The sequence below is a fragment of the Oncorhynchus kisutch genome, linkage group LG15, assembly GCF_002021735.2.
Source record: "Oncorhynchus kisutch isolate 150728-3 linkage group LG15, Okis_V2, whole genome shotgun sequence".
NCBI lineage: Eukaryota > Metazoa > Chordata > Actinopteri > Salmoniformes > Salmonidae > Oncorhynchus > Oncorhynchus kisutch.
This window is the reverse complement of record NC_034188.2, coordinates 42,266,227-42,410,405: the sequence shown is the minus strand read 5'-3', so window position 1 is coordinate 42,410,405 and position 144,179 is coordinate 42,266,227. Positions and strand designations below refer to the sequence as shown.

Sequence of the window (144,179 nt, the reverse complement as noted above, 5' to 3'; positions counted from 1 at the left end):
CTGTCTGAGCTCTGTTGTTGATGTAAATTGAGAAGAGCGTCTGGCCTAGGATTGAGCCTTGGGGTACTCCCTTGGTGACATACTGAGACAGCAGATTTTCTGACTTTATACACTGCACTCTTTGAGAGAGGTAGTTAGCAAACCAGGTCAAAGACCCCTCAGGCACCAATACTCCTTAGTCGGCCCACAAGAAGGGAATGGTATACCATATCAAAAGCTTTGGTCAAGTCAATTAAAGTAGCAGCACAATATTGCTTAGAATCAAGGGCAATGGTGACATCATTGAGGACCATTAAGGTTGCAGTGACACATTGACACACAAGAAGGGACTTGGGGAAGCTACAAATACCACTCTGTTCATCCTCAGGACGCGCAGCTCCTCTTCATTTTCTCCCCTTAGTGGGCCTGTGAGCCACAGGAATCTCATGGCGTCTTTGTCTTTCTCTGCTAGGGATATCTGCAGGAAAGCCTTCTTGATGTCTGTCATGAATGCAATCTCGTGTAGTCTGAACTTCATCAGAAAGCTGAGCAGATCCGGATTCAGGTTCGGTCCTGTGAGTAGACAGTGGTAAGTAGTATTTCCATTGTCTGTGCTTGATGCATTGTCCTTGGGCACGCCCTCTGCCATATCGTGTTGTAAGTAGTCTTCTACTACTTCATTGCATCTGCTGTACAATGTCACATCCTTCTTCAGTCTCTTCATCAGACTGTTTCTTGGCAATTCTATAGTTGTCTTGGAGTTCTGGCATTTCTCATTTCCAAGGCAACTCCACATGGTATCGTCCATCTTTGAAGGTGGTTGTTCTCTTGAACCTCTGCAGAGCCTCGTTTTCCTCTGAGTTCTGTTTTTTTCTCGCTTGTGATACACAGAGACTAAAGCTTCCAGAATGTATTCAGTTGTTTGGAGACTGGTGTGTCTTCATCAAATGGGATGAACATGGATGTTGCCTCGGCGACACTTGACATGGACACTGGTCCCTGCACCGACCATCCAAAGGTGCTCTCTAAAGAAACCAGCGTCTCTGTCAGTCGCTCCCTTCGGCCTGATACTATCTGCCAGTAGTAGTTTGCTCCTATCAGGATAGAGTTCAGGATCATTTTCATATGCTGGAAAGTCTGCGAGCTGCAGTCCCTTTCTATTGAGCTCATGTTGAATCTGCTCACGAGGAACCTTCATCACACCTCTATTTCAATTCTCTGCTGTTTGTCCCAGACATTCTCCAAGATGAATTTCACTGTGTTGCGTTGGGAATATCTAACAATTTCACAACAAATACCTAATACACATAACTCTATGTAAAGGAATGGAATTAAGAATATATAAATTTATGGACGAGCAATGTCAGAGAGGCATAGACTAAAATACAGTAGATAGTATAGAATACAGTATATACATATGAGAAGAGTCATGCAAGATATATAAACATTATTAAAATGGCATTATTAAAAGTGTTCCATTTATTAAAGTGGCCAATGATTTAAAGTATGTGTATGTAGGCAGCAGCCTCTCTGTGCTAGTGATGGCTATTTAGGAGTCTGAGGGCCTTGAGATAGAAGTTGTTTTTCAGTCTCTCGGTCCCAGCTTTGATGCACCTGTACTGACCTTGCCTTCTTGGTGACAGCGGGGTGAACAGGCAATGGCTCGGGTGGTTGTTGTCCTTGATGATATTTTTGGTCTTTTTGACATCGGGTGCTGTAGGTGTACTGGAGGGTAGGTAGGTTTGCCCCCTGTGATGCGTTGTGCAGACCGCACCACCATCTGGAGAGCCCTGCGGTTGTGGGCGGAGCAGTTGCCATACCCGGCGGTGACGCAGACAAGCCAAATTTCTTCAGGCTCCTGATGTTTAAGAGGTGCTGTTGCGCCTTCTTCACCACACTGTATGTGTAGGTGGACCATTTCAGTTTGTCAGTGATGTGTATGCCGAGGAACTTTCCACCTTCTCCACTGCTGTCTCATCGATGTGGATAGGGGGCTGCTCCCTCTACTGTTTCCTGAAGTCCATGATAATCTCCTTTATTTTGTTGATGTTGTGAGTGAGGTTATTTTCCTGACACCACACTCCCAGGGCCCTCACTTTCTCCATGTAGGCTGTCTTGTCGTTGTTGGTAATCAAGCCTACTACTGTTGTGAACAGTGAGTACAGGAGGTGGCTGAGCATGTGCATTTGTGGGGCCCCAGAGTAGAGGATCAGCGAAGTGGAGGTGTTGTTTCCTACCTTCACCACATGCAGAGGGGCTTAATGATGAGCTTTGAGGGTACTATGGTGTTGAATGCTGAGCTATAGTCAATGAACAGCATTCTTACGTAGGTGTGCAGTGTGGTGGCAATTGCATTGTCTGTGGACCTATTGGGGTGGTAAGCAAATTTAAGTGGGTCTAGGGTGACATGTAAGGTGGGTACTTCTTCTTTGAGTTTCTGCCTATCGGAAGGGAGGAGTTGTGGTCAGATTTGCCGAAAGGAGGGCGGGGGAGGGCCTTGTATGCATCCCGGAAATTGGATTAACAATGGTTGAGTGTTTTTCCAGCGCGAATACTACAGTCAATATGTGAATAGAATTTAGGAATACTTTTCCTCAAATCAGCATATATGGTTTCCAGTTTGCGTGAAGTTCCTTGAGGGGGGATATACACAACTGTGACAATAACCAAAGATAATTCTCTTGGGAGATAATACGGTCAGCATTTGATTGTGAGGTATTCTAAGCCTTTTGTTCAAAAGGACTTGAGTTCCTGTATATTATTACAATTACACCATGAGTCGTTAATCATGAAACATACACCCCGCCCGTCTTCTTCCTTGAGAGCTTTTTTCTTGTCGGCGTGATGAACTGAGAATCCAGATGGCTGGATCGACTCTTGCAGTATATCCCGAGTGAGCCATGTTTCTGTGAAACAGAGTATGTTACAATCTCTGATGTCTCTCTGGAAAGAAACCATTGCCCTGATCTCATCAACTTTGTTTTCCAGGGACTGAACATTAGCAAGTAATATACTCTGAAGCGGTGGATGGTGTGCGAGCCTCCTAAGTCTGACCAGAAGACTGCTCCGAATCCCTCTTCTCCGCTGGAGTTGTTTTGGGTCGGCCTCTGGAATCAGTTCAATCGCCCTGGGTGATTGAGAACAAAGCATCCGCTTCGGGTAAGTTGTATTCCTAGTCGTAATGCTGGTAAGTTACCGCGCTCTGACATCCATTAGTTCTTCCCGGCTGTATGTAATAACAGAACATCTTCTGGGCTAACAATGTAAGTAATAATACATACAAAAACTAAATACTGCAAAGTTTCCTAAGGCCTAGAAGCGAGACAGCCCTCTCAGTCGGAGCCATTATATCTGCAACAAGCTATCTTCCTGCCCAATGGGCCTTCTACCCATGCCTTTGCAGTTTGTAGCAACACATTGTTCTGTCCATCTGATTTCATCGTCACTGAATCGGGAATAACTGAGGAAACAACAGCATCTGCAGAAACAGTAAGGGGTTGCACCTCACGGTACACTCAGCAATGTGTTGTCTGCTTCCTTCCACATGTTGGACATTACACATCTTTGACTTAAAACATTTTTGCTCTGTGTTTCCTAAACATACAAAGCATCTAGTTTCTCTTTGCTTGCAGCAATATTGTGGTCTGGGCATTTTTCAGATTTTTGGTCTGCACTGTCACAGAAGAGACAGTTTTGTTCCTTCTGGCTGGCTGTTTGCAGTGCCACAGCAGATGGCATGTTTGGTCTTTTTGTTTTCATTTCATTGGAGGAGCATGACTTGTTCCATGGTTTGCACTCTTTCTGTTGGTTGTATGATCTTGTCATGTGTAGTGCTCTCTCCCTGCTCTGAACCTCATTCTGAAAGAAACTGACTATCTCAGACACTTTCCATTCATCATCTACTCCCCTCTGACAACAATAGTTAAGCGCTATGTCCTCTGGAATCAGCTGCAGTAAGATTGGGCATAGTAGGCTTCCAGAGGATTCTGACACTACACCCGATGATTCCAAGCTCCTAATCTGAATTTCACATTCATCATATAGCCGTCTAAATGCATTTATGTCAGAGGATTTCTTTACAGGAGTGAGATTCAGCAGCTTTGACATGTGAGCACTAAACACAAGATCCTTCCAAATATGCTTTTGAGCAGAGTGATTGCATCAACATAGTTATTGTCTATTAACAGCAGTCCTTCTACTACCATTGCAGCTGGTCCAGTGAGATATGTTTTCAGGTATGTAAACTTCTCTTTATTGCACAGTGAATCAGTGTTGTGAATAGCAGTCTCATACTGGCTCCAAAATTCCTGCCACATTACTGATTGTCTCTGTGATCTGTTTGAGTTAGCATCACTCAACCTTGCTGGTAGTGGATTGAGGTCCGGTTTCTTTATCACTCATTGTGCACGGCTATTCAGCATGAGAACACACTCTTTTTAATCCCCCGTGCATGCAATCTCCGCCTCCAATCCGGCCAACGGAGTTAACTGTTCAATTCCACAATCAAGACCAAACAAGCTTTCCTCCTTAGCCTACAGTCGTGGCCAAAAGTTTTGAGAATTAAACAAATATTAGTTTTCACAAAGTTTGCTGCTTCAGTGACTTTAGATATTTCTTTCAGATGTTACTATGGAATACTGAAGTATAATTACAAGCATGTCATACGTGTCAAAGGCTTTTATTGAGGATTACATGAAGTTGATGCAAGAAGTCAATATTTTTTTTCAAGACCTCTGCAATCCGCCCTGGCATGCTGTCAATTAACTTCTGGGCCACTGATGGCAGCCCATTCTTGCATAATCAATGCTCGGAGTTTGTCAGAATTTGTGGGTTTTTGTTTGTCCACCCACCTCTTGAGGATTGACCACACGTTCTCAATGGTATTAAGGTCTGGGGAGTTTCCTGGCCATGGACCCAAATATTGATGTTTTGTTCCCCTAGCCACTTAGTTATCAATTTTGTCTCATGGCAAGGTGCTCCATCATGCTGGAAAAGGCATTGTCACCAAACTGTTCCTGGATGGTTGGGAGAAGTAGCTTTTTTGGTTGATGTGTTGGTACCATTCTTTATTGATGGCTGTGTTCTAAGGCTAAATTGTGAGTGAGCCCACTCCCTTGGCTGAGAAGCAACCCCACACATGAATGGTCTCAGGATGCTTTACTGTTGGCATGACAAGGACGCCAAGCTCGGTCAAGCTTTTTTTCCGGGTGCCCCAAACAATCGGAAAGGGGACTCATCAGAGAGAATGACTTTACCCCAGTCCTCAGCAGTCCAATCCCTGTACCTTTTGCAGAATATCAGTCTGTCCCTGATGTTTTTCCTGGAGATAATTGGCTTCTTTTCTGCCCTTCTTGACACCAGACCATCCTCCAAAGGTCACTGTGCGTGCAGATGCACCCACACCTGCCTGTGCCATTCCTGAAAAAGCTCTGTACTGGTGGTGCCCCAATCCCGCAGCTGAATCAAATTTAGGAGATGGTCCTGGCGCTTGCTGGACTTTCTTGGGTGCCCTGAAGTCTTCTTCACAACAATTGAACCGCTCTCCTTGAAGTTCTTGATGATCCGACAATGATTCCAAGCACCACCCTCCTTTTGAAGCTTACAGTCTGTTATTTGAACTCAATCAACATGACAGAGTGATCTCCAGCCCTGTCCTCGTCAACATACATACCTGTGTTAACGAGAGAATCACTGACATGATGTCAGCTGGTCCATTTGTGGCAGGGCGGAAATGCAGTGGAAATGTCTTTTTGGGATTCAGTTAATTTGCAATTCATCTGATCACTCTTTATAACATTCTGGAGTATATGCAAATTGCCATCATACAAGCTGAGGCAACAGACTTTGTAAAAATTAATATTTGTGTCATTCTCAAAACTTTTGGCCACGACTGTATATGGGGCTTTGGTGACAAAATGGATGGCACAGTGATAGACTGCATCCAATTTGTTAACTTCTTATGGGCAGGTGGGATGGTAGAGTCCCACCTGGCCAACATCCGGTGAAATTGCAGAGCGCGAAATTCAGACTACAGAATTAAAAATAAAGCATGCGCTTTTCATCTGGACGTGAAAATACTGCCCCCTACCCAAAGAGAGGTTAAGTAGAGTGTTGGAGGGTATTTTGTAAATTACATCGCCGAGGTCGAGGATGGATAGGATGGTCAGTTTTACAGCATGAGTGAAGGATGCTTTGTTGCGAAATAGGAAGCCGATTCTAGATTTAATTTTGGATTGGAGATGCTTAATGTAAGTCTGGAAGGAGAGTTGATCATTGATGTATACAGAGAAGAGAGTCGGTCCGGGAATTGAACCCTGTGGCACCCCCATAGACTGCCAGAGGTTCAGACAACAGGCCCTCCGATTTGACACACTGAACTCTATCAGAGAAGTAGTTGGTGAACCAGTTAGTGCCTTGATGAACCAGTAGTTGGTGCCTTGATGACAGCTTTGCACACTCTTGGTATTCTCTCAACCAGTATCACCTGGATTGCTTTTCCAACAGTCTTGAAGGAGTTTCCACATATGCTGACCACTTGTTGGTTGCTTTTCCTTCACTCTGCAGTCCAACTCATCCCAAACCATCTCAATTGGATTGAGATCGGGTGATTGTGGAGGCCAGGTCATCTGATGCAGCACTTCAAATTTGCGATTTTTGGTTCCTACCGCCCTGTCTTTGTGAGACGCAGAGTAGGTGAATGGATACTTGTGTGGTTCCCACAGTGGAACTATCATTTGTTTTCAACAGGACAATGACCCAAAACACACCTCCAGTCTGGGTAAGGGTTATTTGACCAATAAGAAGAGTGATGAGTGCTGCATCAGATGACCTGGCCTCCACAATCACCCCACCATTAACCCAATTTTGATCGTTTGGGAGGACTTGGACCACAGAGTGAAGGAAAAGCAGGGCTCAGCATGTGGGAACTACTTCAAGACTGTTGGAAAAGCATTCCAGGAGAAGCTGGTTGAGAGAATGCCATGTCATCAAGGCAAAGGGTGGCTATTTTGAAGGATCTCAAATATAAATTATATTTTCATTTTAATTATACTTTTTTGGTTACTACATGATGTGTTATTTCACAGTTTTGATGTCTTCACTATTATTCTACAATGTAGAGAATAGTAAAATAAAGAAACATCTTTGAATTAGTAGGTGTGTCCAAGCTTTTGACTGGTACTGTACATGTTTTTTTTTTTGGGGGGGGGGGTTGTAAATGTGACCCCATTTTCATATCAGCCGGCCCCACATGGGGTCGTGTTCTCTACTTTGGGAACCTCTGACATGGGAGGTATGACATGAACTGTGAGGGGTAGCGTTAAAGGGATTTCTACTCTGACTTCAGTTAACCATCTTCCTGTTGATCCTTTATCTTTGGACTGTCTTTCAAATGACTACAGTATGACTATGGTATGCTCTCAAAGCAATAAGTGGCATTTTCACTCTAATTTACTTTTGTAAACTATATGTAATGGTTTGAAGTGTAACATTTAAGTAAAAACATTTCTATTTAGTGCCTTTTCACATCCAACTGTTTCTTTCAGGTGTTTAACAACAAAAATCACCCGAAATTCAAAGGAATAACTATGCATTACTCTCCATGAGCATTACTCTCCATTTTGAATACATTACACTTCATGAGTCAAACTGAGGCATTTTGAATACATTTACTCTCCATGAGTCTGACTGAGGCATTTTGAATACATTACACTTCATTAGTCTAACTGTGGAATTTTCAAGACATGCCATATCATAGAACAGGGTTCCCCAACTGGTCTTATTTGGCTTCCATGTTTTCTGAGAAAAAAGTATACAAATAATAACAACTTTAAAAACACCAGGAAATCAGCTCCAAGTGATTTTAATTTTTTTCCCAAGTTTTCCCTTTTTCCCACGCTTTATAGAGTGACGTGATCATGTACAAATGTAAGGAAGGTTTAAAAGTATTATCTTTTAGTCAAACGTTTTATCTGTTTGGTCTTCTTGTGGTCAATTTGCAATCTACAAATTATTTGTAATTCTGTTCCTGCTCCCAACCATCCACTCAAGAGAGAAAATCTGCCCGCGGCTGAATCTAATTGATAATCTCTGTCATAGAAGATCAAAATGTTGTGTTTTTCCAGCTACTGTAGGCCTTCCGATATTATTTTGACCAGAATCTATGAAACAAGTTTATTTTGACCTTGACGTCCTGGTAATAGACATTCCTCTGCCGATGCTTCAATTCCAAGGACCGTCGGATACTCTGTCAGGCTATGACATCATGTGTCATCTGTACTGAACATTCACTTTGATCCGATTGCAGCAATGTGAGGTGTCAAGCCAACATGTGGCCATGATGAAATCATCCCGGCCTTAGCCTGATTCCTTTCCCCCAAGAAACCATTATTACATGGCTGTCACCTTAGATTGTTAATATAGAACTGACGGAGAAAGTGGGGAAAAAAGAGAAAGTAGTGAGAAGCTGCCCTGGCCTTAGTTGCTGTAATTTATGTGGACGAGTGACCTCACTAAGTCAACAATGGTTAATTTGGAGCCAACCAAGAGGAAAATAATTGATATGGTTGTAAATAAATATTACTTCACCAATTTTATAACACCCTCCACACCTTGCCTTATAATAAAGTGTGAGAAGAAATCACCGGTATGCAGACAATCAATGACCCCAATAAGTATCACTTGGCGCTACATTTGTACGGATGAAGTTATTCATAATCCATGAAGAAAAGGAGAATCATGGATTACCTCAGAATTGAGTGGTGGACACTGAGAATGAGATTTTAGCTGCACTTTAATGATGTTTCAATTTCAAGACCTTAGACATGCATTCGACTCTCCAGACAGCCAATTGTAGATTAATTGGACAAAGGTATCAATATTATGTCTCAATCATCACTTTGTTTACACCCCCCCCCCCCCCCCCCCGCCGAGGAGCAGTAGACACTACAACCATTAAGTCTTCTCAGCAGTAATTGAGGGCCATCAGGGCGAGTGCAAGGCTCTCTTCGAGGCACACGGGCGACAGCTAGGTGATCGCTGTCTCGGCGGTTTGATACGTGCTCCGTTTGAAACTGAGGTCGACCTGGACAAGGCAGGAGCCTCCCCTCGCCTTGTGGGAAGCAGCTCTGTCTACCCAGACTCTCTACTTAATGGCAAATTGTCACTGTGGAGCACACCTCGTCCGTAGGGAGATGGCTTGAGGACCGCGGGGAGAATGACCTCGGTGAGGTTGGAGACCCACTGCCAAGGGGGTATAAAGACACTATAGAGTTTCTTGCTAATCTCCTAGAACAACCAGGCCATGGATTTAAGATGGTTAGACTCCTATGATTAGTGTTTTTTTGGGATCGTGAGCTGTTGCTGAAGCAGCAGCTACTCTTCATGGAGTCCACAAATTAACTGGATTAGACTCTTTATCATTTAAATTGACAAATAAAGCAAAGCCAGCTCAGAAAGGGAACCCGAAAACCACATCCGCTGAAATTGCACCAATTAGATGCTAGTAATAATCATGCCTACCTAGTTTGGCGATTTTTTTTTTTAGGCCAGGGTTTCCCAAACTTGGTCCTCAGGACCCCAAAGGGTGCACTTTTAGTTTTTTCCCCTAGCACTACAGAGTTGATTAAAATAACCATCCAATCATCAAGCTTTGAATCAGCTGTGTAGTGTACCCTTTAAGGTCCCGATGACCGAGTTTGGGAAACACTGATTCAAGCTGACCGGTTCTGCTCACACATCCTGCTAATCATCTAATCAAATCTGATGTGATTGGTCAAAAGACCAACAGTGGAAAAAAGATCAGAATGGGGCTGCCTGTCTGGTATATGAGCATCACTGATCCAGGATAACCCATTCTACTATGTAAAGCGAGGTAATCACAATGCTGCACCTTCCATGTTATTTCTCTCTGATCACATGGACTGTGCCCTGAATGCGAAGTACTATCCCGGCAAGGCTCGTCACCCAGCCGTTCCCAGGTGGCAGTACATACTCTGCAATTAGGGCCTATTGCACGTGGCGGCTCTCATTTTTTGGAAAGCACACCAGTTTAATTGCAGCATAACCCCGACTGATGGAAATGTCTGGTCTGTCTGGTGCTACAGTCTCCTGAAAAACATTGCTTGCTAATTTGTGCTGGCAATTTTAGCATATCATAGCTGACTGATGAAAACCTCATCTCCAAAACAGAAAGCTATTTTGAATCCATTTTCCTGGTCCTGAAGTCATGAAATGTTTAGAGTACAATCAACACATTTTAAATTGGGAAAAATGTAGGTTTTCATCAGACCGCAATGATATATCACTTCCACCTGAGTGCGTTCCCAAAGTACCCACCTACTCCATGATGAAACGGTTTGTCTTTAACTTAATGTTGACATTAGTGTTAGACTTATGATCGCTATATAAGGTTAGCCTGTGTGCTAGGGAAGGTACTATTAAACGAAACAGTAATAAAAATAAGATTTTTGAAGAATTGATTATCCCTTCAGGTATTTTTCCAAGCACTCTGCATCAAAACATGCCAAGGCCCTATCGTAGTTCAATGTGTAGCTACGTTGTTGCAATTACCGCCGTTCAACTACCTAACCTTTCTCCAAAATGAATAAAGCACTTCATATGATAACGAGCGTAGATATAAACACGCATCAATGAAAGCGAAGTTTCAGGTGCACGTGGCATTCTTTTCTCGTTATACACACACTCCTCTTTTGATGTAAGCTAGCTCAACTCATTTTTTGGTCGGGTGCTCACTAAAGAGCTCAAGGTAATCTATCAATAAGCTTATACATTTGTTTATTAACAGAGGGCCATAGGATTTTGAATTGATCCCAACTCAATGAATAACATTGCTACGGTGTGTAGCCGTGCTCTATAAAGTCTAGTGACCCGGTGAGCTCTGAATAGGGTTGCAAAGGGAGCGTATATTACTGGAAACTTTCAAAGGTAATCAGTAAACTACTAGATGTTGGGTATCTTTCAATGATTTTATGTAATCTAACACAAGATGTCTAGTGGCCCTTTAGGGAACTTCAGATTGTCACATTATTGTCACATTATCTCTGGCCCTCTGTGGCCTTATCACATTACAAATATATGAAATAATTAAATAATATGATTTTAAAATATAATTTTGTGAAATGTTACCCTAGTGAATACCATTCATTGATGTTTAATATGAGGGTTTCAGCATAACATACTTTCCATACATTTTTTGTATGTATTTGTTGTCAATGTTTTGGTGTCAAACTGGTGGCAGTTGTGAAAAAAGTCAACAGTTGGAAGTATTGCATATAATGCCATGGTATTGTTGATTAGATGCTTTTTTCATTAATTAGACTACTTTCTCTTCAACCATATGTTCTATCTACTAGAAACTCATGGACAATATGGACACAGATATATTTAAAACATGTATAATATGTATTAAAGTTATTCAAGTATAAATGACTAAAGTTACAATAGACTGCCATAGATTTTCTGTTAATTGCCAAAATTACTGAAGTCTGAACTTTGGTAAATTATCGGTAGGTTTGCAACCCTATCTCTGAATGCAGTAAGGCACAATGACTTGATTGAGTCAGGGAGGAAGGGTGAGGCAGAGCAAGGGAGGCCACTCTCACACACTGAGGGTAGGGAGCATTGATTAACATCCTTGTTGAGTAGGACGCACTCGGTTAGCCAGCACCTGAGCGGTCTCTCACTAGAGAACATTTCATTACTCGGAGGTTTGGTAAACACTTTCATCCGAGAGCTGCCCGGTGATCACAAACACTCTGGAGAATCATCTGTCTCTTTAAATTGTGTAAAGCGTTTAGTTCGCTGACTGCACATACCGGTACTACACAATGTCACTCACATACACACACGTGCACCTCATTCACAACCTCTCTCACTGATACCCCAGCAGCAACCCTTCCTCTTCACTCTGTTTTTCAGCATGTGTTCATCTCATTTCGCTCTTAATTTCATTTTCAAAACCACTCATTTGAGACATATTCATAATTACTTGGATCCAACCTCATATTCATATTGATAAACCTCTCATGTGACTTAAAATGGAAGGAGTTTATTAGTTAGTTCATTACGCATCTATTTAATCTATTTAATGATCAGAAATGTTTTTCCCACTGTGACCTGTGTAAGCAATATGCTGTAGTTCCATAATGTATCAGTAGTTATTATATTTTATTTTGTTGTTGACAGGACTGATTGGTAATCTGTTGGAATGTAGTAGGAAAGATATTTTATAATTCAAGCAATTCACACACTACCAGTTCTGTCAAGTCATTCCTTCTTTAGCTCCTTGATACCTGGATCAGCGGAAGTTCTGTTCTGTGTGGTGCTTCTCAAAGTTCTGCAAGGTAACACCGTCATTAGCATTTCCTTGGTATAACAAGTGACCTAGGATACTGTGCTTTGAATGGAACACTTCCTGTGACATTCCTCTATTTGACTCTAGGCAGTAACCTTGGCAATAGGCTCAATAACAGCCAATTAATTCCAGTCACGGCCCCCGTTGTATCGGCCAATGCATTGTACTACCCACCCCTGATGCACCCTGAATACCAGCCAAGCCACAACGATTCCCAGGTCCCCAGACCCCCATCGGCACCTGTTTGCTCTCTCTCTCTCAAACTGGGCCACTTCTTTGTCTGCCCACCAGTTTTAGCTGCCAGATCATGAAAACTGGGTCCCGTGTGGCTCAGTTGTAGAGAATGGCGCTTGCAATGCCAGGGTTGTGGGTTTGATTCCCATGGGGGACCAGTACGAAAAATGAATGCACTCACTACTTCAAGTTGCTCTGGATAACATTGTTCCCTAAATAACTATAATGTCAATGTAAAAACATTTTTATTTCCACCCAGCCACATCGGATTGGTGAGAGCATTCTGCCACTCAATCCCTATGCATGAGCATGTGATCATGCGTACACCTTAGTGATTGTGCGTGCATGTCTGCCTGTCTGTCTGTGTGTATATATACATGAGCTGGTGCGTCTGCAGTTTGCTGTCGGACTACCAATAAGGGCCGACACTCAGGGATCTCAGGTCACTACTCCAGAGGCTCATTGTACATTCAGGCCACAGCGGGCGAACAAAGACAGCCCACTCAGAGTGTGTTGAATACAGCCTCAGCACTAAGAGCAAGCTTCCCCTTTTAAAGGCCTTGTTTTCAGGACCTCCAATAAAGTAGCTGCTTTGATGCCCGGCAGGTACCCCTCTCTGCCTCTTTCTTTGTTATGGACAATTAATGAGCCATCGCATACAGCAGCAAGGCATTCTGAATATTGTGTCTGCTTTCAATAGTGCAGAGATGTAAGAGACAAAGGGATGGACCGGGTAGTGGTTGGATAGGACATTCGACTGTTCTAAAAGGAATGGGTTATCCTTGTTTCTTATCTGACTCCTATAATGTGTATGTTTGTATGCTCCATCATAATATATTTGTATTGCTCTGCCATCTACATCACATTTTTGGTGTATTGACATTTATTACCTGTAGTTTTTTACTTTGTTCTTTCAGTTATTCATTTGCCTGTGTATTACCAGAGATGGTAAGGTTGAAGATGAGAACATCAGTTGAGGAATAGTCTCCGAAGGCAACATGTGGTTTCACATGCATCTTAGAAAAATTCGGACTTTCATTCAGCCACGTTGCATGACACATGACTTACACTGTTGTGTTCCATAGGGCACAAGAGGAGCATGTGGAATGTGGTTGGTCTCTATAATTTCTCTCAATTTGATTCTTCTTCTGCAAGAATCCATGTGAAACATTTTGAAGCCTTTGTCTGATACATCTCAGTCAGTCATAAAAACTGTAATTGTTTGTCGGTTTGCACGTCCATTTCCTCAAGGTCTCCTGTCGCTGAGCTCCACAGTGTTCGAGCTAGAACAGCAGATGCCCCACAACTTCATTCACAATAACTGCAATACAACTGGATGGCATCAGACAATTTCATCTTGGAAAACTGCCATTACTTTCCACTGTTGTTAAAAACTGTATTTTCTATTTGTAGCAAAAAGCAATGCTGTCATTTATCAAAGTGAAGGGCACTGCAGTCGGAAGCAAATTCCAACATGCTATCATTTCAAATGCAAGTAAAGGGCACTACAATGGGTGACACATTTGGAAATTAGTGGCTATTTTGAAAGTCCCTCTACGGTCTTTGTCTACCCTTTCAATCGAGTGTTATTTAAAAAAAAATGCATTTGGACACTGCTGACTGGATTCATTTGCTACCTTTTGTGGCAATAAGCTGGCCCTTTGCTGATGCATCAGACACACTCTCTTTAGGGATCTATCACACCATGTTTAGTGGAAGCCCTGACCCCAACCCGCCGGGGTTCTGTTTGCCCATTGATAATGGGTCAACTGAAAATAAATGAGTTGTCGTTGTGTTGCATATGAAAAAGAAACCAGGCAATAAAACAGAGGCCTGATTGGGGTGGACAAACAGATTGAAATTGCAGCACTCGAGGGTGGCAACAATAGCAATTTGTTGAGTGTACGGCAGACATGCATTAGATTCACACTTCTGAGTGGGTCTATCTATGCCTATTCCGTAATGGTTGAACTTTGAGACATAAGCTAATGTTTATAGTATAGATTTCGTCAGCAGGAAATTATGAATGGATACTGGTTGAGGAGAGATGGGAATTGAGACTAATAGATGGAGGGATGGAGGGGGGTGGATGAATCTACGGTGGGAGGTTGTGGTGGACCGAAGGCATCTGTCTGAGAGTGGCTGTAATTGGCTGCCGTGTGGTGCCGTCTCATCAATCTGGAGCCCAGGGGATGGAGACCGCCAGCTTCCTCCCCTGTGTTGGATTGTTTGACGGCGTAGTCATTGCTGCTAAACGCTGCACACCCGGGGTGCGCCATGCCTGTTGCTGCTTTGCCTCCTTGCAGCCTTGCTTCTTTAGCAACCAAAAAAATAAATATTAATAGCCTGTTACTGAGCTTTCTTGTCATGCTTTCAGGGGTCCAATAGATGGATGCTCCAGTCCGGCAGTGTCTACTTGGCCTCTATCAACATGCAAAGCGATTTGAAGAGGGTTGCCTCCCTAATTCGCCTGTCTGGAGAGTCAATGGTTGTTAAGATGGAGCACAGAACCAGACCTTGGTTAAAGCACATGTATCCGTGAATGCTTGAAGAGGGATTAAAAGTAACTCAAAAGACGTTGGGCATGCATAATAGATTATAGTCCTATAGTCATACCAGACATGTTCCAAAAGGTGTTTGAGGTATACTTCACTGAGTTTTCCCTTTTGGGACTATTCCATTGGATCCATTGGTTCACTTGGTTACTCAAGCATTTTTATATAATTTGACCCAGGCCTATACATATTGTAAGAGAGTGTGTACTGTATGCTATCTAATGGACACTCCAACAAGTGCTAGAGAGCACATCCTGAACACTCATTGGCTATCAGATCCGCAATAGGACCATGCAACTTTCCCCTGCAGGAAGGCCCAGTCAGCAAGGTCTTCTCAGTAGCCATTACCGTTATTTTAACTTGACTTTACCGGTTGTGTTGTCCCAGTAATGAAAATGTGTTCCACAAAGGCTTGCAAATCAGGCAAATCCTTCCTCCATTATACTACATACTGTAATTTAAATTGGACTTCTTCCGAACTAAAGTTTACTTAACAGCTTTTTGCCATATCGCCAATCCTCAGTCGCTCGGAAAGAAGTAGTTTCGATTAATCTTGTACAGGATTATTTTAGTTCATGACAAAATGATTATCAAAAATGATAAACTTTTGAAATATATGAATGTTTTCATAGAGTAGCATTTTGTTTTCTTTATCTTTTCTAGCAATAAGAATGAAGTATACAACACTTTACATGAGCAGAAAACAAAGTCATTCCATCTTTGTCTGACTCGTGCTATATAAGAAATTATGTCAGTTTCGCAATCAATTATGAAAGCCTTTACATTTTAAAGTGGTATTTCTCTTTTTTGTAACAATAATCAATATCTGAGTACAATGTTATGATATAGATAATTCAGAAGAATTTGTGAGTAACTATCAAGCTGAATTAAAGATTGTGGCGATAAATGCAGATGGTGAGAATGTAGTCATGATGAGAACGCTGCATTTTAAGTAACAAAAACGATGGCATAAAAATATAGCTGGAGTGGTTGCCTCTATACATGCAATAGAAGAAGAATCTGGTTATGTTACATAATCCGACGTGAACAACTCATTAGGATTGAGATGGAGGAAGTGCTCCAACCAAAACTGTGTCACTTCCACTTTGTTTTACCCAACACTAGACATCAGTTAATCATTAATTATAAAATATGTCGGAATACACTGGAATTCCCACAGGAGCGCTTCGCTGTATCCACGGAGAAGAATCACGCAGGGGAGGCGCAGGTCAAATTAAATAGGTTTCAACAGGATCTATTTAATGATAAAGACAGGGAAAATGCCCATAATTGGTTTAAAACATTGAAGGACATGTGAAGGACCCATACTTGCCCCACGGTCAAATTAGCATTTCACGCAATCGTCTTTGAGCAAAGTTAATAAGTCTTCAATTAACCATCAGCGGTCCAATCTTTGATCATCTTCCTCTGATAAAGGTTGTGCTGAAATCAGTAGGAGGTACCTGGAAGCAGTGATGTAGTCAAGTCACTAAACCTCGAATCCAAGTCAAGTCCCTAGTGTTTTATATTTGAGTCCGAGTCAAGTCACGAGTCCTGGACTCGAATATTTGAGTACTACTAATTTACTACTTTTATTAATTATTCAGGTGTGATACAAAGTAAATAGCTATATTTTAAGTAGTTACCGTATTTGCTGGTACCTTGTAGATAAAAGCATGTCACTGTACTGAAAAAAATGCTCTTACAGTAAATTACCAGGGCATGCCCTTTAATATTATGTTTCCCATGGTAAACTATACTCTACACACTCTCCCCATCCCTGAAATGCCCCCTTGAACTCCCCAAGCGGCTGGCCGAAACTCTATAAAACGGCCACCATAATGGAGACCTGATGATGTCACCTTGGTTAATGGGATCTGACCCCCAGATGTTTAAATTATTCAGTCCCTTTTTAAAAACGGATAAGCTCTTTAATTAATACAAAACCCTGAGTGAAAGGGACCTGCGGCTGCCTGCGCTTTGTGAAGCTTTGTAGCGATGTTTGGGCCCAATGTCCATTGTTCTCTTCCTGCAAATTTGAGTTTTTTAATGAGCGACCACCCTGTCTCACACTATTGTCTTCGGCACAATCAGCCACAGCTGGACCGAAGGGCCTGAAAGATGTTTCTCTGACGTAAATGGGATGAGCTGTAACGTTGTTGTTTTTTTGCAGCCTTTTGGTCGACAGGCAACCTTTTGCAAAACTCTTTTTTTCATGTTGCTGTAACTCTCTCCTCTTTTTTCTGTCTTGCTGTGTTTCTGTTCTTGTTTTTCCTGTCAGTATTTTTTTCTTTGGTATACAAAGTCTGCATTGTTGTATTGTAACTTAAACTACATTTGAGACCAATAATTTGTTGTGCACATTTAGGATCTGTATTTCTTTTAATAACAAAGAAAGGAAATTACAATATAGTTCCTCTGCTTGGGAAATTGGTCCAATCACCAAGTCCGCACCCCAGCCGCAAACTTATAGCAATGAGGGAAATAATTTCTCTCCACAAGAAAACATCAATTTTGTTTTCCTCAAACCTGATGCTATTAATTATACTCTCCCTCTCCCTCAGGGGCTTTGGGCTTATCTGATCTTTTCACATTGCGGACTATTTTTTTGTTTCAGTATATAATAATGGCGCCGGAGCTGTCGTTTTACGGGCTCCTAACCAACTGTGCTATTTTGTTAGTTTTTTCGCATTGTTTATAACTCATTTTGGACATAATGTTGCTGCTACCATTATGACCAAAAAGAGCTTCTGGACATCAGAACAGAGACTACTCATCTCAAACTGGACAAAGATTTTTCCTTTAATGAGTCTGAATTGGAGGATATACTGCTTCATCGAGACGAGGCCCAAATCCACATCATCAGCATGAAGAAAAGATAGAGAAAAAGTAGAGGAGGGTGGTAACTTGTAAGAATTTGCCAACAAGGGACCTCCCGAGTGGCGCAGTGTTCTAAGACACTGCATCGCAGTGCCACTAGAGATTCTGGGTTCGAGTCCAGGCTCTGTCGCAGCCGCGACCAGGAGACCCATGGGACGTCGCACAATTGGCCCAGCATCATCTGGGGTTTGGCCTGCAGGGATGTCCTTGTCCCATCACGCACTAGTGACTCCTGTGGCGGGCCTGGCATGCTGACATGGTCGCCAGGTGTACTATGTTTCCCCCGATACATTGGTGCGGGTCGCTTCGGGTTAAGTGGGCATTGTGTCAAGAAACAGTGAGGGGTTGTTGGGTTGTGTTTCGGAGGACACACGGCTCTCGACCTTCACTTCTCTCGAGTCCGAACGGGAGTCTCGGCAATGAGACAAGACTGTAACTACCAATTGGATACCACGATATTGGGGAGAAAAATGGGTAAGAGAAAAAAGAAAAGAATTAGACGACGAGTAGGAAAACCATCACTACCGTCGGTATTATTGGTCAAAGTGCAATCATTTGAAAACAAACTGGAAGATTTACGATTAAGACTATCATACCAATGGGATTAAAAACTATAATACCTTATGTTTCACCGACACTTTGGTGAACGATGACACAGTTAATATAGATCTTGTTACGGCTTTCTTCCGTTGAAGGAGAGTCGGACCAAAATGCAGCGTGGTTAAATCGAGACATCTTTAATGACGATGAATACGAACAATACAAAAACAACAAACGGAAAATGTGAAAACCTATACAGCCTGTCTGGTGACAACTAACACAGAGACAGGAACAATCACCCACAAACACACAGTGAAACCCAGGCTACCTAAATATGGTTCCCAATCAGAGACAACGAGAATCACCTGACTCTGATTGAGAACCTCAGGCAGCCAGAGACTATGCTAGACACCCCTACTCAGCCACAATCCCAATACCTACTAAAACCCCAATACAAAAACACAACACAAAATAAACCCATGTCACACCCTGGCCTGACCAAATAAATATATAGACACAAAATACTAAGACCAGGCCGTGACAGATCTGGCTGGCTTCTCTGTGTTTTGGCATGACAGAGCAGCTACGTCTGGTAAGAGGAGGGGCGGGTGTGTGTGTCTGTTTGTCAATAACAGCTGGTCCACAATGTCTGATATTAAAGTCGCATGGTATTGTCATGATAAACTGTAGACCACACAATCTACCAAGAGAGATCATCGAAATTATAGCCGTCTATTTACCACCACAATCCGATCCTGGCACTAAGACCGCACTCAAAGAGCTGTATAAGGCCATAAGCAAACAAGCAAATGCTCAACCAGAAGCAGTGCACCCAGTGGCCGGGGACTTTAATGCAGGCAAATTTAAATCCATTTTACCTCATTTTTACCAGCATGTCACATGTGCAACCAGAGAGAAAAAACACTCTAGACCACCTTTACTCCACACACAGAGATGCATACAAAAGCTCTACCTCGCCCTCCATTTGGAAAATCTTATCATTATATTCTCCTGATTCCTGCTTACAAGCAAAAACTAAAGCACGATGTACCAGTGACTCGCTCAATACAGAAGTGATCGGATGACGCTACACTACAGGACTGTTTTTCTAGCACAAACTGGAATATGTAACCGGGATTCATCCAAGTGCATTGGGAGTATACCACCTCAGTCACAGGCTTCATCAATAAGTCTGTTGACGACGTCGTCCCCACAGTGACCGTGCGTACATTTCCCACAAGAAGACATGGATTACAGGCAACAGCTGCAGCGAGCTACAGGCTAGAACTGACGCTTTCATGGAGCAGGACCACTAATCTGGACACTTTCAAGAAATCCCGTTATGCCCTCAGATGAACCATCAATCAGGCAAAGTGTCAATACACTACTAATATGGAATCCTACTATACCGGCTCTAATGCTCATTGGATGTGGCAGGGGTGCGTGTTTAGTCCCCTCCTTTACTCCCTGTTCACCCATGACTGCGTGGCCAAACACAACTCCAACACAATCATTAAGTTTGCTGACGACACAACAGTGGTAGGCCTGATCGTTGACAATGATGACACAGCCTATAGGGAGGAGGTCAGAGACCTGGCAGTGTGGTTCCAGGACAACAAACTCTCTCTCAATGTGAACAAGACAAAGGAGCTGATTGTGGACTATAGGAAAAGGAAGGCCGAACAGGCGCCCATTAACATCAACGGGATTGAAGTGGAGAGTTTCAAGTTCTTTGGTGTCCACAGCACCAACAAACTATCATGGTCCAAACACACCAAGAGAGTTGTGAAGAGGGCACAATAACACCTTTTCCCCCTCAGGAGACTGAAAAGATTTTGCACGGGTCCCCAGTTCCTCAAAAAGTTATACAGCTGCACCATCGAGAGCATCTTGACCGGTTACATCTCCGTCTGGTATGGCAACTGCTTGTCATCTGACCGTAAGGCGCTACAGAGGGCAGTGCGTACGGCCCAGTACATCACTGGGGCCAAGCTCCCTGTCATCCAGGACCTATATACTAGGCAGTGTCAGAGGAAGGCCCAAAAAATTGTCAGACTTCAGTCACCAAAGTCATAGACTATTCTCTCTGCTACCGCAAGGAAAGCGGTACCAGAGTGCCGAGTCTAGGACTAAAAGGCTCCTTAACAGCTTCTGCCATAGGACCGCTGACCAATTAATCCACCCGGACTATTTACATTGACCCCCCACCACCTTTTTGTTTTTACACTGCTGCTACTCGCTGTTTAATATCTAAGCATTGTCACATTGACTCGGTACCGGTACCCCCTGTATATTGCTTCGTTATTGTTATGTAAATGTATTGTTACTTTTTGATTGATATATTTTTTTTTACTTTAGTTTATTTGGTAGATATTTTGTTAGCTCTATTTCTTGAACTGTATTGTTGGTTAAGGGCCTGTAAGTAATCCGTTTACGGTACAACACCTGTTGTATTCAGCGCATATGACAAATACTATTTTATTTGATGTTGCACTGTGAAGATGGGCAAGCCAAGCTGTGAGTACAATGTAATTGATCAACTCCATGGTGCATATGTAACAACATTATAGAAACATTTCGAAAATCTTTATGGCCCCAATTGCTCTGATACCATACCTCAAAATACAGCATGGACTAAAAGCTGTTTATCTGGTTTGATGGGCAGAGCCTTCAAGGAGAGGTGTAAAACCTACAGCCAATGTATATTTTAGCAGTAGCTGTAGGTAGATATTTGAAACAGTTCCTGGAGAAAACAACACTATTCTTTATCAACACTTATGAAGCCACATCCTCAATGTGGTTGCCAGTGAAATTAGAAGCATTTAATAGCACACTTTGCCTACTGATAAAACTTTGCCCAAAACCTGTTTTAGCATGGACAGCGCAATGTACAGATTTCACTATTTTTAAGTAGTCACATGGGTGGGACTTCGAACACTAATACATCCCCATGTACTACTATTAAGTTCTGATTTGTGTATAGCAGACATATTCAGTAATACAGTACTTTGTTACTGCAGTCTGATTGGCTATGTTAATTCTAAACGCTATGTAATCACTCCGACAGACATAATGCACTGATAAGTCAACAACCCAAGAGGTTATATCAAGTTACTCTCTTTCATGCTCTGTTCCACAAGTAGACAGTTTCTTATGTGACGTGTGTGATATTTTGTAATGGTGCAGTGATAGTAGGAAATGTATTTTGACCTGAAGTAAAGTCACAGCAAACTACTCAAGATCAAGTCAGATGGAGTTTTTTGCTGACGGCAGGGCCCGGCACGGACACAAATGCTCTGACATCCTCCACAGAGCTGAATACTTTCAACCAAAGAATGTGGTGGTGATAAACCCTGACTAAAGCTATCAGAAAACCGAGATCAGGTATGGCCGCTGACCTGTGTGCTACCGATGAAAGCGTCCTGCTCTGAATGGCATTACTAATCTCCTGAGTCCTGGAAGAGCTTCGCTGTGTGGGGCAAAAATGGATGTCGCAAACATTCATTCAGACTGGGTTATAAATTTACCGCTTTCGTACAGCAAAGCTGGGAATACAAAAATGTGTGTGCGCATGTGTGTGTGACCCGATCGGGTTTGATTGACAAGATGGGGATTGTGGATGTTTAAATGCAGGGTTCAGGCAAATTAAACTGAGGTCTCAGAATAGGAGTGAGGTGTGAGTCACACAAATATCAAACAAATGAAATGTCAAAGATGATACCTCGCACTAATAAAATGTCAGGGACAATTCCTCGGTCTGTGGCCCCTCTCACTTGGCCTTATCATTCCCAGCCAGTCATATTTTTAGTTAGGCAATGCGAGGGCACAGTAATGGGCACTCTCCCAGGCATGGAAATGGGCATCCATTTGACCGGTCAGGACCCCATTATTTGAACTGCTGAATGGAACATACCAGGGGCTCCTCCAATCTCCAATCCACCAGGTCACAAAGCATATTTTCTCCACCCCTCGCCACCCAGGCACTTCTCCTCTCTGTTTCTTCCTTCTCTCTGTCTGGCGCTTTGCCTCAGTTCCTCCCATCGCAGCATCCCATCCTCCCCTCCACCAACTCTGACTATCAAAACAACAGTCATTAGGCAAATTTGCTTTGGTGCAAGGTTATGTTAATTATCATGGAATTATCACTTCATTAAAGCGGGCAGAGATACATTATCTCAGATTAAATGGATGCGAAATGGGAAAATAATGATCAGGCGACGAGAGGGAAAAAAATTTAAGCGACTACTTGACAATGGAAATAGTTATATGACTCCCCATCTCGTTCCCAAAGAGCTGGCCAAACCCAAAGAGACAATGCGGGCACACAATGCGACATGACAGGGCACCCCCGTGCCCGAACACGACTCGTGAGGCAAAAGTTTCTTCACAAGATTTCTCTGCAGGTAACTTTTTTCCTAAAGTGAGTTGCCGGTATCCATTAATCACACCAAATACCAATTACAGTTTTAACGAAGGCTCACATCAGCCTGGCGGAGCTCCTCTTTGTTTCTCAAACAAAGTATGGAGCTCTACGGCAAGACTGGGGTGTGTAAATTCAGTGGATTGATGTCTCTATAATATTGATTCTAATAATGACCGTTATTATTATTGTTGGTATTATCATGGTGACAGCCTTAGTTTCAGTTTCATTTCAGTTAAACGCAATTACACTAAGTTGAATGTCAAAGATGGAATGCTATGACAATGTACAATCGTGGTGTGAGGGGAGGTTTGTTATGTCGGAAGCCAGGGCTGTCTTATCTAAATATATATTGCATTTGTCACCCGGGTGATGAGCAGCACGGTGACCAGAGGGACGCCGTTAAGGATACGCTCTATTGGTTGATCTGCCATCATTAAAGAGATCATATTGCTATGGCAACTTCAGCAGGACTCCTGTCTCCCCGTTGCTCGGTGATAGATAGTGACTTAGGCAGTTGGTCTGGCCTTCGACAGCAACCAAATCAGGCAGAGAATAGGAGGAATCACTCAAGCCGTGGCGGTCGGGTCTCTATCTGAAATTCCTAAGAGACACGGGTCAGAGCCATGATGTATAGACACGAATAGTCCTGCTTTCACCTCTGTAACACTTCAAGTTATAAATATGGACCAGGGTTGTGATATATTTTGTGTTTGGATTTTCTTTATAATCCAATCAGCTGAATGCACAGTCCATGGGGGAGTGCTGTACAAATACATGAATACATGAATACACAGGGCAGGTAAGCGTGTTTCGGGGGTTACAAAAGCTTGTGAATAACAGAAGCAGTCTTGGTCACGATCCATGTACTAGAAAGATTCAGTTAGTGTTCTGCAGTATGACGAATGAAGCGGATTGAAATTAGCATAATATTTGTCTTGCATGGGACAATGTCTTATGAAATGGAGCAGTGGATGTAGTCAGTGAGCAGGTTCCAGTAGACTTATCAAGACCTCTTGTCACTAAAATCTGTGTAATGGACCTACGATTTCTAAAATGTGTGGTATTATCCAAGAAAGAGCCCACAAAAGGTTTCATTTTAGTTGCTTACTCATTCCCAAAGTTCCCGGTCTCCTCGCTCTTTGGAATTGTACTTTTGTGTCACACCCTGACCATAGAATTTGGCAGTATGTCCAACCTGCCTCACAACCGCAGACCACGTGTAACCACGCCAGCCCATGACCCCCACATCTGGCTCACCTGTTGGTTCATCTGAGACCAGCCATGGACAGCTGATGAAACTGAGGAGTATTTCTGTCTTTAATAAAGCCCTTTTGTGCGAAAATACTCATTCTGAGTGGCTGGACCTGGCTCCTCAGTGTTTGGGCATTGATCGCAAGTGGGTGGGCCTATACCCTCCCAGGTCCACCCATGGCTGTGCCCTTGCCCAGTCATGTGAAATCTATAGATTGGGGCCAATGAATTTATTTCAATTGACTGATTTCCTTTTACGAACGGCAACTCAGTAAAACCGTTAATTGTTGCATGTTGCCTTTTATATTTTTGTTCAGTGGTGTTTACTATAGGTGTTATTTTGAATACTTCATCTAGTCCCTTCTTTGAAATTTGGTTTGTGAGCTGTTGTCTGCCTCACCCCAGAGAAAGCACAGACACTTAAGTTGGTTTTCATTGTAGATTTCAAACAGACATTCCTATTGTTATTTTAGATTCCATCGAGGAAGGCAAGACCATAACGTAACCACTGCTACAATAGCGGTTTGACTCTAGCTCCTCCCCTCCGGCATTCGACGTCGCCAGTATACTAACCACCGGTCCTGGGATTCATCATTATGCACACCTGGCATCATTCCTTACTTGCACCTACATGTCATCATGATACTCACCTGGACTCCATCACCTTCCTGATTACCTTCCCTGTATCTGTCACTCTCATTGGTTCTTTCCTCAGTCAGTATTGTTCCTGTGTTTAGTGTAGACACTACTGTTATGTTGTCTTGTTTCATGTTTGCAGTTTTATTCAACGTTTCACCTGCTTCTCGATTCTCAACGTCTCCGTTACATAAATACAACTTTGCTCTGCTTCGTAACATCATTTGTGTTGGTGTTCAATTACTGGAGAGTTGAGACCAAATCACGGACGCTGGACAGAGTGGATTTCAGTTGTAACAAAAGGCAGTTTTAATGAGTCAAAAGATATCTTGTCCTGCAGTTTAACATGCACGGACCTAGTTCATATAACTCAGTATGGAGTCAGGTGAAAAAGGGACCTATACAAAGGTTACAATCATTTTATACATAGAATAAAGTAGGTAGAGTCTTGTCGTGTCGCCTTCTGGATGGTCCCGAAGGGTTGGAGGCGGATCTGCTCTAGCCAGAGCAGGAGCCCCATTGGTGCACAGCAGAGTCTTCTGTTCTGAGCACCCGACCAGTAGAGGGGGGGTGAGGTGTGTGTGTTTATGCAAGAAGGTATTTGTGTGTCAGGGGATCGTGAGGCAGGACAACAGAGAGGGGGCAGTTTTATGGCTGGGCGTATGTGTTTGTGCGATGGAATGTCTGTGTTTCCTGGGGTCGTGAGACAAAAGAGCTGAGGGGGGCTGGGTGTGTGAGCTGGTTCCTGTTTTAGCAGGGGTACGTAAAATGACTTGAGTCAGGTGGTTTAGTTTGGCGCTGTATAATATATGAGCTATGTGTATGAATACATATACATATATATATATATATATATATATATATATATATATATATGACATTTGTCATTTTAGCTTGCTGTGTAATAGGAAGTGCATCCCTTTTGTAGAATGTATGGAATTTGGTCCTTTTCTGAACCGTCTCAGTGCAGCTCCTTCCAATAGGGCGCTTTCCCTTTAATTCCCAATTAAATAGCCAGCATCAGCTGCGCAAAATTGGGGTTGTGATGGAGACTATCTATTCCGTTTGTTTTGTTGCTGTTAAACGTGTGTTTTGTAGCCTAATAGAGTTTACCCAGGATCGGATCCACTCTTTGCGTCCGTGGACTACACCTCTCCGTTCTTCGTGGCCATTCTCCGCTGGAGATCTGTTGGCGGATTGGATTGTCTGACTGACTATTTCATTTGTTTTGATGTGATGATGATTTATGTAGTTAGTTGTAGTTGAGGACTTAGTAAGAGTTGATACGCTTTAAAGTTCTTTGGTTATATTGATTGTATGATTAATACTGGGTTTACGCTACACTTGAATGAACGGACAAACATTGCGTGACTAAGGTCACGGGAGTTCCCTGAACTCCTTTACCGGGCTGGACTCTTTAGGCCCGAGGTACAGGACATTTCTAGAAGAACCAGAACTCATTGTGATATTATATGTGTGTGTAATCATTGATGTTGCTAATACAACCCACGCAAAATAATATAGTTGTTTTTGAAGTTCTTTCCAATGTTTTAAGGGTTTATGAAAAGTTTATTTCCATCCTGACTTTTACATAAGTCCTTTGTATTGGTGTAGACATGATGGACCAGATGGGACTCATTCCCTCCCAAACCAAAAGGAGAAACCAATGTTTTCTCTGGTAGGCACAACCTACCTGGCACCCCTATAAATAATAACCTCAAGTCAAAACTGTTACAACTTGTCCTATTTTTGAGAAATCATGCAAGAGAATCAAAGACATTAGACATTAATTTAACATTACATAGAACCTCTTACCTCTGCATATACAGAGACATCGCCATCTTCCCTAATCTATTCACCCTCCATTGGCCATTCCCCATTGTCCTGCACTACCACTACTTTCTCCTCAATCTGAGTAACTCAGTAGCTAACTGCACCACAGCCACTGCAGTACGGCTCCATGAACTCCCTCAATAATCCCCCCTCCCTAATGGCTAGCCCGATGTTCTATAAAAACGCTAGTTTGTTTTCGGAATGGAGGTACAGGTTCAACAGCTGCCATTCTGTTGGAGAGTGGGCTCCCCAGTGGAGTGGTGGTAGAGGCCACAGGAAGCGCTGTTGGAAAGGGGGAGGGCTTCTAGAGATTGTGGTTCTTTCCATCTGTGTGGATCCAGGCTATGTCGGGTCTCTGTGTGGTTCTTCCTCACCCGTGTCGTTGGTATCATCCAGGCCACCAGTATTGTTTTCAAGGCCATATCAAACAACGGCGCTCATCCCCAGGGTTTTTCTATATCAGTTCCATCTAGTACTTCCAACAATAGCTGTATTGCTAGGCTCAGCCACATCTGCAGTAGGCCTATACATTAGGTGCTATAGTTTAAAAAGGAAACCAAGGAATCAGAAATCAAACCCTCAGATATACCGTTCTATGGTTCTGATATATTCACAATTCACCACACCTAGCTTTTTGCACTTTTAATGTTTGTTTTGTTTTAGGTGGCTTTTTAATGTTTTTTTTCTGTTGTGGGGAAATCTGTCTTCGGCAATCTCCAGAAAGTTAGGCTCAGGAGAAACCAAATCCAATTTCCTCCACCTGCTGCACTGGAAGCTCGACACACCTGTCCTCAAAGTTCCTGGCAAGCTCTCTCTTGCGTTTGTTGGGAGATTTAATTAACATCAGAGAAATAAAGGTGGTGACAAAACACACACGCGCACAGTCATACACGTAAACACACATACTCAAAATCTCAATAGTCAACCTGTTCAAATCTAAGAGCCTGTAGAAAAGCCTCTCTATACCACTCGTAACACTCAAACACATTAACTTTTCATTATATGGAAGAATGAAGCAAAAATGAACATGCATTTGCATGTTCCTTGACATATACAGTACATGTGTGGGCACGCATGTTTAATACAGTACATGTATGCATAGCCTGTGCCATTGTGATGTGCAGATCTGCACAACATAAAGTGTTCATGTATATGTATGTGCAGATTTATGTTTCATAGTTATAGCTCAGAGGAATTTGTGACACATTCCTTCATGCTGAACCAGTCTCGTACATTTGTGATGTCATTCTGAGGAACACTTCCTTAGAAAGCAAACTGTAAACAAATGTTTGCACAGTGCTTGTTGTACTGGAAAATGCATTATAGGTGTTTAAGGAATATAACACAATTGTGAAAGCTCATCAACCAATCAGATTGCGTGGTTGGAACTATCCAGTTGTATTTATTTATGGAATTAATTTGACAGGGACAGTGCACATTAATCAAATTGTTTGGGGCGACAGGTAGCCTCGAGGTTAGTGTTGGGCCAGTAAATGAAAGGTCGCTGGTTTGAATACCAGAGTTGACAAAGTGAAGAATTGGTAGCTGTGCCCTTGAGCAATGCACTTAACCCTGATTGCTCCAGGGGCGGTGGCTGTCACCCAGCTCCCTGCGGGTGTCTCAGAGGGAGATGGGATATGTAAGAAACACATGTGTATAACAGGACAACTATATTATACGCACCTCCAGAAATATTACTTCACATCCACAGAAATCTGCCAGAGTTAGCAATAGAGCAAATTTACGCCTGTCGTCCTAAATTAAGCTAAATATGCTTGGTCAGATATCCACTTTGTTGAACTCTTCAGAAATAGGGTAAAATCTATCCGCATGGTTCCAAATTGACCCCTCTACACAACAATGGCCCTCTGTGAGTAAGCTCACTAATGTCTGTCCGACAGATGCAGAAGCATGCACTCTACACTCCACATCTGCAGCCCCTTCGTCAGCCTTTCAATTGATTGGAAAGCTCTAATTATTTGCATTACAGGGAGAAAATGTAATGGTGTGTGATTTGACTAGTGTTTGGATCACTCTACTTGGCTCGAATAGGGTGACTGGATGGAAATTGCCAGGTTTGTTGTAATTTTTTATGGGGCTCTGTGTGTTTGATGGTACAACTGCACAGTGTATGCTCATGTAGCCAGTCAGAGTAAGTATGCTAGCGCTAGAGTGGTGTTGTCAATCATATTTGTTCAATAGATCTGCAAGTTTGCTCGTTATGAGACAAGACCTTGTATTCACTCGCCATCTCTTGTTGCCATACCACAGTAAAAGATGGCTGCACAGGAGTTGATGGACAACTGCAAGTTACGTTGTCACATTTCACCATGAATCATGGCACACCGTGTCAAGGAAATGTTATAGTAAAGCCTTATGTAATATTTGGAGATCTCCCTCCTTTATTGTTAAATCACACTCCACCGTTCATACCTTGTTCTTGTGAATCCGAGCCACCTGTTTATCTTCAGGGAGAGTTAGCATAGATAGCATAGATCACTGTCATCTTTCAAGTTCCTCGGCATTAGACGTTTTTTGGTTTGTTCCTGAGGCGAAAGGACAACTTCCCTACACTAAAGAGAACTGATTTTCACTAATAAAATAAACAAATATTGTTTTGGACAACACAGAAAAGCAGGATTAAACAGGTCTAAACAGAGGAGTGTTATTCCTGCATCTTCCCACTGGTTTAACACTTTCTCTGGCTGGTGTAAAAATATGTGTCCTTGTAGCTTCCTGCGCCTCTTGATGCTCTCTTTTGGAGCTAATTTTCCTTTTTGGAATTGGTATGGAAATAGGAAAACGGGGGGGGGGGGGGGGGGGTTGCATTATTTAGAGAACTTTCCCACTGCGCCTATCGATAAGTGGCTCTAGGGTTGGGGAAAGTAACTGAGCTCGCCATAGGGGTCAACAAGGTCATGGAAGGAGAAAGCTGTCAATGTGTGTGTATTGTTTATATGTACTTCTTTCTAATTCAATTTTGTCAAATTTAATTTAAAGGCAGCAAAATGTGAAGACTATGTAAGGGGTGTGGAGACTTGAACTAGTCACTGTACATACAGCAAAAACATTAAGTAGAGAAAAGCTGTGAGAATTTTGTATGTTCACATAGGCCCCTATCCAGCCATTTTCGAGAAGGTAGTAGCAGCTTTCTCGCTGACACCCTCGGGTTCAATTTATATGCCAACTGATCAGAGAGTATAACCACTTTTTCTACGCACCTCCACGCCTACGTCTCCACCTCCTCATCCCTCAGATTTACTGACAGCCGTTATTCAACATAAGAGCTACTCTGCTACTCTGCATTCGTTGTCATGTGTTCAGCTCTCAGTAAAGTGCTCAAGTACCTGGCCAAAACCACTGTCAACAATCCAAGTTTTTTTTGTTCAACGTGTGGGTGACATTCGGCTCTCCTACACACAATGAGAATAATACCCTCAGCTCGAGCTCACCATGGGTGTTTTGTCTCCAGGCCACCAATGGCTCAGCTGTGTGTTTGATTCCTAAAGGGACCAGTACGGATATGTATGCACTCACTGGATAAGAGCGACGCTAAATAACTCAAATGTAAAAAAAAATATCAGGGTCAATTATGTTGGCACTGTAGCATGCATTGTGTACTTTGATACAGCACACAACACTGCTTGATATAAAGATGGAGCACCTACATAACATGCATGGATGCAAGACAGTGCTATCCATAACACAAGTCTTCATTGCATAATTATTGAGTCATTAAAGTTTTGAGTAATAGGCTTAATATTGGCATTTACACAATAAAATGTTGCAATTAACTGGCTATGGGGCCAATGTCAAAACTCAAATCACTGCTGTTATAGAGAAAGAGTGGAATGAACTGATATTCCAGGGAGAATTATTGAATATACTGCATATTTCATAAAATTCTACCCCCATGTTACAGAGCATACCTTCAGTATCCATGGGAACTGACATTTAAAGTGACATGCTCCTCTGATTTTTAACTATCCACAGCGCATTTTGGGTCTCACTTTGGACTGTGATCCATCTTTCCGAATTACTGTAGTACCGGAACATTTGATCCGATCATTTTAAATCCCCTAGTATATTCCACTAAAAGGCTTTGCACAAGACAGGGAAACATTTGAGTTTGATCCAAAGACGGATTAAAAAAGTAGATCTCATTAAGTATTCCTTGTTGAAGGAACTACTTTTGATTGTTTGTATCATACATCAACTGGCCTTCTATTGTCGCTCTTCTTAAACTGTGACTCCCTTCTGGTGGCATTTTCTAAATGACACACAACATTGTATACTACCCGGCAAGTAGCCTAGTCGTTAGAGCATTGGGCCAGTAACCGAAAGGTTGCTGGATCGAATCCCTGAGCTGACACGGTACAAATCTGTCGTTCTGCCCCTGAGCAAGGCAGTTAACCAACTGTTCCCCAGGCGCTGAAGACGTGGATGTCGATTAAGGCAGCCTTCCCCGCACCTCTCTGATGTGGAAGACACATTTCAGTTGAAGGCATTCAGTTGTACAACTTTCCTTTCTACCCTCAAAGTGCATTTCGGTTTCAAAACTATACGTCCTACAAACACACGTGCTTCGTACTGTTATAAAGGTATCAGAAACAATGTGACTTACTGCAGAGCTCAAAACAAAGCTGAAATGTACTGCTTTTGTTTTTGTTTACCCAAAATTTGCAGGCCCTGTACAGGGACCCAAAACAACCGCTCAGAGTTTAACAGGTTAAAACTTCATCGGGATCTGAGAGGTCAGGGAGCCTATCTGTGCCAGCATAAAATAAATCATTGGCGGGCAAGGAGTTAAGGTCAACAAATCATCCCTCCGATAATGCACGTCCATGGAGAGGCCCGGGGAGATTCATTGCCATGCTAGCGTTGACAATAATGGAGGCTTTGAAACCCCACACTCTTTCATTTCTAGTCCCGGCATTTAGCGCTTTTATCCTCCAGAGAGAGGAGGGTCAATAGCATCTGTTCCCCAGCCCCATAACCTCGTTTTGGGGCTTTGAGGGCTGCGAGAGATGCCTGGGGGTCAGTGTCTGATTGCTGCTGGAGATAGCAGATTGAGGGCAAGGGGGCTCGTGTCCAGACAGAGGATCCTCAAAGAGCCCTGTTCCCAGGTCAGCGTTATCCGGTAATCTCCAATGGTTAGGATATCATCTGTCTAGCATCAATGCCAATTACAGGGGGTGGAGGGTATCTGGTACTTGAGGATGCAGCAACACACCATGAATGCAAGGCATTGTTTGTCCTCTTCATTTCAGAAGGGCGATCAAAGTTCGATTGTACTCACCACAAAAGGAAGCGGATGGGTCTATTAGATATGTAATGGTGGCCGGGAGATGGAAAGGGTAATGAGTTTCTCACAATCTCACTGATAGCAATGACCAGCCCACCTCTTTGCTGTATTACAAGCAAAATGCACATCCCTTTCTTTGAATTTTGTATCTCCACAATTACAGGCTCAAATCTTAGCAGTTTATTGTCGGAAAGTAATAGTAACCCTCCTCTAGAGCAAAACACTCTCTTAAAATGAATGTCTCTTGTCAGATAATCTGCCATTCTTTGGCCCCGTCACCTCCAAATAAATGTGACCATGTAACAGCGGTACTGGAGATTCCTTATCCATTACTCCTGTGTGGTGCTTCTGAGCTCCACAGGCCTCATCCAGGCCCCACGCTGAGCCAAGTCTGAGTCCAATGTAGATGGGCTGTGTGTGGGCCGCATGTAGGTGTGCAGAGCCCCGGCGCTGGGTCGATCTGATAACTCTCCTGCCGTGAGGATAATGGCTTCTTTTTAAAGGTGTGGATCTTCAGACCAAGACCATTATCTGCCTGACACCCCCCACCTCTTCGTCCTTGCACCTTTCTATCCCCAATCTGAGGTCCTTAGGTCCTGACACTAGGCTGAAGCTAAATAGTGCTAATGCAAAACATGGAGAGTCCAGGAAGAATAAATAAAACACCTCCCATTTGTCCTCGCAAATCAGTCCCTTCCCACGCCCCTTCGGCCCTCCATTTCAAATAAAATGAAATCAAAATGTATTTGTCACATGCGCCGAATACAACAGGTGTTGTAGACCTTACCATGAAATGCTTAGTTACAAGCCTTTAACCAGTTCAAGAAGTAGATTTAAGAAAATATTTACAAAATAAAAACTATCACAACAAAATAACAATAACGAGGGTATATACGGGGGGGGGGGGTACAGGTTAGTCAAGGTAATTTGTACACGTAGATAGGGTAAAGTGATGATGCATATATAATAAACAGCAAGTAGCAGCAGTATCAATGTAAATTGTCCGGCTGGCCATTTGATTAATTGTTCAGCAGTCTTATGACTTGGGGTAGAAGCAATTAAGGAGCCTATTGGTCCTAGGCTTGGTGCTCTGGTACCGCTTTCCGTGCTGCATAAGAGAGAACAGTCTGTGACTTCGGTGACTGTAGTCTTTGACAATTTCTTTGGCCTTCCTCTGACACTGCCTAGTATATAGGTCCTGCATGACAGGAAGCTTGGCCACAAAGATGTACTGAGCTGTACACACTACCCTCTATAGCGCCATACGGTCAGATGCCGAGCAGTTGCCATACCAAGCGGTGATGTAACTGGTCAGGATGCTCTTGATGCTGCAGCTGTAGATCTTTTTGAGTATTTGGGGACCCATGCCAAGTCTTTTCAGTCTCCTGAGGGGGAAAAGGTGTGTCTTGGTGTGTATGGACCATAACAGTTTGTTGGTGCCGTGGACATCAAAGAACTTGAAACTTTCGACCTGCTCCATTTCAATCCGGTTGATGTTAATGGGTGCCTGTTCGGGCTTCCTTTTCCTATATAGTCCAGAATCAGCTCCTTTGTCTTGCTCACATTGAGGGAGAGGTTCTTGTCCTGGCACCACATTGCCAGGTCTCTGAGCTTCTCCCTATAGGCTCTCTTGTCGTTGTTGGTGATCAGGCCTACCACTATTGTTTCATCAGCAAACTTAATGATGGTGTTGGAGTCGTGTTTAGCCACGCAGTTGTGGGTGAACAAGGTGTACAGGAGGGGACGAAGCACACACCCCGAGAGGTCCCAGTGTTGAGGATCAGCGTGGCAGATGTGTTGTTGCCTACCCTTACCACCTGGGGGCGGCCCATCAGGAAGTCCAGGATTCAGTTGCAGAGGAAGGTGTTTTAGTCAAAGGGTCCTAGGCTTAGTGATGAGCTTTGTGGGCACTATGGTGTTGAACGCTGAGCTGTAGTCAATGAACAGCATTTACACGTAGGTGTTCCTTTTTGTCCAATTGAGATTGCGTCATCTGTTGGGGCTGTATGTGAATTGGAGTGGGCCTAGGGTTTCCAGGATGATGTTGCTGATGTGAGCCATGACCAGCCTTTCAAAGCACTTCATGGCTACCGACGTGAGTGCTAAGGGGCGATAATCATTTAGGCAGGTTACCTTCGCTATCTTGGGTACAGGGTCTATGGTGGTCTCCCTGAAACATGTAGGTACTACAGACCGGTCAGGGAGAGGTTGAAAATGTCAGTGAAGACACTTGCCAGTTGGTCCGCGCATGCTTTGAGTACACTTCCTGATAATTGGTCTGGCTTGCGGCTTTGTGAATGTTGACCTGTTTAAAGGTCTTGCTCACATCGGCTACGGAGTGCATGATCACACAGTCGTTCGGAACAGCTGGTGCAAGCTTCAGTGTTGCGTGCCTCGAAGCGAACATAAAAGGCATTTAGCTCATCTGGTAGGCTCGCGTCAATGGGCAGCTCGCGGCTGGGTTTCCCTTTGTAGTCCGTAAAAGTTTACATGTCCTGCCGATGAGCTTCAGAGCCGGTATAGTAGGATTCAAACTTTGTCCTGTATTGACGCTATGCCTGTTTGATGGTGTACCGGGATTTCCTAAAAGCATCTGGATTAGTTTCCCGCTCCTTGAAAGCAGCGGCTATAGCCTGTAGCTTGCTGCGGATGTTGCCTGTAATCTATGGCTTCTGGTTAGGATATGTATGTACCGTCGCTGTGGGGACGATATCGTCAATGCACATATTGATGAAGCCGGTGACTGAGGTAGTATACTCCTCAATGCACTTGGATGAATCCCGGAACATATTCCAGTCTGTGCTAGCAAAACAGTCCTGTTGAGTAGCATCCGCCTCATCTGACCACTTCTGTATTGAGCGAGTCACTGGTACTTCCTGCTTTAGTTTTTGCTTGTAGCAGGAATCAGGAGAACAGAATTATGGTCAGTTTGCCAAATGGAGGGCAAGGGAGAGCTTTGTATGCATCTCTGTGTGTGGAGTAAAGGTGATCTAGAGTGTTTTTTTTCTCCCTCTGGTTGCACATGTGACATGCTGGTTGAAATGAGGTAAAACGGATTTAAGATTGCCTGCATTAAAGTCCCCAGCCACTAGGAGCGCCACTTCTGGAAGAGCATGTTCTTGTTTGCTTATGGCCTTATAAAGCTTGTTGAGTGCGGTCTTAGTGCCAGCTTTGGTTTGTGGTGGTAAATAGATGGCTATGACTAATATAGATGGGAAATCTCTTGGTAGATAGTGTTGTCTATAGCTTATCATGAGGTACTCCACCTCAGGCGACCGAGACTTCTTTAATATTAGACATCGCGCACCAGCTGTTTTTGACAGACACACACGCCTGCCCCTTTTCTTACCAGACGGAGCTGCTCTGTCCTGCCGATGAATGGAAAATCCAGCCAACACTACATTATCCGTGTCGTTGTTCAGCCACGACTAGGTGAAACATAAGATGTTAGTTTTTAATGTCCCATTGGTAAGATAGTCTTAATCGTAGATCTTCCAGTTGATTTTATAATGATTGCACGTTGGCCAAAAGATGTATGGTAGTGGAGGCTTACTCACTTGCCTTCGAAATATCACAAGGCACCCCAACCTCTTCCCCCTTTATCTCTTCACGTAAATGAGGGGATTTGGGCCTGGTCTTGAGAAAGCAGTATACAGTGCCTTGTGAAAGTATTCGCCCCCCTTGAACTTTGCGACCTTTGGCCACATTTCAGGCTTCAAACATAAAGATATAAAACTGTATTTTTTTGTGAAGAATCAACAACAAGTGGGACACAATCATGAACTGGAACGACATTTAAAATTATTCAGCCCCCTTAAGTTAATACTTTGTAGCGCCACCTTTTGCTGCGATTACAGCTGTAAGTTGCTTGGGGTATGTCTCTATCAGTTTTGCACATCGAGAGACTGACATTTTTCCCCATTCCTCCTTGCAAAACAGCTCGAGCTCAGTGAGGTTGGATGGAGAGCATTTGTGAACAGCAGTTTTCAGTTCTTTCCACAGATTCTCGATTGAATTCAGGTCTGGACTTTGACTTGGCCATTCTAACACCTGGATATGTTTATTTTTGAACCATTTCATTGTAGATTTTGCTTTGTTTTGGATCATTGTCTTGTTGGAAGACAAATTTCCGTCCCAGTCTCAGGTCTTTTGCAGACTCCATCAGGTTTTCTTCCAGAATGGTCCTGTATTTGGCTCCATCCATCTTCTCATCAATTTTAACCATCTTCCCTGTCCCTGCTGAAGAAAAGCAGGCCCAAACCATGATGCTGCCACCACCATGTTTGACAGTGGGGATGGTGTGTTCAGGGTGATGAGCTGTGTTGCTTTTACGCCAAACATAACGTTTTGCATTGTTGCCAAAAAGTTCAATTTTGGTTTCATCTGACCAGAGCACCTTCTTCCACATGTTTGGTGTGTCTCCCAGGTGGCTTGTGGCAAACTTTAAACAACACTTTTTATGGATATCTTTAAGGAATGGCTTTCTTCTTGCCACTCTTCCATAAAGGCCAGATTTGTGCAATATACGACTGATTGTTGTCCTATGGACAGAGTCTCCCACCTCAGCTGTAGATCTCTGCAGTTCATCCAGAGTGAGCATGGGCCTCTTGGCTGCATCTCTGATCAGTCTTCTCCTTGTATGAGCTGAAAGTTTAGAGGGACGTCCAGGTCTTGGTAGATTTGCAGTGGTCTGATACTCCTTCCATTTCAATATTATCGCTTGCACAGTGCTCCTTGGGATGTTTAATATCCAAATCCGGCTTTAAACTTCTTCACAACAGTATCTCGGACCTGCCTGGTGTGTTCCTTGTTCTTCATGATGCTCTCTGCGCTTTTAATGGACCTCTGATACTATCACAGTGCAGGTGCATTTATACGGAGACTTGATTACACACAGGTGGATTGTATTTATCATCATTAGTCATTTAGGTCAACATTGGATCATTCAGATATCCTCACTGAACTTCTGGAGAGAGTTTGCTGCACTGAAAGTAAAGGGCCTGAATAATTTTGCGCGCCTAATTTTTCAGTTTTTGATTTGTTAAAAAAGTTTGAAATATCCGATAAATGTCGTTCCACTTCATGATTGTGTCCCACTTGTTGTTGATTCTTCACAAAAAAATACAGTTTTATATCTTTATGTTTGAAGCCTGAAATGTGGCAAAAGGTCGCAAAGTTCAAGGGGGCCGAATACTTTCGCAAGGCACTTAGCGTAGGACTGGTTAAAGAAAAATATTTGTCCAGTTCAAGGTCAATAATCGCTGTTCTGATGACCAGAAGCTCGGCAGCAGCAATGTTATCTACAAAATAAGTTAAAAACAAACAAAATAGCACAGTTGGTTAGGAGCCCGTAATACAGCAGCTATCCCTTCCGGTGCCTTTACCATTACCATTTGTGCGTTCACTTGCTCCTCTACCATAATCACAAGCATTCCAAATCATTGAGGGTGTAGGTGTAATGGCCGTTGGTGGTGGAAGAAGGTGAGGACCAATGCGCAGCGTGGTAAGTGTTCATATTTTTAATAGAACTCAGAACACTAAAATACAAAGCCAACAAGAGAATGAAATGAAAACGAAACAGAAAATAATCACCCACAACTCAAGGGTGAAAACAGGCTGCCTAAGTACGGTTCTCAATCAGGGACAACGATTGACAGCTGCCTCTGATTGAGAACCATACCAGGCCATACACAGAAATACCAAATCATAGAAAAAAGAACATAGACTACCCACCCAACTCGCGCCCTGACCATACTAAAACAAAGACATCACAAAGGAACTAAGGTCAGAACGTGACAGTAGGGAATAATTAGACCCTCCGACATTCACTCCGAGCCAGCTAATCTTCCGGCTTCACAGCGAAGTGGTATCCACCAAGCACCGCTATTTCTTTGGTCACACAAATTACTGGAGAGGCGTTTTATGCCATGTGTACGTAACGGTCGTCTGATGAAGACGGATCGGACCAAAGCGCAGCATGGTATGTGTTCATGATTTTTATTAACACTGAACACTAGAACAAAATAACAAAGTGAGAAACGAAACAGTCCTGTCAGGTGCAGAACGCTAAAAAGAAAACAACTACCCACAAAACACAGGTGGGAAAAAGCTACCTAAGTATCGATCCCAATCAGAGACAACTATAGACAGCTGTCCCTGATTGAGAACCCTACCCGGCCAAAACAAAGAAATGCAAAACAGAATGCCCACCCTGACCAAACCAAAACCAAAAGAGACATAAAAAGCTATCTAAGGTCAGGGCGTGACAGTGCGCATTTGTTTGTATCTGATCTTGAGGCGTGACAAATGCAGTAAATGAAATACCTCCCAATTTAAATGTTTAATTGTTAATATCCTCTAAAACAACATGGGGAATATGTTACTTTGAATTTAATCCCTGTTTTATTGCTGGACTATGGAACATGAATTGCATCATTCAAATCAAGAGTGTATCCCGAAGTTGTTGGGTTTATTTGATCCCCTCGCCACTCTCAAAGTCACCCTCTTAGTTTTGTAAGTTACACGTGACAACAGAGGGCCCTCCAAACGAGTTGGTTGGGGCGAGGGGCTGGTTTGTGATTCATCGCATTAGCTTTAGCTCTGTGATCATTTTTGTGTAATAGAATGGTTGCCAAAAAAGAGCGGGAACGTGGTGTTGTTTTTCTTTGTCCTTGATATGGACCAACATCTACTGTCCTTCTTTTGGTCATGGCTGAGTACCTTTTCTCCTGGTTGTGGTTGGTGGAGCTCCAGCTGAGATATGACTGGAGAATTAAATAAGAGATGTGGGATGGGAAGCGCCTGACGTTAAGCCGGAGCAACACCTCATTTGCATCCATTAGACTGAATGAGTTTGGCAATTGATAAGTAAGTGGAGAAAAAAGCACAGACCTTTGATATTTATGGACCCGACACCTCCCCATAACAACTTATGGTGCCACTGGTAGTGCACTGTTGACTGGCAACAGCTTGGGCCTTCAAGTCAGCTTGAATAGTGTATGCATTTCAATGGACTAAATGCCTCCATTGTCCAGAGCTTAAGACAAGCGTGAGGTCTACACCCATTTTTGTCTCTACAAAAGCATATATACTGTATTCATGATCCCTAATTCAGTCCATAATTCATGTGTCTGAACTGAGATCTGACGTTGCTTTAGTGGCAACTCAAGCCTTTGCTATTTGATGATGCTGGACTCTCTGGGCAGACATTTTGTTAGCTTCCAAATTAATCCCCCTGTGAAAGTGTTGTGGGGTTCCCTGAACTGGTCACATGGTCCCATAGGATCCAGTTAATAGGAATAGGGGGCCACAATAAGGCCTGTCCCTCTGCAGGAGAAGCAGCTGCAGGTTCCTTTTGAAAGAATGAGGTCGGTGCAGAAATGGAGATCGGTGGCCGTGATTGGGGAAGGGAGGAGGGGGTGGGGGCTAGCGCACTCAAAAGGACAGGCGACAAACTGTTTTGTATTGGAGGAATTCTGGGCTGTCGAAGGTGGTGCCCCCCTCTACAGTGCATGGCTGTGTCAGAATTAAATCATTTTAATTGTTCAATGATTTCCCCTCTCGCAATTTCGCTAAATGATAATTGAAACATTAATAGTACATTAATAGGACGTGTGTCCCGGTAACCTTTGATATAAATCTCTGCGCCGTAATGGGGGACAATTCACCCTGACCAATGGGAATCAGAAGTAATTAAATATGAGACAAGTGCCATTTGGGGATGGCTTAAATTACAAATACGGCTAACGATTTGCAAATACAGCTAATAAACTCGGGACTCGCTTGATAGAGAAGGGCACGGTTTTCACACAAGGCTGTGAGTCTGTGTGTGTGCTATTGTATTGTGCTGCATACTGTAGCTTATTTGTAATGGTAATGATATACGCTGAGTGTGCAAAATATTAGGAAAACCTGCTCTTTCCATGTGAAAGATGAATACAGGTGAATACAGGTGAAAGCTATGATCCCCCCCCAATAGGTCCACAGACGATGCATTTCGCCATCACACTGCACACTATACAAGAGGAATACCTACTGTATGTAAGAATGCTGTTCATTGACTCTAGCTCAGCATTCAGCACCATAATACCCTCCAATCTCATAATTAAGCTTGAGGCCCTGGGTCTCAACCCCACCCTGTGCAATTGGGTCCTGGACTTCCTGACGGGATGCCCCCCAGATTGTGAAGGTAGGACACAACATCTCCACTTCACTGACCCTCAACACTGGGACCCCACAAGGGTGCGTGCTCAGCCCCCTCCTCTACTCCCTGTTCACCCATGGTGGCGTGGCCATGCACACTTCCAACTCTATCATCAAGTTTGCAGAAGATACAACAGCAGTAGGCTTGATTACCAACAATTACGACACAGCCTACAGGGAAGAGGTGAGGGCTCTGAGTGGGGTGTCAGGAAAATAACCTCTCACTCAATGTCAACAAAACAAAGGAGATGATCGTGGACTTCAGGAAACAGCAGAGGGAGCACCCCCCTAACCACATCGACGGGACAGCAGTTGAGAAGGTGTAAAGTAATTTTTTTTATGTTTCTCGGCGTACACATCACTGACCATCTGAAATGGTCCACCCACACAGGTGGTGAAGAAGACGCAACAGCGCCTCTACAACCTCAGGAGCCTAAAGAAATTTGGCTTGTCACCTAAAACCCTAACAAACTTATACTGATGCCAAATTCAGAGTATCATGCCGGGCTGTATCACCACCTGGTATGGAAACTGCATTGCCTACAACCGCAGGGCTCTCCAGAGGGTGGTGGGGGTAAACTACAGCACCCCAGGACACCTACAGCACCTGATGTCACAGGAAGGCCAAAAAGATTGTCAAAGACAACAACCACCCAAGCCTCTGCCTGTTCACCCTACTAACATCCAGAAGGCGAGGTCAGTACAGGTGCATCAAAGCTGGGACGAGAGACAGAATCTGTTTTTCAATCTCAAAGCCATCAGACTGTTAAACAGCCATCACTAACACAGAGATGCTGTTGCCTACATCCAGATTGAAATCATTGGCCACTTTTATAAATGCAGCACTAGTCACTTTAATAATGCCTCTTAATAATGCTTGAATATTTTGCATTACATACTGTTCTGTCATTGCTCATCCATATATTTTTATATTCTCATTCCAGTCCTTTACTTAGATGTGTGTATTAGGTATCTGTTGTGGAATTGTTAGATATTGCTGTGCTGTTGAAACTAGAAGCACAAGCATTTCGCTACGTGCAATAACTTCTGCTAAGCATGTGTACAGTATGAGACCTTATTGATGCCACCTGTAAAATCCACTTCATTCAGTGTAGATGAAGGGGGGGACGACATGCTTAAAAATGATTTTTAAACCTTGAAACAATTGAGACATGGATTGTGTGTGTGTGTGCCATTCAGAGGGTGAATGGGCAAGACAAAATATTTATCTGCAAGGGGTATGGTAGTTGATGCCAGACACACTGGTTTGAGTGTGTCAAGAACTGCAAAGCTGCTGGGTTTTTAACACTCAGCAGGTTCCTGTGTGTATCAAGAATTGTCCACCACCCAAAAGACATCCAGCCAACTTGACACAACTGTGGGACGCCTTGGAGTTAACATGGGCCAGCATCTCTGCGGAACACTTTCAACACCATGCCCAGATGAATTGTGGCTGTTCTGAGGGCAAAATGGGGTGCAACTCAATATTAGGAAGGTGCTGCTAATGTTTTGTGCACTCAGTGAAGTTCATACTTTGACCTTAAAGACAATAGCTGCTAGCTCCTAGTTAAAGGTACTGTTATGGGATCCCAGGGTAGACCCTATTAGGCATTGAGTGTATACAGTATGTGTGTGCTACTGTATTGTGGTTTTAACTGGTTTGTAATGGCAATTATGACGATATGCACTGCCTTTGACCGTAGTTACAACCCTTTCCTGCAGTCAAATGACCAAAGTGCCCTCTAGTGGCCTCATGGGTGGAATGTTATTAATATTCTTCATTATTAATCCCCTTTTTTTACCACCCAAAATCCTGTGTTTCTGTGTCAAATGGTTTCGTTATTATTCAGTTTTCCGTGATGTATATAAAGTGTAGTATTGGAATGCAAACTCAAAATGGAACACATTTCAACTCTATATCTGACACATACATACAGGTGTCTTCTTTTTTAAGCCCATAATCTTGTGTGAGAGGTGTAGATTTGTTTAAGACTACCAATAAACACTCCGTTCGATCCTGATTGAGCCCACTGCAGTAAAAGTAAAACCTGGCTAGCTCCAGGTTAAAGACACACTCCAGCTATTTTTGAACTTTTCCTTTTGAAAAACAATATCCCATGTATGAACACAGTAATGTACACACACTTAAGGGTACAAAAATATGTTTTGAGCAAAATTGAGTTTCCTTAGACACAAGTCCCGAATGGCGCAGCGCTCGAAGGCACTGCATCTCAGTGCAATAGGCGTCACTACAGTCCTTGGTTCGATTCCAGGCTGTATCACACCCAGCGTAGTCCGGATTTGGCAGAAGTAGGCTGTCATTATAAATAAGAATTTGTTCTTAACTGACTTGCCTAGTTAATAAAAAATATTAAAAAATAAACTTCATTGAGTTGGCCTGATGGTACCCTCTGGTGTCATCAGCCTCCATGCTTGAGGAACAAAGAAGAAAGGCCTCCCACCCTGCTGTCAGAGGACACAAAAAATGTAGATGTTTTTTGTTAAGGAAATCGGTTGATGAATGAGCTGAAAAGGATACTGGAGTAGGACTGTAAATGTGAAGAACCCAGGGGTCTAAACAGTATTAGAACGGCATGAATCATCTAAATTAATGGGGGCAGGGCTACTGCTAGTGACGTAGGGGAGGAAAAGTTAGCTGGAGGAAACAAGATTCTCCTAATAGATTAATGGGACTGTAAGCGAGTACGTTTTAAACTACTTTCATGTTGCCTGTCTACCCTCTGGTCAAGCCAATGGCAAATTAATTAGAGAATATAAAAACGACCCCGCTCTCCACACTTATCTGCGAGGGCAGCTGTGTGGCATCAATTTTATCTCCATGCATTGGGGGTTCTCTTCTTTATCTTTTTTCTCCTCCTCCTCCTCCTCCTCCTCCTCCTCCTCCTCCTCCTCCTCCTCCTCCTCCTCCTCTTCCATTAAGCTGTAGTTGTAGAATGTCTCCTTGTCAACCTGCATTTTCTCATTTGGAGCATCAATCCATTACAACTCGCTCAAGGGAGTCATCTGGTGAAGTCATCAGGTGAAGAGTGGAAGCACCATTGAGTGAATATGTCAAGGATAGAGAAAGAGTAGGAGTGGTAGATGAGTGAGGTCCTGACATAGCTTTTCACTTATTTCATCGCTTCAGGCTCTTCAGTGCATCAAAGGCAACTAATCAATTAATAAGGTTTGTAAGGAGAAAATCCTGTCAAAAGGATATTATGTTGCTGGGTACGAATGTGCATTACTCACTCACCTAATGCAAAAGGAATGGCCACGCAAGGCTTCACATGCCTCAATGTCTGTTTCGTGACATCTAAGGAGAAGTTGGTGAATGTTAACTGCCTCTAAAATGGCATGGGTGACCCACTCCTGCAAATGAAAAGGGCTCTGCCATTAGAAATGGGCACTTTGGCTGGAGCAGTCCCAAAAGACTGCTTTGCAAGCTTGAGGTGTATCTACCGCCCGTCGCCCTATACTGGTGGGCCTTCCTCATTTATTTCCTCAAATGAGTCAATCAAAATATCAACAAACAAAAAAATGATGTCACAGAGCACTTATAACGAGAGCAGCACCTGCCTGAAATGCTTAATTGCGACTAGGGTGAGCCTGAACAGAAACTATGAATTTCCATCGTGATAGACATACTAGTCATCACTCTATGCACTGGCATGCCATTTTCAAGAAAGGCTTCCAGGCGATATTCAGATCACTTTATACATTTTAATGAATTATGGTAAGACAAAAGATAATTTAAAAAAATTGATAATTGCAATATGCTGGGATGCTGTCATGCTCATTAATTTACAACAATGCGCACACACTCTCGTATCATTTACAACACACATATTTCATTTGATGGTAATTTTGAGGAGTGTTATCAAAGACTACTTTCTCTCTCATACTATACATCCAGGAAAAACAAGGAAACAAAGTGGAGAACATTTAATAGTTTAATAATAAGCTGCTGTATACATTCAGTGATTATTCAGATTTTCATGATGCCAGAAGCCATGGGTGAGACCAGCAAAAAACATTCAGCTACAAGATCTATTTCGTTGTATGCAAATGCATCCTTTTTTCATTTACAATTTTCCATGTTGTACATAGGTTAACTGCAAAGCAACTGAAAACAGCATCGCTGATTTATAATACGCTTCTTCAAAGACCTTAATTTCCTCCAAACATACAATTCCAACAAATCTGTTTGGTTGTGATTGAAAGATTTGACTTGTTGTTCTTAATTATATTTTCAAACTCAATTCAAATGAGATGGTACCTGATGACACAACAGTTGAGCATCCTTCCTTCATCCTTAGTCTCTTACTTGAAGTGTCAACAGGGCTCTCACCAGTGCTGAGGTGAGGAATTTACGGAGGGGTACCTTCGTCCAAAAACAGACACACAGAAATAGTTGGAATCATCTCAATAGCTGAAAAAAAAACGATATTAAACCTCTTCATCTCACTTAAATAAATTAAGCAATCTTAAAGGTTTTGTTTGTGTCCTTTTTGGTTTATTTTGCTATCTCATTCTAAGCTCAACTGGCACACTACTGTTGCTGCTTTTTTTGTTTTTACATTTTCTATTTGCCCACACAGAAACTTCATGGCACGAGAACTGACCAATAAGAAACTCTTTACAACAAGGTAGACTGCAAGTCAACAGTTGCCAGGGGTAACACAGTAAACAAAAGAATCCAAGTTTAATGAAAATAAAATTATAATAATCATGATCAATAAAAAAGCTAAAATAAATGAATCAACAAAAGCCAGTTAATTTCAAGTTTAACTTACTGATAAAATAACTAAAATAACTACACAGCATTAAATATTCTCATTATACATTTTTAAATTATTTATAAAATATATTTTGGCATATGTTTTTTTATTTTTGTGTTTGTGTAACAAACGCTACTGTAGCTTCAGTTGAACACCAATGTTTATTATTATTTTTTACTCTTGAAACAAAACATTAAAGGGATTGTCACATAACAACAGGTTATTAAAAATGATACTAGTATACCCTATACAGAGTTTCACATAGCAAGACGTGAGTGACGATCCCTCTATTCTAGCCCCATAGTCAAAACTCAGAAAAAGTACAAGACCAGAGCACAAAGTTTCTAATTGTGCTCCACTGGCTACAATCAAGATTGGGCACAGGAGATTTCTAAAGCAATGTTTTTTTCCCCCTCTTCCAAACATCTCGGTCGTCCCGAGTCCCAGTGTTTGGTGTGCCTTGGCAGATAGCGAGTTCATTTAGCTCCATCAGTGATAAGCCATAAATACTGTTCCCTCCCTTCCATTCCTTTCTCCGTCTTTACTACTGAGCACTGTTCAAGACGCGCATGGAGGCAATTGTTCAAAAAAGATGTATGTCTGTCTGTTGCCATCTGTTGCACTGTGGTGAGCTCACTCTACAAAGGAAACAAGTTGATTTGACAGCCGAGCCAAACTGCAAACCAAAGAAGGCAATCTCAGTTAGTGATACAAAAAAGTTCAAAAGGCATAACTGTACTTTTATATCTGTCAGTGTAGGTGTCCAATCCACAAAAATCCGAACGGTGCCAGCCTCGGGCGGGGAAAGAGGCCGAATCCGGCCAAAGGGGCATGATTGGGCGAGTCACACAGTCAACAGTAACCTGCCTGTCCACTGGCTACAGACGGGGTGAGCAGCAAACAAACGGAAAAGCAAACAAGAAAAGTACTGCGACTACAACAAAGCCACATCCAAGGCCTTCACTTTTCTTGAGGAACACAACACAAAGCTCAGCATATTCCAGTACGGTTCCATATCTGGGCTGTGTCAGACCTGGACGTTAGGTACCGTATACTATGCTCAAGGTGTCCTTTCTTTCTTTCCTCGGCTTGAGTTTCTCCTGTGTACACACAGCTATGGCGTTGTGTGTGTATATATATATATATATATATATATATATATATATACGTGTTTGTTTATTTGTGTGTGTGTTTGTGTTTGTGTGTGTGTGTGTGTGTGTGTGTGTGTGTGTGTGTGTAGACTCCCCTGAGGCCCGTTAGAGCACAATGTCCTTCAGGCGCTTGCTGCTGGGAGACTCCTTCTCAAGATGGACGCTGTCGTGGAGGAGCGTGTTGATCTCCCGGACGGCCGGCTCGCTGTCCTTTCCCTCGGGCTGTCGCAGCATGCTGTGGTTGGCGATGCGCTCAGCGTCGCGACACTTGAGCGTGTTGTAGCCGGATGGCGCCTTGGCCAGCGGGCTTTTCAGGTGCACAGGGGAGGTGATGGGGCTGGCTGCCTCGCGCCCGTTGCCTGCCTCGCGCACGGCGCCGCCGTTGGCCTTGGGGCTGTATGCCTCCATCATTGTCCGCTTGTTGCCCTTTAGCTCGCCCCGCTCTGGGTCCTCTGGGCCGTCCTTGCCGAAGGTGGCAAAAGTCCGTTTGATGGTGCCGGTGCCACAGTCCTCGTAGTGGGGCACATCCACGGTGGTGGCCTCGATGGACAGGGCAATGACGTTATTACGTGGGTGGCCATGCTCAGGAGACTTGCCACGGGCTGGGCCGGGCACACGGGGCATCCAGCAGCGGTCCGAATGGCCCAGGATGCGACACTCGTCCTGGCAGTGGAAGCCTTCGCTTGAGTCTGCAGAGAGGGGGAAGAAGGGGGGGGAGAGGGAAATCATTAGGTTTGTCTGTTGAACTGGCCTATTTTCCAGCACTTTAACTCATTCACGATTTGCTTTCATGGATTTCACCATGGTTTGTTTATGGTACTTTCATCTTATTGAAAGGTGTCAGAAACGGGAAAAAAATGAAGAAAAGTTTGTGGCAGCCCCAGTTTATATTTTTCGTGGGTAATTTGCTTTCTCTTTCATGTATGGCGTTTCTGCCATCTACACAAGACTCTTCTCCTGCTGCCTTATCGTTGCTTCCAGACGACTCAAGATCTGCAAGTTTGAGGCACTTTAATGCGCCAATTAAAGGACGTATTATTAAATCAAAAGTCCATTTCCAGATCATCAGGTTTTCTATAGCAACACTTGATGAATGCCAGGGTTTAAAAAGTGCAATCAGATATTCCCACTAAGAGAGACAGCAGCCACGTTGCCATATTGTTGCCTAGTTCATCTAGCCCAGTCTCTGTCATCTGGCACCGAGTTATAAATATATGATGATGTTTAAATGCTGAAAATAATATTTGGCTGAGTCTGCATAACTACATATCCTTTGTGTCGAAGGGAAGGGCTTTCAAGACGATTTTTGTATCATTATAAAAACAATAAAAGAGCCAAGCGCTCTAGTTTTGAGCTGTCGTCCTCTTTTTCTGTCTTTTTGTTATCTAAGTGAAAATTGTCTGTCATTTTGACATTACCTTTCTTTTTTAAGATGTTTTTTTTTATCCATGTGCCAGTCGAGTGAGTTCTTGATGCTGAGGCCTTTTGAATCCATACATTCATTATTGGCCATCTGGACAGATAACCTAACAAGGGCACATGCAGGATGCCCTCGTGTTTACGAATACTATCAGAGTGTGAGCCTCTCACCAAATCACACACCCATCACAAAGCAGGCAAAGGATGGCTTTATACTGACATATTGAACGCAAGTGAAGAGCAAGTTCTGTTATGAGAATGAAAAGGATGTTTGTGGATATGTAGCATCTCACTACAATCGCACTCGTGAAAAAAGACTGAATAACATCTACAGTAGAGCTACCATGTTAATGCCCAAATATACACAGTCATTAATCTTAACCATTCAGTATGCCACTGCTGTGCCTCCGAGCTCTCTCTGTTGGCCTCGGCCTTGTAAAAGAAACTGACACGCAGATGTTCAGTGACCACGTTTCTAAGCCTCCCGATTGGTCCTCGCCTCCTAAGGGCAAGGGGCCCTCCTCCCACACGAGAGGCCCAAGGTGACAAGAAGGGATTGTGGGTAGAAATTGCAGCGCGCCACACATTTACATATCACCTATTTAAAATCACTAATTACTGTTTCCTTCCCCTCTTTTCTGCACTCTGAGGAACACCTCTGCTTTGGGCGATCAGATCGATATTTAAAGATTGCGTTCCAGGGGCAAGGCTGCCGGAACTGTCTCCCTCTTAAACTGTGATCCTATGAGATTGAAAGATGACTGAATGGCTGGCTAACTGGCTGGCTAGGTTCATGGGCCATTTAAACCATGCTATGGCTGATCTCAGTGGAGGATTAAGTGGGTTTGCTCAAGGCCAGGGACACGAGCTCAAGAGGCCAAGCGGGCAGCCATGACCATGGGTGACCGACGTCAATTCCATCATGAATGTTTCATGGAAGGGCTGTGCTGAAGGATTACCTTGAGCTTTGCAGTGTGCGTGTGTGGAGGGGTTTGTGTACCCTGACGCATATTGCCTGTGTCTGCAATATGCACACAGACACCACACACAGACACACCCTCTCTCCTTCCCTCTATTCACACGCTTGTCCATACACACTCCCGCCCACACACTCTGATGTGCACAGGGGAACATGGCGAAATTAAAATGGAATAGAAAATAAAGCTCTGGATCAACTCTGGTGACTCAAATTTTGTCTGTAATTACCAGGGCCTGTGAACACACACAAATCACCTAAAGTCAATGTTATCACCATGGAAATGAGTGGTTGAGCCATTATCCATACTGCTCTCTGTGGCAGAGACTGGCTGTAGAGCACCTGGCATATTGTACAATCCCAATCTCCTCTTCAGAACTTTTGCTCTCCTATGAGGATCTTCCTCCTTTTCCAGGGAAGCTAGATTTGACTGAAAGATCTCAGAACACAAAGAAGACCTATTTAAAGCCTATGCCTTATACTGAGCCATCCATGCAACATGCAGTGAATATACCCTTTCTCACCCACTTCCTTTAGGGGACCTCCGGAGAGAGAGAGCGGTTCTGAAAGCCTGAGCGCTATTAACGAAACTTTCACATCCTGACTCCGCTTAGAGGTTCACAACACAAGCAGATGTCATTCTCAACGGTTCCCCCCCCCCAAAGACGACAAAACAACATTGAAAATAAAGAAAAATGAAGATGTACGACGGGTCTTCGGTCGACCCTTGACAAAGCCAAATCTCTTGGGGTGGGGGGGGGGGGGGATCTAAAGAAGCTAAATCTAATGCTCACAAATGAAGCAATTAAATGCTCTTTATAGCCGGATCTGAAACGCCACAAGCTGAGAGGAAGAGCAAGAAGGAGGCACCCTCCTGCTGTGAATGCCTATTGAAAGTCATCAGGAAAATAAGCTTGCCAATCAGTTCCATGAAAAAAACTTAGAGTACAGACAGAGCCGTTCGTTCTATATCATTTCCTATCTAGGATTTAATACCTATTAATTACTGAGGGCACTCCGTCGGGAGTCGGAAGCTCGCCTGTGTTTTTCAGTCATTCCAGATTTGAAATAGAAATCGAGTTAAATGGAGAGAAGGGGGAAAAATAAATCACAACGATCCAAGTCCCTCAGTACTGCTGACAATTCAGAAATGTTGTGCCTTTAATTCAGCATTGGGGCGTCAACAGAATAGCAAAGGCTTTGGGGAGCACTTTAAATATGTATGCCCTTATAAACGTAACACATAGTGTAGGCGAAGAATACATATTGGCACTTCAAATGCAAAAGCCAAAATCTCCTGGTAGATATCGCCCGTGTTTTTACATAGAACAACATTGGTTTTACATCAGCATGAAGAAGGGAGCCCACCTGTTTCCCCCTCGCTCCTGCTTTCTCTGCTGTATTCGTTCACTTGGAGCTCCGCTTATTCTGCCACCTCACTTTCTGCCTCCTTCCTCATTCACAGGAATGTGCCAGAACCTTAGGTCACGGCAGATAGGAAGTCAGCGGGTAGCTCTTTGAGCCTCTCACAGCCATCCCTCAGTGTACCGTTGCTAGCAGACCTTTAATGATCCACCCTAGTTGATCACCTGGAGGTGCTATTTGTTTGTGGTTAGTGTAGCAAAAGTGAGAGAGTCGGCTAAATTAGCAAATGTTTGAGGATGAAATATATTAAGTATTTTATACTTATATTATATATAAGTATTTTGCTCATATGTAGAAAAGACTCTATCCCCATAACTCAGAGCTTGCGCCAGATATCTGTTGCCTTGTTTGGCAGGGTAATGTGCTTTCACTTGGAAAACAAACACTGTTTTCCCTCTAAAAAGTGCAACAAGAGAACCTCCAGGTAATCCTATAAAATGAGGGGGAAGAGGGCAGAGTAATGTCTTAACGAATAAGGCGGCTTTGACTAGAAAGCCAGGGGTGACTCGATGCAGGCCCAAATTCTGGAGACGACTCACACTCGGTTTCTATTGGGGGGCTTAATTGCAGCCATGGGGCTGTGAGATTCTCTGTATGACATCGTTCAGTCAGTTTGGGTTCTCTGAACTATGAACCCTAAGATTTTCAACTTTTCATTTATTTATTTTCATTTACTGCCCCAAAAGCGTTACTTTTCTACTGTAACTCTGTTTGTTGTTTCACCCCCATCCCCCGTCATCTTCGGTATTGGTCTATGTGTCCAATGGCTGAAACAATGAATTTACAGCTTGTTTGTGTGAGAAGAAAAAGTGATTGGCTCTGGGAGAACGAAAGACCAAACCGCTATGGCTGATATTCTGTTTTGTCTCTTTCACTTCGCTGCAAGAGAGGTGCTGCCTGTAGCTGACTGGTACGAAATCTGAGCAGTTATCCAGCCACTGACCCCTTTAACCTTTTACTGCAGTGGGCTAAATCAAGGTAACACAGAGTGATTCTTTGTAGTCTTAAACAAATCTACATTGAAACAAAGTATACACACACATGGTTATGGGCTTAAAGAAAAAGTCACCTGTACCATGTCAGATATAGAGTTAATGTATTCCATTTTGCATTTATATCCCAATATTACACTATATACATCACATAAGATTGAAATATGAGTAGACAAAGACATAGACATATTAATGATGAAATTGTGAAAAAAATATTGATAACATTTCACCCATGAGGCCAAAGAGGGTGCTTATGGTCATTGACTGCAGGAAAAGGCTACGGACAAGGCTGGTGGCAGGCCGCCTCTCCTCCTCCATGTCTGTCTGTCATCACTCCTCATGCACCACAACAAAGCCCACTCGTTGCTGCACTTGAGGTGCCAGTCCCTATCTGTGACAGTGGAATTTCTGTTGTGTAATTGCTCTCCATATTAATTTTCCATTCTACCAGCCAGAGACTAAATTACCAAGATTACATCTAATTTGTCCCACAGTCTCTCAATGCTCAACTGCTGATGCAGAAGCTCCCTCGGCAGAAAAATCTGAGAGAGACATTTCAGAAATGGGGAATTTAGTGTCTGTGTGGTTGCTTGGTGCTAGAGCTAAGTTGAATTCTCAGGCAACCCTGGGCTCTGCTGAAAACCTGGGTTGTGTATATTAGAAAGAAAGGGGACTGAAACAGGGAGGCACTACCTTTAACAATAATATATGCACATTTTCATTTTCCATTTACAAAATGTTTAAACCCTGTGCCCCAATGAACACAACCCTGATTAACTTGGTCATGGCTTACCCAGACATAGTGGGTCAGGGGCTTTACAGTCTGGTCATGCTTTAGCTAGCTCTAGGGCTAATGCTATTTGCCATCCACTATTACTGGGCTTGAGCGGGGCCTGCCAGTGAGGCAGCCTCCTCCACTACTACCCACCAGGGAGAGTCCAAGCGCTGCTGTCATCCCAGCCAGCCAATTCAGTCGGCCGGTGCCATTAATCAGCCGTGAGCCCTGGTTCCTGCGGGAGTGCAAGATGGAGTGTGATGGTCCTGTTTTTACAAACATTGGAGGGGCATCCTTACCGTGCCGTGCAAGCCCATCATTCTCCCAGCACCGCCACGGCAGCCGAGGCCTTTCCCTTCTCTCCATCCACTGCCTCCTACTCCCAACAGCATCTGGCTCACTCAACCCCCTTCCTCCTCCCAACCGTGAGTCTATCCCTCCTCCCCATCCCCTGTTCTCCCTCCCTCTTCCTTCCTCTCAACTTGTCTCTTGTCTTCCCTCGTCTTACATAAAGCACATCACTTTTATTAAATCTACCTCTTTTTTTGGTGTCGTTATCCGACCCCTCCAGACTTCCTTCTCCTCTCTTCCTCTCATCCTCTTTACCGTCAGTCAGATTATTAATTATGGAGGAAATTAGAGTCGCTGGGAAGCCGTGTTAAGACTGTCATACGGATGGGGAACTGAGAGAGCGGGGGGCCCTAAGCTGCCTCCATTTCGGAGCATTAGTACCAGTAAATTTATCAGGGAAGTGATTTGCTATCTAGTCCATCGAGCGGCCGGGTGTGTGTCTGACAGGCCAGTCTCTTCCGTGAAGGCCCCGGCTGTGTGATTAGTTGGCGGCTAACGTAAACTGACAGGTTATCTTATATCTCTGGTCAACACCACCAACCACTACCCTTACAGCCTGTTTATTTTACAAGTACCTCTTTCATTAATTCTTTTAAAAGCTAAACTATAAATCATGCTAAATTCCAGAGAACGTTCTCCTTCTCCTCCTCCCAAGTCTCTGTTTTACTGCCCCATCAACTCCTGGCGTGTGTGCATTCCATCGCAGGTTCCTCTTTTTTTAAAGAATGAATCTCCAAACTGGTGTTGACAAACAATGCAATGGCTTCTAAATTGGTACAAACACCATATGTTTAACAGCTGTGTAACTGCGATGGGGAGAAGAAAATATATATAATATTTTTTGCTATGCTGTTTTCATAAATCACTTTGACCAAAACGCTGCAGTAGGCAGCGATGACAAAGACAGAAGTGGCGAGCCAATGGACTGCTTTATATAGTGGTAACAAACATGAGCTGGTTGTCATTATGAAATACGCCCAAGTGGGCTGGCGGGACGTTTTTTCCAAGTGCCCTGGCAGGCGACTAATTCTATTTTGCTGGGAGGCACCTTTCCGCACCCTATCAAACAGTGGCTCTATATAGGAGATATAACCATCAATGGCAACTAGAGGTCACAGAAGCCTGGTTAAAGGTTCTAAAAATGCCATCACTGGCTCCAGGGGCTCAGCCTTTACTGGGAACATGGTGTAGGGAGATAGGGAATGCTCAGAGGGGCAGGTTTCAAAGTGATCATGACTGATCTTGTGTGAGCTACTGGGATGTAGGATGTAGGCAACTTGGATCACAGCGTAATAATTCCAGGGGTTGTAGGGGTCGGCTCACGCCCAAGGCTCTGATTTAACGACAGCCTGACACACACACACACACACACAGCCAGCTCAGGCCAACATATCAACAAGAGTAGGATCTGTACTGCATCCTAGGCGACCGGCTAATTAGATGAAGGATACCATTCTAGGGGTGATGCTCACCCTATTGGCAGACCCTCAAATTAACCTGGCTCATTGCAGGGCCACAACAACAACAGTGGCACGCACCCCCAGAACACTCAATCCCCATTTTCTCCACAGTCCCAATCCTTGACCTGCCATTGGCTCTCTCATTTCCTCTCTTTGTAATGGCATCTTTAAATACATTGTAACAAATGCTGCATTTCTGCTGTGTTTAAGCTTGACCGAGCTAGCGAGCTAATTTGCTTCTGCAAAAACCCTTGAGTCTGGGAAAGGGATCGAGGAGGGACAAACGCAGACAGTAAATTACATCTGTGATAGGGGGACAGGGACGAGCTGGGCTTTTGGGGTTGAGGGATGGAGAGGGGGGAGTAGGCAGAGGCAGGAAGACGCAAGTCCCTTCGAGGTAAGCAGGATATAATCATCGCTGAGGCTTTCTACCCATCTCCAGGGAAGCAGTCTTCACTAAGGAGTCCCTTATGGGACAGTTCTCAAATGAGTCTATTTGTGGAATTTGTAGAATCAGAGTTGGAGTCTGAGAATATTAGAAGAGTAGCAAGGGTAAAAGATGCTCTACCTTGCTTTAACAGCTGGGTGCTCTGCCATATATGACAATAAGGTTTCTTCAAAAAAGCCACCCCACTCTCACCCCAGTGCTACCATAAACCAACTTCCCTTACATTTTGTATTTTTTATTTCCAAGTGTGGTGTTTTATTTACTCAGGAAACCCAACACAATAGCTCAGTTCCCATCTGACCACGAACCCACCTGGACATCCGGCAGCCTGAGTTCAACAAATCAATGCGTCTTCCTCTAAACAGCTGGGCCCAGCATGCAGAGACATTGAATATACCAACATCGCTAGACTCCATGGCATTCCCTACATAGTGTAATACTTTTGACCAGAGCTCTATGGTTCTGTCTATGAGCCATGGTCAAACGTAGTGCACTAAATAGGGAATAGGGTGCGATTTGGCACTCAGGCCATCTCTGTCTCTACCCAGTGAGACTCGGCACTGCTTGAACAGAGGCCCCCTTACATAATTAATGTAATGTGCCTTCTCATTCAGTCATGTTCACTCTGTGTCTGCTGGGACTATGTGTTTTATATTCCGTTTTATCTCCCAGCAGAAATATCTCCCTCCCCCCTCTCTCTGTTCCCTCTTTCTTCCCTGTATCTCACTCTCTCACCCTTCCCTCTTTCTTTCCTGTTATTATTTCTTTCATTGTCCTCCATTTCTTTCCACGTCCCCTTTTCTTCATGCTCGCTTGAACAATCTATGGAAGTAGAACCATGTGGGTGAGGTTGGTTGTGCATGTAGGAACACAGTGAAGCAGGGGATGGCCCCCCTGGGGAGAGCCTAGCGGTCCAGTAGAAAGGCTTGATAAGAGGCCTGGCGCAGGTCACCGGAGCAACCCCTAGCCAAAGTAAAGTGCAGGTGACGCATAGAGGCTAATGTTGCACAGGGGCTTGTTGTGATTTTCTCCAGTCACAAAAATGCCATTTTTGTTTGGTGTCTGGAGGCCTGCTGTTTCTCTCAGAGGGTCTCCATTATTCACAGCTGAGAGGGCGCTGGCTGTGATGGCACTTAATAGCACTGAGTCCGAGCCCATCTCCACACCACTCTGTTTCTCTAGCCATTGCCTCTACGGCGGAGAGGGGATTGTCAGCAGTACAGCAATCCCAGAGAACTGCGGTGGGCTGGTATCACCCACAGCAGACAGAGTGGGTGAAGAAAAGAAAACCAGTGAAGTAAGAAAGAAAGAGGGAACCAATAGTTATGTATTTTCTCGACTATGGCATAAGGTAGAGGTTGGGGAGGAGGGGTGGGGGCTCCTTACTGGATGCTTTGTGTATCGTACATTGGGTACGGTTACATGCACACAATAAAACGATTATTGTGAAGACTCAGATTAATAAACTAGTTTGGTTTACATGCTTTGCAAGAAGATTTGCCTTAATAATCCTGTTTACATGGGCAGATCTAAAATCAGGCAACTTGATGGGACTCTGATAAATGCAGAAAATTGCCAATCAAAATAAACTTTCTACCACAGCGACCATGTTATTTTTGGGAAGACTAGTTTGATTCTCGGTTTGGACATATAATGTTTATTGTGAAACTATTTATATGATAAACACTTTACTCAAACAAAAGAGGGAAGCTCCTTCGGCTGGAACTGTGATTAAGGTGTTTACATGTCCAGGTGTTTTAATCGGTGTATGCTTACTTCGATTGTGACTTTACTCCGATTAAGCTAAACAGAGTAAGTTATTTACATGACTAATGCCATACTCCTCCTACTGCCATAATCAGTGTAATATTGAATTATTAGTGTGCATGTAAGCATACTCATTATGATTAAATGGCCTATATGTGGCAAAGAAGCATGCGCTTAGCTTGGCACGCTGCCACCCCCTATGCAAGTTAGAATGCCCCATTTAGGGATGGGGCCACACACACACATAACAAGGTTTGTTGCATGAGGGTGGGGTTAGGATAGGCCCATTCATATCCTCAAGGAAACCCATGTCATTAAACTCATAATCGTGTGTGGTGGGATATTAAATTAGACGTCACCTGTGAGTGCTGAATGATATCAGTGTCATCTGAGACTTATTAAGTTGTTTAAGATCTTTTTGTGATGCTAATGAGAGCCAAACTAGGAGAAGGTGTCCGTACCAAATGGCACCATATTCTCTACATAGCGCTCTACTTTTGACCAGAGCCCTATATGGGCATTGGTCAAAAGTAGTGCACTATATGGGCAATAGGGTGCCATTTGAGACGCAGCCAGGGAAACACAGGATTCCCATTATGGTCATGTGGTCATGTGTGTCAGTCTTCTCCAGGCCATATTAATAAGGGGCTTAAGTCCCCTATATACGGCGGCTCTTGTTCATTGTCTGGGGTATGGCGATCAGTCTCTCTGCTGTCTATGTGCAGTCTGGCTCTGAGATTTAATGGGGAATGCATGAGAACAGGACGGTGCATCATAAAAAAAGCAATTTTGTGGGTTTCCTGTCTGCCATTAAACTTAACAGCCAACCTCTCCCATTACTTTTTATCCTCCTTTTTTAAAGGGGTGGAAGGGTGGAAGACGAGTAAGGGCTGAAAAATCATAATTGGCTCACCAAGGAGAATTAACTGATTAAATGGAATGTCTTCCTTTCCAAGGGATAACTATTTGATTGGCATACCTTGAATATTCTTGGGATTTTTGTTTTCTTAGTTCTCGTGGAGGAATGGAGGTTGCGTGCATTCAGAGTGGACAAAGGGATCTTGATTGGAGAGAGGGAGGCATGTGAAAATGATGGTCTGGGCTGTGTGTGTGTGGTGGAGGTGGAGTCATCAGTTTCAGCAGGCCACTAGTTTATCAGTTGCGGCCAGAGGCCTTCTGGCAAGGTTGGGGAGGTGAGGGGGGTTACAGGTGTCCACAGGCCATTTTCTGATCCCCTCCCTCTGTCTGTCCCTTTAATCTTTCATCAATAGCTATTAATCTGCTATTCACCCCAGCTGGCCAACAGGCTTGCTATAGCTGCGGTCATTCTGTACCAAGGGACAGTCCCTCCCAACTCCCTCTACCTACATTTTTTCATTCTGTTTAAACTGGGTGAATTTAATTTAAATACTGTGAGCTTATCCGGCCGAGGTCATCATTGGGACTTCAGACACTAATCAATGAGGCTAAGAGGGAGAAAAGAGGTTTGTTTCAGTTTCCTCAACCTGTGGCCCCTACAAAGGAGATAAGCGAAAACACCACCTGCTATTATGCATGTTTTATAGGTGGGTTGGCTGGACTGGTGTGCTAGTATTTCTTCATTGAAAAATGGGGTCTGCTTTCCAAATGATTGAATGTTTAAAGAATAAATAATTTGCTGCTGAATATACATAAAGCAGAGTGAGAGATAAAGGAAATGCCAGCTGCCCAGGGTAGTAACCTTTTGTAACCACCGTAATTACCATAGAAGGAGAAGGAAGTGGCTTCTACAACAAATTCCATATATTTTAAATACACTAAGTGTACAAAACAATAAGAACACCTTCCTAATAATTAGATAAACAGAAAAGCCTCAATTTGTCAGGGCATGGACTCTACAAGGTGTCGAAAGCATTCCACAGGGATGCTGGATGATTTTGACGCCAATGCTTCCCACAGTTGAGTCAAGTTGGACCATTCTTGATACACACGGGAAGCACAAGAGAAGGTGAGACTGAGGGATATCTCACACGGAGGAGGAGAAAAGCTTTCTCCTATCTGTCAGGAAGTGTGAGACCCAGTTAAAAGCAGAGATGCACACATTGCAGCAGTGGAGAGATGTGCCTCTCTCTCGCTCCCTCTCCCTCTTTTCTCTTCTCCTCCCCTGCTGCAGTGATAAATGTCTCTTTGTAGCCCTGCAGTTCTCTGTCCAGAATACAATGTACTTGTCAGTAGACAGCTCATTTTCTCTCCCTTAAACAGAGCACAGTATATGCTTAATCTTTCCCTTTGGTGTAGGCAGGAAATAAAACTAACGCCTATTGCCAAGGACTGGAATGCCCAGAAAATCTAACCCCATTCATTGCGTGTGTGTGCGCATGTGCATGTGTGGTGTGCGCATGTAAGTGTGTATGTATCCGTGCGTAAGCATATTATGGGCTTGCCTGTATGCACACATGAGTGTGTGCATGCATGTCTGTGTGAGAGAGTAGCATATTAAATCAGTGTTGCGACTGCATGGCTGTTCATATCTTTGTGCCTCTATAGCCTATTGAGACGTTCCGACTGTAGTACTGTAAAGTATTCCTACATGGGAGTCTACAGTGTAGCAAATAGAGTTGATTAGAGCTGGCTCATTGCAGGCTAGCTGCCAGGCTTGGCCCGGTCTAGACCGAGCGCATACAGGCTCGTGTCTGATACCCAGGGATCCCTGTAATACGAGGCCCAGCTTTGCTTTGGCAGCAACGCACGCACATACACACGCATACGCAAGCAAGCATACACACACACACAGCCTCTCCCAGAGATATTTGTCCTGTCCTGCTCAGTTATTGCCACACACACAGCCCCTCCCAGAGATATTTGCCCTGTCTGCTCGGTTATTGCCACACACACAGCCACTCCCAGAGATATCTGTCCTGTCTGCTCAGTTATTGCCACACACACAGCCTCTCCCAGAGATATCTGTCCTGTCTGCTCAGTTATTGCCACACACACAGCCGCTCCCAGAGATGTTTGTCCTGTCTGCTCAGTTATTGCCACACACACAGCCTCTCCCAGAGATATTTTCCCTGTCTGCTCAGTTATTGCCACACACACAGCCTCTCCCAGAGATATCTGTCCTGTCTGCTCAGTTATTGCCACACACACAGCCTCTCCCAGAGATATCTGTCCTGTCTGCTCAGTTATTGCCACACACACAGCCTCTCCCAGAGATATCTGTCCTGTCTGCTCAGTTATTGCCACACACACACAGCCTCTCCCAGAGATATCTGTCCTGTCTGCTCAGTTATTGCCACACACACAGCCTCTCCCAGAGATATCTGTCCTGTCTGCTCAGTTATTGCCACACACACACAGCCTCTCCCAGAGATATCTGTCCTGTCTGCTCAGTTATTGCCACACACACAGGTCCCACTATTATAGTTCCAAATCATCCTCAATTCAAAAATAAAATGCTCTCAGAGTGTCATTCTAAGATTAAGATTATATGGAATTTCAATCAAGCCAATATACACTGAGTGTACAAAACATTAACCTCTTCATCCTACCCCCCACTTTTTCGAACATTCTGTTAAAAATCGCATAACATTTCAGCGCCCTGCTACTCATGCCAGGAATATAGTATATGCATATGATTAGTATGTGTGGATAGAAAACACTCAGACGTTTATAAAACTGGTGTTACGGCTTTCTAGGTGTGGTGAAGGAGAGTCGGACCAAACTGCAGCGTGTCGATTGCGATCCATATTTATTCAAACAAACGTAAACAATGAATAAACACTACAAAAACAATAAACGTAACGAAAACCGAAACAGCCTATCTGGTGCAAACTAACAAAGAGTACACATAGGACACTAAGGACAATCACCCACGACAGACTCAAAGAATATGGCTGCCTAAATATGGTTCCCAATCAGAGACAACGATAAGCACCTGCCTCTGATTGAGAACCACTCCAGACAGCCATAGACTTTGCTAGATAACCCACTAAGCAACAATCCCAATACCACCACCAAAACCCCAAGACAAACACACCACAATTACAAAAACCCCATGCCACACCATGGCCTGACCAAATACACAAAGATAAACACAAAATACTTTGACCAGGGCGTGACAACTGGTTAAATCACGGCTGTGACTATAACAGAACGTGCGTTTCATCGAAAAGTGCAGGAAAATCTGATCACTGAAAATGGGAAAATATATCCATGCGCCACTTGAACCCATTGTTAAACGTGAACCACATTAAATGGAGCCGAGGTTGCAGTACCTACAGCTTCCACACGATGTCAACAGTCTTGTCATTTGCCTACGAATTGTTTCTTGGTCAAACGGACACGAGGCAGCACATTTCTTCCGGTCTCCGACCGGATATTTTGGTGGAGATTTACCCGGACATTATTTCCAGAGGTACAGCTATAGAATATACATCGCCTTGTGATCAATTTGATCGCTTATTAACGTTTACTAATACCTAAAGTTGCATTACAAAGGTATTTCGAAGTGTTTTGTGAAAGTTTATCGTCAACTTTTTTAATTAAAAAAAATGACGTTACGTTATAAAACGCAATTTTTTCCTTGATCACACAGTCTTCATAGATCAATATCTAGGCTATATATGGACCGATTTAATCGAAAAAAAGACCCAATAGTGATGTTTATGGGACATCTAGGAGTGCCAACAAAGAAGATGGTCAAAGGTAATGAATGTTTTATATTTTATTTGTGCGTTTTGTGTAGCGCTGACTATGCTAATTATTTTGTTTACATCCCCTGTGGGTCTTTTGGGGTGTTACATGATATCAGATAATAGCTTCTCATGCTTTCGCGGAAAAGCATTTTAAAAATCTGACTTGTGACCTGGATTCACAACGAGTGTAGCTTTAATTCAATACCCTGCATGTGTATTTTAATGAACGTTTGAGTTTTAACGAGTGCTATTAGCATGTAGCGTAGCGCATTTGCATTTCCTGATATCTAGATGGGACGTATGCGTCTCAGGTAGGAGCAATAGGTTTTAAGGACATGACATAGACTGACCAGGTGAATCTCAGTGAAAGATATGATCCCTTATTAATGTCACTTGTTAAATCCACAATCAGTGTAGATCAAGGATGACCAACCGGTCTCCCCCCTTTTGTAGGACCAATTTCGATCTGGGGGGGAACTCAGTCGGGTCTCAATTCAGTTAGAATAATAGAATACATTAGGTGCAATTTATACATTTTTGTTGTGAAGTCACTTAATTAGCCCATGTCAGCTAAAAAAATGTATTGGTAAATTATCTAGCGGACAGCTATAGAAACTTGTAGTAATGCATGATCGAATTACAATGATCAGAGATGATCAGCTATCGTATAAAAAAAACTGCAAACAATTGCCTCCACCCTATGGAAAAAATGTGTAGAATCGCAGGAATTGAACATTAAAATCGCAGTTGAACACCTGCTGTCACGAGTGAAGCCGCTGAAATGTTTTGCTCGCAAGGTGTGTGTGTGTGTGTGTGTGTGTGTGTGGTGGGGGGGGGGGGGGGGGGTGGATGTGTGTACGCACACCCATGATGCACTGTGTGGCCCCTCATGATGAGTTCAGTTCTTTTGTAGCCCCCACCCCCATCAAAGTTGCAAAGATGTAGATGAAGGGGAGGACACAGGTTAAAGAAGGATTTTTAAGCCTTGAGACAATTGAGACATCAATTGTGTATGTGTGCCTTTGAGGGTGAATAGGCAAGGCAAAATATTTCAGTGCAAGGGGTATGGCAGTAGGTGTCAGGAGCACTGGTCAGTGTCAAGAATTGCAATGCCGCAGAGTCTTTCACACTCAATAGCTTCCCACATGTATCAAGAATGGTCCACCGCCCAAAGGACACCCAGCCAATTTGACACAACTGTGGGAAACATTGGAGACAACATGGGCCAGCATCCCTGTGGAACGCTTTCGCCACCTTGTAGACTGAACGAATTGTGACTGTTCTGACCCGCAATATCTGCACATCGCAATATTAGGAAGGTGTTCTTAATGTTTTGTACATTCAGTGTATAATCATGCCATTTCCAATGTGTTTCGATTAGTGATCCAGGACAGAGCATCCAGTAGGGGTCTGGAATTTACCCCCAGACAGAGCAGAGATGGTCAGGTCATCTCTACTGGGCTCAGCCCCTGGTTCCAGTCTATGGTTTCCTGGCCTTTATTTAGTGTCTGATTAGACTACAGAGATCTAGCCTGCAGACCTCTAGCTATACCCCCTGAGCCTTGTTGCCAGTGGAGATTGTGTTGGAATGGAAATGGGGCTTTGCCAAAGCGAGGACTCTGGAGGTACTAGGACAGGAGTAAGGGGGAAAGGGGAGTACCTAGTGCTGTCACAGGCTTCCACAGTCCAAAAACACAATCATTCCGAACCACAATAGCCTGCACAAGCGGTAGACTGCAGACAGCTAGCACGAGGCCAGGGATGGGGTACTCACATTTCAGTCTGTTTTCTCTTTCCTCCAAGCACAGTTATCTCCTCTCTCGCTTTATCGCTCTACCCCACTCTCTCTCTCTCTCATTAACCTTTGAACACACACACTCATTCGCTTGATCTAACACACAGACACAAACAGACACACACACACACCAGCGTGCACATAGAAACAGGCAAACTCTCCCTCCAGACATATTGCCCTCTCTCCCTCTCACACACACACACACACTCTCCTTTTCTCTTTTTCCCTCCCTATCAACTTGTCACATGACCTGTTCTTAATCTCTCCCCCTCTGTTCAGCACTGCCCTGATCCCCCCTGTGCCCTCCTCCATTGGCTACTAGCTGTGTGTTCGACAAACAATTGTGATTCTACTTGGTTTCTGAGGAGATTATTAACACACCTAGCCTAGCATGCCTAGTAGCTACAGCGGGGTCATGAATAAGCAATGGGAAGAAGTATCCAAGAGCCGTATTTTCTCTCTTTCTCCCCCGCTCCCAATGAATGCAAGGGATTGTGTGGAAAATGAGCTGTCAGTGGAGGAGATACATCAGGCTCATTGGCGAAGCCCTAGGAAATAATGAAGGACTCTACCATTTCTCCCTCATACGTTCAATATGCTCCTATCCATGACAAGTGCAGGGGAGATAAGCAGTCATCCCTCTCGAGCTGATTAAATACATTAGGTTTATTGAGGAGGGCTGGAACGTTAGGGTAATGTAAAGCCGAAGGTTCAGGGGAAGTTGATACAACATTAGAGCGATGTCTTGTGAGTCACAGGATGGAATGGAGGGGGGGCGGAGAGAAATATTTTGTGTGTGTGCGTGGTGTAGAGCGAGCAGCTATGTCAGGGGTATAGAAAGAGAGGAGAGGGCCTCAAGCCTGAGTGGAAGCCGTTATTCTTCCCAACGGAATCTGTAATTACCTACATGGCACACTGACTGACTGAGGGGCCTGCTTGAGGCATATACTGATAATAACACGAACGCACCAGGGCCTGCATTCCCAAAAGCATCTTAAGGTTAAGTTAATCGTTAGAACCTTCGTAGCAGCATCTGTAAATATCCAAGCTGTTTCCCAAAACCCTTGTTTTTAACAATGCACTTGAAAATGTTCGTAATCTAATGCCTGCCTCAGACCAATTTTAGAACAGCTACAGTAACTTCAGAAAGTATTCACACCCCTTGGCTTTTTTCACATTTTGTTGTGTTACAGCCTGAATTGTAAATTGATTTTAAATTGAGAATGTGTGTCACTGGCCTACACACAATACCCATAATGTCAAAGTGGAAAAATCTATTTGTGAAAATTTGATAAATTAATTAAAAATGAATAGCTGAAACGTCTTGAGTCAATAAGTATTCAACCCCTGTAAGGCAAGACTGAATATATTCAGGAGTAAAAATTGCTTAACAAGTCACATGATAAGCTACATGGACTCATTCTGTGTGCAATAATTGTTTTTAACAGGATTTTTGAGTGACTACCTCATCTCTGCACCCCACACATACAATTATCTGAAAAGTCCCTCAGTAGAGCAGTGAAACACAGATTCAACCAAAAAGACCAGGGAGGGGTAAAAATAAAGAAAGCCAACATGAATATACGCCCAGTCACTACAAAGACACAGGCATCCTTCCTGTGATACAGGTGTCCAATGGTGACTTTAAAACAATTACAGAGTTGAATGGCTGTGATAGGAGAAAACTGATAATGGATCAATAACATTGTAGTTCGTCCACAATACTAACCTAATTAACAGAGTGAAAAGAGGGAAACCTGTACAGAATAAAAAATATTCCAAAACATGTATCCTGTTTACGGGGCACTAAAGTCATCCTGCAAAAAATGTGGCAAAGCAATAAAAAATTTGTCCTGAATACAGTGTTATGTTTGGTACAAATCCAATACAAGACATTACTGAGTACCACTCTGCATATTTTCAAGCATAGTGGTGGTTGCATTGGGTTATGGATATGTTTGTAATTGTTATGGACTGTAGTTTTTCAGGATAAAAAAGAAACATAATGGAGCTAAGCACAGGCAAAATCCTAGAGGAATACCTGGATCAGTCTGCTTTCCACCAGACACTGGGAGATAAATGTACCTTTCAGCAGGACAATAACCTAAAACACCAGACCAAATCTTGCTTGCCAAGACAATATTGAATGTTCCTGAGTGGCCTATCTACAGTTTTGACTTAAATCGGCTTGAAAAATCAAGGCAAGACTGTTTAGCAATGAGCAACAACAAACTTGACAGAGCTTGAACAATTTTTTAAAAGAATAATGTGCAAATATTAGATGTTCTTCTGACTTCCTTTCCTCTGACATTTATGTAATTCTAGTTTTTATATTAATTCAGTTGGCTTGTTGTCAGCCATTTTGTCTACAGTTTTTCAAAAAAGATACACAGACTAGGAAAATCAAAATGGACGCTCCCACTTCATGTCTATGTATGTTAATATAATAACAGACGACATGGACTGTGGGTGGGCATAAACAACTGCACGTTTTTGGAGTTTTATGTTTAATTTAATCAAATGTTAATATTTGGTTGAGCAGCCGTCGGATCCTCTGACACATTCATGGGGGTATTTTGCCTTCTGAGAAGGAGAGAGAGAACGAGAAAGAGGAGAGAAAAAAATACTCCTACCTGTCAGAGATTTTTTATTTTCCCTCGTCATGTCTGCTTACTAGACTCTCAACTCCTCTCCCTCCCTCCCCTCTCTCAGGTTGTCAGCACAAACCCCGTTCCTGTTGCTGTCCTGATTCTGACACCTGTCAGCATTTTCATTAGTAGATCAGAGGAGTAGCAAACTCAAAATGTTCCCTGTGTTGAATTTAGGGCATGTTTTGCGGCATGAACACGCAACACTGCTTTACTGTTTCTTTAATTCAACAGGGGAATGGAAGTGCTTGACTGGCAGGAAGTTGACTTGGCAGATGAGGGTTTTGTGTGTTGAGATATATGGAGAGAGAGAGAGACTAGGAGAGCAGTGAAGTTAAGATGGGGGAAGCCTCGTGAAATCAATTAATTAATCAATTAAGAGCAGTTGGACCCTGGTGGATCTGTGCTCCATTGGCTGAGCTTCATTCCTGGGCTTCTGCTTCGGGGCGTGGATGGGATTAATGAGTGGAAAACCCCCTCAGGGGTGAAGGATATGGAATATGTGTGGAATGAGAGAGACTATTGCCCTGCGACTGCAAATGTAGCTGACAAGAGTCCCTGTGGTGCTAAAGACTGGAAAAATTGGTTTTCTGACCATCACTTTTACCCCTAGAGTCATAATCCAAGAACCAAAGACCCCTGGTAAACTAAACCCTCAAAATGGCCACCAAGAAAAATACACAAAAAGGCAAAAAAGGACATGGAAAAGTTGATCATTGATCATTTTTGCACTTAACTAGAGAATCTCGAGCCCTTAAAAAACCCATGGCTCATCCGTGTCTGCAAGGAATTAAGTAAGAGGTTGGATAATCAAAGGATGTGGGGGTTAAAAAAATGGCCGCTTCTGTTTGTTACCAGAGCCCTGTGCGGCTGTTCGCCCACTTCTCCCGTGAGACACTAATGGTTCTCTAGAGCCAAAGCTAGCACATTGTATATTTTTTCAACAAAATCCCCTTGACGTTCACAGTCACGCCTATAGATGTAATTTTATACATTTTTCTCCAGCTCCTCTCCCTTCCCTCAACCGTTTATAGCTGGGCGATATCATCCATAGTCACTCCATAGCCAGATACTGTACAAGAGAAATCATTAATAGTTGAAGATATTTGACGATATGGGGCCTATATATTTAATGTAATGTGATTTTTAAGATATTTTATATATTTCCCTAGTGTAATCCATTGGCAGAGTAGATTTCAGACCAAGGTATTCTTAGGAAGAAGAGTACCTTCTTACAATGTTTGGTCTCGTCTCAGTGTCACTCAGGTAGCCTCTGTTGATTATGGACAAAATACCTCTCCACGAAGTCAGACAATAGTTTAGCTACTGCTGGATTCCAGAGACACAATCCATTATCGAGTATCACATTTCAAATCGAGAAGGATAAATAGAAACGCAGGAAATGGACAAACAAGTCGGTAACATAATCAAAAAGTGCAAAACGGAAGCCTGTAACAAAGGAAGAACTTTGTAATTGTGCGAGAGAAACCCAGAGCCTCGCAGAGAGCTCCATGTCTCATATGAGCGGATTCCCACACTGAGACTTTTAAGGGGGGGTGGGGGGGGGGGGTTGTGTGTGTTCCTCTTTGTCAAAGGTAACGGTACGTCCCACTGTGCAAACACCACCTTTACATGGCGCCTATGAGAATGGTAAACATTTGTACTGTAAAAAGCTTAGGGAACCCACATGAGGGGAGTTTACTGTACTCCATCTATCCCCCTCCATTCCTTCCTGTTTGCGTTTCGCTTCCGAACACAAGAAAACATCACAATAAAATCACTTTTGTATCCAGAGCCTGTCCTTTGGGGCAATTGCAGTGTGTTATGTTTTTTTGTTTTGTTGCTGTAGTACCAGAAGGAGAGGCAAACTGCAGATCTAAGTTATTCCCTATAGAACATACAGTATCTAAATGGCGGGGTGTTTTGCGAACAAGACTATTTGTTTTGTTCACACAGTTCCCTTCGCCAAACAGGGCTACTGCATGGGCGGTGCCCGGTCGGTGCCCGCTCACATTCAATTAAGACGGATGTGTCCGAACAAACCGCGTTTTCACTTCACTCCGAACCATCAGGGCTCTCACATCTAGTATATGTTGCTGCTGTAACTGAGCTATCCTGATCTGCTCCTACTTCTGTAAATATATAGGATCCATCCCAAATGGCACCATATTTCCCAGTGCGCTATTTGGCTAGCAGATAGCCTAGTGGTTAGAGCATTGAGCCACTAACCAAAATGTCACTAGTTTGAATCCCTGAGATGACAAGGAGGGGAAAAAAATGTGTTGATGTGCCCTTGGCACTTAAGCCTAATTGCTCCAGAGCCTCCATTGATAACGGCACTTGCATCGAGAGCAATGCAAGAAAAACATTTCCATTGAAACGGGACAAATTTAAGCATCCACCAAAATGTTTTTATATGACTTTTGACCAGGGCCTGTGGAGACTCTGGTCAAAAGCAGTACATTATGTAGGGAATAGGGTGCTCTTTGAGACACAGTATTGGTTCAGCAAAGTATCTTCTCTGCCTTTCATATTTTCTTAGGGCTGTCACAATTCACACAAGCCACAATTGTCTGACTTGTGTCTCTGTCCCGCAAGTCGATTAGCTTCGGCAAATACATAGCAGCGATTTCAGCTAGCTAGCTAAGTTAGGGACAATCATTATTAGTTGATGCTAGCGGAGTGGAACTAACCTTCCACGGAGTGCATTGTTTTCCAGAAAACGCATAGAGCCACAAATTAAATATCACTTTCATACTACGACTATAATTTAACACATTTGCCGCGAGAAATGTATTCAACATCCACTAAAGTAGCTAGCAAGTTTACTTGATGGCGATAGTAGTTGCCTTGGTAACCAAACAAACTTGCTAGTTTAGCTAACCAAACCACCAGTCCTAGCTTGCTATTATGACAATATAATCAAACAATAAAAATGTTTTCAATTCGACTTAGCTCAAACATGGAACATGTAAGAATGAAACATTGCCATGGAATTCTACTGTGCAAATGCATGGTGCGTTATAAGTAAATAATGCACACTCTAGAACGGCCTTCAAGCCAATCAGAAATGAGTATTCAGCAATAGCTAATATCCTCTTGAAAAAGGTAGGAGGATGCAACAAGGGCCTTGTCTGTGGGGTATCGGAAGTATAGTATAGTGTGGCCGTGCCGATTCTGTTAAGCTTAGCCCCGGCCCCATCATACTCGTTAACTGTGTAATTAGAATGCTGAGATGTTAATGAAAGGACAATTCCTTTTGGCTATGTCGTTACGTTCATGCATGTGTAAGGGTCTTTTGGTCAATTCATTTAATAATTATGAACAAGCCCTCAATACTGACGAAGCCTCATGCTGATTTACTGCCACATACTCCCTTTAAAGACAGGAGAGAAGACAGACATTGCCTGCATTCCATATGGCCCACTATTTCCTACATAGTGCACTAATTTTGTCCAGGGCCCATATGCCCACTATATAGGGGATAAAGTGCCATTTGGGATTGAAGCTTAGAGAAAAATTAAGCCATTTTGTTCACTGCTTCTCACTGCTTCTTTTTCAACAGAGGGAGAAATTGGCCTGTTGCAAGACCATATTATAACTAGGTCTGGAGAAGGGGAGTGCAATAACAATAGCAACAAGGATCCAATTGCAAATCCAAATAGATATTTTGTACTTATCTATTGCTGCTATGGTCAAATCAAGCAGTGGATGTCTGCCTGGTAGTGGTAAATAGTCCCCGCCGTTCTGTTTACCAGTAGCATTTATTTGTTTACATACATTCTAGGAGTTAGCATCCATCTCGCGAGTGATAATCAAAAAAGCCTCTCTCTCTTTCTTTGTCTCCCCCATTCCTCTCTGTCTATCCCTTTTTCTCCACTTGTAATATTCTTCATGTACATATTTTCTAATTGTCTCAAATAATGACTTTGCTAGACTGTTGGACTTGTCAGTATGCATGTTTTGAAGAGGGTTGTGAAATAATTACGGACAGCCAACCAAATAGGCAGTGAACCCACTAATCATTATTCATTACTGTCTGACACTGCCAAGGCAGCAGTCCAAGGCCTTTTCAGACAGCATTTCATTGCAGGACGTCACAATTAGCATGTCCCAATCCTAACAAACCTTAAAATGCTACCTTCTAAGGTGCATTCATTCGGGCATTTTTGAAGCTGGCATCCCATGTATCCTTTGCTGGACAGGCTGTACCAAAAAACCTTCCGGCCCACCGAAAATTCGAAACAATTCTGAATTAATAGAGGACACAAGTCCCAGCATAGGAGAACATTTTCCAGAAGAATAAGGAATAGCTGAGAAATGTAAGTAAACTGTTTTTCAGGACCCTGTCTTTCAAAGATAATTTGTAAAAATCGAAATAACTTCACAGATCTTCATTGTAAAGTGTTTAAACACTGTTTCCCATGCTTGCTCAATGACACATAAACAATAAATGAACATGCACCTATGGAACAGTCGTTGTTACAGACGGTAGGCAATTAAGGTCACAGTTATGTAAACTTAGGACACTAAAGAGGCCTTTCTACTGACTCTGAAAAAGGCCAAAAGAAAGATGCCCAGGGTCCCTGCTCATCTGCATGAACATGCCTTAGGCATGCAGCAAGGAGGCATGAGGACTGCAAATGTGGCCAGGGCAATGAATTGCAATGTCCGTACTGTGAGAAGCCTAAGACAGCACTACATGGAGACGGGATGGACAGCTGATCGCCCTCGCAGTGGCAGACCACGTGTAGCAACACCTGCACAGGATCTGAACATCACACTTGCGGGAGAGGTACAGGATGGCAACAACAACTGCCTGAGTAACACCAGGAACCCACAATCCCTCCATCAGTGCTCAGACTGTCTGCAATAGGCTGAGAGAGGCTGGCCTTGTAGGCCTGTTGTAAGGCAGGTCCTCACCAGACATCACCGGCAACAACGTCGTCTATGGGCACAAACCCACTGTTCCTGGACCAGACAGGACTGACATTAAGTGCACTTCACTGACGAGTCGTGGTTTGTCTCACCAGGGGGGGATGGTTGGATTTGCGTTTATTGTCGAAGGAATGAGCGTTACACCGAGGCCTGTAATCTGGAGCAGGATCGATTTGGAGGTGGAGGGTTCGTCATGGTCTGGGGCGGTGTGTCAAAGAATCATCGGACTGAGCTTGTTATCATTGCAGGCAATCTCAACACTGTGCGTTACAGGGAAGACATCCTCCTCCCTCATGTAGTACCCTTCCTGCAGGCTCATCCTGACATGACAATGCCACCAACCATACTGCTCGTTCTGTGTATGATTTGATCAGGAATTGATCAGGAATTTCAGTGTTCTGCCATGGCCAGCGAAGATCTCAATCCCATTGAGCACGTCTGGGACCTGTTGGATAGGACGGTGAGGGCTATGGCCATTCCCCCCCAGAAATGTCTGTGAACTTGCAGAGTTGGTGGAAGAGTGGGGTAACATCTCACAGCAAGAACTGGCAAATCTGGTGCAGCCCATGAGGAGGAGATGCACTGCAGTACATAATGCAGCTGGGGGCCACACCAGATACTGACTGTTACTTTTGATTTTGACACCCCCCCCCCCCTCTTTGTTCAGGGACACATTATTCCATGTCTGTGGAACTTGTTCAGTTGTTGAATCTTATGTTCATAGAAATATTTACACATTTTTCTGAAAATAAACGCAGTTGACAATGAGGACGTTTCTTTTTTTGCTGAGTTTATAACTTATTTATTCACCAAGTTATGTTTAAATTTCAACAAATTACTTTCATATGATTTTGAATTCAAATGTTAATTCATCAGATGTATTGTTCTTATTCAAATTGTTGCCAAGCTAGCTAGCTAGCACATCTTACGCAATAGATAGCTCATTTTAATGTTAGTAGGCAGACTTGTACAGGTTATTGGCTGTTTAGAGAAGAACAACTAAACTAACTAGGCCTAATCATAGATTCAGCAATGGGTCAATTGTGAAAAAGATTTTAAATCATGAATTGGTAAACATTGCTAGCCAGCTAAAAACGAAGAAAATATTTTTCCCCCATTTGTTTTCAGGGAATCACGTTTGATCACGTTTCACTCCATTGCATTATACTGACTTGGCAGAAAACAGTCCCGCCTGACTCGTTTGGAGGTAAGACATACTTTTTCTTTTTTTTTCATCTGTTGAAAATTGTAGAAAATGCAGCCAGCTGTGTTTTGTTCATTCTAGGCTTGCTAGCCAGTGAAGTTGATTGTGCATTTGGTGTACCTTACGTTAAAGTTAGCTAACTTTCTCTTGTCACTTTTCCTTCCCCTATTGTGTTACACGATTGGGTTTAAAATTAGAGGTTAAGTTATTCAACTCTTACAGTAAGTAACTAAACAAGCCCTAAAAAATGCTAAACTGTTGACAAAATTATTTGCACATTAATAAAGGTAGTTGTAGCTTCATTGACTTGATCCAGCACTGAAATTTGAGCAGCGAGGTTCATTTCAAACTCCATTTGTCTCCACTCGCTCCAGCTTTAAGGACGTCACCCTGACATCCAGAAGATGGGACAGCCTTTGTTGGGAACTTCCCCAGCCACCAGGACAATCACCATATCCCAGGGATTTCATTTTGAAATGGGCAAAATCACAATCTTAAATAGAACCAGATTTCCCCCCATGTTGTTGTTTATCACGCAGATTTGTCAGAACATTTGTAACTTATGAAGCTCATTCTAAAATACAGACTTAGAGGGGAAGTCTTCAATGTAGTCCACAATTCGTTGAAATGAGGTGTTAGTAAAGGCCTGGAACTAAAACTTGTGTATAAAAAAACTGTGGCGGTCATGACTAAATAAGCTTACTGTATTTACTGTATATAATTATATTGGACATTTTGTTATCCTTTATTATATGCCAGTATTTTTATCCAATGCCTTTAGCTTCCATTAGGATGAAGTAGCCTAGGCCTTCAAATCACCTTTCACAGTGAAACACCATTATTCTTGTTATTAATCATTCTTAAACAGTCAGTATAAAAGCTATCTCAAAAATTCCTGTATCCTGCATGCAAGCTTACCTATCATATCCACAGTTGAGCTGCAGACCAAGCAATATGTGAAAGGAGGACCCTATACCGTAGGATAACTATTCTAGTTGGTGTTAACTTCATGCATGAATAGGTACTGAGGAGATCGATTCTGTTACTTGCTATTCGTGGCAGATACAGTATTTCCATTTTGGGATAGTTGTTCACTGAATTGCTAGCACTAGTTGCTCACTCTACTACAGTGCCTACAAGGTAAACACATGTCTAGCACTCAGTGGAATGCGAATGCATTGTCACGTGATGCTGCCTTTCGAATCCCATCCCAAATGGCAGTTACCTACTAGAAAAATGCTACCTATTAAAGGTTGGTGCCTTTGGAGGCCTTTGGATTGGGACACAGCTAGCCTCCCCATGCAGCTAACATACAGATACACACATAGACACGCATGCAAACACTCCCTGCCACTATCTGTTAACCCCCCACCCCCAACCAAGCAGTCATCAAAACATCACAAGACATGTTCGAGTTCAACACCAGCAACTGAACCAGATCCGACACATGCCTTTACAGCAGCATCTGCTCCCAGATGAAAACGGAAGTAGAAGAGACTGAACTTACATATTCTCCTCCTATCATGACATCATAATGTCTCTTTCCCCTACCCATAATACCTTGCGGTAAAATGGCTGGCTAATTAGCCCAATTCAACATCTGTGCGTGAGTCCACGTGATCCCGAGCTAACTTTCTAATTTGCTCCGCAGCTCATTCCCCACGATGGAAAATGTTGCCAGGAAAAAAATCCCTCATAAATAATTTGGGTTAAAGTGTGATTGTTTAATTTTTCTTCATCTGTTATTCCTTCATTCATTAGATTCCCTTTTTCTGAGCAAGGCTAAGAGGAGTGAGCAGGGAGCATTAAAATGGAAGACTCAGAAAATGTGAACATATAGCTAGAGAGGATCACTAGAGGAGTTTTGAGAAAATTGGAGGGAAAAATCACAGAGGTTTAGCATAAGGTGTGTTTGTTTGTTTGGGGGAGGGGTAAAGGCTAGGGTTATGGCTAAGAAAGTGCCTAACACTAGATGCCACACTTCGACTAGAATTTCAACATATTTCACCAAACCTGTCCTAAATTTTCCTCTATAGCAGAAGCCAATGACCAAAGAGTAGGCGAATTCAAACCAAACAAAGACACACTGCGACGTGAAGCCTGCTGGGTAATATGCAGATGTAGTTTTCCGTATTGACCAATGGAGTTGTTTGATTGTTTCAAATTGCTAAGATGAGAGGCCTAGTCATCAAGACTGAACAAAGCAAGGCAATTCACCAGCTTCCTGTCTCTTCAGAAAATAAAGCAATTGTTAACTGGAGTAGGAGGCAAGCCAGTGAAATGGCTGCCGTTCATTTTGAGTTCATGCACTGAATCCACTGCTCTATGCTCTCCCAAGTCTGAGCACCTGTGTGTGTTTCCTTTTGAGCTGGATAAACACCCCCATGTGCATACAATGGTAGCATACAGGTCTGTGCCAGTTTCTATCCACCTAATTCTCACTCATTCTTATTCTCTCACTCGCTCTATCTCCGTCTACAGGCATATCTTTAATTCTCCTTCTCTCTCAATTCAATTCAATTTCTTCACAGGTCGGTGCCAGTTCTACCCACTACCTTTTCCTCAAATACACACCCTCTCTTTCTCTCTCTCCCTCTCTCCCCTCACCCTCCCTTTCTCCATGACACTTCTTCACATAAGCTCCCCCTCTCCACTACTCTAAAACCATGGAACCAGGAAACACTAACATGACCACCTACACTTCCCTTGCCAGGGAATCGGATGTCCTCTTAAACGTTGGAAGTCGGCAAAGAAACATCAACATTATTTCCTCTGCTAAATGTTCCTGCTGAATAATGTATGAGAGTGGTTACAATGCGATATGTAGATTTCAACCCACCTTTGTCAGCCATTCAAGCGCATCAGAAGTTGGCTGCCACCAAATACTTCCAGACAGACATGGCTAGGCCTACAATCAGTCAATAATGTTACCAGAGCATCATATAAAAGGGTAGCCTTGGTAGGGGGAGATCCCTCTACATTAGCAGCCTTAGCACCGGGACATCAAAGGGAAAGTACTAAGTTGTTATTCACAAAAACAGATCTGAGAGTGGGCACAATGCTACCGCTAAATGTGTTCTGCTTGATGTAAGCACACGAATACACACACAGGAATGGAATTAATTCAAATTCTATAGATACACAGAGACACAGAGAGACACACACTCACAGGTCTGAGGCCTTATGTAGGAGTAGGTATAATGGACTGCTGAAGCTGCTCTAGTTGGAGGTGTAAACAAGCTTCATTTTACATACACAAGCTTTGACCAAGTATCTGATGGGGTAATTCTAACACTAAGGGATGAATGATGAGTAACACACACAGCTTTCCACAAACCTTTTCTCCTACCTTGGTCAGGCAGCTGGCAGACGTTGGGGGGTATGGTCATGTTGAGCACGTCGTTGACAGCCGTGTCTATGTAGTGGCCTCTCTGGACATCATGCTCACTGTCCGTCTGGTCGCTCTCTTCGTGCCCGCTGTCCTTCAGACTATTGCCCTCCAGGTCCTTGAATGTTGATGTGCTACAGAGGGAAGGAGGGAGGGAGAGGGGGATGAGAAAGGAGAGAATGTTGATTTACTGTCACATCAACTTCTATCAGATTCTCTCCTCTCTCCTTCATCACCTCTCTCCCTCAATCCATTTCTCTCCTGTGTCCATCTTTTTTTCACTATTTCCTTCTTAGCTCTCTTTTAAAAAATATCTAAACATTGACATATTGTCTCTCTTTCACTATCTCATCCTTGACTCTCTAACATGTGTGTCTCTCCACATCCTCCTCTCTCACACATTTCTCACAGCACTCGGAATCTTGAGAAGGAGAGGGTTGATGGGAATCTTCAGGAGGACTCTTAACTCTGGCCTCAGCTGTCTAGAAGGACACGACTTCACAGCTTTCCACATTTTATTTCTGGAGGGAAACGAACCTTGCTACTTCTGTAGTAAGCGGAGGGTTGTGGTGGTGGAGGCACAGATTAACTCTGTTGGGGATTTTTGGGATTAAGAGGCCATTTTCAAACTCTGCTGATAGTGGAGCAAAGAGGCTGCAGGCTGTTTTAGTCTGTTTCTAAAAGGGACCGTGTGGATGGCGATGCACTGACTTCAAGGGCATCTCTAGTGTGAACCGTTGTGGCTATAAAGGGCCTGTCCGGATATTTAAATCCTGTTTTTTTATAATTTAAATGTATGTAATTATATACCCATTGATTAATTAAGAATATCAGACGTAAATGCCTCATGAACCCTGTCCCTCAGCTTTATAGCAAACCAAGAGTTGGAGACTGCCGTTGTGTTTTTCAAATAACAGAGTGGGCTTTTAAAACACCTTGCAATTACACTCTACTGTTCAACAATCAGATGATAATCAAGCATTCCAGGAAGGAAAGGAATATAGAAAATGCTATGAGCATGTACGTATGTGCACAGATTGACTTTAAGCCCCAAACAAGACAGATTCAATCAACAGCTTCATAGTGTATGCATGATTTCCGTTCATTTGATTGCCGCCCCACTGGAACAAATTGTGCTATACAAACAAGACTGCTATTGAGGGAGGAGGCGAATGTATACATCAAGAACCTCACGTAGGAGAAGAGAGGAGAATGGAGGAGAAGAGAACAAATATAAGACAAGGAAAGAGAAGAGACATAAAGAAAGAAAAAAAACAGTAGCAAACAGCAGTTCCCAGCTTTCCTTTGAGAGGTTTGCCTGGGAAAGGGGGAGAGAGAGAGGTACTGCAGTGACGGTAATGCTGGCTTTACCTCTCTCTGATGTTATCAGTGTAATTGCACCTGTCCCAGACTACAGGCCCACAGGCTCCTAGGGGATAGCTTTGTAGTGTGCTGCAGAGGCCCCTCGCTTAAATGTGCTTTTGTTTACATAAACATAGGGATTTTTGGGGGAGTAAAATTGCCATAATGGCTTTTCAAAAAGCCGGGGACGGCCTCAAACAAAGGGAGGTTGGAATGTTCAGCAGCTGCAGGTAAAAAGTGAGAAATTATAGGCCTGGCCACAACAACAAAAAAAGAAATTGCTGCAGGGCGTTATTAGAGTTGTCTACACTACCCCGCCGGAACCACGAGCTCACCTTATATCCTGCTTCAGGTGGAATCAGGAATGCACCATTAGTCCCATACCCCATACCTTTATATCCTGCTCAATGTTCTCAAAATGGGCGACTCAAATGAACTTAATTATTGATACTTTGGTATTAGCATTGAGCTGATGTTAAAAAAATGACACACTGAGATCCAACTGTGCTACGAACCTCTTGCAATATTGAAATCACGTTCCCGGCCAAAATTCTATTTGATTTCTTTAAATCTTATTCACGATGTATAAGTCGTTTTACGAGCCGTGTTTTAGCAGGAGTTTTTCATATTGTTCAACGTGTCTTGATTTATGTTTTTATGGGAATGGATGGAATTATTCATGATAATGTTAAAATATGTGCTTTGAAGACACAGACTTGAAAAAAATGTACCTAATATAGTAGTGAGGGATCATTTTAGAGTCTAATTCCAAATTAGATTATTGACTGTGTGAATTTGTAGTGAATACACAGAACAAACACGGGTTTTCACAACATGCACACTCATGCATTTGCAGCCCATAGCATATGACAATTACGGATCACAACGGGTGACAGCAGAAAATATCAAATTGCCTAATCAAGACATACCTTTTGATAAGATGTGCTCGGCTGTTCACATAGCTGGAGTCGATATAATTATCCGTCTGTAACAGAAGATTGGGGGAGGAGGGGGAAGAGGGGGAGGAAAGTAGAGAAAAAAAACAGAAGAGATGCATTTAATTTCGTAGGGAACCAAATAATGTTACAACGGTAATTGCCTTTCAATAGAAATGTTATGTTACACAAAGTGAGTGAGCCTCAGCTTTCAAAGGTGGAAGCCATTCTCTTTCAAAGTACCTACACAGAGACAAGGAGAGAGAGAGAAAGAGAGAGAGGGCCGGCTAGTAGCTGAGAGAACTAAGGAGAGTGCTGCAGTGAGGAGAGACACTCCCCCATTCCTCCCTCAGTCCTCTCCATCCCTCCATCAGACCAAAGTCACAAAAATGTGATCATTAGGGATGACAGTGCATCATGCAGAGATAAAATGACAGAGGGAAGGAAGAAAAGTTTTTCTCCTCCAAATCTCTCTCTTTTCTCCTCAACCTTTTTGAGATGATCTGAATCTATAAATTTGAAATAAATAAAACTGTGAGAGGAGAAGAAGAAATTGAGAGCGTACCAGGGGAAATCTTAACTTTTAGCAATTGCAGATTAAAAGCAAGCATGGAGGAATCTGCATACGATGGAACTCTGACCCACATAGTTCAAAGGCATTGTGCATCATTCTTGGTTAGGGGTGTTATGACAGGGGAGAGAAGGTACATTGAGACGTCCCCTCGTGTCTGGTGAGCATCTACTCAGTCAAAGGCATCCTGTATTCAACATAAAAAATTAAATCCCCCAACATTTATAGAAATACTGTTATAGTAAGTTAGACAGGAGAGTCACAGGGGAGAGAGGGGACATTGAACAGGTAGTCCCTTGTGCCTGGCCAACATCCACTCACGCCCAGATAACATGTCAAGAGGGTATCAAAGGCACTCTCAAAGGACTTCCCCAGCCTGCCCATGAAAACTCCATGATCCGACCCTTTCAACATACTTTGTTGCAGGTGTTTTCCTGTGGGAAGAGGGAGAAAAGGACATCACTCCTCTTAAATTCCACTCTCATAGACTCATGATATGCTATCTCAGATAAAGGATAAGGGATAGAGGGATAGCCAATGGCTCACATCCGGTGATGAAGTGTTTCCTCTGACAAAAGAGTCACCCCTATGATAAGAGACGTTAATGCAGGCGGTGGCACGAACTCACTGATTATCAAATGAGGGACAATATTTGCCAGCTCGGTCCTGCTGTTCGGGGGAGCGGGGAGCTGTGTGCGATGGTGAGGCAGGGTGACCAAATGCATTTGTATAAAAAATTTAGCTTGTTAACTGGTGATGGGGTTGGCTTTTTTGAAAAGTGAAATCCTTCCCCCAATCCACACCCTATTTTTTTCCAACCTGTGTAGGTTGAGGCAGAAACCAAAATGCAAAACCACAATGTAAAAGTTAGAGCGAGAGAGAGGCTATTGATGCTTTTTATTGAGACATCCTGACTTAAACACCCTATGAAACACCCCTCCCCCCTCATTAAAAAGGCAAGAGTGTGTGAGAGAGAGGGGAAGGAGAGGCAGCAGACGGGAATGTAGATGCAACACTAGCCCTTGTGTTCTTGTATGTTGATGTGGCTTTTAAAATGCACTACACAAGAGCAAGGAGGCAGGCTGGTCTCAGAGCAAAATGTATTATATTTTCCTAAAATCTGTTTTATGATATAAGTTTGTATGATAAGTTAAGTTACATTATTTGACCTGTTTAGTATGACATATACAGTATTACATTTGACTCCTTTAGTATGATATTTTACATTTGGTATGTTTACATAAGACAGAGTTACAATTTTGTAAGATACCACCGGCTGATATGGAAGCTCTGCTTCTAGCTCCTAAGCAACTTGGCAGTATTTCATTTTTTTTTTCAATTTCAGCTTTGCGTGAATGCTGCCATCAATCCACGGTTTCTGATTGGGGAAGGTTTTAATAGTCGCGGTTGGTACAACATCACCGATGCACTTGCTAATAAACTCGCTCACCGAATCAGCGTATACATCAATGTTGAACAGACTTTAGCATGGGCGTTTCCTTTTTTAGTTTCTGTCTATAGGCTGGGAGCAACAAAATGGAGTCGTGGTCAGATTTGCCGAAAGGAGTGACGGCTTTGTATGCCTCGCGGAAGTTAGAATAATAATGATACAGAATGCTACCAGCAAGATATGTGGTTTCCAGTTTACATAGAGTCCAAGGAAGTTCTTTCAGGGCCTTCGAGGTGTCTGCTTTTTGGTGTGAGGGGGGGGGGGGGGGGGTATACACCACCGTGATTATAATCGAAGAGATTTATCTTGGTAAATAATGCGGTTACCATTTGATTGTAAAGAATTCTAGGTCAGGTGAAGAACATGACTTGAGTTCCTGTATGTTGTTATGATCACACCATGACTCATTAATCATAAGGCATACACCCCCGCCCTTCTTCTTACCAGAGAGATGTTTGTTTCTGTCGGCGTGATGTGTGAAGAAACCAGGTGGCTGTACCGTCTCTGACGTATCCTGAGTGAGCCATGTTTCCGTGAAACAGAGAATGTTGCAATCTCTGTTTCACGGGAAGGCAACCCTTGCTTGGATTTCGTATACCTTGTCAAGAGACTGGACATTGGCGAGTAGTGTACTTGGGAGTATACTTGGGAGAGGTGGGCGATGTGCCCATCTACAGAGCCAGACCAGAAGACCACTCCGTCTGCTCCTTCTGAGGCGCCGTTGCTTTGGGTCGCCTGTTGGGATCCGATCCGTTGTCCTGTTTGGTGGACCAAACAGAGGATCCGCTTCAGGAAAGTCGTATTACTGGTCATAATGTTGGTAAGTTGACGTTGCTCTTATATCCAATAGTTCCTCCCGGCTGTATGTAATAAGACTTAAGATTTCCTGGGGTAACAGTGTAAGAAATAACATTAAAAAGCAAAATACTAGCCGGCTTCCACCCGGTTACTCATCCTGCACCTTAGAGGCTGCTGCCCTATATACTGTACATAGACTTGGAATTCCTGGCCACTTTTAATAATGGAACTGTTGTCACTTTACTAATGTTTATACACTGTATTCTATTCTACTGTATTTTAGTCAATGCCACTCCGACATTGCTCAATCTAATATTTATGTATTTCTTAATTCCAATCTTTTACTTTTAGATTTGTGTGTAATGCTGTGAACTGTTAGATTGTTGGACTGTTGGAGGAAGGAACACAAGCATTTTGCTACACCCACAATAACATCTGTTAATTATGTGTATGTCACCAACAAACTTTTATTTGGATTTGATTTAGAGCAAAAGCGAAAGCAGGGTGGTTTGAATGGTCGCGAATGTCTAGCAAGCGAATGGTTGTGTATTTAAATCTCATCACAGACAACTTTAGCATTTCAGCTAATTAGCATCTTTGCAACCACTTACATTTTAACTACTTTGCATGTTAGCCAAGCCATCCTGTTACCTTAACCCTAACATTAACTGCTGACCTACAAAAGCAGTCCAACTCAACATATCATCCTAAAGCAGTCGAACATAGCATATCATACTAAATGGGTGACCGGGCTACCTAAAGCAGTCAAAAGTTACATCATAATAAGCGGGTGACCGGGCTACCTACAGTGGCTTGCAAAAGTATTCACCCCCCTTGGCATTTTTCCTACTTTGTTGCCTTAGAACCTGGAATTAAAATAGAGGGGGGGGGGGGGGTTGTATCAGTTGATTTACACAACATGCCTACCACTTTGAAGATTCAAAATATGTTTTATTGGGAAACAAAAATGAAATAAGACAGAAAAAATTGAAAACTTGACCGCGCATAACTATTCACCCTCCCAAAGTCAATACTTTGTAGAGCCACCTTTTGCAGCAATTACAGCTGCAAGTCTCTTGGAGTAGGTCTCTGTAAGCTTGGCACATCTAGCCACTGGGCAAAACTTCTCCAGCTCCTTCAACCTGGATGGGTTCCACTGGTGTACAGCAATCTTTAAGTCATACTACAGATTCTCAATTGGATTGAGGTCTGGGCTTTGACTAGGCCATTCCAAGACATTTAAATGTTTCCCTTTAAACCACTTGAGTGTTGCTTTAGCAGTATGCTTAGGGTCATTGTCCTGCTGGAAGGTGAACCTCCGTCCCAGTCTCAAATCTTTGGAAGACTGAAACGGGTTTCCCTCAATAATTTCTCTGTCTTTAGCGCCATCCATCATTCCTTCAATTCTGACCAGTTTCCCAGTCCCTGTCGATGTAAAACATCCCCACAGCATGATGCTGCCACCACCATGCTTCACTGTGGAGATGGTGTTCTCAGGGTGATGAGAGGTGTTGCATTTGTGCCAGACATAGCGTTTTCCTTGATGGCCAAAAAGCTACATTTTTGTGTCATCTGACCAGAGTACCTTCTTCCATATGTTTGGGGAGTCTCCCACATGCCTTTTGGCGAACACAGAACTGTGGAGTGTACGGCTTAAAGTGGTCCTATGGACAGATACTCCAATCTCTGTTGTAGGGCTTTACAGCTGCTTCAGGGTCATCTTTGTTGCCTTTCTGATTAATGCCCTCCTTGCCTGGTCCGTGAGTATTGGTGGGCTGCCCTCTCTTTGCAGGTTTGTTCTGGTGCCATATTCTTTCAATTTTATGGTGTTCTGTGGGATGTTCAAAGTTTCAGATTTTTTTATAACCCAACCCTGATCTGTACTTCTCCACAACCTTGTCTCTGACCTGTTTGGAGAGCTCCTTGGTCTTCATGGTGCCGCTTAATTGGTGGTACCCCTTGCTTAGTGTTGTTGCAGACTCTGGGGCCGTTCAGAACAGGTGTATATATACTGAGATCATGTGACACTTAGAATGCACACAGGTGGACTTTATTTAACTAATTATGTGACTTCTGAAGGTAATTGGTTGCACCAGATCTTATTTAGGGTTTTCATAGCAAAGGGGGTGAATACGAATGCACATTCCACTTTTCCAATTTATTTGTGTTTTTTTTCACTTCAATTTGGACTATTTTGTGCATGTCCGTTAATGAAATCTAAAGACAAATCCATTTCAATTACAGGATATAATGCAACAAAATATGAAAAACGCCAAGGGGGATGAATACTTTTGCAAGGCACTGTATTACATCGGTAGGCCTATGTAACATATCTTTCTAAATGAAGTGGTGTGGATTTTGGTCAAATATGATTAAGTTTTGCTTTGAGACCAGGTTGATGCGGCCTTACAGAGTTGTGTTTACCTCTGGCAAATAGCACCCTGCTATGGTCTTTGGAACAACATTTTAAAACAGTGAAATGCTTACTTACTGGTACTTTTTCAACTATGCAGAGTTAAAGGTAGAGTTAAAGTGACTAGGCAACATGATAGGTAGTACACAGTAGCAGCAGAGGGTAGCCATTTGATTAGCTATTTAGCAGTCTTGTTTTGCACTCTTATGGCTTGGGGGTAGAAGCTGTTTAGGGTCCTGTTGGTTTCAGAATTGGTACACTGGTACCGCTTGCTGTACTGTAGCAGAGAGAACAGTCTATGGCTTGGGTGGGAAAAAGTATTTGGTAATTTTTCGGCCTTTATAGCATGGTTTAGAGGTCTTGGATGACAAGGAGCATGTGCCCAGCGATGTACTGGGTTGTACTCATCACCCTCTGTAGCGCCTTGTTGTCAGGTGCCTTGCAGTTGCTGTACCAAGCGTTGATGCAGCCAATCAAGAATTCTCAAAGGTGCAGCTGACAATTTTTGAGGATCTGAGCGGCCATGCCTCTCGAGGGAGAAGCGGTGCTGTCGTTCCCTCTTCACAACTGTGTGGGTGTGTGTGGAACATGTTATTAATTCCTTGGTGATGAACCGAAGATGAACCGCATGCCCCACCAAAGAACTTGAAACTCTTGACCCACTCCACTACAGCCCCATGGATGTGGATTGGGGCATGCTCGCCACTCCGTTTCCTGTAGTCCACGATTAGTTTCTTTGTCTTGCTATTGTTGAGGGAGATGTTGTTGTCCTGGCAGTGCCAGGTCTCTGACACTGCCAGGTCTCTGACCACTGTTGTGTCATCAGCAAACTTGATGATGGTATTGGAGTCTTGTGCGGTAGTCATGGGTAAACAGGGAGTATAGGAGGGGACTAAGCACACACCCCTGAGGGGCCTGTGTTGATGGACAGTGTGGCAGATGTGTTGATGCCTACCATCACCGCCTGGAGGCGGCACATCAGGAAGTCCAGGATTCAGGACTTCCTGACGGGATGCCCCCAGGCGGTGAGAGTAGCCCCTCATGGGTGTGTGCTTACTGTTTATTAATGCTAGGGAAATGCATGTCTGTGTTTGTTTTACTCTTTAGTAGACCTGACATTTTCTCTCCTAGCTTCAAGGACAAACACAATGCGATCAAATATATAATAATTTCATCAGCTTTAGCAATGTACTGTACTATAGGTTAAAGAAGTATTGTTGAAATATCATGTTCCCCCCAACAACTTACATACCAGCTATACTGCAATGGTTAAATGTTAACATTTTGACAAATTAAAATGAGACCAATGTAAATCAGAGACGTAATTGTGGTTGAAATATCACATTCCCCCCAGCAATATAAGTCACAGTTGTTATTGTGGTTGAAATATGGTGTTTCCTCCACCCCCTCCGTCCAGTAGACTAGGCCCGCCAAAATACCTCAATCACTGACCAAGCAAGGCCATTGTTTGTCGTCTCACCTCCACACCGGCTAATTACATCCGTAACAAGATAATATTGTAATTAGCGACGACGGCGGGGCAGACGGCCTCCTGATTGCATCGTCATCTCACAAATGTCAATCTTAATTCATTAAACCTTAACTCATTGTTATCAAGGAGATCATTTGTAAAAAAGCTATTTTAATTAACATTTTATTAGCCACCCTTAACCCATCTGTAAATATTGTTGATAGTTATTTTGTGGCTGGATGTGTATGCACTGTACATAGACATATATTGTATCGTGTGGTTATTTTGGTGGAGCGTGCCACCTGTGCTCCACTTTGGTCCCAGTGAGCACTCATTATAATGCCTGGATCACAGAAATATAATGAATGTATTATATTTCTATGGCCAGGATTTCCATCTAGCCCAGGCATTCAGTGAGAGGCTAATGAAAGTGCATGGCGGGAGTAGCAAGGGGAAAACTTAATATACATTTCCTGATGAATCTCACTTTGGCTCAAGCCCTGTAATTGGTTTGGAATAGTAAGCTCAGCATCGAGTGTCGTCAGTCCCCCTGGGAGTAGCGATGGTGGGAGGGATGATGCTTAGGCACTATAGTGGTTTAATAGTCTACACACTGGGCTACGTCATCAGGACTGCATTTCCCCAAATGCACTGCTCCGTATTCACCACAGGTAATCCTATTGTAATCCCTTCAAGACACCCTAATGCCCCCTTATATTCTTGATTTTCTGCCCTTATAATGATTTGAACTACCATTCAACCGTTCAGTAGAGTAGCTTCAATGGACCTGTGCTCCGCCAAGGGACTCGAGTCATCAGTAAAATCAGAGCAGCAAGAAAGCGAGCACATTTTCTCTATTATCACATAGTCAATGGCAATGAGCAAACACAAATCAGAAAAGGGCACAAACTTGCCTACTGCGTTCATGAGGAGGCACTCTGGAGAGGGCTTTTCTGAGGGAGAATATGGCCAGATAAATTAGCAGGGCGGCTTCCTGTAAAGAAATGCCCTCCGCCCACGTCCGCCTTTTATCTATCTGACCAACTTTAAAAAGCGGAGGAGGAAATGTCGATATTTCTTGCGCTGAGATCGAGTTTCAGGCCGATGGAGGACGAGGAGAGACTTTCTTAACTATTGCTAGGCCACTGCAAATGGCTACTTAATCAAGTTGGACAATGTGTTGTTGTGATCTGAGTGGCCCCAGTTTGACAGCCAGAGAAGAGGAGGAGAGGAGGGTTAAAGCGCTTGGGGGAGTAAAAAAGAAGATGGGTCGAATGAAAGTGGTGAACGAGGTAGGGTATAAGGGAGGGGGAGATAGGTGAGACTTCTCTTTCTTACTCACCCTCTAGCCCCAGCCCTAAGGCCTCCCCTTTCCCCTTCTCTCTTCCTCCCTCTTTTTCTCCCATGAAAGGGGCACTAGTGGGATCCTCCTCGGTGACACTCTTTCTGCCACAGCAGAGGGAGGAAAAGCAATCTTCTCGCTTAGTCTCTGCCATGAGATTTGATTTACCTTCCTACCTAGCGTGACAATAGGTATTCATTGTATATGGGAGTGGAGAGGGGCACCCAGTGTGTGATTGTTTGTGTGTAGGAGAGGACGGGTTGGGAGCAAACACAAGCACCAGGCAAGTTCTGGAGTTGTCGGGAAAATATAAGAAAAAAAGGAGAAGAAAATATTGACACAAAGTCACAATTTTGGATTCTTTAAAAGAAATCTCCGCCGTGGCCTGATATATCAACCAATACAAATCAACTTGCAGTTATAGAGGAGGGATGCAAAAAAAGTAATTGACTAATTGAAGCAGCACGCTTCAAAAAACTCAAATAAAACTCAAATGATTAATTATCCTATAAGTTTGCCGTTTTAAATCATTTAAGATGAGCGAAACACTTCAATTAAATGACTAAAACCTTCCACAAATGTAGTTGGAATGGAAGAAGTGAGTTAGTGGTGGTAGACAAAAACGTGTTTGGAAAAATAAGCACTGGGGAAAAAACAAGGTCTGGAAAGAGGAACTCAATGCCCGTCGTGGATGCAGGCCTCTAATCATGTTAAGTTGTTCTGCAGAAACACTCAGCCGAGGCTGTATCAATTAAGTCAGCCACACAGCCTCTGGCTACACCATTCCCTCTGTAGGCTACTAAATATGAAAATAGTCCACAATATCATCAACATAGAAAAAAACACAAAGTCCCACGATTAAAACAGACTGTATTTTCATGCCTGATTTGGTCTTTCACACTCTCAGTCTGCAGTCTTGAGTCATCTTATAGCGGGGCTTACTCATACGGTCCCTTGAGTCCTGAGAAGGAAATGTTACCCATAATGAGCCATGTTGTTTCTATACTCTTCCCCAGGAAGGGGTCAGATATTAGGGCTCAGTGAGCGAGAGGGAGGGAAGGGGGGGGGGCAGCAGAGGGAAGGCTTAGTGTCTGAAGAAGCATCTGTTTACACACGTATGTATTCCTCCTTGTATAATGCTTCAGTGAAGCAGCAGAGGAGGTGTGTGTGTGTGTGTGTGTGTGGCCTATCATCCCACACCCCGCTCTTGCACATTCTGATCGCGAATAGAAACGCTCACCCATAAGCCTCTCACACTCTCTCTGTCACGCACATCTTTCTCTCTTTCCAAAAAATGCTGCTCTGACAAACTCTGATTTGCATGCCTGTGCTGGTGCCCCCACCACAACTGCTACTGCTAACACGGCCACCACACCAGACCTGCCACTGTATAACCCACTTCTCTAACCAGCTCGTCTTCGCGCTGTGTGGCACTACCCATGACAGCACACCAGATCAGCACAGTACCTGCTAGGAGTGAGATGTATGCAGCATTTACCAACGGGAGAGGGTAGAAATGCTCAACTAGCCTGTATGGGGTAGACAATATCCCCACATTCACCACTCTCCTCTCCTCCTATTTCCCAACACACACACACACACACACACACACACACACACACACACACACACACACACACACACACACACACACATAGAATGTCCTATAGATCCTCTACATCTGCTAGATTATAGATGTCCCTTTTCCCAGCCAGGAGGCTCAACCAGTAAACAGGGGTGAAAAAGCGCCCAAGGTACCACACCCATGGAACTAGTGGATGAGATTACACATTCCATTTCTGGAGCCCTCCCCACGATGAATACGAGGGAGTTGTTACCATTTAATATCAATCGGCACCCTGCAAACTCTAATTACGGCCGATCCGTGGGCACACACCGCAGGGTAGCCTAGTGGTTAGAGCGTTGGACTAGTAACCGGAAGGTTGCGAGTTCAAACCCCTGAGCTGACAAGGTACAAATCTGTTGTTCTGCCCCTGAACAGGCAGTTAACCCACTGTTCCCAGGCCATCATTGAAAATAAGAATTTGTTCTTAACTGACTTGCCTGGTTAAATAAAGGTAAAATAAAAATTAAAAAAAATAAACGTGTAAAGTTCCCGGCATCATTTCACTTTATCACCTGTCAATTCAGCCCCCAATTTGGAATCAAACTTATTATGAAAGTGAGTGACTTTTTGCGAGTAGTGAATGTAGTAACGGCGTTCTGAAAGCAGAGCTAAGAAATGCATTTTCCCCATTCTTTGTTTCTGCAGGCACTGTGGTAGTGCTACTATGTTCACACAGAGAATGTGTCCCAAATGGCACTCTATTCCCTATATAGTGCACTACTTTTGACCTGGGCCCATAGGGCTCTGGCCATAAGTAATGTACTATGCAGGGTATAGGTTGCCATTTGGGTCACAAGCACAGATACATTAATAGCAGACAGAGTGAATCAAACGCGATCACACCACTGCCCTTGACCACGTGTTGGTGTCGTCGGCATTGTTTGAACCCGACACAATGAAACAGTATATGTCAACACAATGCTCATACTTCCTGATTCCAGTCTTTCTCTCGTTCAGTCTCTTTCTCTCCGCCTTCCCGTGTGAAACGGAACAAACATTTGCCCATTCTGTTCAGAAACAATTGCCATCTGCTTGTTTTAATAAACTGAGGAAAAGAAAAGACAACGGTGTGTGGATACTTTTTGAGTACTTTTTTCCTGCCTTGGCATCTGTAGTTACAAAGAGCGAGAGGAGGAGGCTCTCATGCCCTTGAGTTTTGAACCAGCAATAATGTAATAGCCTCAATAGCCAATCCCAGGCTATCCCTTATAGGCATCATCTCCTTCGGCTCCATTTGTGTGCGAGTGAGTGGAGATGTGATTAATTATACATACATTAATAGCAACAGCATTCATAATTCATGAGGTCATCAAACGTTAACGCTACTTTCCCTCCTTTTCCGTGTGATTAAAATATTTTAAATAATAGGCCCACGTCGAGATGTCTGTTGCTGCATTCTGGAGGACGGGGCTGAGAGCGTTGGTTTTAGCCTGGTCTTGTTGTTGTTGTCTTACTAGAGAGGAGCATTGTTCAAGCCCACCGCTCCCCTGTTCCTAAAGTGTCAGTCAGAGAGAGTCGGAAAGGATCGGAATAGCACCTGTGTTGTGCTTTGTCAGTGTATCTGCCTTTGTGGTAAATGAGACCGAGACAATGTATCCACTGAGAGTAGCAGGATATCAGTGTAACATCTCGCTCAGTAGATTCACACCACTGACACAGAGAGAAGGGAGTATGGGGAACTGTGGTTACATTTCACAACTGTGTGTGCCTGTTTGTGTATGTCAGTGTGTGCATTGTTTTTTAAAGCTACCTATCTGCCCGTCTGTTTTGAGCAAAATCCTGAAGGAATGCGTCAAGATTAAGATTTGGGGTTTTACATACTAAAAAGGGGAGGGAAAAACTCTTGGCTATCACATGCTAGCTTTTTCAAAGGGGTAAATAGGCTTACTTTCCTCTTAAGCCTGCGAAACCTAATCAAACTCAAATAGCAGGAACTTCCCCTGAGGCAGTCCCAGGGGATTTTCCTTCATTTGGATGTCAGGATAAAAAAAGAAGAAAAAAAACCCAACCTTTTACACCCTCATCCCAAACTGGGGAAGTCTGCTCGGATGTCAACTGGGACAGGTGGACATTTGCATCGAAATTCCCTGAACAGGCCCTGGAATTCCAGAATGATCAATCAAAGGAAGTCGGAACATCTAATCAGAATGTCTAATCCATGCAGATTTCCTCAGTTCTCCATTCGTCCGGTGGTAGGCGTGAAACCGGTGTGGTTACTAACCATTTTAGCTTTCCAAGTTAATTAACCTAGTGAGGATTTCGGAGGGCTTCGTCTCAATTGTGGATTTTCTCTGTTCACCAATGTAAAAGGGGAGAGGGGAGACTGTAATTTAATGTTCTTATCATTCCCACTGCTTTTGGTGAACATTACTTCCCTGTCACTAATCCCAAGTCTCAAATAGGAGCCCCTTTGCAGTATCTCTCCCACATTCTTTGGTCTAATAATCCTACATACTTAAAAGTGGCACTGGAAGTAGGCTGAGCTTTCATGATTAACACAGTCAGAAGACATTCAAACTGTGCTCCTTTACACTCTAATGTAAATATACAGTAGAGTAGAAAAATACCTATTGTAGGATACAGTTGTACTAATACAGAATACTACTGTAAAACTTCAATGAAACACCACTTATCAAATGGCATATATAATTATGAAAATAATATCAAAATAGCGTCATGTCCCTTTTACTAGCCAGGCAACGGCACATATAGTACCTTTATTTATACAGGGTTTTCTCATTGAGATAACATCTCTTTTCCAAGAGAGACCTGGTCCAATAGCAGCAGGGGGAACAACATTAAACTAAACTACACTGCTCAAAAAAAGAAAGGGAACACTAAAATAACAGGTCCTAGATCTGAATGAATGAAATATTCTTATTAAATACTTTTTTCTTTACATAGTTGAATGCGTTGACAACAAAATCACACAAAAATCATCAATGGAAATCAAATTTATCAACCCATGGAGGTCTGGATTTGGAGTCACACTCAAAATTAAAGTGGAAAACCACACTACAGGCTGATCCAACTTTGATGTAATGTCCTTAAAACAAGTCCAAATGAGGCTCAGTAGTGTGTGTGGCCTCCACGTGCCTGTATGACCTCCCTACAATGGCCGGGCATGCTCCTGATGAGGTGGCGGATGGTCTCCTGAGGGATCTCCTCCCAGACCTGGACATCCGCCAACTCCTGGACAGTCTGTGGTGCAACGTGGCATTGGTGGATGGAGCGAGACATGACATCCAGATGTGCTCAATTCAGGTCTGGGGAACAGGCGGGCCAGTCCATAGCATCAATGCCTTCCTCTTGCAGGAACTGCTGACACACTCCAGCCACATGAGGTCTAGCACCAGCATATGGTCTCACAAGGGGTCTGTGGATCTCATCTCGGTACCCAATGGCAGTCAGGCTACCTCTGGCGAGCACAGGGCTGTGCGGCCCCCCAAAGAAATGCCACCCCACACCATGATTGACCCACCGCCAAACCAGTCATGCTGGAGGATGTTGCAGGCAGCAGAATGTTCTCCACGGCGTCTCCAGACTCTATCACGTCTGTCACATGTGCTCAGTGTGAACCTGCTTTCATCTGTGAAGAGCACAGGGCGCCAGTGGCGAATTTGCCAATCTTGGTGTTCTCTGGCAAATCCCAAACATCCTGCACGGTGTTGGGCTTTAAGTACAACCCTCCACCTGTGGACGTCGGGCCCTCATACCACCCTCATGGAGTCTGTTTCTGACCGTTTGAGCAGACACATGCACATTTGTGGCCTGCTGGAGGTCATTTTGCAGGGCTCTGGCAGTGCTCCTCCTGCTCCTCCTTGCACAAAGGCAGAGGTAACGGTCCTGCTGCTGGATTGTTGCCCTCCTACAGCCTCCTCCACGTCTCCTGATGTACTGGCCTGTCTCCTGGTAGCACCTCCATGCTCTGGACACTACGCTGACAGACACAGCAAACCTTCTTGCCACAGCTCGCATTGATGTTCCATCCTGGATGAGCTGCACTACCTGAGCCACTTGTGTGGGTTGTAGACTCCGTCTCATGCTACCACTAGAGCACCGCCAGCAATCAAAAGTGACCAGAACATCAGCCAGGAAGCATAGGAACTGAGAAGTGGTTTGTGGTCACCACCTGCAGAACCACTCCTTTATTGGGGGTGTCTTGCTAATTGCCTATAATTTCCACCTGTTGTCTATTCCATTTGCACAACAGCATGTGAAATGTATTGTCAATCAGTGTTGCGTCCTAAGTGGACAGTTTGATTTCACAGAAGTGTGATTGACTTAGAGTTACATTGTGTTGTTTAAGTGTTCCCTTAATTTTTTTTGAGCAGTGTATAAACACACATACAGGACAACAAAACGTTGTATGTAAAAAAAACTGAAAGTCTTGACTAAAAAGAATTACACTCTTCTATGATATATATACATCAATCAAGTGTTTCAACTCCAACGTAACTAGATCATGACATTTTAAAATGTTCAGAAGAGAATTTCAGGAACACGGAGCTAAGTAACAAACTATTTATACCACGACCTATTCTATATTTTGGTTCTGTTAGAAGCAAATGAGAATGGGACCGTAATTTATATTTATTTACCGACCTGACTAAAAAAGAACAGAGATAAAATGGCATTTTACCCAATATGGCCTTATAAATCAGTGTATACCAGTGTTTAAGCCTACGCAAGGTCAATGACTACCAGCCAACAGCGCTGTAGAGATCACAATGATGTGTTAGACGTTTCTGATTTGTAATGAACCTGAGGGCTGCATGATACACCGAATCAAGTGCTCTCGGGGTAGTGGTTGAGGCCTGCATATATATATATATATATATATATATATATATATATATATATATATATATATATATATATATATATAACATCACTATTTCAGCAAATAAACGCCTGCTTCAAATAAACACTGGGACTAAATGAATTGTTTATGAAGTTAGCATGAATAATTTACAAGTTTCATTGTTTGATTTGTTACATGAAATAATTCAGTAATGACAACAAAAATGTTAATCATTACTTTTTATCACCAGTAAGAAACAGCTTGGATGCTAACGGCTGAGAACTGCTGGCTAACTGGCAAGAATGAAAACAGCCAACAACTTCGGAAGTACAGACCCCTATAAATCGTCAGATTGCCCTCTACTGGTGGAAGTAAGAACTGCTGAAAATGCACAGTCGAAGAGGAGAATAATTATTCTGCCAAGGAAAAGTTTATAAATAAATGTGAGAGAGTTCGTAAATGGATTAGAAAGCTGGAATTAAACAATTAACTATGCAAATGAGCAAAAGCTGTGAGCATGAAATACTTCCCTATGACACAACATTCGACGTCTCCGGGTCCTATCGGCGTAGGGAGAGCTATCAATCGAAGACAGTGAACACTGTTGTGATCGCTTGACACAACAAAGTGAAGTAATGAAATGGTTCATCGGTGGCTATATCCCCCCCCCCCTGAAATATCTAGCAGGCAGGCAGCTGCCATGTTGGGTTGTCTCTTCAGATTCCACCCCCCTCTCTCACTCGCTCTCCTGTCCTCGGGAGACTGACAAGGCATCTTTCCAGACATTTTTTGTTGGATTAAAAGCCAATTCATGCTTGATTCGAAAATGTGGTCTGAAGCACCGTATGGATGGTTTCACGCAATTGCGGAACCTCCGGAGGCATACAGAGGCCAAATTGAGCTCCGTACCGCATCGTCGTACGTCTCTCAATTTTTTTAACTATGCGGTAGATGGTGGGAGGTTCTGTATCAACACAAACAACTTCCTTCACAACGGCTCTTTGCTGCTCTGCGAAGCGCAAAACGTATGTTTGCTCAGACCTCTGTCGGAGGCTGCATCACGGTAAATGATGTATGGCAGACGTCGGATTGACCATGCAGTGCCTTTAAGATTTGCGGCAGCTCATTACAGACTGGGGCTCGGCGAGAGGATGCACTCACTCTGAGATGGATTGAGTGGGTCTCGTTATTGACATGCGTTAATCTGACACTTGCTGAAGGATGAGTCTCACACACACTGGTTAAGGGAGTAACAGTCCACATACACACACACTCTCTCTCTCTCTCTGCCTACAGAGGTTGCGTCTGATTTGGATACAGGTGGAACTTCATCAGTGCTTATTAATCCTTCTAGCCCTGAATACTCACTTAAACAAACCACATGTACACAATGGGCTTGGGCTGGCCACTGTGACAGGAGGGGTGGCGGGGGTGGATTTGATCTAAGGCATGTATGCAGGTGCTAAGAGCTTCACACACACACACACACACACACACGTATACACCTACAGTACACAGTTCCCATTCCAAAGACAACACACACACACTAGCTGTACCACACCACTACGGATGCTCTTTCGTTTCACAGAAATGAAAGCCTATATACGTGCTCAAAGCACTGGGTGGATATGATAGGGCATGCTCACTAACTGATGAATCATAGACGGGGGGGGGGGGGGGGGGGGGGGGGGGGGTTAATAGACAGATGGGCATGTATCGGTGGCTGCTAACCACAGCAAGGCTGCTCCAATCACGGCTCCCATCCAGTAATGGAAGGCCCTAGTTAGCTTTGAGCCCCCCTGTTGCCGATGGGGCACATCTGGTCTAAGTTTTTCGGATTGGTCTTTCTAGGCAGCTGTCAGCTAGCGGTGGGATTGATGGGAGCCACGTTACCACCTCAAGCACGTCACTCACACATCTGTACAGCCAGGAGTAGCAGCTTGGTCAACAGGGGACATGACAGGCTGCCATCAGGTCATCATAGTCATAACAACAACATTCTATCTCTCACAACTCTACTGTGAATGTAATTCACACTGTGATGTTGGTTTAGCTCAACCACCTTATTTCTATAAGCAAGTGTAATTTTTTCCCCCCGGGAAGCTAATGAATGTAAGTGATAGAATAGAGGAGTCTGCCAATGTTGCCCAATGACATGGCTATAGGAGTGCAAATATTGTAAATATATACATAGGAACATGCATGCACATAGAGAGAAACATACACGCACATAGAAGAACACACATACACAATCAACCACCAACACACACACATCCACACACACACACACACTCTCAGTGGTGGGGTGGGGGTTCAGCAGGGGCCTGCTGTCATCTCCAGTCAGGGAGCGAACGGTGAGCAGCGGAGCAGCTTGAGAGCGGGGCCAGGGCAGAGAGCGGGCCAGATACAGCGGATTTGACCCACTAATTCAAGGGGGGGGGGGGGGGGGGGTTCAAACTGCTGATACACAAAGGGATTACCCTAGCCTGCACTGTCTTGATTTAATTTGTATTAGGCCCTGTCTTTGGGGGCAAACAGGTTTTTACAGAGAGAGGAACACCAGGGCCACTGAAAACAACAACAACAACAGAAGGCCCGTCTCTCCGGTGCTCCCAAACCCCATGTCTCCATACTGCAGTCCTGGAGCCGCGTGGTCTGCTCCATACTGCAGGGAGGCAGGAGTCGCCAGGACACAGTGTTCTGATGCCCCTAGCATGCCGGATAGCATCTTGTTTGCGGCTTGAATAGGTCTGCTGCCTGTGCTTTACCTCTTTGACATAATGAAATTGCTCGCCTGCCTTTAATACACACCTTGACTTCCTTGAAATGAAAAGCTCACACCCTTTTGTTCTGCCATTGTAAACAACTTGTCGTAATTGTTGTTGACTTATCAGCTGAGCTGTCTGTGTGTGTAGGTGCGTGTGAGTGACATTGTGCATGTGTGTGTAATTGCGCGTGTGTGCGCACTTACACTGCACACAAACATTCTCAGTGGTTATCTGATGAAAACATATCTTGGGGGTTGATGTTTATCCATTCTGATGCAGATTGGGTGAAGTTAGTCTTTGTCTCAATGCGGCAGCTATGGCAGGATAATGCAATTCATCTTATCCTTATTCATGGCTTCTGATTAACAGGCAATTTTATTCACTGCAGGCTGATGTAGTTTGATATCCTATAGCGGATAGAAGAAACATTCTGTTTACCCCGTAGATATCTAATGTGCTTTTATTTGTAATCTTGGGAATTAATTAAATGAAAAGGAGGTAGGAATCTGCACACAATATAATCATTTTACATTCCCCTTTGTCCACGACTGGCGAAGTTGACAGACGATGACTTACAATGTTAAGCAGAAGAGAGAGAAAAAAGGATACTGTGGAGCTGAACTGCTGGCCTAGTAAAATGAAAAGTGAAAACCGAGCAGCCAGAGAGTAACAACAGAGAGTAGGCGGAGTACGTGGGCTATTCCAGTGAATAAGTAGACATGCTAGTGCCTGACCATCTACAATAGTGTGCTGTGAAAAATATGCCAATGCTGTGTAGCCATCTAGTCTGTTAAAACCCAAAGGCATGATGGTCTGAAAGCCTCCTTTATGTCTTCTCGCTCAGGTGACAGGCTCCATGAGAGCGAGCTAATGTACCATGCACTGGGAAAAGTTGTTTTATTACAAGGCAGATCTAAACAACATTAAAGGAAAGAGAGAAAAACCTTGGGAGAGCTATAAATGCATTTGGAGGGTCCTTCTGACAGAAAAAGAAAACACTGTCGGAGTTCCTTCATTCGAGACTATCAAGCGGCACTCAGAAAATAGATGCTTTTTCATCCTTCCCTGCTCCTATCGGAAGATATTACAGTGGGAAATGTCAAAGAAAGAAAGAGAAAAAAAGGGGAAGAGAAGTATTCTGGTTCTATTTTTTTGATCGCAAGTAGAATAATTGGGCCTCAGACTCTTTACATGAGTGGCACGCCAGCCAAAAGAGTGCTCCGACTGTCCCCGTTCATTCATGTGGGACGCTTTGAAAATACTGCTTCCTGCACTAACCTGCTCACTGTGAGATGCAACAGATCTGTCACCTGCGGGAGGCGCTATTCTAACCCTATGTTGATGGGCAATTTCACAAATCTTTGAAAATGCCTCTTTCATACCATCCCATTCTTAAAACATCTATGGCGTGGTGGTGAGGTAGTAAAGATGAAAAAGACAACGATCTGACTCAGTAATAAGGTCATTAGAATGAGCATTACAAAACAATGTTTTCACATTCCCTCTCCGTGTCTGTGTCTCTCTCTCTCTCGTTATTTGGCAGTACATTTTCCCCTCATTTGCATCTAGTATTGTAATGCGTGTACCCAGGCTAATTCGGGCTCTATTACTAATAGCTAATAGCATGATCCTTATTGTTGTTCTAACTACCCATGTTAATGATTGTAACTCTAATTACTGTTGCTGTATTACCCAACTTAACCTATTCCGGGGTGTAGATCACCCGCATTGACGGCAGTTCCGTCCCAAATAGCACCCTATATTCCCTTTATAGTGCAATACTTTTGATGGGTGCCGATAGGGCTATGTAAGGAATAGGGTGCCATTTTGGACGTAGACCATGACAAAGCCGGTGAGGAATCGCAGAATTGCCCCTTCGATCAAACCTAATTAGCAGTGTGGTTTACGAGAGAGAAAGAGAGACAGAAATGGTGTCACACCGTAAACAAGTATCCACACACAGGAGCACCTTCTATTTCTATCCCTCCCTCTATCCTCACCCAAGACCCAGAGGCTCTCAGGCTGTACCCACAAGGGATCCAGTCCAGCACCTCCTTCCCTCCCTCTCTTTCTCCCTAATGAGATGCATGATGGCTTCGCACTTTCAGAGGAATCTAAAATAACACATCAGGTGGCAAGTGCTAGATTGGTGCCAATTCCCTTGGCAACTGTGTGACAGCCAGTCAGCCAACCAAAAAACAACACTTCATTAGCAAGGTAGTGAGACAAACAGGCTTAAATTGGAAGAAGACTGCTATCACTCCTATTCCTGCTCCATTTCCTTAAAACAACTCTTCTTTGTTCCTAGATAACACCCAGATCTGTGCGATAGCAACTTCACAGCAGCTATAGTTCACTGAATGTGCTGTGCTTATTAGTGTAGGCTGTAAAAGTAGAGAAATAACAAGATAAACTTTCTGCAAATGTGCTAATTTCAGAATGCTTTTTTGATCTTTTTGCCTCTGACATTGAAGTATTTACGCATTCCCATTTGGCTTAAATCCACATTTTCCTTTACATAAACACTCAGGCAGTCATGTCAAATCGAGTAACTAAGTGCATGTGTTGAATGTGATTATAAAGGCGTAAACCGTACAGCTTAAACAGATCAGCTGGACACGCCATTCTGCTGCTAAATTTAACAGGTTTTTCTTACTGCTGTGCTTATTAGCGGCGTAAAATAACACATCACCACCTGGCACCCTCTTTTTTTAAATAGGGGAGAACAATTAAAAGAAAAACCTCAAAGCCATGAACAAAGAAGAAGATCGTCAAGGACCTCAGTCACCCGAGCCACAGACTGTTCACTCGGCTACCGTTTGACAGACTGAGACAGTACAGGTGCATCAGAGCTAAGACAGGGAGACTAAAAAACAGATTCTATTACCGGGCCATCAGACTGTTGAATAGCCAACACTATCCGTTTACCAGGTGATGCACACACACAAGCTATTACATACACACCTCATACACACACGCTGTACACAGCCAATGCTGCTGTCCCATGTTAGAGAGACGTGAAACCACAGGACACTTCCTGTTTCACACTGTTTATTTAAATAATGTATTCTCAACATAGCTCATTCCAATACTTCTACTACTGTATATTGCATTTTAGTTACACTGTTTATACAGACTACACACATACACTGAGTTCTTGACATAGCTCACTCAGTACAGTATGTAGCAGTAGATACTGTACCATTCTTAGTGTACATACGTATAGATTGTATTTCGATTACTGTTACAGTCCTATTTGGGTTGTTAATTGGATTCGTTCCAACATTTCTTGATCATTTTTTAATTTGTGTACTTGACTGACATTTTACTGCATTGTCAGGAGCCAGTAACATAAGCGTTTCACTGCACCTGCTATAACATCTGCTAAACTGCGTATGTGACCAATAAACTTTGATTGAAAAGTCATTTCTACAAGGAAAAAAAGTAAATGATCATATATTTTTTCTAGATCAATTGATTTCCTGAAAGGAAATGCGAGATGTTTCCAAAAAAAAAACAGCGGGTGTAAATATAGAGAAATAACAAGATAAACTGTCTGCAAATGTGCTCATTTCTGAATGCTGTTTTACCCTTTTTGCCTCTGACATTTAACTATTTATGCCTTCCCATTTGGGCTTAATACATCCATATTTGCCTTTTCATTAACGCTCAGGCAATCGTGTCCAATTGAGTTACGAAAGTGCATGCGCTGAATGTGATTATAAAAGCATGAACCATACAGCTTAAACAGAACAGCTGGACACGCCACTCTGCTGCAAAATGGAACAGATTTGACTTGCTGCGTTAGTTGGGTGTGAGCATGCGTGGGCGTGTCTGTGTGCACGCGCGTGTGTTTACATGATTGTGCTTATATTAAAATCCATATACCTCTTTAAAACTTCACAGGTTAAAAAAAAATGTATATAATAAATAAATAAAAATTGAATATCCCGATTATCGTTCATATTACTTGTCAGGTGGCATATTCGAGAAGACACAACAAATAAAACTGCCAACATTCTATGACGTCGCTATCTCTCACCCTATTTGAAAAGTCGCTGTTAGAATGTTACATCCCAAATGTGTACCCTATTACCGATATAGTGCACTACTTTTAACCAGAGCTCTATGGGTCCTGGTAAAAGTAGTGCACTAAAATAGGGTGTAATTTGGGAGGCATACAAAGAGTTGAGGGAGGCAGTGATAAGCAGCCCCTTATCCGTTTAGAGACACCACCCGGTAATCCAGCCGAGGGGAAACTGCAGCTTTAAAAGACTTAGTCTGGATTAGGTCTAGTCCTTCCAAATTAAACCAAAAGTCGGCTTTCTAGCCATTTGCTCTTGCAAGCTGCTGCTTTCCCTTGATGGCCTTTGTCCCACCAACCAACCACAACAAGGAAATCGGAAAAAGTGTTAGGGCTATTATTAGAATATTCAAATGATATTGCTCTGTTGTCTGACACTGGCCCCGGACACCCAGGTACTTGGAGGGTCGGCTAAACCTTGTCCCATCCTAACCCTACCCCTCAGTATTGACCTGTATTGTCCCAGGAAAATAATCCTGCAGCAACAGTATTTTAATGTCTTGTCCATAATGTGTAAATGACAAAACTCATCTGCATTTCCTGCGGTGCAGGATAATTCTAAGGAACAAAAGAGTGATGAAATTATGTGCAAAATCATTACTCATGCAACTTGTAAAAACCCCGGAGAACACAATGTCTTGACTCATGTCATGACATGCCCAAAATGTAATTATTAGAATCTGATGTGGCTCAGATTAAGACAGTTGTGAGTAAAAACTACATGAACCCCCTTTCTCCTCAACTACATTACAGCTGTACGTGTTTGTGTCTCTGTGTGTTTGTGTGTGTGTAGTGAGTGTGTGTGTAGAGTGTGTGTGTGTGTGTAGAGTGTGTGTGTGTGTGTGTGTGTGTGTGTGTGTGTGTGTGTGTGTGTGTGTGTGTGTGTGTGTGTGTGTGTGTGTGTGTGTGTGTGTGTGTTTGTGTGTGCTATTAATGTCCCTGTCAGGCTGCTTTAGGATAATGATCCTTCAGTGTTAGTGGGTGTGATCAGAGCACCTGAACACAACTCCATGGTGACCCTTCTCCCATAGGGAATATTCAATCCCAGTTGTTATTACAGCAAGCGAAACAAGTCCCAATTTCCACTGCCTCCACCATGGCGGCGCCACATCTTCCCCCACTCCTTCTCCCGTAAGGCAGGTCTGGCAACAGCTGGCGATCAGATAGGAGTAGGTGAGCTTAAGGCTCCTGCTGTAGGCACTGCACTCAGAACACCCCAGAATCACCCAGCGTGTCAGAGCCCCGGTGCTTTCATACATTAACTAGGCCACTTGTGCAGCGGGATGTCAAACTTTGGACATGAGAGGAAACTAAAAGCTTTACTTCTATTGTGTTTCCACCAACACTGGCAGCTGGACCCACGAACATCGTTTTCTGACTGAGTAATGGTGGTATAGTGATGAACTCACAACCATAGCTACTATCATTATTAATTGTTTTCTTTTGAGTGCTCAGCTAAGAGTATATAGCCCAATTTAATATACACTACCGTTCAAAAGATTGGGGTCCCTTTTTTGTCCATTAAAATAACACCAAATTGATCATAAATACAGTGTAGACATTGTTGATGTTGTAAATTATTATTGTAGCTGGAAACTACAGATCTTTTTATGGAATATCTACATAGCTGTACAGAGTCCCATTATCAGCAACCTTCACTCCTGTGTCCCAATGGCACAATGTGTTAGCTAATCCAAGTTTATCATTTTAAAAGGATAATTGATCATTAGAAAACCCTTTTGCAATTATGTTAGCACAGCTGAAAACTATGATTAAAATATTTACACATGTTAAATTTGCTGAAAATTGGGACATTTTATTGTTTTGCTGAGTTTATATTTTTATACATTTATATATTTATATTATATTTCATAAACTCAGCAAATAAATAAACGTCCTCTCACTGTCAACTGCGTTTATTTTCAGCAAACAGGAGGGAAACAATCCCACCTGAATCGTTTTCAGGGAAAACCGGATAATCAAAATTCAAAACAGTTGAGTCACTGGAGATCTAGTGCAAATCCCTATACCTATAACATCTGCATTCATCTTCATAAACTTCGTAGTCATCTGTTTTTTTTATGTAGTATAATATAGTATCCCAGACCCTACCAGTCAATGTACTACATCTATTATCTGAAGTCTCTTTATGGCCAGCAGAATAGAGGATTGCCTGCTCTGGGGCCTTCCAGGCATTATGAATACAAAAGCACTAGAGGCATTGTGACACATTAGGGGTCCCCCCATCTCTTTAGACAGGGGGACAAAAGGAGGGGAGGAGAGCGAAAGGGGAATGAAAAGAAGGGAAGGGGGTAGGGGCAGGGGCAGGGGCAAGAGGAAGGGGAATGATGAGAAAGGGAGATAAAGCCCTGAGAAGTAAAGACAGAGGCATTGGCGACATGGGATGGAGAAAAGAGGGGAGTAAAAGAGAGGAATGAGGGTAGGAGGAGGAAGGGGAGGAAATGAAAGAGGGTAGGGCAGGGGAAGATAAGAGATGCACAAAAGAAAGAGATGAGACCCAGAGACAGAAAGATAAAGAGGCATTGTGACGTGGGGTAAAGAGATGCATGTGGGGGTTAGCTCTGAAAGGCCTGTGAGTCCTATGGCCGGTCATAGCCCATTAACCCGGCGCGGGGAGAGAGTGCTACAGCTCATTACATGCTCTGACTCCTGTTCTGGGGATGAACAATGCACAATTACGCCAGCCTGCTGTTTCCACAGCCCTACCGCTGTCTGCCTCTGAGGCTACTGCTGTGGCTATAGCATGTCAACAGGCTTCTGTGTTCATTAAACTACCTCTATAGCTACTAGCTATGCTAATGCTACATCTATGAAGAGGTATAAATGGCTTACTATGAAACGAGGGGAAGTATGGTGTACCATTCAAATAGATAATAAAGTAATACATCAAGGAATGTGCTGTGTTTTATCGTGTGGTTTTTCCATATGATTTCTTTCATTTTTCTTGGTCAGCTCGATCTTTAAAGATGCACTATGCAGAAATTGCTCCACCATTTCCTGGTTGCTAAAATTCTAATAGTTTGCCTAATGGGAAGCATGGAAATAGCGCACATAGAACAGATCTACTGCTTCATAGACTTGCTTTCAATGAGAATGACAGATCTATAACTCCCATTTCTATGTGATTTTGGTCTGGTCACCCAAAAAGCTACATATTTCAGCTTTAATTAATAGATATCAAATTCAGACATTAAAGTAAGATGACATGTGAGGAGTAAATGTGATTCTAATTCCTTTATTTTCAATTGACTTAGGGAATGGACAGCCAAATGACATCTATCTCTTATTATATGTAGATTCAATGAGATTAACATGGGCCCAGTCATGCTTAAAGTGTATGACTATAATATAACGATGCAGATAATTGATCACGTTATCCACTACAGTGCTATTTTCCTAGCACTGCCGAGAATAACAAGACAAAAAATCAATTTCACCAGCAAATTGGTTCATCTCTCTCTTTTTTTCTCCTGTACCATCCAACAATTACACATGCAGAAGTTGACATTTAATCGGATGGTGGGAAATGCTAACTAACTAGCATCCTCCCTACTTCCTCTTTGTTTTAGGTCATTCTCTACTAGTTGTCTGAGTTGGATGCCTGGAAAAATAGGGTTTTCAATTACCCTCCTTCACAATGAGCATTGTTGTGTTCTCACCACGCCCCTCCCCCATCACTCAATCACTTTAGCCACCACACAGTATCACCACTTCAAGCTGAGGTTGTGAGAAACCTTGTCAGCCCGCGCAGTGGGAAGTCTGGTGGTGTACCTAGCAATTCAGCTAAGAGTGTGGGACCCCGAAAGAAGAGCCACATGTAGTTATGCACCCACAGTTAGGTTTTGTTGTTCCTCACACTTTGGTAGAGAATTTACAAAGATTTCCCCAAAGAGGACTCAGAGCCTGTAAGTCCCTTGTCAGTCTTATCACTAACAGGGACAAACATATTGGGGGGATGGCTACTTCCCCAAATCCCAAACAAAACACCCATCACTCAATATTTGTCAGCCTATATTATGAGGGGCAATTTAGCTAGCAAGATATCTTAGCTAGCTCCATTGCTACACTCTTCCTACCCCATGCTTTATATAATACATACACTATATATACACATGTGGAAACCCATTCAAGTTAGTGGTTTCAGCCATTTCAGACACACCCATTACTGACAGGTATACACAGTGCATTCTGAAAGTATTCAGACCCCACATTTTGTTACGTTAGAGCCCTGTTCTAAAATGGTTTCAATTGTTTTTTTCCCCTCATCAATCTACACACAATAACCCAGAATGACAAAGCAAAAACCAAAATATCACATGCACATAAGTATCAAGACCCTTTACTCAGTACTTTGTTGAAGCCTTGTATGAAGCTTGGCACACCTGTATTTGGGGTGTTCCTCTCTGCAGATCCTCTCAAGCTCTGTCATGTTGGATGGGGAGTGTTGCTGCACAGCTATTTTCAGGTCTCTCCAGAGATGTTCGATCGGGTTCAAGTCCGGGCTCTGGCTGTGCCACTCAACGACATTCTGAGACTTGTCCCGAAGCCACTCCTGTGTTGTCTTGGCTGTGTGCTTAGGGTTGTTGTCTTGTTGGAAAGAGAACCTTCGCCCCAGTCTGAGGTCGCTCTGGCGCAGGTTTTCATCAAGGATCTCTCTGTACTTTGCTCCATTCATCTTTGCCTCGATCCTGACTAGTCTCCCAGTCTATGCCACTGAAAAACATCCTCACAGCATGATGCTGCCACCACCATGCTTTACCGTAGGGATGGTGCCAGGTTTCCTCCAAACCGGATGCTTGGCATTCAGGCCAAATAGTTCAATATTGGTTTCATCAGACCAGAGAATTTTGTTTCTCATGGTCTTAGTCTTTCAATGACTTTTGGTAAACTTCAAGCTGGCTAAGGAGTGACTTCCGTCTGACCCTTCGACCAAGGTCCTTCACCCCCGATTGCTCAGTTTGACCGGGTGGCCAGCTCTAGGATGAGTCTTGGTGGTTCCAAACTTCTTCCATTTAAGAATGATGGAAGCCACTGTGTTCTTGGGGAACTTCAATGCTGCAGAAATGTTTTGGAACACTTCCCCAGATCTGTGGCTCGACACAATCCTGTCTAGGAGCTCTACCGACAGTTCCTTCGACATCATCGCTTGGTTTTTGCTCTGACATGCACTGTCAACTGTGGAACCTTATATAGACAGGTATGTGCCTCTCTAAATAATGTCCAATCAACTGAATTTACCACAGGTGGACACCAATCAAGTTGTAGAAATAGCTCAAGGATGATCAATGGAAACAGGATGGACATGAGCTCAATTTCGAGTCTCATACAAAGGGTCTGAATACTTATGTAAATAAGGTATTTCTGTTTTTTATGTTTAATACATTTCCAAATCTTTCTAGAAGCCTGTTTTCGCTTTGTCATTATGGGGTATTGTGTGCATATAGCTGAGGATGTTTTTTAATTTAATCCATTGTAGAATAAGGCTGTAATGTAACAACATGTAGAAAAAGTCAAGGTCTGAATACTTTCTGAATGCACTGTTTAATCAAGCACACATACATGCAATATCCATAGACAAACACTGGCAGTAGAATGGCCTTACGATGAGCTCAGTGACTTTCAACGTGGCACCGTCATAGGATGCCACCAACAAGTCAGTTCATCAAATTTCTGCCCTGCTAGAGCTGCCCCGGGTCAACTTTAAGTGCTGTTTTGATACGTGGAAACGTCTAGGAGTAACAACGGTTAAGCTGCGAAGGGGTAAGCCACACAAGCACACAGAAGGGGAATGCTGAGTGCTGAAGCACGTAGCGTGTAAAGCGTTGGCTGGAGTGGTGTAAAGCTCACCGCCATTGGACTATAGAGCAGTGGAAACACATTTTCTGGAGTGATGAATCACGCTTCATCATCTAGCAGTCCGACGGACAAATCAGGGTTTGGCAGATGGCAAGAGAACGCTACTTGCCCTAATGCATATTGCCAACTATAAAGTTTGGTGGCGGAGGAATAATTGTCTGGGGCTGTTTTTCATGGTTTGGGCAAGGCCCCTTGGTTCCAGTGAAGGGAAATCTTAATGCTACAGAATACAATGACATTCTAGATGATTCTGTGCTTCCAAATTTGTGGCAACTGTTTGGGGAAGGCCCTTTCCTGTTTCAACATGACAATGCCCCGTGCACAAAGCGAGGTCCATAGAGAAATGGTTTGTCAAGATCGGTGAGGAAGAACTTGACTGGCCTGCACGGAGGCCTGACCTCATCCCAATCAAATACCTTTGGGATGAATTGGAACACTGACTGTGAGCCAGGCCAAATTGCCCAACATCAGTGCTCGACCTCACTAATACTCTTGTGGCTGAATGGAAGCAAGTCCCTGGAATTATGTTCCCACATCTAGTGGAAAGCCTACCCAAAAGAGTGGAGGCTATTATAGCAGCAAATGGGGGACCAACTCCATATTAATGCCCATGATTTTGGAATGAGATCAACGAGCAGGTTGATTTGATTTCAACTGAGTGTAAGCTACTATGTGAAAGTCAATAGCCTTTCCTCCCTAACCCACGGCATTAACAAGTGGTTTAGCTTGTGTCGAAGAATGTAGGCCGACCTTTCCTATCCCATTAATTGAACTGCAGGCGTAAAAAAGGAAGCTGGCAGCCAAATCTGTGTTAATGAGAGAAGAGGCTAAGAGAGGCAAAAATAATTTAATTAAGTTATTTTTTCCTCCCTCTCTCCTGCAGCGTTAGACACCAAACACTTCTTCCCTGAGACCAGTGGTATTTTATTAGGTGTTCTTCCGCAGCCACCTTCCTTTGAATCGTTTCCCACCAAAGGCAGTAAGAAAAACTCACATATGAATTGTGTATGATATGAAAAAAGTGTGTTATGTTTCTTGCAACCCTCAGGGATGGTTTCCAAAAGCTTGTCTTAAAAATTAGAGGAGATGTGAAGCCTGCTGTTTATTGGACTTCTCTCACACCGACAGGCATCCACAGGAGATGCTACACTTAAAATCTCACCCAAGATTAAGATGAGAGTAGCCCTTTCCTGCAGGCAAATGACCCAGTGGCCTCATGGGTGGAAGGTTATTAATATTTCATATAAAGGTTTGATATATTTCAGTCTTTTGTGATGTATATAAACTGTAATATTGGGAACTCAAAATTAAATACATTTCAGCTCTATGACATGTTACAGGTGTCTTCTTTCTTCTAAGGCCATAACCATGTGTATGAGTTATATACTTTTGTTTCAAAGTAGATTTGTTTAAGATTACCAAGACACACTCTGTGTGACCCTGATTTAGCCCACTGCAGTAAAAGGTTTTAAAAGATACAACGATGCTTGTAGGAAGATAAACATGTCTATATTATTTAAGATATTTAATGCATATGGATTTGTGAAAATCATTTTCTTTTTTTCTAACCGTGGCAAACTGTGTTGGAATACCTTGCCCGGTTCCATGCAAGACATAGTGGGCTGTATATCTTTGATTGCCCACTATTGACATAGTACCTCAATGACCTTCAACATCAATGTACTTCAAACTGCCAATATTACCAACATTGGATGCAGTAGGCCTACATATGCAGAATACATATGCTTCAATGTATTGTTCCATAACAGAGAGTAGAATAGAGTGAAAACGATAGAGTTGGATCTGCTAAATCAATGTACCTTAAAACTGCTAACATTACTGACAGTTAGTGGTAGTACAGATCCCTGACTAAACATGCTCAAAGGTATAATTCCACAATGTACGCAAAGTACAAATGCTGGAGGTATAGGCCTATCCAGTATAGTCCATTGGATTGCAGGGTGGACGCAAACCGAGTGTGGCATATTTGTGTCACAGGCTTTAATAAAAAATATAAAAAATAAAACAGTGGTTGGAGGAAAGTCCTTTAAATGGGTAATTACGTCCGAGGCTCGGCATCGCTGGAAGGGCTTAACAAGGTGCATAATGATGTCCCCCCTTCCCCGGGGATCAGCCTCACCCTTCTCTCGCCCTTTCTCCCTCTCTCTCTGTCCATTTCACTCACTCCATTTATTTGTGGTGGTTTCGGTCTCGCCTTCTCTCATTTACCCCTCTACAACCTTCAGTCCAGACCCAAGGTTATTATCTCCTTATTGCCTTCCTGGGATCTATGAAAAAGCTTGGCTGGTTTATGTTGCTAATGTACGGATTGTAATGCTCTGATTCCATTGTGAAACTAATTTAGTTTGCGCACAAAATGTGTTTTGTTGTCAGCAATGGATCACGGGTTGGATCACAGTAAGTATAAGTTTAATTGTAGTTAGTATAAGTTTAATTGAGAAGTGTAATATATTTCACATTGCTTTGGATTTATAAGTGAGGTTGTTGTTTTTGTTCTGTGGGTCACGACTGCTGGATGATGCATTGAAAAGTGAGAAAGTGATTCAATAGGTGAATTGCATTTTGGGATGTGTGGTAGGATGTATCATTATATTAGTGCATATTATTTTGTTTTACAAGGGGGGGGGGGTTGGGTACAGATTTATAAGATGATAGTATTTATTTATTAGCGTCATATTGCAAGAACACCACAAGATTGTGTAGCAGGCCTATTGTTAAATTACTGGGACTATAACCCACTAAGATAATTAATGTACTTTCTTTTCAACGTTCTATTTTTTATGTTGGACTCGGCTCAAAGCACACTAGTGCTTACCTCTCCGTACTGTCTACCATCTAAGGTTTACAGTTTGGACTGCCATGCAAATTGTACATGTGCAAAAATAAACATTTTGGTGAATGACTACAGTATTTTCATGTACAATGCACAACTTCATGGAGGTGCTTGATATGGATATTTTCTTTAGCAGACGTAGTGCATGCTGAACCAACACTAAAAGGGAGCCATTTTCTTTCCCTCCTGCTCTATAGTTTCATTTGGGTTATATTTTGAACAAAGGATGGGGCTTTCAGTATAATAACTATCTGTACTTCACAATAGAATTACATTTCAGAGGGAAGAAGAGAAAGAGTGTTTTGGAGTCAGACTAATACAGGTTATGGAAAATCGTTCGGGGTCCTATAAATAGACTTACAGATAAAGCTGAGATTCTCTCTCTTTCTCTCTCTCCCTCCCTCTTTGGAGACTGTGTTGCTCTCTCTCTCTTCTTTCCTCCCTCCTCTCATCATAATTCCAGCCTTTTTCGTGTCCACAGTTTCCCTAGCCTTGATGCACCCGACAGAGGGGCTGCTCAGCCATCACATGTGGTTACAGGCGGGCTTCAGTGACATGCATATGACAGGCCCTCTCACTCATATACTGTATGTTTTGACACCTCAGCTGTTGCCTGCACCCCCCAATCCTGAGAAGAGGGCAGCAGCCTGGGGCTTGAGGAAGCTACCATTGGCTGCTAATGTGACATATTTATTGTACATCCTCTACATACGAAGAAAGGAATAGTGTTTCAGGGGCAATCTATATATATACAGTGCCTTGCGAAAGTATTCGGCCCCCTTGAACTTTGCGACCTTTTGCCACATTTCAGGCTTCAAACATAAAGATATAAAACTGTATTTTTTTGTGAAGAATTAACAACAAGTGGGACACAATCATGAAGTGGAATGACATTTATTGGATATTTCAAACTTTTTTAACAAATCAAAAACTGAAAAATTGGGCGTGCAAAATTATTCAGCCCCCTTAAGTTAATACTTTGTAGCGCCACCTTTTGCTGCGATTACAGCTGTAAGTCGCTTGGGGTATGTCTCTATCAGTTTTGCACATCGAGAGACTGAAATTTTTTCCCTTTCCTCCTTGCAAAACAGCTCGAGCTCAGTGAGGTTGGATGGAGAGCATTTGTGAACAGCAGTTTTCAGTTCTTTCCACAGATTCTCGATTGGATTCAAGTCTGGACTTTGACTTGGCCATTCTAACACCTGGATATGTTTATTTCTGAACCATTCCATTGTAGATTTTGCTTTATGTTTTGGATCATTGTCTTGTTGGCAGACTCCATCAGGTTTTCTTCCAGAATGGTCCTGTATTTGGCTCCATCCATCTTCCCATCAATTTTAACCATCTTCCCTGTCCCTGCTGAAGAAAAGCAGGCCCAAACCATGATGCTGCCACCACCATGTTTGACAGTGGGGATGGTGTGTTCAGGGTGATGAGCTGTGTTGCTTTTACGCCAAACATAACGTTTTGCATTGTTGCCAAAAAGTTCAATTTTGGTTTCATCTGACCAGAGCACCTTCTTCCACATGGTGTGTCTCCCAGGTGGCTTGTGGCAAACTTTAAACGACACTTTTTATGGATATCTTTAAGAAATGGCTTTCTTCTTGCCACTCTTCCATAAAGGCCATATTTGTGCAATATACGACTGATTGTTGTCCTATGGACAGAGTCTCCCACCTCAGCTGTAGATCTCTGCAGTTCATCCAGAGTGATCATGGGCCTCTTGGCTGCATCTCTGATCAGTCTTCTCCTTGTATGAGCTGAAAGTTTAGAGGGACGGCCAGGTCTTGGTAGATTTGCATTGATCTGATACTCCTTCCATTTCAATATTATCGCTTGCACAGTGCTACTTGGGATGTTTAAAGCTTGGGAAATCTTTTTGTATCCAAATCCGGCATTAAACTTCTTCACAACAGTATCTCGGACCTGCCTGGTGTGTTCCTTGTTCTTCATGATGCTCTCTGCGCTTTTAACGGACCTCTGAGACTATCACAGTGCAGGTGCATTTATACGGAGACTTGATTACACACAGGTGGATTGTATTTATCATCATTAGTCATTTAGGTCAACATTGAATCCTCACTGAACTTCTGGAGAGAGTTTGCTGCACTGAAAGTAAAGGGGCTGAATAATTTTGCACGCCCAATTTTTCAGTTTTTGATTTGTTAAAAAAGTTTGACATATCCAATAAATGTCGTTCCACTTCATGATTGTGTCCCACTTGTTGTTGATTCTTTACAAAAAAATACAGTTTTATATCTTTTTGTTCGAAGCCTGAAATGTGGCAAAAGGTCGCAAAGTTTAAGGGGGCCGAATACTTTCGCAAGGCACTGTGTATATATATATATATACACTGAACTAGCATTGGCTTGTCAATCATGTTGACCTGAACCGTACTGTGCTGGCTTGGATGTTTTCTTTTCACATTGTTATTTGCAGCAAGTTACCAGGAATTATGGTGGAAGCGCAACCAGGCCAGTCCAGTACAGGTCAACTTGGCATGACTATGTAGTAGGAACAGGGTAGGCCTATCCCTGGGAATTAAAGCATCCCATGCGTTAATGTTACTCATCCATAAAGGCTCAAGTGCAACCCATTTCAGTCTTCATCAGAGCATAATTTCAGTCACCGAAAATGAAATGGCCCGACATGGCTACTGGTTGACACATATACAGTACTACTCATTCAAAAGATTCTTAATTTTTTACTATTTTCTACATTGTTTAATGTTAGCTAGCTAGTCAAGCAAATGTCTCTGAGATGCGAAAAATAAGATCATACATGTAACGTTAGCGAGCCAGCCATCTAACGTTAGCTAGCTAACAGTACACTTTAACTTGAAATGAAACCATTTTCTGTCAAAATTAGAAGTGTGTAATATCTGAAAATTTAACTAGCTAGACTATCTTACCCATATACATCATGGATGGATGTGTCTCCTGTCAGATGCTATGGTTTCTCTTAGTTTGAAGATGTAATCCGGAGACAGGTCAATCAGGAACATTTCAAGAACTTTGAACGTTTATTTACGTGCAGTAGCAAAAACCATCAAGCGCGTGATGAAACTGGCTCTCATGAGGACCACCACAGGAAAAGAAGACCCAGAGGTACCTCTGTTGGAGAGGATAAATTCATTAGAGTTAACTGCATCTCAACATCAACTGTTCAGAGGAGACAGCTTGAATCAGGCCTTCAAGGTCGAATTTCTGCAAAGAAACCACTACTAAAGGACACCAATAAGAAGGAGAGACTTACTTGGGCCAAGAAACACGAGCGATCGACATTAGACCGGTGGAAATCTGTCCTCTGGTCTGATGAGTCCAAATTTCAGATTTTTAGTTCCAACCGCCATTTCTTTTTGAGACGCAGAGTAGGTGAACGGATGATCTCCGCATGTGTGTTACCCACCGTGAAGAATGGAGGAGGAGGTGTGATGGTGCTTTGCTGGTGACACTGTCAGTGATTTATTAAAAATTCAAGGCACACTTACCCAGCATGGCTACCACAGCATTCTGCAGGGATACGCCATCCCATCTGGTTCGTGCTTAAAGGGACTGTAATTTGTTTTTCAACAAGACAATGACCCAAAACACACCTCCATGCTGTGTAAGGTCTATTTGACCAAGAAGGAGAGTGATGGAGTGCTGCATCAGATGGCCTGGCCTCCACAATCGCCCGACCTCAACCCAATTGAGATGGTTTGGGATAAGTTGTGCCGCAGAGTGAAGGACAAACAGCGAACAACTGCTCAGCATATGTGGGAACTCCTTCAAGACTGTTCGAAAAGCATTCGAACAGCATTCCAGCATTCCAGAAACTGGTTGAGAGAATACCAAGCGTGTGCTAAGCTGTCACCGTGGCAAAGGGTGGCTACTTTGAAGAATCTAAAATCTCAAATATATTTTGAGTTGTTTAACACGTTTTTGGTTACGTCAAAGTTTTGATGTCTTCACTATTATTCTACAATGTAGAAAATAGTGAAAATAAAGAAAAACCCTTGAATGAGTAGGTGTGATCATACTGTACATGAATGTTGAAATATTTGTTTGTTTCACTGACTGACTAACTGACTGTCAGACTGACTGATGGTTTTGCAAGAGCGTTCCCAAATCCATGGCTCACTCACAAATCAAACCTTTCTCGCTATAATTCCTGCGCTCATCTGCCAGTTACTCAATCAGGGGCTTCAGATAAGATGCTTCACTCTCTCGTATCCCTCTGAAGAGGAGACATTAAAGCACGCAAAGGTTCGCCCCCAACTCCTTCAACAGATAAAACACACTAGCATTTCAACATTTCAAGTTCAAGCAGCCAAGAATCCGTCAGATGCCACTCTGTAAAATCTTTGTTTCGCTTTTTCACCACCTGATTATTGTCTTTTCTTCTTCCTGAGCTTCGAAAATCCCCTTTTGAAATTGTTTAAATGGTACTCCCTCATCAGAGCTTTTTCCTGGAGCCTGACTGAGATTTCTTCTCAGCATAAAGCCCCTCAACGAGACAGCATGCTTTGACCTTTACTTTATCGTATGGATTTAGGGATGATTAATTGGATTAGCCTGATGAAATTTAGAGAAATACAAAAGCCCTAGTCTGTTGCCTCGATGGGAGTCATAGAAAATGTACAATTCTGTAGTTCGCAACATATTATCCCGCCATATGTGTTGTCACATGTATTAGTCAGTGACTTAAAGAGGAAGGCAACCAGATTAGAGAAGACAGACATTTTTCTCAGAAAAAGCTAAGTGAGATGGAAGGAGGGAAACAGGGGGCTTGGATCGTCCAATTACAATGGAAACATCACAAGATCAAAGACTAAACGTAGAGCGGCTTGAGTTTGTGTTGTGCCAGTCAAACCAGACCCAACACTCTAGTAAAAGGCAATAGGTCAGGCACAATCTGATTAGCAATAGCTCAAGATTATGATCAAGACTGCTAACTGAAATTAGCACACTGACTAAGTAGCATTTGATCCAGCATCCAAGCCTGAATGACCAGAGACACGACAATGTGCTTGGAATTGAGTTTTTTTCTTGATTCCTCTATGGTTTTCATCGGTAATGTAATTATATTTTTTTATGGCAGAGCTGCAGTCTTTGTCTGTGTCTCAAATGACACCCTAATTTCTTTAAAGTTCACCACTTCTGACCAGGGCACATAGGCCTCTGGTCAAAAGTAGTGCACTGTATAGGCACGGATGGGGGGGGGGGGGGGGGGGGGGGGGGGGGGGGTGTAAGGTGATTTACAGGCACAGCAGATGTGTAGTATGTGTTGACAGCACGACATCTACTTTGCATCCTCAATGTGGCATGTTGGAATGTGTTCTGTGCATATTGTCCTGATGTGAAGTGATTGCATGGGGGGTGGGATGATGTGCAGGCATGTAGAATATGGAACCCAGTACCACTCCCCATCGCCTCTCTTGCAGCAATATCAAAATGTAGGCTATTTCAAGCTATCTTAGAAAACAGTTAGTGATTAACAAATTGTTGTAGCTATCAACCTTGGTTTTGTTTACAGCATGGAGTTCTGCTGTTGACTGTGAGAGGAACAAATTCAAGACACAGTAACAGAAATGCCTTTGGTTTTGCCAAATGCTCCAAGTGCCTAAACTCGTCACACTGCAGAACGCCCGAAATTGAACTGTACGACATGTGCCATATGCTTACAATAGCTAGTTATGTAGCTATCTTTCAGGTAACAGAATGGGAGCATCTGGATGTGAATTTACCTCAATTAGCATTGAACTAAACTTGGCAAAAAATATCTGCTTACAGTTTCTCCACAGAAAGTCTCACACTTTAACACCAGGGAGCACAAAGACTGCCTCCCTTTTTTCTATTTCATTGAACACCATAATGAAACCCAATAAAATAAAAAATATGCAATCTGTTTCCCGCATAAGGATGAGCGTAAACTGAATCAATACCAGAGATAAGTAATTTTTTCCCCTGCCATATTCATTATCTGGAATCACAGGTGGAGATATAATAAAGCCACAGTAGTACACATTACCCATTCAAAAACACGTTATAGCCAAAGGCTATTCCTTTACTGTCTAATTGTCTCCCCCACCAACTGATCTGCTACAATTAAGCCATGGAAGAAAAAGAAATTAAACCAGCGACCTGTAGTCTTTTAATCTGCAACCACAACCACAGGCAGGTCAACCAAACATCTCTCAGCTGGTAATACATAGGTTATTCCTGTTTAACTACCATTTTACCATGCAGTTTCTTAGTACACCTAGCTTGAAATAAAGCACTATTAAAAATCTCTCTCTCTCTGAAGTAGGATAATACAACCAATGTCAACAAGCCTTGGTTTCTCTAATGACCTGGTTCACTAACTACTTCTCAGATAGAGTTCAGTGTGTCAAATCGGAGGGCCTGTTGTCCGGACCTCTGGCAGCCTCTATGGGGATGCCACAGGGTTCAATTCTCTGGCTGACTCTTTTCTCTGTATATATCAATGATGTCGCTCTTGCTGAGGGTGATTCTTTGATCCCTGATGCCATTCTTTGGACACTGTGTTAACTAACCTCCAAACGAGCTTCAACGTCATACAACACTCCATCCGTGGCCTCCAACTGCTCTTAAATGCATGCTCTTCAACCGATCGCTGCCTGCCCAGCATCACCACTCTGGACAGTTCTGAATTAGAATATGTGGACAACAATAAATACCTAGGTGTCTGGCTAGACTGTAAACTCTCCTTCCAGACTCACATTAAGCATCTCCAATCCAAAGCCTCCTTCACTCATGCTGCCAAACTTACCCTCGTAAAACTGACTATCCTACCAATCCTTGACTTCGGCGATGTCATTTACAAATTAGCCTCCAACACTCTACTCAGCAAATTGGATGCAGTCTATCACAGTGCCATCTGTTTTGTCACCAAATCCCCATATACTACCCACCACTGCGACCTGTATTCTCTCGTTGGCTGGTCCTCGCTATATATTCGTCGCCAAACCCACTGGCTCCAGGTCATCTATCAGTCTTTGCTAGGTATAGCTCCGACTTATCTCAGCTCACTGGTCACCATAGCAATACCCACACTTAGCACGTGCTCCAGTAGGTATATTTCACTGGTCACCCCCAAAGCCAACACTTCATTTGGCCGCCTTTCCTTCCAGTTCTCTGCTGCCAATGACTGGAACGAATTGCAAAAATCACTGAAGTTGGAGACTAATATCTCCCTCACTAACCTTCAGTGTCAGCTGTCAAAGCAGCTTACCGATCACTGCAGCTGTACACAGCCCATCTGTAAATAGCCCATCCAATCAACTACCTACCTCATCCCCATATTTGTTTTTGTTTTTCTGCTCTTTTGCATACCAGTATTTCTACTTGCACATCATCATCTGCACATATATCACTCCAGTGTAAATTGCTAAATTGTAATTACTTCAACACTATTGGCCTATTTATTGCCTTACCTCCTTACTTCATTTTCACACACTGTATACAGATTTTTCTATTGTGTTATTGACTGTACGTTTGTTTATCCCATGTGTAACACTGTGTCATTGTTTTTGTCGCACTGCTTTGCTTTATCTTGGCCATGTGGCAGTTGTAAATGAGAACTTGTTCTCAACTGGCCTCCCTGGTTAAATAAAGGTGGAAAAATACAAAACGACCTAATACATGTACTGGGTGCTGATGAGACCCATATACCTGTACACCAATAACACAAATCCTATAACATTAATGAATCTCATAAAATAAAATCCTCATTATTACATATGAAGTCTTTCACTCTCCTGTTTTCGATTATTTGTTTTTTTCTCTTATTCAAATCCTAATGCCATTATTCCATGTGGCTCAGCTTAGTGTTCATACAATAAGTTGGAAATAAACAAATATGATGCCCTAGTGTAAAACTGTAAAACGGTGGTTGACTCACAGATGATTACAGGAGCGCCCTCAGGCCAGGGTGAAGACAAACGTTTTTGAGGATAAAGCATGAACCTCACTAATCACAAAAGTGCCCCTATGTCCTAGCTAAACCTCGTGAAAATGTGGACTTGTGGAGTCAAGTGGGTTTGCTCACCGTGACAGAGCTATTATTGGTCATTTCACAGATGCACTGTTTGTTTGCGGTCCACATTAATGGCTATGCAATTGCACTTGACAACACTTTTTGTAATTTAACAGCAATGTGTGAATATTTAGCTACTGTCTTCTAAATGTCAGAATGGAGAATAAATATTTGGCTTTAGCTGCAGCCTGCTTGAGGGGGAGAATGCAAACACACACAGGCACATGAACATACTCCCTCCCGCCTCTCTCTCTCTCTTCACCCAGCTCATCTATCCTTTTTCCTCTTTCCCGCTCTCCCATTGACTAACAATCAGCATCTCCTCTCTCCGTCTGTCCACAGGAAATATGCACAGGGTCGCGGTCAAAGGGATGTTTGTCAACGTCATGTGGAACGCGGAGCTGCGACAGAGCTTGCATGTTAAGCAGACCCTCTGCCTTTATCAAGCCAATCACAAACGGGGAAAAAAATGTAAAAATGTGGTGGAGCCCAGACACCTGGCAATAAGACACTCTCCCTCCCTCCTTTCTTCCATCCCCTAACTCATCCGTATCAGACACCTCCAAGCTTTGCATATCAGAACCTCAGACCTTATTTGTCTCCCTCTCTTCTCTTTTTCATTAACAGAAACAAATAAAGGCCTCTCTAATCCCCCAGAAAATGTGCTTTTTTATTGGATGCTTTAAGCCTTCAAGACAGGCTACTCCACCTGTTTTGCTCATGGAGAGGTCTGTGACCTGAATGCTACCTGCGGGTACATAAAGGCCTGGGCACGGCATGGTGGCATGCACTTGTTCCCCCCTACCAGCGCTTGAATTTACAGGACATCTCTTTCACTCCCTCTTCCTCTCCCTCTCACTCACCCTCTATCTGGCTCCATCCGTCCCAGACAGTGCAGTAAATCAGCGTGGCTGTAAGTGGGGCCTCATCGACCCCGCGGGATCCGATAGGAGCTCAGATCCTCAGTGGATCAGCCAATCAATGGCTCAATAACTGTTCTTATGTTTCTGGTTTTGATTTTAGGCTTTTCCACCCTTCTTCTCACTGAATGTCAAACGAGGATTGGAGTCATCAAATATGTGATGGCTGGGGTTGCTTTATTTTGGACTGAACAGGATTGTGAGAACCCCCTACCCCACTGAGGGCCATAGAAGTAGGTCAAGCTAGAGAGGATGTCCAAGGAATCCAATAGACTATGGCATAGAGGCAAAAATCTATACTCTAAAGACCAGCTAGTCGGTGTACACTCTTGTCAGCTTAAATAGCCCACTCGAGCGAGGCCTTTGCTGTCTTCAGCCATACATCGCTACGTCAATACAATCAACCCTATGCATAGTGAGTTGACTATAGCTCTATAATAGCTGGCTGCGTGGGGTGCAAAGCTGCAGCCTTGGCCTTGACTGCATGACTAACACTGGAGCCTATTGGGCCGTTCGCACTGTTTGCACATGGAGCATTTAAGCAATGATTATTCTTTCTTCTACCACATGTGGTGGGGCTGATTAGCCGGGTCAATGCGTCTGGCAGGTGTTCAAACTCCTGTTCTTTTGCAATAGCTCAGCTCACAAAAAAACAAGGCAGGTAGGTGGAAGCCAAATAATCAATTTTGTCAGGCCTCCAAATTCGCGCTTGGCACGGCTCGCTCTCATCCACAGGTCAATCCCTGTACCTGGGTAAACCTCTGACATGCCTTTGATTTATTTCTCTCAAATGCAGCTACTAACACACAAGACCATACATGGCGGATCAGATTCTATTTCAAACGAGTAGGAAATGTACTGTTACACTGAGGGTATAGAAGTATGATCTGGTACGCTTCTGTTGAGAGAACATACCTGGTCAACGTGACAATTCATTCACATACCCCAGGTTAACCCACAGCGACTGTACTCCCTACAACTACTATTTTATACCCCAAAATGACTATACTCCCACTGGAAGCTGAAGCACAGCGCAGTCATGACAATGACTAGTGAGACTATGTAAGAGTTGACCGGACATGTCTTAACCATCACTCTCCCCTGTCCCATACACTCAACCCCGTACATCCACCCTCTGTCCCCCCTCTTCCCAAGGGCATTGGCACAGATTGGCACAGCAGCAACAAGCCGCAGGGACAGATCAGAGCGAACTAAGCGTGGTCTCACCTCAGGCAGCGGCATGCCGTTGATGATGAGGTCAGGCTGCTGGGGGCCCTGCCCGCTGGCGAAGGAGTGCTGCTGATAACTGCCGTGGTTGGGTGCAGCATTGCGTGAGTTCTGGTTGTCCACGTTGATGAAGGTGCTCTCGGAGCGCCTGCAGCCCAGCGGCAGGCTCTGCTGGTGGTAGTCGAAGTAGTTGAGGGAGGAGGTGAGAGATGAGCAACTCACCACGTTCATCTTGTCCGTCTCCTCCACGTCGCGCGGCACGAGGCGGATGTCGTTCTTGCTCAGCTTCTTCTTCTTGCTGGACTTCTTCTGGCTGCCATATGAGTACTCCGCCACCCTGCGCAAGTAGAAGAAACTGAACAGACTCAATAAAGCAGTGCTCTGTTGTATCTGCCCACAGGCAAACGCCATTCAGTCAGAGGCGCCCCGCCCGGCCATGCCAGGGTGCTGACCGAAAGTTCCCATGGTGGTGACCAGCTCATTGGTGGGCATTCAGGGTCGAGAGAGAGGAGCCAGGCTCAAGTCACCCCAAACCTGACCGCCTTCCCCATGCCACCAATGGAGCCATCATCCCTCATTTGTTTGCGTTTGCATGCTCGGCACAGTCGACATGTCTCACAAACAACAAGCACACACAATGCAAACATGCCAAACCACAAAAGCACACGTACGCACACACAGCAACAACAAGACAACAGACAATACTGAAGAGCACCAACCAAATTTTGCAATCATATTTAAAGCACAGCCCCACTGCTAACGTTAATTCCCTTTTTTCTTTCATTACCAAGCGAGGCCCACTGGCAATATGGAGTGCAGGAAAACTGTAAAATCAAATTCATTTCGAAACTAGTGTCTGTGGCTGTTCCCTGACTGGAGCAGAGCATTTTGATTCTAATCAGCCTAAATGAGAAAGCCGGAGATTCTTTATTGAAAGGATGCTGCTGATGCTCAGGCTGGAAGAAGACAATTTCCATTCTCCATCCAGGCTTGCAAATTCTTATGAGGGGAATTTTTAATTTTATTTTTATCCCTTGAATCCCTCCTGACCTGAGCCTATTCCTCTGAGTTTTTAACATGTCAAACATTTGCATGGACTCCCACTCTCCAATAATCAATTTTTAGCCCTGGTTGGATAGATTGTGTTATTTACACTTGTTTCTACCGTGCATCTAATAAAACTTGAGGCCCTGGTTGCATATGCACATGTAGGACTCCCCCATCCTTATTATTTACTGGATGGGTTCTCCTTTTCACTTAATAAGATGCTTTCCGGGTCTGTTCCTCCCTGCCTTCATTCTGGAAAATAAAATGTCAATAGCAGCCTTGGACTCTATCTTTTTCGGGGCATCTCAAAACTGTTATTTCTCTCTCTCGCGCACGTGTGTGCTCTCTCGTCTGAGTAGGGGAGAGAAGAGACTGTGAGGATCAAAAAAGAGTGCATCGTTCTGTCATTGTTCTCTCTAGTACTCCTGTGCCCAAAATCGAAAAATGGACAGGAGAAATCCTCCCGACTCAAAGAAAATTAGTAATAAATTGCAGATAAGTACTGCATAGGTTTGAGGTGGTAGCTAGCTACTCAGGAGCACTGCGCAGCAATATAGATTAAAGTACCCAGCAGGAAGAGGATTTTTATGCCACAAAACAGGATTTTTTAAGATGAAGGTTAGGTAGTGTTGGGCTGATATTATTTTATTTAGCTTAGTTTTTTGTTTGATTGGTTGGTTGTGTATTTTTCTTACAGAAATAGAGCATTGTGGGTCACATCCAAATGAAAGAGCGTGCTGGGAAATGTAGTAGGCTATGTTTTTCAATGTGGCAATGACAGACATCTTTGAAAAAAAAACAACAACATATAAACGCCCTAAATCCCCTTAAAGTTGGCTTAATAAAATTACTTATGTCCAGAGTCCTTTGCTTCACTCTCTAAGAGCATTGTTTTTTCAGAAAACAAACAGATGTTTTTATTCCAATGTCATTAATTACTGTCTGTGTGCTGTTTGTGTTGACAACAAGGTGACTTTGAAACTAGAAGCTATGTGACATAACAAGTGAGGCCCTAGGGGTGCTATCCATACCGTACATAGAATATTGAATGTAAAAGTGATCTCCTACTATGTGAACCCCTGATCAAATCTACATCTCTGAAGAATAAGGATTGGGAAAACATGATGCAAATCCATGAGTGCTTTATATTTTAAATCAACAGTGACCAATATGAACCATATGTGCCTCATGTGTGCCTGAGAAAGTCCACACTTTTTTTGAAAAATAAAGTTGTCTGCACACCTTAAGTATTTCTAGGTGAATAAAGGAAAAGAAAGTACAACACAATGTCCATTCTTGTAGGCTATGCTTCACAGCAGGGGTTCCCAACCTTTTTTCCCCAAGGGTCCCCTCAATAATTATTGTTAATTGAGATAGCCTATATTAAATACAACACTAATTTGGTTTAATTTGAGGAACCTATGAAAATGTTGTTTTGAAACTCATTTCCTGCAATTCTACATAGTTTAACATGACCTGTGACATATTTTAGGAAGGTTATTTAATGATTATAATAATAACAAATAAGGAAAATAAAGTATAGACCCGATTTCCCCAAATATTATTCTATTAACAGATGTGTTTTATAATTTTTATGAACCCTCAACTTGATTTTATGTATTCTCTTTGACAGAAAGTGATTTGATCAATTGATAGTGACAGAGTCACACATTGTATAAAATGACTTCCCAAGCAAAGTCCAATTTCTTTGACTCCTGGACTTTTGAAGGTCATAGCTCAGCTTCTGATTGTCATAGAGACAAACCAATACTCCCATGTGCATCAGAGTCCCATCTTCGTCTGGCATTTTACAGCTTGTTTCTAGCCTAATGCATTGCAGATTTATGCGTAGTTTTAGATCAAGGAAGGTCAAGGAAGGTCCCGAGCATCCCATGAAACGTTGGCGCCACGTTTGGGGGGCATGCCCCCTGAGTTGGGAACCCCTGCTTCACAGTGTGTTTAATGGATCTCAACCCAACATTTTTGTCAATAGTCCTTTATCCACTAGAGCTGACTGAGAGATGTGCATTTGCCTTACTTTATGGAAGAACCATACAAGGTCAGCCAATTGCCACACGTTTGAAACGGCCTGATGTAGCAGCACAACTAAAATGCTGTTCAGAGTAAAATATGAAATATGGTAATAGCTTCAGGTTAAATCCACAAATGCAATTTGGACATTTTAAGTGGTAATGTATCACTAGGAAATCAAAGTGGGAGCTGATGCTTTACAGAAGAAAATCATATGTTTATTATGATGATCAAGATAATAATGTGCTACATAATAATGTATGTCTCCTTCAGAGGCATAGTGGGTTCAAAGGTGGATGACATTAGTTTTAGTAGTAGATCCCTCTAGCATTAATTGTATTATTATTATTAGGCTATCATTATTGAGTTTATCATTGTGATTAGTAACAGTAATATTGATAATGATAATTATTATGTCATCGCTCTCACAGAATGGTAGGGTATGCTGTCTCCTTTAGAACATCCATTTGAACCCTTGGGAATAACATGCGCCATAAATTCAATAGCTGTAAAATTCAGATAATTGTCCAAATCTAGCCAAGATTATTAGTCCTAGGTAATGGTGAGGATTTGCAAAAAAAAAGAAGGAGTAAGCCAAGGACGCTTGGTCAAGGAGTCCATAAGCCATTTTTGCTTTACCAATTCGGAGCACCTGCATTCCTTAGTAGCGCCTAACATTCGGGCCCCTGGACATGCACTAGATATACAGCTACGTGCAGTCAGTACCAGCCTGAACTCACTCACTCACTCACTCACTCTCTCTCTCACACACACACACACGCACCACAATTATGCGCACCACTGAATGGGTACCAAAATGCGTACATGTAGGCCTATATGTAGGAATAAAATAAAACAACAGGCCTATAACCATGACCGACTGAAACACCAAACTAATGAGATGGATATGAAGGGGCTGTTTTCAGTACCTGCAGTTGTACGTTCGGATCTCCTTGTTATCCCTTTTGCACTTTACTGCCACAAAAATCATAGTGACAAACAGGATAGCAGCAATAGAGCCCAGGGCAATGATGAAGATCAACGACAGGTTTACGGGTCCAATAGATTCCTGAGCGTTCAGGTCCGGTGAGAGGTAAACTACAATGTATGCCGAGGCCGACAACGACGGTTTCCCGTGGTCGCGTGCCACCACTGTGATCTCGTATGTCGACTTGACCTGCTCTCCGAACATCTTGGTGGACCGCACCTCTCCATTCACTTGGTCTATCTCAAAGAAAAGCCTGTCCCCCTCCGAGATGGTATAGGTCAGCCTTCCATTCTCCCCCTCGTCATAGTCGTCGGCCTTGACTTGGGTCACCAGGTAACCCACTCCTGCATTTCTTGGAATGGATACCTCCGCGGTGCCATTTACCAGGGTTGGAGTGGTCATAACAGGTGTATTGTCATTCACATCCAAAACGACAATGCGCACCGTCGCGTTACTGGACAAGGACGGATTCCCCTGATCCCTGGCCAAAACTTTGAAGTCAAATGTTCTAGTGTACTCGTGGTCGAATGATCTCATGGAATAAATACGCCCTGAAGGATTTATGCTGACATATGTGTTTACGTCCATGTGTTTAATCTCACTGGGCACGATGGTGTATGAAACTGTGCCATTCATGCCCAAATCAGGATCTACAGCTGACACAGCCAGCAAACATGAGCCAGGAAGGTTGTTTTCTAGGACCATCTCTTGGTAATGTGGTTTTAGAAAGTGGGGAGGGTTATCATTTTCATCTGTGACTTTCACTACAAACGATTTAGTGGCGCGTAAAGGGGGGGTACCACTGTCCTCTGCTTGGATAGTTAGATTGTACGTGTCCCTCTGCTCTCTGTCTAGCCTGCCATCAACAAGGATGGTTGAGAAGCTCTCGTATTCCTGGAGCCTGAAAGGAACGTTGCCTTGTAATCTACACTGCACCTTACCATTCGCGCCCGCGTCCTTGTCTGAGACCCTCACTAATGCAATAACGTATCCACGAGGCGCGTTCTCACTAACTTCAATCAGCTCCGTGTTCACCGACAATAAACTAATGACAGGTGGGTTATCGTTCGCATCCATCACATTGACAGTGACTTTACAATGAGCCGGAATAGAATTGGGACCTAAATCTTTGGCTTGGACATCAATCTCGTAAATATGGGTTACTTCATAATCCAAAGGGCCATTTACAGTGATAATACCGGTTCTAGGGTCAATTTTAAATACGTCTCTCGTTTTCTCGGTGACGTAACTGTTAAACGAGTACACAACCTCACCATTAGTTCCCTCGTCAGGGTCCGTTGCATTCAAGTCAATTACAAGTGTATTAATAGGAGAATTCTCCATCACGTTCACTGTATACACAGGCTGGTCAAAAACTGGATTATTATCATTTGAATCTATTACTTTAACATTGAGCTGGACTGCGCCAATCTTTGGGGGGTCTCCACCGTCTTCTGCACTGATTTCGTATGAATAGTGAGACTGAGTCTCCCGATCTAAAGATTTTTGAACTACGAGCTCGGCAATCTTGGACCCGTCCCCCCTAGTCTTAATCTCCAGCCCGAAGAGCTCATTCGGGGTGATCGAATATGATTGCACACCGAAGATCCCCGAGTCCGGATCGCTTGCCCCCTCTAGGGGGAACCTAGTACCAGGGGAGGCGTTCTCTGAGATTTCAATGTCAATGTGGTTTGTGGGGAATCTGGGCGCATTATCGTTCAAATCCACTATTTCAACTTTAATGACACATATCTCCATAGAGTTTGACATCACCTCCAGAGAGACAGTGCACTTTGCCGTCTGTCGGCAAGCCACATCCCGGTCTATTTTCTGATGTGTGAGGAGAAGTCCAGCCGGGCTGAGTTCCACCCATCGCGGCTCTGAATTCGAGATGACCCGCAAGTACGGCGCTCGCGGTGCAATGGCAAATCCTTGCGTTTGTGCGTCCTTTGTCACGTTTCCAATGATATACCCAGCTTTCTGCTCTTCGTTTATCGAGTATTTCAAATTAATAACAGAATCAACCCCAGTCCAGCATAAAATAACTATCCAAATAATTTGTATAAAATCCATCTCCCTGGCGTACATTGTACCTGTTGATTTTCCTTATATTTAATTGGGACCTTGTATGATCACGCACACCTATGCATGTCAGAGATAACGGGAAAAATCATCCAGTTATCTCATCGAAAAGTTATCCAGGGAATACGTTTTGATAAAAGAAAAGGCTCGTATATGACATAAATGTTACTTGATTATATCGATATGGTCTACTTCATTGTACTCTTCTGATAAAAACCACATTCTCCAATCTGCTGCAACGCGTGAGATTTTGGGTAGGATAGAGCTTGGAAAACATTCTGAATAATCTCAGAACACTGATTTACCCATGTAAATCTGAGCAGTTCATATCAAGCAACAACTATAGCGATTGACACGATAAACCCAACCATTTCGATGCAGGGTGAAAAACCATGCAAAAAAATAATAATGTAAAAATCAAAAGGGATGAACAATCCGATGAACAGGTATATCAAAGGATAACGTTCAATGGAGATAAAATAATTGGCTAAAACATTTTCCAGTTAAATTCTTCCCAGCGTCATGATTCCGGTACCAAAACCACAAGGCGCATTTTAGACAAACTGGATTTTACGCATGCGTTCCATTCATTCATATTGACGATTTTTTCAAGTTGTAATGACTTTTCCTCTTCACTGGGCAATTATATCACACCAGATATCCGATTGAAACGTAAAAATGAATCCGTATTGAGAAAAGCCCTGAATAGCCAAAGTCCAGTTATCGAACGTAGACCAAGGATGCTGTTGTCGGAACTAGTCTTATAATGCTATTAGTGGAGACCACAGTTACCTTTTTATTTCCAGGCAAGCATTTAGAGGTTTTACTCTCTCTCTCAAAGTATTGTAGCTTATTTTACTAATTAATTTCCTTGGATCGCACACATGGAGACACCGAACACATTCCGCGGCGAGATATGGTCCATATCAAATCCATTGTGAAACTATATAGAGATAAAATGATGTTATACCGTCACAATAAGAAGCAGTTCGTTTCAAGCTCGCAGCAGAGCAAAATGCATGAAAATATCCGGCCTGAATGAGCTAAAAAGCACCACTCGTTGTCAGTAGGCTGCTAGTTGACTCCAATACGCGCTCCCGGCACCGCTCGCATCAACAGTACACACTGCCCCAATGCACAGCTCAGCGCCGAGCGCTCAGTCTCAGGACCCGCAATCCCCTCAACCAATCAGAGGTTACACAGGAGGTTTGGATTTGCTGGTGGGTGGGGCAAACTACAGCAACGAAAACTCGGCCGACTACCTGCACACTTGTACAGCTGTAGATGGAATGGGTTAAGTAGTGTTGATATAAATAGGCTACATTTGTTTACTTATCACTCGATGTTTATTATGTATTTAAAGAGATTGAACAGGATCCAAGCCTAGTACCGTAGTTCTAATTAACTAACACAGACACGCACATATATATAACGGGTAGACCTCTTGGTATGTTTACTATATTTAATATTTCAGGTTCTTGTGTTTCTTGTCATTTCAATGAAATCGGAGTGTTTACATGCTTTCTTTTGAAATACCGGTGTGTGTTGAGGCTTTGCCAAAATGCAGCTGCATTTTCTATTGGGATCTGAGTCCAATCCTTCAATGATGCTATGGCTTTATGTATCGAAATAATATTTGATTTACACGTGATTGCTGATGACATCAAGATGATATAAGCTTTATTTACATAATGGACATAGCATATTGCTTATTGTAGCCTATTTTGTTAAAGTGGATAGATTTGATCATGAAACGCTGTAAAGCGGTTCATTATTGGCGGCTTCAGACTGCGTTAGATGCGCGAAATGTAACACGAACCTTTCTTGAGAATCAGGTAGGTGTAGTTTGCCATGTAAAACGAGGTCAATTTGTTAACAATATAATGAGGATAAGTGTCATGTTGCATGTTATTTGTGGAACATCGTGTCTGTATTGCCGGACAATGAAACAAATGTGCTTCTAGTTGCAGCCTGCGAACTCCCCCTCTGTCAGAGCGCGCGCCACACGCACGCACGCGCGCGCACACACACGCACACTGCATTCCTTAGATGTGAATAAAATGACATGGTCACTAAAATGTATAATTAGGCCAACAAAACAATGCGATTGCTTTGATGTAGCAACATGGCATGCTCTAATTAAAATAATTTGCAATTATTGTTTATGATACTGCAGTCCTTCGGTCTCCTGAAAGGAACACTTTTTATGTTTCATATCAGTATATCTCTGATAAGACTAGGCTACTTCGATCTGCCTTTGGGTGCAAACAGCAATATAACTTCCCACGTCATTCCGTGGAAATGTAGTTGATTGTTGTATTAACAGCACAGAAAGCACACATATTTTTGTTTGCATCATGTCTATACAAATTGGCCAGGTCTTATTCGTAAAATGACAATTTGTTTGAGGATACGATAGACTGCGTACTATCCGTTGACAAAAATGTAGGATATTTACTTGAATTGGTCATGCAGCCAATATATATATATATATATATATATATATATATATATTTTTTTTTGTGTGTGTGTGTGTGTGTGTGTATGGGGGGGGGGGGGGGGGGTAGGCAGGCCCAGCATGCCTGTTGTAAGGCATATTTGTCCCTCGTGTGTTTTGCTGCCTTCTCACTCCTCAGCTCACTCCTCCCTCCAGTAAACATGGTTGCAGACAACCCAGACCATATCGAGTGCTAACAGGTTTCAAAGTCACAAGGGTGACACCTAGCGTCCTTTTGCTGCTTGGCTCAGTTATTGACATTGACCCAAATACATTTATGTCAAACATTTTGCCCATTGTTAAATTGCTGCATAATTTTCTCTTTGTCGCAGACCAACTTGCTCTGAGATATACGGTTATTTTGCTTTTCAGGTGTTTTATTCAGTTTGGAGGTCATTTGTTTCATTAATTGTTTGTATTAGGCCTACAGGTGTTTATTGTTTTGTCGTCATCGCCATATTTGTCCATAAGTTATGCTTGAAAAGACATATTTTGTATTCCTCATATCTTACTTGAGATGTTCTGAAAATTAAAAATAGCCAAACATCAAAAAACTATTATACCATATTTCTGGAATACAAAACACCCTAACAGTTGTTGCTATTTTACATTTATTTTCATATTTATTATTCTCAAACCTCAAACAGCCATCCGATTCCAGAGTGAGATAACTGTTATATTCGAATTACAGGATGTACATTCCATTGTGGAAGTTGCCAAAACACTGGTTGCATGTGAAACACAGTACGAATCACAGTACCTTTCACAGTCATGTGAAAAAAAGAGGCTCTACTAACACACTAATCCCTATAGATGTGTAACATTATGTGGATATTGAAAGTGCTTGATGGATAGATTTTATTTTTGATTTTGAGTTATTTTACACACAAAACTGCCAACTGTAGGCTACTCTTCTCTTTTTTGATAAGCAAAACAAGCTTTCTGAAAAAAGTACCTTCAGAAAGCATTCAGACCCAACAATGTGTTGTGTTACAGCCTGAATTCAAAATGGATTAAATAAATTGTTTTTCTCACCCATCTAGACACATTACCTCGCAATGACAAAGTGAAAACGTATTTTTAGAAAAGTTAGCAAATTTATTAAAAAATATATAATACGGTAATATCTACTGTAAAATACATAAGTATTCACACCCCTGAGCCAATACATGTTTTCATCACCTTTTGCAGCTGTTAGTCTTTCTGGGTAAGTTTGTAAGCACTTTGCACACCTGAATTGTACAATATTTGAACATGAAAAAAAATGATTTAACCTCTGTCAAGTTGGTTGTTGATCATTGCTAGACAGCCATTTTAAAATCTTGCCATAGATTTTCTAGAGTATTTAAATCAACTGTAACTAGGCCACTCAGGAACATTCCATGTGGACTTGGTAAGCAACTGCAGTGTATGGTTGATGTCGGAAGTTTACATACACCTTAGCCAAATACATTTAAACTGAGTTTTTCACAATTCCTGACATTTAATCCTTGTAAAAAATGCCTTTCTATGGTCAGTTAGGATCACCACTTAATTTTAAGAATGTGAAATGTCAGAATAATAGTAGAGAAAATGATTTATTTCAGCCTTTATTTCTTTCATCACATTCCCAGTGGGTCAGAAGTTTACATACACTCAATTAGTATTTGGTAGAATTGCCTTTAGATTGTTTTACTTGGGTCAAACGTTTCGGGTAGCCTTCCACAAGCTTCCCACAATAAGTTTGGTGAATTTTGACCCATTCCTCCTGACAGAGCTGGTGTAACTGAGTCAGGTTTGTAGGCCTCCTTGCTCGCACATGCTTTTTCAGTTCTGCCCACAAATTTTCTATAGGATTGAGGTCAGGGCGTTTTGATGGCCACTCCAATACCCTGACTTTGTTGTCCTTAAGCCATTTTGCCACAAATTTGGAAGTATGCTTGCGGTCATTGTCCAATTGGAAGACCCATTTGAGGACCAAGCTTTAACTTCCTGACTGATGTTTTGAGATGTTGCTTCAACATATCCACATAATTTTCCCACCTCATGATGCCATCTATTTTGTGAAGTGCACCAGTCCCTCCTGCAGCAAAGCAACCCCACAACATGATGCTGCCACCGTGCTTCACAGTTGGGATTGTGTTCTTCGGCTTGCAAGCCTCCCCCTTTTTCCTCCAAACATAACGATGGTCATTATGGCCAAACAGTTCTATTTTTGTTTCATCAGACCAGAGGACATTTCTCCAAAAAGTACGATCTTTGTCCCCATGTGCAGTTGCAAACCGAAGTCTGGCTTTTTTATAGCGGTTTTGGAGCAGTGGCTTCTTCCTTGATGAGCAGCCTTTCAGGTTATGTCAATATAGGACTCCTTTTACTGTGGATATAGATATAGGTACGGCTGCATCGTACCATGGTGTTTATACTTTCGTACTATTGTTTGTACAGATGAACGTGGTACCTTCAGGCATTTGTAAATTGCTCCCAAGGATGAACCAGACTTGTGGAGGTCTACAATTTGGCTGATTTATTGGCTGATTTATTTTGATTTTCCCAAGATGTCAAGCAAGGAGGCACTGACTTTGAAGGTAGGCCTTGAAATACATCCACAAGTACAACTCTTATTGACTCAAATGATGTCAATTAGCCTATAAGAAGCTTCGAATACCATCACACAATTTCCTGGAATTTTCCAAGCTGTTTAAAGGCACAGTCAACTTAGTCTATGTGAACTTCTGACCCACTGGAATTGTGATACAGTGTGAAATAATCTCTCTGTAAACAATTGTTGGAACAATTACTTGTGTCATGCACAAAGTAGATGTCCTAACCGACTTGCCAAAACTATAGTTTGTTAACAAGAAGTTTGTGGAGTGGATGAAAAACGAGATTTAATGACTCCAACAAAAGTGTATGTAAACTTCAACTGTATATTTGGCCTTGTGTTTTAGGTTATTTTCCTGCTGAATGTGTCTACCAGCATCTGTAGGAAAGCAGACTGAACCAGGTTTTCCTCTAGGATTTTGTCTTTTCATCCTCAAAACTCCCTAGTCCTTGCCGATGATAAGCATACCCATACGATGATGCAGCCTCCCCCATGCTTGAAAATAGGAAGAGTGGTACTCAGTGATGAGTTGTGTTGGATTTGCCCAAAACATAACGCTTTCTATTCAGGACATAAAGTTAATTTATTTTCCACATTTTTTGCAGTTTTACTTTTGTTCCTTATTGCAAACAGGATGCATGTTTTGGAATAGTTTTATTCTGAACAGGCTTCCTTATTTCACTCTGTCAATATTGTATTGTGGTGTAACTACAATGTTGTTGATCCCATCCTCTATTTTCTGATATCACAGCCATTAAACTCTTCAAATGTTTTATAGTCACCGTTGGCCTCATGGTGAAATCCCTGAGCGATTTCCTCCTCTCCGGCAACTGAGTTAGGAAGGATGTCTGTATCTTTGTAGTGACGGTGTATGGGATACACAATCCAAAGTGTAACTAATACCTTCACCATGCTCAAAGGGATATTCAATGTCTGCTTTTAAATATTTTTGTTGTTGCCATCAATTACCCTATCAATGGGTGCCCTTTGCAAGGCATTGAACAACTTCCCTGGTCCTTGTGGTTGAATCTGTGTTTGAAAGTCACTGCTTGACTGAGGGACCTTACAGATAATTGTACGTGTTGGGTACAGAGATGAGGTAGTCATTAAAAAAATCATGTTAAACACTATTATTGCACACAGTGAGTCCATACCAACTTACTATGCAAGTTAGTAGCCCTTTCCTGCAGTCAATCACCAAAAATGACCTATTTGGCCTCAAGGGTGGCATGTTATTAATATGTTTCATAATTAATAAAGATTATTGACAAAAAACAACTAAAATCCAGTATTCCTATGTCAAATTTTTTACATTTATATTTCAGTCTTCTGTGATGCATATAAAGTGTAATTTTGGGATGCAAACTCTAAATTTAGTACACTTCAATACATATAGCTGACATGTTACAGGTGTCTTCTTTTCTCAAGCCCATATCCTTTTGTGTGAGGTGTGTCACGGCATTGCAGGGGCGGTTCCTCCTGAAGGCAGAGGAGGGTCGTTAGTGATTGTAGCCACCTGGGCTTAGGGTATTTAAACTGTTTCACTAACCACTCTTGTCTCTCTCTCTCTGCTCCTCCAGGTATGATCCTGTTTTGTTTGTTCTTTTGTAGTTTTACTTAGTTTTCACTCAGTCATATTCACACACACAGATTCACGCATCCCTGCACTTTACATACATCCCACTTTATGATACTTTCACGCCTCATTCCTTTTTCTTGGTTTAAAGTTAATAGTTTTTGGTTTATAATAAAGAACCTTTTTGATTGGCCTATACCTGTTGTTCGCGTCCCCTCATTGAGCCAGCCTGTGACAGGTGTATACTTTTGTTTCAAAGTAGATTTGATTAAGACGACCAATAATCACTCTTTGTGACCATGATGGCTAAGGGCTGTTCTTAGAAATGATGCAACCCTGAGTGCCTGGATATAGCCCTTAGTCGTAGCATATTGGACATATACCAAAACCCCCCCAAGGTGCCTTATTGCTATTATAAACTGGTTTCCAACGTAATTAGAGCAGTAAAATAAATGTTTCGCCATACCCGTGGTATACGGTCTGATATACAATGGCTGTCAGCCAATCTGTCAGCCAATCAGCATTCAGGGCTCAAACCACCCAAACCACCCAGTTGCTGGTGCTTTTACATGACACTGGGTGGATTCTGAAGCTAGATACAATACATTTTTAATGGACAGGGAATTAAAACAACCATCGGTGACGGTGGGGCTTTTTACTCAAGGCTTTTATTTAAAACATTTAGCATAGTAAAGGTCTGCAAATCAGCCAGAGGATTTTATACTGTATAATATTCCATTTGAAATTGTGCACAGGTTGATAAACAAAGTTGCTATGTCATAGGAGAGTGGAAGGGAAACAAATCAATAATTTCAGTAGGCTAGCCACTCTGTCTCCATGAAAGTGGTGGCATATAACATAGGTGATGAGTAATAGAGGGGAGGAGACTACTGGACAAATTACATTCATTTGTTTGTCCTTTTGATTTTAAATGATTTGAGTGCTTTTTTATTGGTTGTAAACATAACTGTTTACATTTTCTATGCTAAGTATCGTTGTCATTTTATCTGTATAATTTGGTCAAAGCAATATTTTGATTTCAGACACTAATCTACTAATCTACTGTATATCCTTCTCTATCATCTAAGAGGAGATGATGGCGATTGACTAGGCTACTTCTCCCTTCATTATTAGTATGACTTTTTATTGTTTCAAAGTATAATTACCCAGAAACCTTCAGCTCTCATGAACAAAGTGGCCATGAAAATATGTTTCTCCACAGCCACAGATATTGGACCACATGTGGAGCACAGTTGGCACACCCCTACAGTGCATGTGAGGGGGTGGAGGGGTGTTACTTGTTTGCAGTTAAAGGAACCATACCTGATGGTCCTGGGTTCTGTTTACCTATGAGTCATGACACACACCTAGATTTCATTAATTTGTGCTAATAATAGATTGGAATAGATACCTTGAGTCCCATGCAGGCTTTCATAGAGATAGATATAGGTATTTGTCTCTCTCTGTTGTATTAAAAACACATTTAGAAATGTGTACTCTCTCTACCTTTGACAGACAGACGACAAGGGTTTTGTTGAGCTTGCGATATGTAGTGATGCATACGAAATTGGGTTTTAATCTATCTTGGCTCTATTCTTTTTAATGGAACAGAAATGGGAGCGAGGCACACTTGCTGTTGTTCGGAGACTGAGACAGTCAGACGGGTTCTGCCGTGACGATAGACTGAAGTGGGGAGATGAGATGGCTCGCTGTCAGAAAATGCAGAGACTTGACTGCACCTAGATGCTTTGAAGTCGGGGAGAAGAAAAGTTGCTAATCAGAGATGACAAAGGCTGTTACGGTCCTTCTCAAAGGGTTGGAAGTGTTTGAGGCAGCTCAGAAGTTTTTCTTTGTACTTTTATAGTGTACCACCATTGCTGACATTTGTTTGTTGCTCTCCGCACTGTTATCACCTCTTTCTAACCCTATGTGAAGTGCGGCACTGTGGAGGAGTATGGCGACGGACAGATGGTAGCAAAAGCTAGGCTAGTTAGGGTGAAGGGGAGCATATTTATACTTTTTTTGCCCAGAAGACTTGAACCTCCACAGTTCAAAGTACAGAGAGAATGATTGATTTTGTCTCTCTCAATATTTTTCTCTCCACCAAGGCATGTCTGCATGGCACACGCTTCTGTAGTCGGACTCCTCTGTCCCTGCTGCTTGGTTCGAAAGGAATAGCTGAGTCCCTCTGACGTTGCGTTGGCACTATCCTCACCCCTCGCTGCACAGCCCACCCCACCTGTCCATGCCGGTCTGCCCGCTGAAGCTTGGCCTGCACTCAGACACACGCCTTACAGGTAGCTAGCGGAAGACAGAGACCGACAATGGAGCGTTGATTCAGAACGAGCAAGATGGTTGTGCTTGTTTTGGCTTTTAGAACGACCTTATTATTAGTCTTCAACCACACGGCATAGCGAGAAATGTATTCCCCCTCACTGCCCTGGCCAGATGCTGAAGGCAAAAGGAAGTGACAGGCTTATTCTGTCTACGGGCCCTGTCCATGAATAATGTTATGCCTTCCACTCCACGCTATGGCGACTGTGATGATACATCTGTTAATATCTCCTTTACTCTTTTTTATCAGTGAGCACAGTACTAAAAGCACTGGTATAAGTTGGATAACAATGTTTTTTTTCTTATGCTAATATAACCAAGCATGTTGTTGGTTTGCCACAGTCTTAGAAGCACTGCTAGGTGGATTCCAGTCAGAAACTATATACACAAAACATTAAGAACACCTGTCTTTCCATGACATAGACTGACCAGGTGAATCCAGGTGAAAGCTATGATCCCTTATTGATGTCACTTATTAAATCCACTTCAATCAGTGTGGGTGAAATGGAGGAGACAGGTTAAAAAACGATTTTAAAACTTGAGACAATTGAGACATGGATTGTGTATGTGTGCCATTCAGAGGGTGAATGGGCAAGTCAAAAGATTTTAAGTGCCTTTGAAAGGGTTATGGTAGTAGGTGCCAGGCGCACTGATTTGTGTCAAGAACTGAAACGCTGCTCGGTTTTTCACTTAACAGTCCACGCCCCGAAGAATTGAGCCTGTTCTGAGGGCAAAATGGGGGTGGGGTGGTGCATTTCAATATTAGGAAGGTGTTCCTAATGTTAGGTATACTCAGTGTATGTCAGCAGAACAGTGATGTTGTTTTGCCACAGAATCTATTTAGATAACAAAACAGAATCTAGTTAGATAACAATTTTTTTTTTTTTCTTCTCAATATGTCACTATAACTGGGATGTTGTCCTTTGTCAATTTTATGATGTTTTTTTTGTATTATGAGGTTGACAATAAGCCATGGTCTGGATGGAAGCTCGTTGATGATGAAAGGCACAGGGAGTTCATCTTCGCTTGGTGTCCCTCACTCAACTGTAATACCACCCTTCTCTCACTTCTCTATGTAGCACTCAGGGTGGGAATGAAGTGAATGTATTTGTATTTGATGGCATGTGACTATTATATTAGTATAGTAGTATACAGTGGGTCAAAAAATTATGTAGTCAGAAACCAATTGTGCAAGTTCTCCCACTTAAAAATATGTACTTTTCATCATAGGTACACTTCAACTATGACAGACAAAATGAGATTTTTTTTTCTCCAGAAAATCACATTGTAGGATTTTTTATGAAATTATGGTGGAAAACAAGTATTGGGTCACCTACAAACAAGCAAGATTTCTGGCTCTCACAGACCTGTAACTTCTTCTTTAAGAGGCTCCTCTGTCCTCCACCCATTACCTGTATTAATGGCACCTGTTTGAACTTGTTTCAGTATAAAAGACACCTGTCCACAACCTCAAACAGTCACACTCCAAACTCCACTATGGCCAAGACCAAAGAGCTGTCAAAGGACACCAGAAACAAAATTGTAGACCAGCACCACGCTGGGAAGCCTGAATCTGCAATAGGTAAGCAGCTTGGTTTGAAGAAATCAACTGTGGGAGCAATTATTAGGAAATGGAAGACATACAAGACCACTGATAATCTCCCTCGAACTGGGGCTCCAAGCAAGATCTCACCCCGTGGGGTCAAAATGATCACAAGAACGGTGAGCAAAAATCCCAGAACCACACGGGGGGACCTAGTGAATGACCTGCACAGAGCTGGGACCAAAGTAACAAAGCCTACCATCAGTAACACACTATGCCGCCAGGGACTCAAATCCTGCAGTGCCAGACGTGTCCCCCTGCTTAAGCCAGTACATGTCCAGGCCCGTCTGAAGTTTGCTAGAGAGCATTTGGATGATCCAGAAGAACATTCTGCCGAATGTCATATGGTCAGATGAAACCAAAATAGAACTTTTTGGTAAAAACTCAACTCGTCGTGTTTGGAGGACAAAGAATGCTGAGTTGCATCCAAAGAAAACCATACCTGCTGTGAAGCATGGGGTGGAAACATCATGCTTTGGGGCTGTTTTTCTGCAAAGGGACCAGGACGACTGATCCGTGTAAAAGAAAGAATGAATGGGGCCATGTATCGTGAGATTTTGAGTGAAAACCTACTTCCATCAGCAAGGGCATTGAAGATGAAACGTGGCTGGGTCTTTCAGCATGACAATGATCCCAAGCACACCGCCCGGGCACGAAGGAGTGGCTTCGTAAGAAGCATTTCAAGGTCCTGGAGTGACCTAGCCAGTCTCCAGATCTCAACACCATAGAAGATCTTTGGAGGGAGTTGAAAGTCTGTGTTGCCCAGCAACAGCCCCAAAACATCACTGCTCTAGAGGAGATCTGCATGGAGGAATGGGCCAAAATACCAGCAACAGTGTGTGAAAACCTTGTGAAGACTTACAGAAAACGTTTGACCTCTGTCATTGCCAACAAAGGGTATATAACAAAGTATTGAGATAAACTTTTGTTATTGACCAAATACTTATTTTCCACCATGATTTGCAAATACATTCATAAAAAATCCTACAATGTGATTTTTTGGATTTTTTTTCTCATTTTGTCTGTCATAGTTGAAGTGTACCTATGATGAAAATTACAGGCCTCTCTCATCTTTTTAAGTGGGAGAACTTGCACAATTGGTGGCTGACTAAATACTTTTTTGCCCCACTGTATGTGATGCAATCCCTTTCTACTCTTTGAACCTTATTCACTATTATCCAGGTGTTTGTTAGCATCCCATCCCACTGGGCAAAAGCTGGTTGCATCAGCATTGTTTCCATGTAATACATTATTATTATTATTTTTTACTTTGAACTCATCTTAGTTGACATCTCCGCCAAATGTACATCAAAACTACATGTTGAAATGACGTCTAATGCCCAGTGAATGGCGGGCGTTGACACACAATGTGGCTTTCTCTGCCCGTCATTGGCACGGCAACCAGCACATTTGCATTTCAGTTTGATTTGGATGTTTCTCTTATCAAATATGTCAAGGATTTCTGGAACCGTGCTCTCGCAGGTTTAATGACCCAAATGTTATCCCCTCTATCCCCTATTGTTTTGGCACTGGATGGGAATTATGTGCAGATGGGATTTGTATGGGAATGGGATGCAAATGAATAAAGAAATATTGCTGAGTCGGTGTGTTTGAAATGTCCAGGAGGGTTGGTAGGGTTCCTGGTCATCAAACGCTTCCATGATTAAATACTGTATCTGGTTTGTCAATATGTAAGCAGTTAATAATTAGTCACAGAAAAAATCTATTTGCTTCTGAAATTAAACATGTTTAAGAGAAATATGTTCTATTTGTACATGATTCCTCAGAATATTTATGCGTTAGATGATAATTAGGTTAAAATAACCAAAATTGATCTGCCGTTGACATTAGATAATTTAGCTTGGTAAGAAAAAAACAACGAACACATTTTAAGTGAAATTTCACTCAATATAAGATATTTAGTCTGGCTTAGATTTAATTGTTTGCAGTGCAGGTCAATAATGCCATGAATCAGGACCCAACTCAGAATGAGTTGCCCTATTGAATAGACCTCATGTTATTGCTTTGCCTGTGTGTTTGAACCCTGATATTTTGCATTCCTCCAACCGGTTCCGTAGCATTTAGCACAATAGGCCCAATCACACACACAATGCAGTCCCAGAGATTTAGATTTTGATCAGATTACCCCTATGTGGAAAATCAGTAGGCTTTGTTGTGAGGGACACGGCACCTGAAAAGAAAGCCACACAAACACAACGTCCTGAATGCACAACAACCGGTTCTATAGTCATATAGGGTGCGTTGTACACCTGGTGCACGCACAATTCAATAAGCTTTGTGCTCTGTGTGTGTATTCAGTGTCACCCTCCCTGATTAATTGGGTAACATGGAGCATGGTAACACCTAAAACAGAATCAGGCCTGGGTGGGGCATGCCTCTCTGTCTGATAGCATCTCCACGACCCACCACGGGAGCGCTTATCTCCGCATCCCCTCGGGTGTGTTTACAGCTTTTTTCTAGTCAAGACAAATTAGCGCTCCGCTATCAATTGTGTTCCTCTTAGATGCAGAAAGGCGGATGTTGGTAGCATAGAGATACATTTCATAATATTGCATTATTCTTAAATCTATGGAAGGTAGATACTATTATAGTCTCTCTATGTATCTGTACTGATCCATGAGCTAATGGTTAATTTAAAGGCCACACAAGTTAAAGGCCATAGACAGGAAATGAAGGATAAAGAGGTCATTGACATGAGCCTAACTACAGTACAAGAGCAAAGTATACTGTGTAGTGGCTATATCGGCCAGCATGTGTAAGTGTGTTTGTGAATTGATATGTATTTACGGCACCGGGGGACTTAAGTCTAAGAAACATATTGACTGTGTTTATTTTCCTCCCTAAATCTGTCTCTATCTAATCTATTATCTAAATATCTAGTTCATGAGCAGCTGCTGTGGCTGATTTTACATCCCCAGTAATACTCTAAATCCCTCCCTAGTCTCAGTTGGCTATTGTGTGGCTTATCAGGAGGACAAGAGGTTATAGTGACAGGGGATAACCCCCACCCCCCCTCTCTCTTTGACACTGGGGATTGTTAGCGAAATATTGAGAGTGTAAACCAGGGAAAAGCTTTGTTGATATTTTCTTGCCTCATAATACCTCTGATGAATGATGAACTTTCACCTTTCCACTGTCCACAGCACTGTGGTTACCACAAGTGGGGGGGGGGCCACGCCCCCCGCTTTTGGGCCACACATATGTTTAGCACTTTTGATAAATGCGGTCGCGAGTAGGCCCTCGTATTTATTGCTTTCCGTAATGTGCCACCGGGCTAGGTGGTAATGCGCTATGATTGTGCCAGGTTGAAATGTTTCACTTCATCACCTTTGACGTCGGACTCCAGCAGGGCTCGAATGTACACTTCTGACAGGCTCCGTAAGGCAGGTTTAATCGGAACCCCTGTTTATTTCTATAGCACCTTATCAACCAACCACGCATCTTCACTTCTCTGCTAAGAGCCTATTGGTGCTCTAAGCAATGTAGACCTCCCACACTATGGAAATAATGGATGGTCCACTGAGTATTGGTTATGGGAGATGTGTGTGTGCGCACACAGAAAATAATGTCATTTTATTTTATCCCCAGAGACTGATCTGGCTTAGCATTCAGTGGCGCTGGTGGGGATTGTTTGCGCTGCTATGATTGGCACAGGTCTGCTAACTTGGCCTCGTAACAGCATTAGCCCCAGCAGCACTGCAGTCTTTGGGAGGGCTGGACAGTCCCATTTTGTCTTCCCTGAAGGAGGGTTATTAATTGTCCCTATGTTGTATGTCGTCTGCCTGCAGAGATGCCGCCTGCGTTTCCCTGACATTCTGAATTCCGAGCGTGTATCCCAGAATGCAATTAGTCTTCCGCCATTGGATAGAAAGACACACACGTCTGCTAGCCTGGCACCCAGCGCTGGAATTAAGGTAAGTGAGGAGAGAAGAAAGAAATTAGTATGGAAATTTGCCCCCTGAAATGCAGCTGGCGATTAAAAGGTGGTTTAGGGAGCAAGCCGAGAAGGTGGCAGTTCCCTTTGCAGATATCTGAGGTGTAGAAAACAGGAGGATACGGGGAGATTGCTTTCCTTGGGAGACCCATTTTTCCTCCCTTGAAGTGCTGGGGGATTAAGGAAATAGCATATGAAAGGCATGGCATTCTGTTTAGTGTAACCTAATTGCACATGCAGTATATTGAAAAAGTCTGGGGTGGCCAGATTGTATGTTACATCATTGTTTTTTTTAGATGTGTCGGGGCTCAGCTTAGCTCTAATATACGTATGCTTCGGTCTGAACTCATATGGTCCACACAGTTTTATCTCCACTGCAATTGCATCCTTAACCTAATTTCTGTTTGCATGGGGATGTATATGGCCAGGCCAGGTGAGGTAAAGCAGATACAATGACTGTATTTGATACGTTAAAAAGAGGCAAACATCCCATTTTTGCATGCATAGTTCAACAATAGGTCAGAATGCCACAAAGTCAACCCTGCTCTGCTAGATTGTTCTACCTCTTTATCCCGTTTTCTCTCCCAGTCGCATTTTAGTACACCCACGGTGTGATGCTCGGCATCCTTGAGGCATTTTCTAAATGGCTAAACTCACGAATACCCATCTCCCTGGTTTTGGGCCCTCTGGAAATTGCTGGGTCCCATTCCTACTGGCTTCATTATCTGAGGAAAACACAGTACCGCCGACGCTCTCGTTCTCCGTGGCCGACGTGAGTAAGACATTTAAGCGTGTTAACCCTCGCAAGGCTGCCGGCCCAGACGGCATCCCTACTCATGTCCTCAGAGCATGTGCAGACAAGCTGGCTGGAGTGTTTACTGACATATTCAATCTCTCCCTATCCCTTTGAGTGCTTTGAGAGGCACGTTAACCGATAGGGCAGTTGCCATCATACTACACACGGCCCTATCCCGTCTGGACATGTAAGAATGCTGTTCATCAACTACAGCTCAGCCTTCAACACCATAGTAGCCTCTAAGCTCATCACTAAAAACTCAGGCCCTGAGTCTCAGAGGTTAAAAAAGTATCAAATTGTCAAACCTGAGTAAAAGTAAAGATAGAAAATGACTCAAGTAAATAGGAAAGTCACCCAGTAAAATATTACTTGAGTAGAAGACTAAACGTATTTGGTTTTAAATATACTTAAGTATCAAACAATTATCTTAATTTTTTACAGATAGACGGGGACACTCAGACATAATTTACAAACAAAGCCTTTTTTTGTGAGTCCGCCAGATCAGAGTCAGTAGGGATGACCAGGGATGTTATCTGGTTAAGTGTGTGAATTGGACCATTTTCCTGTTCTGCTAAGCATTCAAATCTAAGGAGTACTTTTGTTTGTTAGGGAAAATGTACGGAGTAAAAAGTACATTATTTACTTTAGTAATGCAGAGAAGTGTAGTGAAGTAAAAGTATAGATTTTTGAAAATATAAATGGTAAGGTAAAGTACAGATACCCCCAGATAGTACTTTTACTGAGGTACTTTACACCACTACTGGGTCCTGGACTGCCGTCCCCAGGTGGTGAAGGCAGTCAACAATTCCTCCACTACACTGATCCTCAACACAGGGGCCCCACAAGAGTGCATGCTCAGCCCTCTCTTGTTCGCCCTGCTCACCCATTACTAAGTGGCCATGCACGTCTCCAACTCAATCATCCTGTTTGCAGACGACTCTCCAGTGGTAGGCCTGACTACCAACTACGATGAGACAGCCTATAGGGAGGAGGTGAGGGCTCTGGCAGAGTGATGGCAGGAAAATATCCTCTCCCTCAACGTCAACAAAATGAAGAAGTAGATCGTGGACTTCAGGAAACAGCAGAGGAAGCACGCCCCATCCACGTTGACGGGGCGACAGTGGAGAGGGTAAAAAGCGTCAAGTTCCTCGACGTGCAGAGTGACGGCAACCTGAAATGATCCAGCCACACAGACAGTATATTGAAGAAGGCTCAACAGCGTATGTTCAACCCCAGGAGGCTGAAGAAATTTGGCTTGGACCCTAAGACCCTCACAAACTTCTACAGATGCACCATTGAGAGCATCCTGTCGGATATCACCACCTGGTAGGGCAACTGCACCGCCCACTACCACAAGGCTCTCCAGAGGCTGGTGCATACAGCCCAACGCTGTATGCATAGAGCAGGCACACTGCCTGCTCTACAGTGTCACAGGAAGGCCAAGAAGATAATCAAGGACCTCAGCCACCCGAGCCATGGGCTGCTATCCCCACTACCATCTAGAAGGCGGAGACAGTACATGTGCATCAAAGCTGGGAATGAAAAACAGCTTCTATCTCCAGGCCATCAGACGGTTAAACAGTCACCACTAGCCGGACTCCACCCAGTACCCTTCCCTGAACTTCAGTCACTGTTTCTAGATGGCTACCATGCGGTACTCAACCCTGCACCTTAGAGACTGTTGCCCTATGTACATAGTCAGTATGTAAACATTAGTAAATTGACCAGTGTTCAATTTACTAATGTTTACATACTATTTTACCCACTTCATGTCTATACTGTATTTTAGTCGAGGCCTGTACTATAAAACTACTGCTGTGCACACATTTTCTATTCACATAATGCCCATTTTCTGGACTCTGACGTTGCTCGTTTTAATATTTCTATATTTCTTACTTCCTTTCTGTACATTTTTGGGATTTGTATGTATTGTCTGTTATTACTGCACTTGTCACGACTTCCACCGAAGGTGGCTCCTCTCCCTGTTCGGGCGGTGCTCGGCGGTCATCGTTGCCGGCATACGAGCTGCCACTGATCCATTTTTCTTTTTCATTTGTGTATGTCTGTTTTGTTTACACCTGTGTCCTATTAGTTAATTTGGGTGGGTTTATTAACCTCCGCTGCCTGCTATGCTTTGTGCGGGATTATTTTGCTGTTGTTTGATCTGTTAGGGGTGCGTGTTTGCGCCACAGGGTTTTTTTCTCACGGTCGTTGTACCATTGGACTGTAATTAGGAGTAGAGGTTTCTCCTCCGTGTGTTACGTTATTTCCCTGTGTGTGACGACTTTGTTGGGTTTGTTTCCCCACCTGTTGTTGCTGTGTTAGGACTTTCAAATAAACATTGTGCTACTGGGACTTCCTTGCTCTCCTGCTCCTGACTCCTGTATCTACTTCTTCTTAGGAGGCACGTAACGGCACTGTTGGAGATAGGAACATAAGCATTCATTTTAATTCCAAAACGCTATGTATCATTTTTTTGAAATATTGGTAAATTACCTTTTATTGTCAGAGATTGGTGTGTATTTTCACTATCAAATCATGGCATGGGGTTGTTCAATGACATCACTTGATGGTTTCATTTCAGAGAGACTAATATATATTAACGCTATATATAGTACCAGTCAAAGGTTTGGACACACCAACTCATGCAAGGGCTTTTCTTTATTTATATTGTTTTGTACATTTTAGAATAATAGTGAAGATATCAAAACAATGAAAAAATACATATGGAATCATTTAGTAACCAAAAAAGTGTTATATTTGAGCCACCCTTTGCCTTGATGACAGCTTTGCACACTCTTGGCATTCTGTCAACCAGCTTCACCTGGAATGCTTTTCAAACAGTCTTGAAGGAGTTCCCACATATGCTGAGCACTTGATGGCTGCTTTTCCTCCACTCTGCAGTCCAACTCATCCCAAACCATCTCAATTGGGTTGAGGTCAGGTTATCTGATGTATCATTCTCCTTCTCTTGGTCAAATAGCCATCACACAGTCTGGAGGTGTGCTGGGTCATTGTCCTATTGAAAAAGAAACGATAGTCCCACTAAGCGCAACCCAGATGGGATGATGTATCGCTGCAGAATGCTGTTGTTGCCATAATGGTTAAGTGTGCCTTGAATTCTAAATAAATCACAGACAGTGTCACCAGCAAAGCATCCCCACACCATCACACCTCCTCCTCCATGCTTCACAGTGGGAGCCACACATGCAGAGCTCATCCGTTCACCTACTCTGGGTCTCACGAAGGCATGGTGGTTGGAACCAAAGGACAGATTTCCACCGGTCTAATGTCCATTGGTCGTGTTTCTTGGTCCATGCAAGTCTCTTCTTATTATTGGTGTCCTTTAGCAGTGTTTTCTTTGCAACAATTCGACCATGAAGACCTGATTCACCCAGTCTCCTCTGAACAGTTGATGTTGAGGTGATCCTGTTACTTGAACACTATGAAGCATTTATTTGGGCTGGTACAGTAACTGGACGTATCCTCTGCAGCAGAGGTAACTCTGGGTTTTCCTGTGGCGGTCCTCATGAGAGCCAGTTTCATCATAGCTCTTGATGTTTTTTTTGTTTTTTCTCCCCAATTGGTAGTAGTTACAGTCTTGTCTCATCGCTGCAACTCCCGTACGGACTCGGGAGAGGCGAAGGTCGAGAGCCATGCGTCCTCCGAAACACAACCCAACCAAGCCGCACTGCTTCTTGACACAATGCACATCCAACCCGGAAGACAGCCGCACCAATGTGTCGGAGGAAACACCGTACACCTGGCGACCTGGTCAGCGTACACTTCACCCGGCCAACCACAGGAGTCGCTAGTTCGTGATGAGACAAGGATATCCCTGCCGGCCAAAACATCCCTAACGCGGATGAAGCTGGGCCAATTGTGTGCCGCCCCATGGACCTCCCAGTCGGGGCCGGCTGCGACAGAGCCTGTGCTCGAACCCAGAATCTCTGCTGGCACAGCTAGCACTACGATGCAGTGCCTTAGACCACTGCGCCATCCGGGAGGCCCAGAGCGCTTGATGGTTTTTGCGACTGTACTCGAAGAAACTTTAAACGTTCTTGAAATTTTCCGCATTGACTCACCTTCATGTCTTAAAGTAATGATGGACTGTCATTTCTCTTTACTTATTTGAGCTGTTCTTACCATAATATGGACTTCTGTATGCCACCCCTACCTTGTCACAACACAACTGACTGGCTCAAACGCGTTAAGGAAAGAAATTCCACAAATGAACTAACAAGACACACCTGTTAATTGAAATGCATTCCAGGTGACTACCTCATGAATCTGGTTGAGAGAATGCCAAGAGTGTGCAAAGCTGTCAAGGCAAAGGGTGGTCACTTTGAAGAATCTCATATAAAATATATTTTGACTTGTTTTACAGTTTTGGGGTTACTACATGATTCCATATGTGTTATTTCATAGTTTTTATTTCTACATGTAGAATAATAGTGAAGACAATAGTAAAAATAAAAAACCTGGAATGATTAGGTGTGTCCAAACTGGTACTGTATATCTGCCTCAGAGAAATAAGTAGTACTGCTAGGTTTTACAGTCAAATGTAACTACATTTATGACATAAAAAATAGTTAATGAATCAATACAGTAATATGAGATCTGTATGTAAACATTACATTTAACATTTAGAAGATGCTCTTATCCAGAGCAACTTACAGTTAGTGCATTGAGATAGCTAGTTGAGACAACCACATATCACAATCAAATATACCATTCCCATGTTTAAGGACTAGACATTGAAATGGGTTTAGAATATTTATTGAGGAAATGGAATGGATGTGAGAATGAGGATGGACCAAATGATGGCTGCAGATAAAGGACCCAGGGGGTTGATTTTGTAGAGTTTGGCTTGGAATCTCAAGTAGACATCATTGTCAGGCTGTGGTTGTTAGGCTTCTGTGGTGATGACAATCCCCACAGGAGAAGCTTGGAAGAACCTAAATGACAAACGATGGGCTACAAACCTTGATAAGACTCGTAGCACACAGTGCCGTGCAACGCAACATGCATTGCAGAACAAAGAGGAGGAATGTTAATTTGGACAGGTTAAAGTAGGGCGGCAGTGGTGCTCAGGAGAGTGAGGACAGGCGTGGAGGCTTATAAGCAACAACTTGCAGCTGATGCTTGTTGTGGAGCTGCATTCAAGACAACTAGTTGAAGTGTTGCAAACAGGTGTGGAGGATGATTGGCAATTAGTAACAGCTTGTACTTGTTGAGTTGCTAGGGAGCTGCATTCAAGGCAACTAGTTAAAGTGTTCCCTCCTGAATTTAGACGATGGATATATAGTGTTTTGCAAAAAAACAAACATTTAAATACACATCTAAACTCTATTAATAAAAACATCTGAGAACAGTTATATATTACACACACATGAACGTACCCACTAGGATTGATTTTTAGTGAAAATAATACAAATGTGAAAAATTGGTGGATATAGCATCTTGGAAATAAACTCTTCATCTAAAAGTTAGTAGTTAGTTAGCCATTGCTAGGCCCATCTCCCGGCTAGCCGTAGAGGCCCATCAGCCACTCATTGGGCTACAATACCTGGGCTACAATACCTGGACCCATCACGACTGGACTGCCGACGTAATTCCGGTCAAGGGTTCTTTTCAACTCCTCTGTCGCGACTTCCCCTGTATGCCCACCTGCTAGCCTGGTAGGCGTGGCCCGCTAACTTAAGAGGCCCATCGGACAAAATCTTTGGTCACTATACCTA

General features: G+C 43.0%; 1 protein-coding gene across 8 annotated transcripts; it reads right to left on the bottom strand.

Annotated features, from left to right (window-relative positions):
• Positions 1-44,146: 44,146 nt before the first annotated feature.
• Positions 44,147-124,233, bottom strand: LOC109904739 (protocadherin-19). Of its 8 annotated transcripts, none has more exons than XM_031790306.1 (5): positions 120,956-124,233; positions 117,171-117,303; positions 76,697-76,752; positions 74,367-74,539; positions 44,147-46,832 (listed from the first exon to the last, which is right to left on the bottom strand). In XM_031790306.1, exons 1-5 carry the CDS (start codon positions 123,100-123,102, stop codon positions 46,249-46,251), a joined length of 3,093 nt encoding a protein of 1,030 aa, XP_031646166.1. In that variant the 5' UTR covers positions 123,103-124,233; the 3' UTR covers positions 44,147-46,248. The 8 variants fall into 8 exon arrangements, with proteins under 8 accessions (XP_031646166.1, XP_020357481.2, XP_031646160.1 ...); XM_020501892.2 differs by having other exon boundaries at positions 116,949-117,285; positions 120,956-124,231; XM_031790300.1 differs by having other exon boundaries at positions 74,355-74,539; positions 116,949-117,303; positions 120,956-124,214.
• Between the last annotated feature and the right edge of the window lie 19,946 nt (positions 124,234-144,179).

Excerpts from the sequence above, each read along its gene's own strand:
- LOC109904739 (XM_031790300.1), bottom strand. The coding sequence starts at position 123,102 with ATGTACGCCAGGGAGATGGATTTTATACAAATTATTTGGATAGTTATT. Across the intron at positions 117,304-120,955 it reads ATCCGAACGTACAACTGCAG|TTTCTTCTACTTGCGCAGGG; the intron begins GTACTGAAAACA and ends GAGTCTGTTCAG. Across the intron at positions 76,753-116,948 it reads ACGGCATGCCGCTGCCTGAG|ACGGATAATTATATCGACTC; the intron begins GTGAGACCACGC and ends CTTCTGTTACAG.